Source organism: Lutra lutra, chromosome 11, assembly GCF_902655055.1.
Source record: "Lutra lutra chromosome 11, mLutLut1.2, whole genome shotgun sequence".
NCBI classification, from domain to species: Eukaryota; Metazoa; Chordata; class Mammalia; order Carnivora; family Mustelidae; genus Lutra; species Lutra lutra.
The window spans coordinates 97,131,546-97,269,383 of record NC_062288.1 but is presented as its reverse complement, the minus strand read 5'-3'; the positions used below and the strand labels follow the sequence as shown (position 1 = coordinate 97,269,383).

General features: G+C 48.5%; 8 protein-coding genes and 1 long non-coding RNA gene across 24 annotated transcripts in view; 3 read left to right on the top strand and 6 right to left on the bottom strand.

Annotated features, from left to right (window-relative positions):
* The first annotated feature begins 13,358 nt into the window (after positions 1 to 13,358).
* EPHA1 (EPH receptor A1) lies at positions 13,359 to 28,749 on the top strand. Its single transcript, XM_047694857.1, has 18 exons — positions 13,359 to 13,510; positions 14,550 to 14,617; positions 18,783 to 19,064; positions 20,577 to 20,979; positions 21,165 to 21,320; positions 21,608 to 21,952; positions 22,094 to 22,221; positions 22,473 to 22,623; positions 23,091 to 23,187; positions 23,416 to 23,474; positions 24,302 to 24,427; positions 25,259 to 25,444; positions 25,607 to 25,668; positions 25,787 to 25,993; positions 26,190 to 26,339; positions 26,626 to 26,819; positions 28,226 to 28,381; positions 28,461 to 28,749. The coding sequence occupies exons 1-18, from the start codon at positions 13,429 to 13,431 to the stop codon at positions 28,537 to 28,539; spliced, it is 2,931 nt and encodes a 976-aa protein (XP_047550813.1). The 5' UTR covers positions 13,359 to 13,428; the 3' UTR covers positions 28,540 to 28,749.
* A 124-nt stretch (positions 28,750 to 28,873) lies between these two features.
* ZYX (zyxin) lies at positions 28,874 to 37,910 on the bottom strand. 2 transcript variants are annotated; one of them, XM_047694871.1, is made up of 10 exons: positions 37,614 to 37,910; positions 37,263 to 37,485; positions 36,582 to 36,781; positions 36,342 to 36,434; positions 35,730 to 36,248; positions 31,542 to 31,662; positions 31,230 to 31,399; positions 30,915 to 31,093; positions 29,894 to 30,014; positions 28,874 to 29,425 (listed from the first exon to the last, which is right to left on the bottom strand). In XM_047694871.1, the coding sequence occupies exons 2-10, from the start codon at positions 37,468 to 37,470 to the stop codon at positions 29,321 to 29,323; spliced, it is 1,716 nt and encodes a 571-aa protein (XP_047550827.1). In that variant the 5' UTR covers positions 37,471 to 37,485; positions 37,614 to 37,910; the 3' UTR covers positions 28,874 to 29,320. The 2 variants fall into 2 exon arrangements, with proteins under 2 accessions (XP_047550827.1, XP_047550826.1); XM_047694870.1 differs by having other exon boundaries at positions 37,263 to 37,482.
* A 35-nt stretch (positions 37,911 to 37,945) lies between these two features.
* LOC125080781 (uncharacterized) lies at positions 37,946 to 38,805 on the top strand. The gene is made up of 2 exons (XR_007121473.1): positions 37,946 to 38,309; positions 38,602 to 38,805. It is a non-coding gene; the product is annotated as an uncharacterized LOC125080781 (long non-coding RNA).
* An 18,176-nt stretch (positions 38,806 to 56,981) lies between these two features.
* LOC125080610 (translation initiation factor IF-2-like) lies at positions 56,982 to 58,028 on the bottom strand. Its single transcript, XM_047694524.1, has 2 exons — positions 57,470 to 58,028; positions 56,982 to 57,231 (listed from the first exon to the last, which is right to left on the bottom strand). Exons 1-2 carry the CDS (start codon positions 57,950 to 57,952, stop codon positions 57,097 to 57,099), a joined length of 618 nt encoding a protein of 205 aa, XP_047550480.1. The 5' UTR covers positions 57,953 to 58,028; the 3' UTR covers positions 56,982 to 57,096.
* FAM131B (family with sequence similarity 131 member B) lies at positions 57,794 to 64,727 on the top strand. Of its 2 annotated transcripts, XM_047694522.1 has the most exons (7): positions 57,794 to 57,969; positions 60,284 to 60,393; positions 60,948 to 60,983; positions 61,231 to 61,324; positions 61,590 to 61,787; positions 63,219 to 63,362; positions 63,559 to 64,727. In XM_047694522.1, the coding sequence occupies exons 1-7, from the start codon at positions 57,942 to 57,944 to the stop codon at positions 64,029 to 64,031; spliced, it is 1,083 nt and encodes a 360-aa protein (XP_047550478.1). In that variant the 5' UTR covers positions 57,794 to 57,941; the 3' UTR covers positions 64,032 to 64,727. The 2 variants fall into 2 exon arrangements, with proteins under 2 accessions (XP_047550478.1, XP_047550479.1); XM_047694523.1 differs by lacking the exon at positions 60,948 to 60,983.
* CLCN1 (chloride voltage-gated channel 1) lies at positions 61,783 to 97,977 on the bottom strand. Of its 7 annotated transcripts, XR_007121426.1 has the most exons (24): positions 97,716 to 97,977; positions 94,930 to 95,050; positions 94,388 to 94,519; positions 93,819 to 93,947; positions 93,458 to 93,591; positions 92,310 to 92,387; positions 91,216 to 91,294; positions 85,767 to 85,892; positions 85,424 to 85,508; positions 85,107 to 85,208; positions 84,729 to 84,813; positions 84,332 to 84,481; positions 79,408 to 79,477; positions 79,108 to 79,218; positions 77,117 to 77,330; positions 76,753 to 76,886; positions 73,619 to 73,863; positions 73,234 to 73,345; positions 72,807 to 72,886; positions 72,504 to 72,542; positions 69,467 to 69,571; positions 69,290 to 69,376; positions 68,289 to 68,781; positions 61,783 to 62,294 (listed from the first exon to the last, which is right to left on the bottom strand). XR_007121426.1 is itself a non-coding variant. In XM_047694514.1 (23 exons), the coding sequence occupies exons 1-23, from the start codon at positions 97,893 to 97,895 to the stop codon at positions 68,413 to 68,415; spliced, it is 2,961 nt and encodes a 986-aa protein (XP_047550470.1). In that variant the 5' UTR covers positions 97,896 to 97,977; the 3' UTR covers positions 66,640 to 68,412. The 7 variants fall into 7 exon arrangements, 6 of the variants coding, with proteins under 6 accessions (XP_047550470.1, XP_047550469.1, XP_047550471.1 ...); XM_047694514.1 differs by lacking the exon at positions 61,783 to 62,294 and having other exon boundaries at positions 66,640 to 68,775; XM_047694513.1 differs by lacking the exons at positions 61,783 to 62,294; positions 91,216 to 91,294 and adding an exon at positions 91,877 to 91,955 and having other exon boundaries at positions 66,641 to 68,781.
* Positions 97,978 to 102,502: 4,525 nt separating this feature from the next.
* On the bottom strand, positions 102,503 to 119,222 carry CASP2 (caspase 2). 4 transcript variants are annotated; one of them, XM_047694518.1, is made up of 11 exons: positions 119,059 to 119,222; positions 115,887 to 116,037; positions 115,427 to 115,594; positions 115,193 to 115,274; positions 114,509 to 114,618; positions 114,070 to 114,246; positions 108,688 to 108,816; positions 108,445 to 108,535; positions 105,098 to 105,247; positions 104,838 to 104,947; positions 102,503 to 104,705 (listed from the first exon to the last, which is right to left on the bottom strand). In XM_047694518.1, the coding sequence occupies exons 1-11, from the start codon at positions 119,130 to 119,132 to the stop codon at positions 104,574 to 104,576; spliced, it is 1,374 nt and encodes a 457-aa protein (XP_047550474.1). In that variant the 5' UTR covers positions 119,133 to 119,222; the 3' UTR covers positions 102,503 to 104,573. The 4 variants fall into 4 exon arrangements, with proteins under 4 accessions (XP_047550474.1, XP_047550475.1, XP_047550476.1 ...); XM_047694519.1 differs by having other exon boundaries at positions 114,509 to 114,603; XM_047694520.1 differs by lacking the exons at positions 114,509 to 114,618; positions 115,193 to 115,274.
* Positions 119,223 to 119,841: 619 nt separating this feature from the next.
* TMEM139 (transmembrane protein 139) lies at positions 119,842 to 122,561 on the bottom strand. Of its 3 annotated transcripts, XM_047695144.1 has the most exons (4): positions 122,446 to 122,465; positions 121,990 to 122,033; positions 121,256 to 121,505; positions 119,842 to 121,039 (listed from the first exon to the last, which is right to left on the bottom strand). In XM_047695144.1, the coding sequence occupies exons 3-4, from the start codon at positions 121,486 to 121,488 to the stop codon at positions 120,658 to 120,660; spliced, it is 615 nt and encodes a 204-aa protein (XP_047551100.1). In that variant the 5' UTR covers positions 121,489 to 121,505; positions 121,990 to 122,033; positions 122,446 to 122,465; the 3' UTR covers positions 119,842 to 120,657. The 3 variants fall into 3 exon arrangements, with proteins under 3 accessions (XP_047551100.1, XP_047551101.1, XP_047551102.1); XM_047695145.1 differs by lacking the exon at positions 121,990 to 122,033 and having other exon boundaries at positions 122,446 to 122,561; XM_047695146.1 differs by lacking the exon at positions 121,990 to 122,033 and having other exon boundaries at positions 122,422 to 122,474.
* An 11,368-nt stretch (positions 122,562 to 133,929) lies between these two features.
* Positions 133,930 to 137,838, bottom strand: part of GSTK1 (glutathione S-transferase kappa 1) — a 5,254-nt gene continuing 1,345 nt past the window's right edge. The window contains exons 3-8 of one of the 3 annotated variants that reach the window (XM_047695142.1): positions 137,813 to 137,838; positions 137,419 to 137,519; positions 137,215 to 137,250; positions 135,479 to 135,595; positions 135,019 to 135,112; positions 133,930 to 133,964 (exon numbers count right to left, since the gene is read on the bottom strand). The exon at positions 137,813 to 137,838 is cut by the window's right edge and continues 103 nt beyond it. In XM_047695142.1, the coding sequence (XP_047551098.1) occupies positions 133,945 to 133,964; positions 135,019 to 135,112; positions 135,479 to 135,595; positions 137,215 to 137,250; positions 137,419 to 137,519; positions 137,813 to 137,838 (394 nt within the window). In that variant the 3' untranslated portion in view covers positions 133,930 to 133,944. Of the gene's footprint in view, positions 133,965 to 134,504; positions 134,759 to 135,018; positions 135,113 to 135,478; positions 135,596 to 137,214; positions 137,251 to 137,418; positions 137,520 to 137,812 lie in introns of those variants that run through there. The other 2 variants (XM_047695143.1, XM_047695141.1) reach the window with 2 other exon arrangements.

Here is a 137,838-nt window from a genome sequence, read left to right as displayed (position 1 = left end):
CGCGGCCCCGGGTAAGGGCGGTGCAACTCCGCCTGGGGCAAAGACGCTTGAGAATCACTACAACAGGCCCCTCCCCCAGAAGATCAACCGGAAACCCAGCCAGGACCAAGTTCACCTACCAAGGAGAGTGGCGGAATTCCAGAGGAGAAGAAAGCAAAGCACGGAACTCATGGATTTCTCCCCATGATTTTTTAGCCTTGCAGTTAATTTAATTTTTTTTTCTTTTTCAATTTTTTTTTTCTTTTTCTCTTCTGCTAAATTTTTTTTTTAACTTTTACCGTTTTCTTTTTTTAACGTTTTTTAAATAGTTTATCTAATATATATATTTTTTTCCTCTTTTTATATTTTTTCTTTATCGGCTTTCTTTTTTTTAATAGTTTCTTTTTTTTTTTTTCTTTCTTTCTGAACCCCTTTTTATCCCCTTTCTCCCCACTCACAATTCGGGATCTCTTCTGATTTGGCTAAAGCATATTTTCCTGGGGTTGTTGCCACCCTTTTAGTATTTTACTTGCTCCTTCATAAACTCTTATCTGGACAAAATGACAAGGCGGAAAAATTCACAACAAAAAAAAGAACAAGAGGCAGTACCAAAGGCTAGGGACCTAATCAATACAGACATTGGTAATATGTCAGATATAGAGTTCAGAATGATGATTCTCAAGGTTCTAGCCGGGCTTGAAAAAGGCATGGAAGATATTAAAGCAACCCTCTCGGGAGATATAAAAGCCCTTTCTGGAGAAATAAAAGAACTAAAATCTAACCAAGTTGAAATCAAAAAAGCTATTAATGAGGTGCAATCAAAAATGGAGGCTCTCACTGCTAGGATAAATGAGGCAGAAGAAAGAATTAGCGATATAGAAGACCAAATGACAGAGAATAAAGAAGCTGAGCAAAAGAGGGACAAACAGCTACTGGACCACGAGGGGAGAATTCGAGAGATAAGTGACACCATAAGACGAAACAACATTAGAATAATTGGGATTCCAGAAGAAGAGGAAACAGAGAGGGGAGCAGAAGGTATATTGGAGAGAATTATTGGAGAGAATTTCCCCAATATGGCAAAGGGAACAAGCATCAAAATTCAGGAGGTTCAGAGAACCCCCCTCAAAATCCATAAGAATAGGTCCACACCCCGTCACCTAATAGTAAAATTTCCAAGTCTTAGTGACAAAGAAAAGATCCTGAAGGCAGCCCGGGAAAAGAAGTCTGTAACATACAATGGTAAAAACATTAGATTGGCAGCAGACTTATCCACAGAGACCTGGCAGGCCAGAAAAAGCTGGCATGGTATATTCAGAGTACTAAATGAGGAAAACATGCAGCCAAGAATACTATATCCAGCTAGGCTATCCTTGAAAATAGAAGGAGAGATTAAAAGCTTCCAGGACAAACAAAAACTGAAAGAATTTGCAAATACCAAACCAGCTCTACAGGAAATATTGAAAGGGGTCCTCTAAGCAAAGAGAGACCCTCAAAGTAGTAGATCAGAAAGAAACAGAGACAATATACAATAACAGTCACCTTACAGGCAATACAATGGCACTAAATTCATATCTCTCAATACTTACCCTGAATGTTAATGGGCTAAATGCCCCAATCAAAAGACACAGGGTATCAGAATGGATAAAAAAACAAAACCAATCTATATGTTGCCTACAAGAAACTCATCTTAAACCCGAAGACACCTCCAGGTTTAAAGTGAGGGGGTGGAAAAGAATTTACCATGCTAATGGACATCAGAAGAAAGCAGGAGTGGCAATCCTTATATCAGATCAATTGGATTTTAAGCGAAAGACTATAATAAGAGATGAGGAAGGACACTATATCATACTCAAAGGAACTGTCCAACAAGAAGATCTAACAATTTTAAATATCTATGCCCCTAACGTGGGAGCAGCCAACTATATAAACCAATTAATAACAAAATCAAAGAAACACATCGACAAGAATACAATAATAGTAGGGGATTTTAACACTCCCCTTACTGAAATGGACAGATCATCCAAGCAAAAGATCAACAAGGAAATAAAGGCCTTAAATGACACACTGGACCAGATGGACATCACAGATATATTCAGAACATTTCATCCCAAAGCAACAGAATACACATTCTTCTCTAGTGCACATGGAACATTCTCCAGAATAGATCACATTCTTGGTCCTAAATCAAGTCTCAACCGGTATCAAAAGATTGGGATCATTCCCTGCATATTTTCAGACCACAATGCTCTGAAGCTAGAACTCAATCACAAGAGGAAATTTGGAAAGAACCCAAATACATGGAGACTAAACAGCATCCTTCTAAAGAATGAATGGGTCAACCAGGAAATTAAAGAAGAATTGAAAAAATTTATGGAAACAAATGATAATGAAAACACAACGGTTCAGAATCTGTGGGACACAACAAAGGCAGTCCTGAGAGGAAAATATATAGCGGTACAAGCCTTTCTCAAGAAACAAGAAAGGTCTCAGGTACACAACCTAACCCTACACCTAAAGGAGCTGGAGAAAGAACAAGAAAGAAACCCTAAACCCAGCAGGAGAAGAGAAATCATAAAGATTAGAGCAGAAATCAATGAAATAGAAACCAAAAAAACAATAGAACAAATCAACGAAACTAGGAGCTGGTTCTTTGAAAGAATTAATAAGATAAACCCCTGGCCAGACTTATCAAAAAGAAAAGAGAAAGGACCCAAATAAATAAAATCATGAATGAAAGAGGAGAGATCACAACGAACACCAAAGAAATACAGACAATTATAAGAACATACTATGAGCAACTCTACGCCAACAAATTTGACAATCTGGAAGAAATGGATGCATTCCTAGAGACATATAAACTACCACAACTGAACCAGGAAGAAATAGAAAGCCTGAACAGACCCATAACCAGTAAGGAGATTGAAACAGTCATCAAAAATCTCCAAACAAACAAAAGCCCAGGGCCAGACGGCTTCCCTGGGGAATTCTACCAAACATTTAAAGAAGAACTAATTCCTATTCTCCTGAAACTGTTCCAAAAAATAGAAACAGAAGGAAAACTTCCAAACTCATTTTATGAGGCCAGCATCACCTTGATCCCAAAACCAGACAAGGATCCCAACAAAAAAGAGAACTACAGACCAATATCCTTGATGAACACAGATGCAAAAATTCTCGACAAAATACTAGCCAATAGGATTCAACAGTACATTAAAAGGATTATTCACCACGACCAAGTGGGATTTATTCCAGGGCTGCAAGGTTGGTTCAACATCCGCAAATCAATCAATGCGATACAACACATTAATAAAAGAAAGAACAAGAATCATATGATACTCTCCATAGATGCTGAAAAAGCATTTGACAAAGTACAGCATCCCTTCCTGATCAAAACTCTTCAAAGTGTAGGGATAGACGGCACATACCTCAATATTATCAAAGCCATCTATGAAAAACCCACCGCAAATATCATTCTCAATGGAGAAAAACTGAAAGCTTTTCCGCTAAGGTCAGGAACACGGCAGGGATGTCCGTTATCACCACTGCTATTCAACATAGTACTAGAAGTCCTAGCCTCAGCAATCAGACAACAAAAGGAAATTAAAGGCATCCAAATCGGCAAAGAAGAAGTCAAACTATCACTCTTCGCAGATGATATGATACTCTATGTGGAAAACCCAAAAGACTCCACTCCAAAACTGCTAGAACTTGTCCAGGAATTCAGTAAAGTGTCAGGATATAAAATCAATGCACAGAAATCAGTTGCAGTTCTCTACACCAACAACAAGACAGAAGAAAGAGAAATTAAGGAGTCCATCCCATTTACAATTGCACCCAAAACTATAAGATGCCTAGGAATAAACCTAACCAAAGAGACTAAGAATCTATACTCAGAAAACTAGAAAGTACTCATGAAAGAAATTGAGGAAGACACAAAGAAATGGAAAAATGTTCCATGCTCCTGGATTGGAAGAATAAATATTGTGAAAATGTCTATGCTACCTAAAGCAATCTACACATTTAATGCAATTCCTATCAAAGTACCATCCATTTTTTTTCAAAGAAATGGAACAAATAATCCTAAAATTTATATGGAACCAGAAAAGACCTCGAATAGCCAAAGGAATATTGAAAAAGAAAGCCAAAGTTGGTGGCATCACAATTCCGGACTTCAAGCTCTATTACAAAGCTGTCATCATCAAGACAGCATGGTACTGGCACAAAAACAGACACATAGATCAATGGAACAGAATAGAGAGCCCAGAAATGGACCCTCAACTCTATGGTCAACTCATCTTCGACAAAGCAGGAAAGAATGTCCAATGGAAAAAAGACAGCCTCTTCAATAAATGGTGTTGGGAAAATTGGACAGCCACATGCAGAAAAATGAAATTGGATCATTTCCTTACACCACACACGAAAATAGACTCAAAATGGATGAAGGATCTCAATGTGAGAAAGGAATCCATCAAAATCCTCGAGGAGAACACAGGCAGCAACCTCTTCGACCTCAGCCGCAGCAACATCTTCCTAGGAACATCACCAAAGGCAAGGGAAGCAAGGGCAAAAATGAACTTTTGGGATTTTATCAAGATCAAAAGCTTTTGCACAGCAAAGGAAACAGTGAACAAAACCAAAAGACAACTGACAGAATGGGAGAAGATATTTGCAAATGACATATCAGATAAAGGGCTAGTGTCCAAAATCTATAAAGAACTTAGCAAACTCAACACCCAAAGAACAAATAATCCAATCAAGAAATGGGCAGAGGACATGAACAGACATTTCTGCAAAGAAGACATCCAGATGGCCAACAGACACATGAAAAAGTGCTCCATATCACTCGGCATTAGGGAAATACAAATCAAAACCACCATGAGATATCACCTCACACCAGTCAGAATGGCTAAAATTAACAAGTCAGGAAATGACAGATGCTGGCGAGGATGCGGAGAAAGGGGAACCCTCCTACACTGTTGGTGGGAATGCAAGCTGGTGCAACCACTCTGGAAAACAGCATGGAGGTTCCTCAAAATGTTGAAAATAGAACTACCCTATGACCCAGCAATTGCACTGCTGGGTATTTACCCTAAAGATACAAACGTAGTGATCCGAAGGGGCACGTGCACCCGAATGTTTATAGCAGCAATGTCTACAATAGCCAAACTATGGAAAGAACCTAGATGTCCATCAACAGACGAATGGATAAAGAAGATGTGGTATATATACACAATGGAATACTATGCAGCCATCAAAAGAAATGAAATCTTGCCATTTGCGACGACGTGGATGGAACTAGAGGGTATCATGCTTAGCGAAATAAGTCAATCCGAGAAAGACAACTATCATATGATCTCCCTGATATGAGGGAGAGGAGATGCAACATGGGGGGTTGAGGGGGTAGGAGAAGAGTAAATGAAACAAGATGGGATTGGGAGGGAGACAAACCATAAGTGACTCTTAATCTCACAAAACAAACTGAGGGTTGATGGGGGGAAGGGGTTGGGAGAGGGGGTGGGGTTATGGATATTGGGGAGGGTATGTGCTATGGTGAGTGCTGTGAAGTGTGTAAACCTGGCGATTCGCAGACCTGTACCCCTGGGGATAAAAATATATGTTTATAAAGCTGTTAAAAAAAAAAAAAAAGAAAAGAAAAAAGAAAGGATGAATACCCAAGTTTTGTAGCAACATGGACGGGACTGGAAGAGATTATGCTGAGTGAAATAAGTCAAGCAGAGAGAGTCAATTATCATATGGTTTCACTTATTTGTGGAGCATAACAAATAGCATGGAGGACAAGGGGAGATGGAGAGAAGAAGGGAGTTGAGGGAAATTGGAAGGGGAGGTGAACCATGAGAGACTCTGGACTCTGAAAAACGATCTGAGAATTTTGAAGGGGTAGGGGGTGGGAGGTTGGGGGCACCAGGTGGTGGGTATTGTAGAGGGCACGGATTGCAAGGAGCACTGGGTGTGGTGCAAAAATAATGAATATTGTTATGCTGAAAAAATAAAAAAATTAAAAAAAAAATAGGAAGAAGAGAGGGAGGGAGGGGTAGGAAGGGCAAGAGAGGGAAAGAAAGAAGAAAAAAGAGAAACACTGTTGCCATTCTTTCTTCATGGGTGCTCAGCCCAGCTTCAGGATAAGAGGACTGAAAGGGAGTAGAGAAGCATCTCTCTCCACCTTGTACCTGATGGAAGCATTGCAAATAATGACTGTCCTCTCCTCCAGCCAGCGCTTCCTAGGCAACTTGGATCCTACTTTCTTGCTTCAGTTCTGGATTCGCAAGAACTGAACTGAAGCAAGAAGGTAGGACAAGCCCTCATCAGGCCATGACAAACTCCTCCCTCCCTCCCTCCCTCCCTTCCTACTTGGACCCTCCCTTCCTCCCTTCAGATGCTATCACTGCTGGGATGACACGGTCAAGCTCTGAAAGCTACTTTCTAGCCTATAGCCTACCCATTTTCATAATAATGAAAATCACTCTTTATATTGTGTCGATAATTATTCCCATGCTATTCTAAGATTTTATAAGGGGTAAATTAGCTATTGACAGCATACCTGAAGATACAGATGCAGATACCTACTTCTCCTCACCAGGTGGCGCTCAGATTTTATGACCCTTGACCTGGATACTTTCCCAGCTAGGGGATATATTTGGAGAAGTGTACATTAATTTCTTAACAGAGGTGATTGTAGCTGTATGTTCAAACATGCATGTTTCCGTGTGTATACATTTATAACAGTAACTTTCTAACTGGGACTTTGAAAAAAGTATGGATTGCCCCATTAGAAACTCTTTTATTAAAAACTTATTCAAAGCAAAATTTAAAAGGAATCAAATATGGCCAATTAATAAGATCCATACTTATTAAATACTTCTTTTATAAGACAACAAGGTAGTATTACCTCTGGCCCACAGGACCAGTAGCTTAAAACTGAAAGCTTGGGTTATACCAATCTACATTCCAGCCCTCTCTAGAGGTTAGTTTCCCAGAACTTCCAGCCTAGGCTAGCAATAAAATTGTAAATTTTTCGGGGCACCTGGGTGGCTCAGTGGGTTAAAGCCTCTGCCTTCGGCTCGGGTCGTGATCCCAGGGTCCTGGGATCGAGCCCCGCATCGGGCTCTCTCCTCAGCGGGAAGCCTGCTTCTCCCTCTCTCTCTCTGCCTGCCTCTCTGCCTACTTGTGATTTCTGTCTGTCAAATAAATAAATAAAATCTTTAAAAAAAAAAAATTGCAAATTTTTCAAATAAATTTTGTTGTCCCAATCCGGAAGACAAAGCTGACAGTTTGTTTCAGCCCTTTCCTCTCTCATACTAGCTAAACAAAAATTGACTTTACAACATAGGCAGTCTACCACTCCCTGCTCTCTTCCTGTGGTCTAACGAGTAAACATTTCGACAAGGACCAAGCTCTCACTCTTCTTCTGGGGGATTCTGGTATTTAACACTTGTCTCAACTTGTTCTTATTAAATTTCTGACGTGCCCCAGTTCACTGAGACACATTTGTTCTCTCCCTCCCTTCTACCTGCCTAAGCATTAATGGAGCGTATTAACGTCTCAGGGTAGCAATATTATCTTCTGAGGCAGTCAAGCAAACAAGTTAAGGTAGAAGCACAAGGAATTCTCATGAGACACACACAAATATTAGTATAAGGAATTCTGAATCACAGCCCCTTTACTACCGACCACTCCATGACTGGAGTGTCACTACTCTAGAAATCAATGAAATAACAGGACAGACCGCAAATTGGTTTTATTTTCACTCTGGAATGAGATCAGTTAAGCCTGGGGGGTGGGGGCAGGGCCCCTGGGTGGCTCAGTGAGTTAAGCGTCTGCCTTGGGCTAGGTTCATGATCCCAGGGTCCTGGAATCCAGTCCCACATAGGACACCCTGCTTAGAAGGGAGTCTGCTTCTCCCTCTGCCACTCCCCCACCCTCCCAAGCTTGTGCTTTCTCTCTCTCGCTCTCACTCTCTTTCTCTCTAAAATAAATAAATAAATATTTTTTAAAATAAAGAATTAGAAAAAGAATGGGGGATGAGGAAGATGTTGAGGGAAAGCCCATACCTAAATATGCACTCGGATGGAAGGCAGAACCCCAAGTGAGTTCCCACTTCATACCGCCATGTATCTCCCATCAGCACCAGAAAGAGCCCCATCTCTTTTGTGGCTGCTACCACCCATCCTCCATCTTGAGTTTCCTCTCTTCTGGGGCCCATACTAGAATGGGGCGCAAGCTCATGGCTTTTTCACTACCTTCTTGCCTCTAAAACAAATGAAATGCTTGGGAGGATTCTAATATTGGAGAGGGAAACAGAAGCTTAAGAAAAACAAGAGCAGGCAGAATTGCAATATCTTCTGAAAGTGTTAGTGTCATATTTAGTCCCACAATGGCCTCATAATCTAAATGGATCAAGAGTAATTTCTCTTAGCTCTTGCTTTATTCTTCTCTTTCCTCTTCTTGAGGTCTGAGCTTCAAGCAAACATCCCTTATAACTTAGGGGCTGACACTACTTAGTCTCCTCCTTCCTTCAGCAGACTTACTATTATTCCCTGATTCTCCAAATCTATCTTGCAAATAACCCTGTACAGGAGGACACAAAAAGGAAAGCAGAAGCAGAAGCATCTGCTTGCATCCTTTATCCTGTTGGTACCCATCTCATCCACAGTGATGTAGCTGCTTAGGATCAACATCCTATTACCACTTCCCCCATTTTTTAGAGGAGGAAGCTGAGATTCAAGACAGGTGATTTCCCCAAGGTCACATAGCTATTCAGTCACAATAGTAGCACTTTCTAATTGATATTTTTTTCTCCTGAAATCCTCAGGGAAAAAAAATCCAAATGGCCTCTGTCTCGAAACAGTCCTACTCCTGGTATGAAGAGTTACAACTACTTAAATCAGGTGCTTTCCTCTTATCAAAGTGACATGGGAGGTGGGAGGGACAGACAAAGGTACAGGGGAGGGGGAGGGCGATAACCAGGCAATGGCATTGCTCACAGGCTGCCTCTGTTTAGATTTAATCAATTTAGGAATCATGGGGCTAGCAAGAAATCTCCTTTAAAAACAGAATTACCAGGCGCCTAGGGGGCTCAATCATTAAGCAGCTGCCTTCAGCTCAGGTAAGATCCCAGGGTCCTGGGATTGAGCCCCACATCAGGCTCCCTGCTCAGCGAGAGGCCTGCTTCTCCCTCTCCTACTCCCCCTGCTTGTATTCCCTCTCTCTGAGGGTCTCTCTCTGTCAAATAAATCAAATCTTAAAAAAAAAAAAAAAAAAAAAAAAAAAACCTTAAAAAATTAAAAAAAAAAAAAACAACAGAATTACCTTCTGGAAAGATCAAGCCTCTTTCAGAGATATCCAGACCAGTCAGCCACATAAACTCTGGGAGTCACCCAGTGTGACAGTTCAAGTGTAGAATGTTTAATCAAGAGTAAAGAAATCTTTAAAAATAAGGTGTTCTTTATACAAGAGAATATCGTACAGCAGTGAGAGTGAGTTAGCACACAACTGCATAAATAAATCACACAAACATAAGAGTAAATGGAAGAACTCAGATACCAAAGAATGCATATCACGATTCCATTTCTAAAGCTTGAAAACAGGCAAATCTAATGCATGCTGTTTTAAGCCAGGAGAGACGAAGGCAAGGAGGTAGGAAAACAAAATTTAGGTGTTGCCTACTTCTTTTTTTTTTTTTTTCTGGAACTTCAAGCAGGGTCCATAGGCCCCAGAGTTGGATAGACCTGGATTCAAATCCTGATTCTGCAACTGAGTGACTTTGAACTAAAGTAACTTAAATTCCCTGTGCCTCAGGTTTTTCCATCTATAAAATAGAACTAATAATACCTTCTTCAAAGGGTTGGTGTGAGAAGTAAATGAAATAATGTATGTGAAGTGCCCTGGCAGCATGCGTAGGTGCAGTAATAAATGGTAACTATGATTATCCCCACCCCTGTTGCCTGATGGTAAACCAGGATCAGAGAACAGATAGGTAAGAGCACAGAGGCAAAGGAAAGGGAAGGACCAAATTAGTCTTGCGATCAAAGATGTGTGGAATTCACCAGAACACGTTCAGAGAAGGCTGTTCTTTCGCTCCCCACTGCCCACACAGTCTCCTGCACTATGCTGCCTCCAAGTGCAGGCCAGCCCGGAACAGCCAAAACGCAGCTGTTTGGTCCCATCTACACAGGCCCCTGCTAAGGAACTAATACCCATTTGATAACCAATTTGCACTAATGTTCTCAGAGTTTACTGGCAGCTTACTGCCTTACCCTGCTGCTTAGGTTGTGTTTTAACCAGAACTTTATGGACGTGACAAGGCCTTGACCTAGGCTAGGTGAAATTTCCCTTTATCCCAGATCAGCAGAGCCAGGTGAGGCTGGGAGGGGGAATCAGGGCAGGCAGGGGATGGGACAACATAAACGTGGAAGTGTTAAGGTCCAGGTTATGGGAGCATGCCAGAAACCCAGGAAGTAGGGACATACAAGCTTCCCTTCCTTCTCAACCCAGGAAGTAGGGACATACAAGCTTCCCTTCCTTCTCAACCCAGGAAGTAGGGACATACAAGCTTCCCATCCTTCTCAAATACAGAAGGAGAACAGGGCCTGACAACTTGGGTTCTTTCCACCTAAGAGGAAAAACAAGTGTCCCTCTGAGAAGCCTTATGAGTTAAGGGGCCAATAGTTCCTGGGGAAGCCGAACAGAGAAAGACTTTTGGGTTTGATTTTTATGTTAAATGATGTCTTAGGGCATCCACACAGGGAATATACTGGTCAACAACCAGAAGGAACAAACGGCTGATACCCAGAACATGCATGGGCCTAAGGATAAAGCGGGGAGGGGGGCAACACTTATCTATACTGACGGGAAGACTGGGGCCACGGTGGGATCGATTGCAAAGGGCACAAGGTACCGTTTCTGGGTGATGACATTGTTCTGGATCTTGACTGAGGCAGTGGTTATGAGGGTGTATGCCTTTGTCAGAACACATTGAACTGTACACTTGAAATGGGTGCAATTCATTTTATGCAAATTATCCCTCAATAAATTTGCTTTTAAGAGAAAAAAAAAAAAAAAGCTGATGCCTTAGTCACTGCGATTGTTCCACTCCAAAAGTTCTCTAGAAGACCTGTAGGAGAACCTCAGTAAGCCACACCTCCAACGATCTCCTAGCACCTCAGTGTTTGTATAGTACCTCACTGTTAGGGAGCACTTTCTCCTCTTTGGATTATCACATCTAGCTCCTGAAATGGGCTTGATTAATCCCGTTTTATAGCTAAGGAAACAGAGACACAGAATAGAGCCGCCCTAAGTCTTCTGACTCCAAATCTTGCCATCTTTCCTGGAATGGGCTTCCAAGATCCCCTGAGTCCAAGGAAGCTAAGGTCCAGGGAGTATGAAGCGGCACTGCTAGTTAAGGGCAGAGGCCAAAATCAAAGGCCAAATGGAATGAGGAATTGTCAAACTGGGACCATCATGAATGGAGATAGAAGGTAGGCTTTCATTCTCCTTCTGCATCACTTCCTGACCCTGGACAGAAAAGCAATCTTAAAACCAAAGTGAAGTTCCTTTCCAGCCCTCTCCACACCACCTCTCACTCCATGGAACAGCCCCCCACCCCACCCCCTTCAGTCCCAAGGGTCTCATAACTTTAACAAACTACAGCAAGGAACACATGCATTACCTCACCGCAGTCTGGCTTATTTCCTAGCAGCAATTGTCCAAAGCTTGCTCCATTTCCCCCCTTCTGTTGGCTGTGCACCCTTCACCCGCCCATTCCTCCTCCCTGCTGAAATCACAAAGCTCTGACCCCTGTGGGCCTGCAGGAGCCTGGGCCTCCTTCCCAAAATACTTACCATTAGAAAGAGGCCCCTGGTGCATAACAGAGTATAACCCAGGGCCCCTCTGTATACATTCTAAAAGCATTTCTGTGTGTGTGTTTAGGAGAAAAATCCTGGGAGAATCTCAAAATAGGATTGGTGGCAGTTAACTCTGGGGAGAGGAACTGGAGGGTGGAAGGAGGGAGGGTTCTACTTTCCATTTTGCTTCTTATCTCTTCAAAGTGAATTTTCCAACCAAGGAGCAGGGATTACATTTACTTATTTATTTATGCCAATGAGGATAGTCTGGGCCAGGAAATTATACACCATTTTCTTCTCATATGTATCAATATAAAAAAGAAGAAAGCCCAAGAAATATTAATTTTTGAAAATAAAGTATGCATCTGTAATGCACCACCTCCCTTTCCCCACAGTGACTGAAACATGCAGTTTAAATGATACAAAGACTATGAATGATTCACCCAAATGAGATGGAGCCAGGAAGGGGTAAACGAAGGAGAGCACCTAGGAGTGGAGCCTCCACCATCCTCAGTGGATCCATCACTCCCCTTTGAGCCACCATCACTCCCATTTCACACCTCAGCTGGGGTCTACTCCTGTCTGTCATTTTAGTCATATGCATTTGCTTTATGCCCTAGCCCTCAACACTCCTCCGACCAATAGCTTGTTTAGGGCAGGAACTGTCTTACCCTTCTTTGATTCTCTCAGAGCTTGATGTGTGTAGACTAGAAAGTGAATAAACATTTGTTAAATATAATGTAAGACAGTCTCCAAGAGGATGGGAAGGATGAGAATTGTCTCCCGATAGGGCTAAAGCAGCTGGACCTGCTCCTTCTCAACACCTGTGCTGAGAACCCTTCACAGAGTCCTCTCTTTTGCTCTGTGAAGTGCATGGTAACGTGTTTACCAAGACCTTCCCTGCTCTGGCCACACCTGCCTTTCTGCCCTGCTCCCAAGACAAATCCCTTGCCCCAGCAGTCAGACTGGTCCATTTACCACTCCCAGAGTGCACCTTGAGGCTCCCTGCCTCAGGCCCTTGCCTTTCCCAATCTCTGCCACTGAAAACCCAGCTCACACCGTCTACTCCCTGAAGACTCACCTAAAGAGCCTTGAAGGCTGGGCTTGCTTCCTCTTTCAACCCCCTCGCTTCTCTAAGAGCTGTAGCCCACCTTGCACTATGGTTATCTAACTCTCCCCTACTGCAGCATAAAACCCTGCCTTCCCCGGTGCCTATTACGTTGCTAGACCTTTAGAAAGGCAGAGGTGTAGTTCAAGTCAGAGGTAGAATTAGGTTAAAGGCTGGATCAAGACTGGGTTGGGTTTAGGGTTAGAACCGGGCTAGTCAATTCCTAATCCCACTCACTAGGCGGCGCCCGCAGTCTCAGTCCGGTCAAGACGCCTCCAGTTTTGAAGTTTATTATTACCTATCTAACGAGTTTCCTTCCTGCCCTACTGTCCCTTTAAGAAGGTGATCCAGGTGAGGCCGGGCTCCGCCCCTGGCGCTGGCCCCGCCCCCCACCCCCGCCCGGCCCTCCCTTCTATTCCAGTCCCCGCGACCTGACCCAGCCGTCTGGGCCGAGGTCCCAGGTCCCGGCCCGGCGCCATGGAGCGGCGCTGGCCCCTGGGGCTTGGGCTGCTGCTGCTGCTCTGCGCCCCGCTGCCCCCAGGGGCGCGCGCCAAGGAAGGTACCGACCCCCGCTCCCGCCCCCACTCCCTCCTCTGGGGCTCGGCCGGCATCCTCGTTCGGGAGCCGGCATTCCGGAGGAGGCCCTCTCCGCGCCCCCCTCTCCAGCGCTCTTGTTTTGCCCCGCAGCCAGGCGACCGACTGGCCAGGCCAGTCTTTGGTCTTTGACCCCCCAAACAACTGCTTTCCCGGGTCAGTCACCCTAGCCTACAGTTTGTGCCTGGTGGTGGGGAGGGAGCTCCTGACCGCTGCGGAGAGGCAGCGTCCAGACCCCCACCCCAGGGATCATGAAGATCCCTCATTCCCAGGCGGTCTCAGCCTCAGTTGCCTAAGCCAGAGATCCGGACCATATAAAGTCAGGGGTGGGAAGTCAATTTATGCCATCCTAGGACAGAGGGACCTGATGCTGGGGGATGGATTAGAACTCGGGGTGCAGGGGTTCCCAGATGTACAGGTCAAGCCTTCCATGTGAAGGCTTGCACACCCTCTCTGGCGCTACCTCCCAGACTCAGCTATGCCTTGTACCCACACTGCGCACCCCCAACCACAGGAAGAGCAGGCCCTTTGCCAGTAGAAGCGAGCCTCCCCATCCAGGAACCCCCTCGAAGGTCCCCTGTCCACACCCTAACCACTTATGACCTCCAGGGGCTGAGATTCTCTTTTGCCTATCCACCCTTCCAGTTCTGCAGCGGGTGGATCCCCCAGGCAGCACCAGCCCCTGCTGAGTGAGAGGGTGCAAGTCTTGTGTGTGGCTGCTCTTCCCAACACTTCCTGCCTTGACTTTGGCCAAAGATCCAGACGTCCAGTCCTTGCCCCAGCCCTTCCCTGACTGTGCCTTCCTCCCTTCACACTCTGGAGGAAGACAGACTAATCCCTAGAGCTCTTCACTCCTCCTTCCTGGGCTAAACCTCAGGAAGTCGCAGCTGTTAGGAGCAGGATGTGGAAGCTTTGGGTCTGGGGGCCCAGGAGGAGGAATGTGGGTTGCACGGTGTAGGGCCTCCTCCCCCAGAGGTAACAGGCCCCTTTTCTCCCTACTTCAGTCACTCTGATGGACACAAGCACAGCACAGGGAGAGCTGGGCTGGCTGCTGGATCCCCCAGAGGATGGGGTAAGTGTCAGGGGAGGAAAGGCTCAAAGCTGCAGGCCAGTGGGAAATGGGCGGAGAGGTGGGTGGAGGAACAGAGAAAAGAGCAGGAAAAACTGGAAGTGTCTCCTCAGGGAGGGGGAGGGGAGGTGAGTCAGAGCCTCCTGAATGGGACATTTTCGGGGGGGGGGGGGGGGGGGGCGGCTAGGCTTCGCCCCATGAAGAACGCTTCAATGCCTGGCTCCCTCCCTCCTTATTCCAGCCAGAGAGGGCTGAATACTTAGAACTTGGGGCTGATGAGCCCACATCACCCAGGGAGAGGATGAGCCATACTAGAGATGGTTGAGGGCTATGAACCAAAACACCAGATGTGACCTCAGTCTGAGGTCTCATCTGTCCCAATAGAGTTGCACAGATAGGCTTTAGAGAGGGTCAGGGAACTCCATAAAAGTGTATATTCTAAAGTGTGTATATGTATATGGAGAGGAGAGCCAAAGTTTTCACCTAACTCTTTAAAGGGTGTTTGCCTCCCCAAAGTTAAATGCTCCCCCCACTAGAGGTCCTGAGCCCTTGGCACCTTCTCCATCCTCCCCAGCCCAGGCACACCATGCATTCCAGCTGTCTGAACCTGCTCCAAGTCCCTTCCCTCCTTGGGTGTTCCTAAAACCTTGTGAACAGAAGTAGGTTTTTGTGAGTCCCAGAGAGCACCTTCCACCACTCAGCAGAGCCAGCCACAGAACCATGGGAGGCTGACCTCTTTGGCCTCAGCTTTCAGGAGTTTGGCCTCAGGCCCTCCTCCCCTCTAGTCCTGGACCCCTTTCCCCTTCCTATTCCAGTAGGAATGCAGCCTCTATTTCTGGGATTGGGGTCACTTGCTTACTTTCCCTCTGGGTCCTAGGGTCCTGGCTCTACTCTTCGTTCTCCCACAGAGTGGCCTATAATTAGAATTAATAGACTAAACCATAATGTATCCTACAGGAGGGGCTGCTTGAAAAATCCTGGATTAGGCCAGCCGTAATAGGTGCCTCATCTCATAAACCAGCTAATCACTCCACAATGAGGGCTGCAGGTCCATTTGCTGGCTCCCACAGGCCTTCACCCCCCACCAAGTATGCACCAGCTGTCCCCAACCAAATAACTCTTCCCTTATTGGGCTGGAGTGGAAGCAAGACCCCTTTTGCAGCTCAAGCCAAACAGCTTTGCACCAGGAGGGCACAGAGACAGCCCCAGTCACATACTCCTGATGTCTACCTTGCCCCCTCCCCTCCTTATCTTTTCAAAACACACACACACATACATACATACACACACACACACACACACACACACACACACACACGCAAATTCAGGCTCCCCAGAATGTACCCATGGAGCAGCCAGCAGCCTAAATGATAAGCAAAAGGATTCTTGCTCCTGATCCTGGGCAGCTGGTTCTCCCCCGTCTGTCACTGCTGGGACTGGGAGAGGCAAGTTACAGCTGGGAACATCTGTGCCTGGCTCCAGCCGCAGCTATGGCAATCTAGCTAATGAGCTGCACATTAACCACCTACTACCCTTCCACCTGACCTCCATCCCAGGCCTTCCACTTGGGCTTCCCCATCATACTTCCTCTTGAGAACAGGCCCTGCATGCCTTCACTGCCGGGACTCCCTTGCCCAATCTTTGAACTATACCTCAGGGATTTCTGCCCCTGCCCCACCCCACCCAATTCTTAGTTAATGGTGCTTTTTCTTGCCTTTTCCCAGAGGTGAGTGTAGCAATGAACACCCTTGGAAAAGGAGATATTCTGAGGGCCTCAGACTCCACTATAAGATAAAGGGGTTGCAACCAAAATATCAACGGAAGATTTTATAGAATTGAGAGCTCCTTTCTTAAATCCGTCTAGCAGAAAAAAATACATAAGAATGGCTGAGAATTTTTGAAAAAGAATAATGGAATAGAATACTTGTCCTACTAGATATCAGAACATACAATACATCACCTATAATTAAAACATATGACATTGCACAAGAATACCCAGGTCAATGGAACAGAATAGAAAACCCACATACATGAGACTTTAGTATGTGATAACATTGGAATTGCAAATCAATGTGCAAAGTATAGACTAGATAGTAAATTGACATTCGGATGTCCATAATTTTAAAAAGAAGACAAGCTAGAAGAACGCTGTAAAGTTACATCTCCATTTCACACTATACACAAAAATACAAATGCTAGGGAGATTCAAATCTAAACCTAAAAACCAAACCTACAAAAATATTAGGAGACAATATAGAAGATCTTTATAAGCTTGGGATGGGAGAGCTTTCCAAGCAAAGTACATAACCCAGAAATCATGAGGAGAGAAGAGAGATGTTATTATGTGAAATTTTTAAGGTACCAACATCAGAGATATCATTAGCAAATTAAGTGGCATGATGGGAAGAAAACATTTGAAACATATTTCAAGCAAATGATTAACATTTATAATGTAAAAAAAAAAAAGCCTCATCCAAATGCATACTCCAAAAAGATAAGAACAGGCTATCAGGCAAAGTTTTGGAACAGATAATTACATAGAAATAGAAATAGCCAGTGAACAAATTAGAAATGCAAAACCTCCTTCTCAAAAAAATGTAAATTAAAATGGCAAGAAGCTGTGTTTGTGTCCATAAGATAGGCCAAAAGTAAAGAGATCGTTAATATCCAGGTTTTCAAAAAATGGGGCCTCATGCATTGGTGGTAAAAGTGTAAATTGATAAATCCTTTTTGGAGGCCAATTTGACAGTATCTTCTTTAAACATTTATAATACTTATCCTTTGATACAGCAGTTCTACAGAAATCTTGTAGAAATCTGTACATGTTTTCTTTAAAAAAACAAAAAACTAGAAACTACCTAAATGTCCAACAATATGTGAATGATTAAATGAATTATAGTTCATTCATACAATAGAATACTATTTTGTGGATTGCTAAAAAGAATTAGTAGGTCTGTTTATACTCTTGTGAACATCTTTTTTTAAGATTTTATTTATTTATTTGAGAGAGAGAGAGCAAGCAAGAGCACTAGTGGGGAGAGAGTACGAGTTGGGGGAGAGGCAGATTCTCCACTGAGCTCGATCCCAGAACCCTGAGATCATGACCTGAGCTGAAGGCAGATGCTTAACTGACTGGGTCACCCAGGCCCCACTTATGAACATCTTTCAAAGACTTTATTTGTTAAGATAAGAGCAAAAAAGCAGGTTACAAAATAGCACTTAAGTTTTAAAAATATATATACGTTAAAAACACATCCACACAAAAATCTTCAGCCATTTCTATAGAGGTACTGAAAATGGTGTGGTGAGCTTTATTCCAAGTCGTTCAGAGTGGCTCCCTGTGAAGGGGTAGTCGGGTGAGAGGACATTCACTTTACACTATATATGTTCTCTGACTTTGACTAACAAGTGCGTAGAGACATAATGATCAAGAGCATAAACTTGAACCTAGAGTGCCTGGGTACATGCCCCAGCTCAGCCTCTTAACAACTGAGGGCATAGGGCAAGTCCTTTAACCTTGCTGTGACTCCGTTTCCTCATGGAAAGTGCTTACAACGGTGAGTGGCCCGTTCGTGCTATGATTATTAGTAAGTTTGAAAAAAATGATTTTAAGGTAAAAGCAGTTAAGGGGACATGGACTGCATGGTGTCCAGGAATCCACCCAGTCCTGTCTGTTGTTGATTTTGATAGTGACCATAACTGGAAGGAATATTAGAGAGGGTGAGTTCCCCCTATACAGAAGAGTGCTCTGCCTGTTCTTGCCCTCCAAAAGCTTAGGGGCCTTGATATTAATGCAGTAGCCTCTTCTCTGAACAAACAGGCAGAGAGGTTTTGGACTGGGCTTATGCCATAACGGTCTCCCTTTAGGGCACTTGAGAGCTCTGCTGATGAGAGCCAGTAAAAACTGGTGCTCAAACTTCAGTTGGGAGCGGACGCATCCAAGGCTGCAGATCATAAGGGGGTATTGTCTTGCCTGTCCTGCATATCTCAATAGCTCCTCACCCCAGACATTTAACTGACCTTCCTTGGGCCCAGGGGTGGGAAGAGAGCAGGACAAGTAGCATGAACCCCTGGAGGCCTGACAACAGCTTCCCCATCATCAGCTCCACAAAACCAGTTTGGGGAGCACGTGCTGACTTGGAGCCTGACTGGGATTTTCCTCCCGCAGTGGAGTGAGGTGCAGCAGATACTGAACGGGACGCCCCTCTACATGTACCAGGACTGCCCCGTGCAAGCGGGCGGAGACACTGACCACTGGCTGCGCTCCAACTGGATTTACCGAGGGGAGGAAGCTTCTCGGGTCCATGTGGAGCTGCAGTTCACCGTGAGGGACTGCAAGAGTTTCCCCGGGGGAGCCGGGCCTCTCGGCTGCAAGGAGACCTTCAACCTCCTCTACATGGAGAGTGACCAGGACGTGGGCATCCAGCTCCGACGGCCCTTGTTCCAGAAGGTGCTTTGAGACCCCCCACCGTTCGGTCCTAACGCTGGTTCCTGCCTCCCTCCTCCCTGTGACCCCGCTCCGCTAAGGAAAAGGCAAAGTGGCAGAAACAAAGAGGGTCTAGGTGTCGAATAAGGAGGAGAATGTGGGCCTAGAGCTCAGAAGGGGTGGATGTGAGTAGAGCAGCCCCCGCTTAGCCGGGGGGCGCACGTCCCAGAACCCCCGCTGGATGCCGGAGCCGCGGGCAGTACTGCACGCCAGACGTGCTGTGTTGTTTCCGTGCACCCATCCCTGCGCACACGAGGCACCGCAGGAGAGGACTAACAGTAACTAGTAAAGAACGACGACAGTTAGAGCAGTATACGGTGACAAAGGTCTTCGGACTGTAGTCTCTTACCCTGTCGGTCTCTCTCCATCTCTGTCTCTCTCTCTCTCGAAATATCCCATTGTTGGGTACTCACCCTTTTCCTTCTGGTGATGCCGTGAGCTGACAAAGCGCCCTGTGAGGAGATGAGGTGAGGCCAGCGGCGAGGTGTTGAGTCCCGACGAGTCCCGACGCTGGGCTTGCGGCGTGACGTTGGGCTTGCGGCGTGATGACACAATGACGTGACGCAGCGTGAGGCTGCTGTTGACCTTCTCGCGAAAGGTCGGAAGGGGGATCACCTGTTTCGGCGGTGGCTGACCGCCGTGGTTAACACCTGCAGCCCCAAAAGCCAGCCTGCGGATAAGGAGGAGCCGCTGTGCCTTTTCTTCCGTGTCCCATCTTCGGGCTCAGCTTACCCCCTCCCAGGTTTCCCGGTGCGGAAAGAGTGTTGCTCCCAGTGCCGGCCTCGCCGGTTGCAGAGGCCAGCCTCCGCTGAGCTAGCAGCCTTCCCTGGCGGAGGCTGGGAGGAGGTAGTTGGACTTTTGCTATCAGCACGCAGGGCGCTGGTGTGCGATACGCCCCTGCGAGTCCGCCTGGAGTTGTGTAGGGAGACCGTTCTCCCTACACAGGCTGGCTCTCTAATTGCATCTGTTTCTTTCCTGCTCGGGAAAACGCACTGGAAGGAAGAGGTATACAGAGCATATTATCATAGGAAGTGCTCGCATTTTTTTTCCAAAGGGAAGATGTTGTAAAGTTTGTTATTAGTAATAATGATGATGCACTCTAACTGATCACCTCATTGGCACAGAGGTTGGGAACACCTTCGAGTAATGGAAATTATATGGGCTGTGGCATCTCACGGCCTGGATTCCAGTCCCGTCATGTAGTGACTGTGTGATCTTGGACGAGGTCTGGAACCTCTCTTAGCCTTAATTTCTCTGTCTGTCAAGTGGGGCTGGTAATCCATTCTGCCTCATAAGTTTATTGTATGGACCCAAAGAGCATAACACACATAAGATGCTTAGCTCACTAGCCCACAGGTAATAAGCCCTTGGTTTATGGACGTGTAAACTATGAAGAATTACACAAACGTTCGTTTTCTGTTCCATGGAAATGAAGTATGACTCCGCCATACCCCCTTTCCCCCTGCTCCTTCCCAGGTAACCACTGTGGCTGCAGACCAGAGCTTCACCATCCGAGACCTGGCGTCTGGTGCGGTGAAACTGAATGTGGAGCGCTGCTCCTTGGGCCGCCTGACCCGCAGAGGCCTTTACCTCGCTTTCCACAACCCAGGTGCCTGTGTGGCCCTGGTGTCTGTGAGGGTGTTCTACCAGCGCTGTCCCGAGGCTGTGCATGGCTTGGCCCGGTTCCCCGACACTCTCCCTGGCCCTGGCGGGTTGGTGGAAGTGGGAGGGACCTGCTTGCCCCATGCCCAGGCCAGCCCTGGCCCCTCAGGGGCACCCCGCATGCACTGCAGCCCCGACGGTGAGTGGTTGGTGCCTGTGGGGCAGTGCCACTGTGAGCCAGGCTATGAGGAAGACGGCAACGGTGAAGGATGCCTGGGTAAGGAACCTTGAGGAGGGGGTGAGGACACGCAGAGGCCACTTGGGGGAGGGAAGGATGCCTGTCCCCCAAGGAGACACATGTAGGGTGTTTCTGGTACAAAGACTTGGGGGAGAGGGGTTGAATGGGGAGGAGTCTGCCCATAAAAACTGGACATCCATGGCTCTCCTGCATTCTCTCTCCAGCTTGCCCTAGCGGCTCCTACCGAGCGGACACAGATGTACCCCATTGTCTCAAGTGTCCCGGACACAGCACAGCAGAGTCTGAGGGGGCCACCATCTGTCCCTGTGAGAGCGGCCATTTCCGAGCCTCTGGGGAGGGCCCCCAGGTGTCATGCACACGTGAGTCCAAGGAGGCAGGGCTTGGTTATCTGCAAGGAGGTGCAGCTCATTGTTGAGCCCAAGCTAAGGTTGGAATTTTCCAGAGCTTTTTTATACTGGGCATCCTTTAAAGAAACAAACCCTTAAAGCTCCTCCCTTGCACCTTACTTTCCCTAGAAGAATGCAGAAATGAGCTGATTCCTCATTTCTGGAATCAAATCTCCCAGCACAGTCTTCAGAAATGGAAGGAGGCAGGGGCCAGCAGCTTGGATGAGAGCAAAGCTTAACGGCCCCTCTTCTCCTTACAGGGCCCCCCTCAGTTCCCCAAAACCTGAGCTTCTCTGTTTTGGGGACTCAGCTCTCCCTGCGTTGGGAACCCCCAGCAGATATGGGGGGGCGCCAGGATGTGAGGTACAGTGTGTGGTGTTCTCAGTGTCGGGGAGCAGCGGTGGACGGAGGACCCTGCCAGCCCTGTGGGGGAAGTGTGCGCTTTTCACCGGGAGCCAGTGGGCTCACGGTACCGGCTGTGCGTGTCAACGGCCTTGAGCCCTATGCCAACTACACCTTTAATGTTGAGGCCCAGAATGGAGTGTCGGGGCTGGGCCCCTCCACGCATGCCAGCGCCTCCCTGAGCATCAGCATGGGGCATGCAGGTGAGCAACCAGGGCAGAACTGGAAGAAACCAGAAGGGCTTAGAACCACAGGGACAAATGGATGGGCAGGAAGCAATCGAAAGGCCATTAAAGTTACTTCCTCTTTCTTTCCAAACCCACTGGAACTCCCCCGACTTACAGAGTCCCTGTCAGGCCTATCCCTGAGGCTGGTGAAGAAGGAGCCACGGCAGCTGGAACTGACCTGGGCAGGATCCCGGCCCCGCAGCCCCGGGGGGAACTTGAGCTATGAGCTACACGTGCTGAATCAGGTGAGGGCGGGGCTGAGAGACCGAGTCCAGTGTCCATGCCTGGGCACACCCCAGCATCCCTGGCCCGGGTGATGGGATGGAGGGAAATCTGACCACAGTGAACTGTGCAGCTTTCTCAGGATAAAAGCCCACAAAGAGCCCTCACCCTGGCCATCCCCCACCCACCCCACTCCACGTGATCCCAAGACTGCCCATCCCCTTCACCGGGTCTGGCTTGGCACAGCCCAGTTAAGGTTAGCTCTCATCAACAGGACGAAGAACGGCACCAGATGGTTCTGGAACCCAGGGTCTTGCTGACTGAACTGCAGCCAGACACCACGTACATTGTCAGAGTTCGAATGCTGACCCCTCTAGGGCCTGGTCCTTTCTCCCCTGACCATGAGTTTCGGACAAGCCCTCCAGGTGGGTGGATTCTCCTGTGTTCTACCCCAAACACACACGCACTCATCCCTCTGAGGCTTCTCAGACCATGCTCCAGTCAGTGACCTTTCCCTTTCCTGTATGCATGTGCACAGACGCACAGGAGCTGCCCAGGGTGCAGGGAGAGCTCCACACATTGGCACACGAAGCCCCCGCCTCTTCATAATCTCCTCAGATACACCTTCTGATGTGATGCTGCCAGTCAGCTCCCTATCAGATGTGCTAACCTCTCAGTTTTGTGCTCATCAGTAGGCCTCCCCAAGTGAGTGGTCCCAGCGTGAGGCCTCCATGTGCTGGCTCTCTTTCACACACACACATACACCCACCTCCTTGGGGAGGGGACACACACCTGAGGCCCACTGAGAGCCCTGCCCCGGGTGTGCCCTTTCAGCCTCCATCATCCCGGTAGACTCTGAGCCCTCCAAATTTCCTCATCCCATGTGCCACAGTGTCCAGGGGCCTGACCGGAGGAGAGATTGTTGCCATCATCTTCGGGCTGCTGCTGGCTGTCGCTCTGCTGCTTGGGATCCTCTTCTTCCGCTCCAGGTGCTGTCCCTGCCCCTCCCCGGCCACCCTCCTTGCTCTCTCGGCCTGGCCAGAGCCCCAAAGGCAACCCCAGCAACCTGCCCATCACCTAGTATGAAAGCTCTGGCATACCCTCACCCTATCCTATGCCCCCATCCCCTGTCATTTGTGGGAAAAAGCCAGCCAGAGGCCCTTGCATGCATGCGGGCATGCCGAGACTCTGAAGAAGCTGTCCCCTCACCCCCACAGGAAAACCCAGCAGCGACACCGGCAGAGGCAACGTGATCGCGTCGCCAACTTGAACCGAGGTGAGTGAACTGCGGTGAGCCGGGGGCACCTGTGTGTGTATATGTGGGGGAGGGTATTGGGAAGTACCACTGGGATGGAACCAGAGAACCCACATTTGTAGGCCAACTCTGGGAGCACAGGTTGGGGCTGTTGACTCTAGGGCTTTTCTGTTTTGCTACCTAATTAACTTTGGTTAATTAACTTTGTTCTGATAGCCCCCCAGAGGCTCTGTGCAATTACCTGGTAGCTCTTGGTGCCACTGTTCTGGCACCCGGGCTCTGGGCAGCCTCCCCCATCCTGGCTGGCCAGGTCTATGGACTGAGGCTCAGCGGGAAAGGGATTGCTGGCAGGCTTCCTAAAGTCCTCTAAGGCATGTGGCCTTCCTACTGGTCACCTCATTAGGTGCCCCACCAAAGGGGGAGTCAGTGGTCCATCCAAGTGTAGGAGTGAGAGTGAGCCTTGTCTATGAATGTGAATGAGGTGTGAGTGATTAGAGGAATATGGCTAGCAGGGGTGAGGAGGAAGGGCAAGGAATTTGAAGTGTGGTCAGTGAGCCATGGGAAGATTAGGTCGCTGGAGGCCGTGAACAGCTTTCAGGCCCAGGTTCTGGCCCAGTGCTCTGGGCCCCTGGGGGCAGGGACACAGCTTTGCACGTGGACAGAGGAAGACCCCATTGCTACAGAGACTTTCTCCCACTTTAGCCAAAATGGGACTCCTAAGGGAACAAAAGAATGAGAAAGCTGGGGAGTGCTTCTGGCCTCACCTCTCTTCACCACCCCCCAAAAAAACCCTCCTGAGCCTTGCAGTTGGAGCTTCTGTGGCCGAGCACTCCCTCTCCACCCCACAGAGGACAAGCTGTGGCTGAAGCCTTATGTGGACCTCCAAGCATATGAGGACCCTGCCCAGGGAGCCCTGGACTTCACCCAGGAGCTTGATCCAGGCTGGCTCATTGTGGACACTGTCATAGGGGAAGGTGAGCCGGGCAGGTCCCCTGTTATGTGGCAACCCAGAGCTCCTAGCCAGCCAGCCTCTCAGCTGGCCCAAGAGCTCCTAGATGAGTTCCTTCCCTCTTCTACCCTATGTTCTCCTTGAATCACTGTGTCATGTTGTAACCCCCTTATCAGGTGTCTGAGAGCCGCCCCTGCTCCCCACACAATCTGCTTCTGTGGTTGTGGACTTTCTGATGTCATCCTTGTCAACAGAGGGGTCGCTATGCCCAGGCCCAGGATATTCTCACATGGTTCCCAAATGTGGGAGAGATTCAGAGCCTCCCTCTGAATCTCCACCTTCTACCCCACCAGAGGCCCAGTGTCCTTGGGCTGCCCTGATCCCTTGGGTCAGCAGAGGAAATGAATCTGAGCAGGAGAACAAAGCCTGGCAGTGTCCTTGCCAACTGTGCAGCCATGCCAGCTGAGCTGTGACCGGAGGATCTTGCAGAAGAGAGGAGGCAATGGTCAGCTTCCCTGGTCATTGGTGCGCTGGCCCTGGCCCCTGCCTGCCCTTTGTAAACACAGCCCAGAGCCACCGCACGACCGCCTTCACCGGGCATTTGCCGAGCAGCTCCTGTTAGCCAAGAGCTATGCTCATGTGGGAGACAGTCCTAGACAGGTCATAGAGCTACACTCCTCTTCCAGACTCCTGTCCCCTTCCCAGGAAGGGCAGCCCAACCCCGTGGCAGAAAAAGGGCAAGCCACTTCTTCCATCAGAGAAGACAGGAACCTGGGGACTGGGAGGATATGGTTCCCCATCCCCTCAGGGGAGCCTGACAGGGCATCGGGCCACGGCCTATTTTCTTTCCATCCAGGAGAGTTTGGGGAAGTATATCGAGGGACTCTGAGAATCCCCAGCCAGGACTGCAAGACTGTGGCCATCAAGACCTTGAAGGACACCTCTCCAGACGGCCAGTGGTGGAACTTCCTTCGAGAGGCAACTATCATGGGCCAGTTCAACCACCCACACATTTTGCACCTGGAAGGCGTTGTCACAAAGAGTACGAGCAGCGGCCTCTCAGAACATGGGGAGGGAAAGAGGAGGAAAGGAGGGCATGAGACCACTGGGAGTGATGGGAAGATATGATGCCAAGGGCAGGAAGTCTGGTTCTGGGTAAAGATGGGGCAGAGGCTGCCGTGCTGACGTGTGCTTTGTGTCTCAGAAAAGCCCATCATGATCATCACAGAGTTTATGGAGAATGGAGCCCTGGACGCCTTCCTGAGGGTGAGGAGGGCAGAGCCAGCTGGGCAGGGGAGTGCACCGTGGATCCCTGGGGTTGGCTCCTGGTTTGGGAAGAGGAGACCCTGCCCATTTCCTAACCTGCCCACTCACTGTGCTGCAGGAGCGGGAGGACCAGCTGGTCCCTGGGCAGCTGGTGGCCATGCTGCAGGGCATCGCAGCTGGCATGAACTACCTCAGTGACCACAGTTACGTCCACCGGGACCTCGCCGCCAGGAACATCCTAGTTAGTCAGAACCTGTGCTGCAAGGTGTCTGACTTTGGCTTGACCCGCCTCCTGGACAATTTGGATGGCACATATGAAACCCAGGTTAGAGCCCTGTACTCATCACGTGCGTGCACACACGCGTGCGTGCAATTATGTGCCATATATATAGTCACATGCACGCGTAAGGACACATGCTTTTGTGGATGATAATTACTCATCCCTTTGACAGTTGTTTTCTCACCTCTCCCCCCACCATGCCCTGAAACATGTCACCTTTCTGTCCTACATGCCCCATTAGGGAGGAAAGATCCCCATCCGTTGGACAGCCCCTGAAGCCATCGCCCATCGCACCTTCACCACGGCCAGCGATGTGTGGAGCTTTGGGATTGTGATGTGGGAGGTGCTAAGCTTTGGAGACAAGCCCTATGGAGAGATGAGCAATCAGGAGGTAAGCCTAGAGTATTCCTCCCCCCCATGTCACCCCTAACTCGCCTCTCATCTCCTCCCAAAATCCTCCCATGGCTCTTGCCTGCAAGTATCCTATTCCTTCTTCCTGACCCGCAGCTTTTCTGCACTCTTGTTCTCAGTCCCCTTTGCCTTATTCCCTGTTCTCTTTACTACTGTCAGGGGCAGGTAGAGGCTCAGTTGCCTCTATCTTGTGTGAACAGAGATTTCTCAGGGCAACCAGAGAAGGTAAGCTTCTCCCTCAAGCCTGCACCCCATCCCCACTGCAGGTAATGAAGAGCATTGAGGATGGGTACCGGCTGCCACCTCCTGTGGACTGCCCTGCCCCTCTCTATGAACTCATGAAGAACTGCTGGGCCTATGACCGTGCCCGTCGGCCCTCCTTCCACCAGCTGAAGGCACACCTGGAACAATTGCTTGCCAACCCACATTCCCTGCGGACCATTGCCAACTTTGATCCCAGGTACCCACACTGGAGAGGGCAAGGGCTTTCAGAGGGCAGACCTGCAAGAATGGAAGTGGACATTCAGCTACATTCACTGAGTTCTGGGCCTGTGGATTTCTGGGAAGAGCACAGCACACTCCTGAGGCAGGACTGTAGTCAGCGTCCTTGGGGACAGTCCACCCTGATGGGAGAGCTGTCTAGCCCAAGCTTGGCGGAAGAGAGGAAGCAAGTGCACAGCGATGGAAAGCCCATAGAAGCAGTGCTGACAACCTGATACTGACTCCAGGGAGCTTGGTCCCGGGTGGGAAAGACAGAGACCAGCAAGTACCGGTGGGATGCATGTCGCGTGGCCTTGTGGGTCTCCCAGGACACATGGGCAGCATGGGTTGGGGAGCAGAGGGCAGGCTGATTACAAATAGTGCAGCATTATTTTGGGCCCGTGGCCAGAGATGAAGCTGGAGAGGTGGCAGGGTCGGTGCCAGGAAGACCAGCTCTGCTGAGAAGTTTGCACTTCACCCTGAGCATGGAGAACTGTTGACCAGTTTTTAAATGGGAGGGGCAGGATCAGAATTGTGTTTTACCAAAAAGGTTACCAGAATGTGAACAATGAACTGGTGGCAGGAGTAAGGTGGGGGAGATGGGCAAGGCTGGACTTTGAATGCTTAACCAAGTAAGCCAGCCCTGGCATGCCAGCCTCTGTATCAAACCACCATATATAACCTTGTTTCTGGGAGAAAATGTGCTCCAAGTTCCAACTTTTGAAGCTATCTTTTGGAGTACAACTCCCTCGTATACTGGAGAGTGCATGTGCTAATCTTTCTGGAATGCTGAACATTTTTCCCCCAGCAGATTTACTTTGCTAATGGTTTTGGCTGTGGTTGGCTTTAGCACAGGAACACTCATTGTCTTGTGGGTGTCAGAGAGCAAGAACAACAGCCAGGCTTGGAGGGGGCGAGCAGTGGCTGCTCCTGGCATTCACGGGGGCCACTCTAACAACGGCAGGAGCCTGTGCGGCTTCGCAGGCCTCCGCTCTGCTGCCTTCTGCGTCCCCTCGGCTGGATGGTTGACTCTTGGGCATCAGCCCCTGATCAGGCAGCACTGGCCACTCTGACGGAAGGTGGGCTAGCGGTCTGCTGGTGTGCAGGCCTCCCAGGGTGGCCACTAACCCCTGGGCCCGTCAGTGCAGCAGGACTGTCAGCCTGCCCATTGCCCTGAGCAGATCAGGAATCGGGCCAGGAAATGAGTTCACAGACAATGGCCAGGCTAATCCACAAAGTCCAGATAATCTCTGTGCTCAGACACCCAACTTGAATGCTGGCTACAGATGCTCACGGGCTGAGCCCCGATGTCAGGGAAGCTGGAGGGGGGAGGCAGAGGACAGCACCTGCCTCTCCCACGGGACTGAGGTACCCTGCATCCCACAGGGTGACGCTTCGCCTGCCCAGCTTGAGCGGCTCGGACGGGATCCCCTATCGCAGCGTCCCAGAGTGGCTGGAGTCCATCCGCATGAAACGCTACATCCTGCACTTCCGCTCAGCAGGGCTGGACACCATGGAGTGTGTGCTGGAGCTGACGGCCGAGTGAGGACCCCGTGGGCCTGGGCTGGGAGGACTGCTGGGAGGTAAGCCCACACTCACACTCCCCTTTCATATCCCACAGGGACCTGGCACAGATGGGGATCACGCTGCCAGGACACCAGAAGCGCATTCTTTGCAGTATTCAGGGCTTCAAGGACTGAGCCCCTCCTTCACCCACAAAGATGAGGGCCGTGGTCACTTCCCACAGTCCTCCCCTCAACCTACGAGATGTAGGCCTTTGGTGCTGCTCCTGCCCACCCTTCCCTGAGGAACTCACCTCTGGGCCTGGGGGCCTTTGTTTTAAAAAGGGAGGTGGGGGTAGAAATAAAAAGGTAATTGGGGGAGGGACCTTGGGAAGGGTTTAATATATACACATATACATATATATTTTTGTAAATAAATAGTTTTCTCCTTTACACCTGGCTTCTTTATCCTTGTTATTTCCTCCAACCCACCCATGAGGGCTGTAGGCACAGAAGAGTTGACTCCTAAGAATTCTGGAAAACAGGGTTTTTTATTTGTAGCTGTAGCCACAACCTGGCAGCATGGGGGTGAGTGGGAATGTCCAGGCCGGTCTGCCCGGCCCAGTCCAGTCTCCTGGAGTCAGGGCATCTCCTGGCCTCAGCAAGCAGAGGACGCAGCTGCTCCTCCAAGGGCATCGGTGCAGCAGTGAAAGCAGCAGCGCTCAACCTGGTGCCCCCACAGGTGGGGTACACCTGGAGGATGGTGCGTGGTCCCTGCGGGATGGGGTGGGCTAGAAACCCGGAGCTGGGACTCTGCAGCCCTAGGCCGTAATGGAACCCCCGGACAGGGTGCTTGGGATCCTGGGGCAGGGGGTGGCGTGGAAGGAGGGGCTGGACATCAAAAAAATAACTGAAGGGGGGCAGGGTGGTCTCAGTGTGGGTGGTACGCTGATGGGGAAGGGACTCGCCCATCCCCTGCTCAGGTCTGGGCTCTGGCAGTGTGGCACTTCCGGCAGAGCACATGGCCATCCAGGGGGAAGCAGCCATTGTCATCCGCCTCGATGGACAGCGCTTTCCCACAGTCCTGGGAGACAGGAAGAAGAGTCTGCTGGTGGAAGGCCCCTGTGTCCCCCCACACCTCCATCTTTAAAGTACGAAAACCAAATGCCTCATGGCTTGGCTGATATCCAGGTCCCTTCCTATGTCCCCAACCACACGCACCCCCAACTCCTAGCCTCACCTCTATTGCCACTCTTGTCCCCTAGACCCCACCCACCCAATAAAAGACAAGGACCTCACCTCTCCCACCTGCCTCAGCTCCCTTCTCTGCTTCCTTTAACTTCACCCAGCACATCCTCCTACCCCTTCCCCTCCACTATAGCAAAGCACAAGCCCCTTACCTCCCACTGGTCACATTCTTTCTTGGTTTATCCAAACTCAGGGACCCCACAGCCCTCCCCCTCATCTTGCACAAGGACAGGAGCACTGGATGAGCAGGCTCGGGCATCGCCCCCACCACCACCCAGCCCAGGAGGCCGGAGGCACAGCCAACCTCACACTTGTAGCACTTCATGTGGAAGTTCTTATCCAGAGCCACCACTCGCACGGTCTCCTCGCGGCCAGGCTCAGGCATGATGGGTCCTTCGCAGACAGAGCACCTGGGGGCGTACTGCCTGGAGGGGCCCAAAAGTGGAGCAGGAGTCAGAATGGGGGCACAGGGTACCCAGGGCTATCCATCGAAGTGCAGGGAAGGAGATGACATGCTGGTTGCATGGCAATGGGGCAGACATCTTGGCCCACTTGCCTCACATCCCTAGGCAGAGGAAACTCAACAGGGAAGTCCTAAGACAAGCCACCTTCGAGGGCCCTTATCAAGGGGAATTTCCTGCCTTTCCCCCACCCTCCCAAAGGCCCATCCACTCCAGGGACCTCTGCCATGAGGTCTTTACCTGGTGGTACAGACCACAGCCAAAGATGCCCTTCTCCAGCCCCCATGCCTGGACCCGGGACCCTAGCCTCTCCTGCCATGCAGGTGTCTCCGCTCCACTGGTGGGATGGGTGGAGGGAGGGATGTGAAGTTCTGGACACGTCAGGTGGAATTCTGAAAACGTACACCTCAAACACTGGCAGAGGTGGGAATGAGACTGTGCAATCTTCCCGCTCCGACTTCGAGATACACTGTGGGATTCTGCTGAGGACCTAGGAAGTAGCCACCTTGTAAAGTGTTTCTAGGAGAACACCAGAACTCCAAAAAGCTAATCTCCAAAAGAACTTTCAGAGCCCAGCCTGTGTGTAAAATGAAGTCATTCCAGCACACATGGTTGAACCTAAGACCACACCCAAAAGAAGCCTCAGTGAACCCAAGGCCAAGGGGGCCCTACCAGGAGTGGGACTTGCTACCAAGTTCTGAGACCCCTGGACAGCTACATCCAGACAAATGGGGCTCCTGCTGTTGGACAGGATGTGGGACCAGAGAGCGAGGCCAGCAGTGGAGTGGTCCTGGACTTGGGAGGGCAGCCGAACTCTCAGACAACCTCAGAGAAGAGCCCAGGAGACAGGAGGTGTGTCCTCACTTGTGGTAGTCAGGTACACAGTGGGGCCTGTTGGCCTGGTCCACAATGAAGGAGGTGCCTTCCAGGGGGCAGGCGCAGACCACACAGGTGAAGCACTGCGGGTGGTAGGCTTTGCCCGTGGCCCTCAGCATGCGGTCAGTGATGGGCTGCCCACACGTGTTGCACTTCTCCAGAGTGTCCTAAGGAGGCAACAGTAGGGCATTGGCAGGGAACTGGCACCCAAAAACCAGCCTCGAGGGCACATCTGCCCCGCACTGCCCCCCACCCGCTGGCGGGGGCTCCAGGCAGCACTGCTCAGCCCCAACCAGGACTCACAGTGTAGCAGCCCTCGCAGTAGGGCGCCCCCTCCAGGCTGTAGAACTGTTGTCCTTGAAGCTGCTGCTCACACTGGTGGCAAGTGAAGCAGGTGATGTGGAACAGCTGCCCCAGAGCCCGGACTGCGGGCTGTGTGCGTGCCAGCGGCTGACGGCACCGACCACAGGACTCTGGGAAGGCCGGAGAGGACAGAAGTAAAGAGGAGAAAGGAGCGCGCGAGGGTCCGGCCACCCCGACAGGGAGCAGAGCCAAGGCGCTGGCCAGCACTGCAAGGCCAGGGGCGAGGTCCCAACGGCTCTCCAGGGAGCTCACCGTTGACAGCCACGTTCTGCCTCTGAGGGTGCTCCATGTCATGCATCAGCTGCTGGGTCAGCTGCTCCAGCTCCTCCACCTCCTTCAAAGTCAGAGGTCCTGGGGCCCCAGGGGAGCGTCCCTGAAACGCCAACACTCTCTTCATACTCTCCCGAGGGCCACCCTCTCTAAGAACTTTCCCCAGCCAGCTTGCTCACTTTCTTCCAAGACAGACTAACTCCCCTCCCATCTCCCAGACACTCAGGTTTGACTCAGAAAGCTGCTCATCCTCCCTGACCCCCAGCACCACAAGATCAAGGGGAAGGGGATGACCCTTCCGCCCACTTTGCCCAAACCCCCCGGGGCAGTGACGGACAGGCCAGAACAACTGAGCAGACAGAGGCCACACACACACAGCAGCTGAGGTTACTGAAGCACCCGACACACCAGGCCACGCGTCAAGTCCACGGAGCATGCTCAGACATGGCCCCCCACAGGAGAGGTTGGCACGTGATGGCATGTGCACCCAGGTGCACACACACCTACCCGGCCCGCCTGCCGCCAAGCGCCCCTGTCAGCGTGAGGATGCAACACAGGCGGGAATCACAAGTTAAACCCCCCAGTGCCATCTTCTGGGCCCAGCCCCCAGCTCCCCAAGCAGGGGTCCAGGAGTACCCGACCCCACTCCCTTCCCCGTAGGCCTCAGAGGACCACTTGCCAGACCTGCCTACCCTTCTATTAATGGCATCCTGAGAGAGCTGGAGACGGGGGTGGGGGTGCCGGTAAGGTTGGGGGTCACCGCCAGTCACCCTGAGCCGTGCCGGGGCTGTGTGGCCTGTACCAGCATTTCTATGACACTCCCAACAGAAACACTAGGTTGGTTTTCTCTGTACTGGATAAGCCCAGCCAGGACTGAGGCCCCAACCACTGAATGTTCTACCTGCCAATGCCTTCATTCCTGTAACGCCTGGAACCTCAAAGCCTCCCAGGTCCCTCTCAGCCCTGGTTCCCCCATACTCACACCCACATGCATCCAGAGCAGCCATCAGCCTGGGGAAGCAGGGCTTCATGGAGGCTCCAGCTCCTAGCCCTTTCCCCCACAAACTCCTACCACCTCCTGCCCTTCCATGACTGTGGCCCCTGGGAGCCCCTTCCCCAATGTAAGCCTCCCCATCTCTTCTCCCAGTCTTCCCTTCCTAGCATCTTGGGGACAGAGGAAAGGCACTCAGCCAGCCCTTGCTCTCTGGGGCCACCTGAGGTGTCCATCCCATTCTTTTAAGTATGAGCTATTCATACACATCAGCTCCCCATGGGTATGCACACGCCTTCAAGACCCACTCCATCCAGCCACAGTTTTCCCTCTCTGCCTGCCAGCACCAATGTCCCAGCCTCAATATCCATGGTCGGACCCCTAGCTCTTCCACTCCAACAGCTCCAAATGTCCTTCTGTCTCGGGCACCTTCCACCACGAACACTTTGGACCCGAGATTCACCCGTCTCAAGTAAATCTTCCTCCAAGACCCTGGTCTTGACCTCCCAACAATCACCTTCCTTTCTCCTTCCCCCTCCATACCTACTGAATGCACCAACTCAGAAAAGGTCCCTCTGCTTTCTGACCGTCCCCAGGTATCTTGTGCATCGAAACCTTCCAGCTTGCCTCCCCCAGGTCTGGTCCCCGAACCATCTATTTCAACAAGGCCCTTGCAGCTACTCATGCCACCCTCAGCCACCATCGCTGGCTTAGCTGGCCCCATCTCAACCGTGGCTCATGCCACTGCCCGCTTCCTGCTTCTGCCTCCCAGCTGCAGAAAGTAGGTGGAGAGATCCCTGAACACTGCAGAGTGAGCTCATAAACCCTGCAGCGCCCTCTGTGCCCTCCAGCCTCAGCCCCAGGGGGGGCTGTCTGGTATTTGGCTCCTGCAGATTCCCAGTTGCCTTCCCCACAGCAGCTGTTCCAAACCTTTCCATCTCCTAGAGCCCCCAACTGCATCGCCCCCTCGCTCACCGATGACCTCACCTCCTACATGACTGAGAAGATGGAAGCCAGCCAGCTCCAGCTCCCTGCTCATTCCTCCTCTCCCAGAAAACACAGTGGCCATAGTGCCCTTGCTCTCTGGGAATGCCTGCGGCGGCGGCATCACCGTGTTCCCTCCAGGAGGCCATGCCAGCAGCAGCCCCAGCTTGCAAGCATCATGAACCCCTCTTCCAACAGCTTCTTCCTCCCGGTTTCCACACGCGCGCGCTCTCTTCCCTGCTGCTTCGCCTCCCTGACAACCTGGGGGCAAGGCAGGCTACTCTGGCACCTCAATTTCTCACCACCGACTGACTCACCTCCTTTCACTCTGTCCCCAACACAGGGCACCAAAGGGCCACAACAGTTATCTAGGACTTCAGAATGGCCAAATCTCTGACCTTAGTCCTCGTCCACCTCAAACCCTGGCTGAGGAACTCCTACCCCCATCACACTGTCTTGAGACCCCGCCCTGACTTGTGACCCTCTTCCTCCTCTTCCTCCTGCTGCCCATCTTCCCCCTCCCACCTGGCCAGCCTGAGCATCACCCAAGGTTCTAACTGCTAGACCCTCAGCTCCTCTTCTCAGCATCCCCTGGGCCCCTCAGCAGCCCCTGCTGCTCTGGTATCATCACACGCTCCTCAAGAATTCGAGGCCCTCTCCTGAAACCCAGTCCTCCATTTCTAACTAGATGACAGTTCCAGCTGAGACCAAGTCCTCCTGGAACCTGTTGCTCAACACACTGACAGCTGGGCCCCTCCTCTTCCCGTCCAAACCATTTCCCCATCTGGACTTCTCTATTTTGTGAGCAATACCATCATTCCCCAACACACCCCTCCTCTTCCACTGGCTTATCGGTTACCAAGCCCGGAGGCTCTTCCTTTTTAACAGTTCTCGTATCTGGGCTTTATTTTTCACTGCAACTAACACTACCACGGTCACCCAGGAGTGAACTCCCATGCATCACTGAGCTCCCACCTCTAGCCCATGCTTGTGCTGGAAAATTTTCCCCCAAAGCTTCCAAAAGCACAGCTGTCACCAGCCCTCCAACCTGGCCACATGACTCCTCAAAACCCAGTACCGACTCTCCAGGACTCACAGGCTCCCTTGGTGTGTTGTCTTACTTCCTCCTCCCTCAAGCCCCCACCTATCTCTGTAAGTCCAGCTCTGCCTTACTGCCATAGGAACTACTTTCTCTTCTCCAAACACCCCGGCATAACTGTGCCCCTGAGTCTTGTTCATGCCATTCCCAAATGCCCTTCCCTCTCCTCTCGGGTACCTCAAGTCCCACCAATCCTTCAAGGTACACTAGGGCTGTCACACCTCTCCTAACCTGCAGCCTCCCATGTTGATGCCTGTCTGGAGCTCCTATAACAGCAATTCTGTAAAACTCACAGGCACTTGCATCCCTTCAACTGTGCCTGCCCACTAACACATTCGTGCCATCGACTAACATGACAGTCTGTAGGACTATGTGACCGGCAGAGTCCCCTCAACTCAGATCTTGCCCCCTGTACCAGAAGGTAAAAATGGTCAAACAGGAATGATCACTTTCCTATGCTTAGCATTCAAGAGCTAGATAGAGATCCCAGGCCTTTCTATGAGTTAACTCACTTAATCTTCAGAACCACTGTGTAGGGTTACGGTGGGGAAACTGAAGGCCAAAGTTCACCCAACTTGCCTAGGGTCTTGTGAGCCAGGAATTCTATCCCAGGCCCATCTGACTCACTCAGAATTCACCTCTTCGAGAGATCTCTTCCCTCCAGAGCACAGAGCACAGTGCCTGGCACTCAGCGGACGCTGGCTCAGCCAGTGTTTACTGACACTGTGACTCTTATCATCAGATGGGCCCCAGGGCACTGAGAGTGGTTCAGAGCAGCAGAGAGATTAACTCAAGAATCCCAGAAGTGGAAAGAAGCAAGATTGGACCCGTGATGATCTCATCCCTCCATTTAACATTCTAGTGGGCAGGGAGCAAGGAAAAGTCCACCGTAAGGCCCCACCCAGACCCAGAACCTCCGGAGAACTTTCTCTTACCACTCACCCACCAGGCCAACTTCAGAGGCTCAAAAGTCCTATCCCACTGTTTCCATGTCCACCTCACTCTCTGAAGCCACCTCTGCCCTCATCCTCTGGCTCCTGACTTAGCCCTCTCCCCAGCTCCCTGGTCTCAGCCTGGTCCTCCCACCCTTCCTCACCTGATTTTGGGTTTGAGCCGGTGGGGGCACCGGATGCTGTTTCTCCTGCACTCGGGGCTTCTCCTTCTGCTGAGCATAGGTGAAGCTGGGGGGCTGAGGGGAGCCTGTGCTACTGGAAGAGGGAGGTTCAGGGGACCCCAACTTCTGACTGGGCTGTGACCCGGGTCCACCTGGGGCTCCAGGGCTGAACTTGGAAGCCACAGGAGTAAACTTGGGAGGGACTGGGGAAAACTTAGGGGCTGGAGATGGGGCTGGGGGTCCTCGAGGCTGGATGTTAGCCAAAGGCACAGGCTGGGGATGAGCCTGGGGCTGGGGCTGCACCTGAGGCTTGGCTTGGGGCTGCACATGGAACTGGGTCTGACTGGGAGGCTTAGCCTGAGCCTGGGCCTGCGGCAGAGGCTGGGAGCTAGAAGGGGACTTCCAAGGAGGCAGGGGTGCTGTGCCCCCAGCTGCAGGCTTAGTACTGGACTTGGGAATGAATGGAGTGGCAACTGGTGGGGGTACATATCCAGAGGACACCTGCAAGGAAGGGGAGGGAAGGGAAAGAAGCTCCGTTAGAGGGGCGGGTGCCTTTCCTCCCTGCCCTGCCTTTCCTACTCTCCCATCTCTTACCCGGGCTTTGAAGGGATCATTCCTGGTCATGTCATCCAGCAGCGAGGACAGAGAGTCGATCTCCAAATCAATACTGCTCACCTTCTCCCTGGGCTAGAGGGTCAGGGGTCAGAGCAGGGATCCCAGGTCTCCATTCCCACCTCACCCCCCTCAGGCCAGAGGTGCAGAGGTCAGACGTAAGGACTCGCCTCTCCTCCCTGGCGGTGTCCCACTGTAGCCTACCCTCCCAAGCCCCCATACCTGTGGTGGGGGAGGTATGGCAGCCTCAGGCCCTCCCTCCTCCTCCAACGGAGGCGGAGGGGAAGGAAAGATCTCCTCCTCCAGAGCCTCAGAGGGAAACGGTTCCTCCACAGGCGGAGGGGGAGGTGGGAAGGCACCTCCTAGAGCACCCTCTGAGTCGTCGCCATCACCAAGGACAGGAGGCGGTGGTAGGGGAAAGTCTGAAGTAGGAAAGCGAGAGAGGAGAGTCTGGTGAGAAGACACTCTGCAGGCAACCCCTCCACCCCTTCCCCAAGCTACTCTACTTCTACAGCTCTCACCTCTAACCCAAGAACTCTCCCGGGGCCCCGGAGCTTGCGGGAAGGAAAGGGAGAGGCAGGGCGCCCTGGGAGCACTGGGTCAATAAAGGCGGGGGACTCGACAGTGGAGTGATGCAGCTCCCGTTACACTTGGGAAAACGGACCCAGAGGGGAAGATTCGTGCCCCACATTCCCGGCTCCCACCCCCAGGCGGGGGACTTGGAACGGTCCCAGGAGCCCTGGCTCCCTGCCATGAGCTCCACGATGAGGTAAGAACATCTGCTCGGGACAGGCTAGCTGCGCCCAGCCCCCTTCGTGCAATCAGACCCCCAAACTCCCGAGACCACTGCCCCCGGCCCGGCGCATACCCGCCGGGGTTCAGCCCCCAAGCCCAGCCGCATACCTTCAGGGGGCGGCGGGGGGATCTCGCCCACCCGGCCCATCTGCGCGCGCTGGACCCCGGCGGCCGAGGGAGGCTCGCTGTCTCCGGGCCGGAAAGGATTTACTTTGGGCTTTGGGGCCACCACCGGGCCGAACTTCTTCTGTGGGGCGTAAAAAGCCGGAGCCGAGACCGAGACGGAGATCGCGGGAGGCGGACGGGGGGCCGCCATGGCCAAGCCGGGCTGCTGGGGGGAGGTGGCCAGGTTACGCCGCGCGCGGCCCGCCCGAGGACCCCCAGCCTGCCCGGCTCCCCGCCGCGCCCGCACCCCGCCCCTCCCCGTGCGCTGCCGCCGAGCGGTTCCCCACTCCTCACCGCGGGCTGGAGCGTGCGCGCCGCGTCTGGGGTGGCCGCCTCGCAGCCGGGTCCCAAGACTCTGCGTTCGGGTCCCGAGCAGCCTCCAGGCTGGGCGGGGAGGGACGCAGGGAAGAGGGAGGGAGGGAAGGGGCGGGAAGAGAGCGGCGCTCAGACCATACAAGGAGCGGCCCGGAGAGGGGGGCGGGGAGAGGCGGGGAGAGGCAGGGAGGGCGGACCCAGCAGGAAACTCCCCCAGGAAGGGGCCCTGCTCTGGACCCCAGGCCCGAGGCTCTGCCAAGGTCCTCCCGCCCCCGTCCCGCCGCCCCCGTCCCGCCGCCCCCGCCGCCCGCGCCGCCCGGGCTGGGCTGAGACCTCCCCTCCCCAGGCACAGGCCTCTGATGTCATTTCCTGACTCGCCACCACCACCACCAGCGCCCCCGCCCGACCCGCGGGTGCCCGAGATCTGACTCACCTTCCCCACTCCCGGCGAAGCCGGCGGAGGTCGAGCGACTGCCCCCGAGGTGGCGAAGCAGCCGGACTGCGCCTCCGCCGGGGCCCAACCCGCTCCTCTCCCGGCCTGCCGCTACCTGCCCCCGCCACCTCCAGCTGCTCCGCCACCTCCTACCCAGCCGCGGGCCACGTCCCCCGTCCCCTCCGGCTCAGCCCAGACCGGCCGGACTGGGATGGAAACGGGCTCCAGGGCAGACGGGGATGGTGAGTGGGGGATTCTCCCCGCCCACGTCCCCCGGGTCCTTCTGTGCCCCCGAGGCGGGGTGTGAGCATGAACCTGGAGGGTCCTTGGAGGATCCTAACTTAAAATCTTGGGTAGCCGCCTAAGGCTTCTAGGAATTCGCATCACCCGCGCCCCCCCCCCCCCCCCGCGGATCCGTGAAGCTTCGTGGGAGAGAGAGACTAGGAATAGGAGTCGAGGGCCCCCGAGGAAAGGGCGGCGGGCGGACTTGGGGCTGGGGGAGGACGGAGGACCCCCACCACCTGGCTTCGAAAGTACTTCAGCGCCCACCGTGACCCACCCTTCCGAGAGGCTTTGAGCCGCGAGGCCGCCCCAAGACAAGCGGCGCCTGCGTTCGGTGGAGCCCCCCACTGGTCCGACCGGATTCCTCCGCCTGGGACTAGGCCCCTGGCTACGAAAAAGGGCTAGACCTAGGCTCTTTTTCTCTTTGTTTTTAATTCAAATGGGAAATTTACCAAATTGCTGCCTGAATCCCAACACGTCACCGCTTGCACAGTAGGAGTCATAGGGCATTTCGGCCTGTGGGGCCAATACATCACCCGCGGGTGTTTCCTTTTCTTTCATTCTGTGCTGCCGGCCTTCACTGCCATCTAAGGCGGTCAGCGCCCTGGTGCGCACCATACTCCGTGTGCTCTTTCAGTCCTTGGCCCTAGAAATGGGCCATTCCCCATAGTCAGGGAGCCTCCGGGCTGTGCTCTAGAGACCTCCAGACTCAGCCCTCACATTCGCACAAGAAAACAGGCTGGGGACTTAGGAGATGGGGCCAGGTCCCACCCAGTAAGCTGCAGGGTCTAGACTAGAACTAGGTGTCTTGAGGGCTGTAATGTGAGAGCTCATTCCCCTGCGCCCTGGTATCAGGTAAAGCAACCCTGGATACAAGAGAGCAGAATGAGGTCAGGGTTCACAGACCCAGCCTGAGCGCCCCAAATAAGTGACAACTGTCTTCATTCTCTCTGCTTCATTTTTCTCTGTAAAAGAGGGGGTGATCTTCAATCCACCAACCTTATTGCTGTGTTATGGAAAAATAAGTAAAACTCCATACCTGAAAGTGCCATATATTGCTCAGTATTATTTTCAAGCCCCAGTTCTGCCTAGAAGGGGAATTCTGGTGGATTAACCTAGAACCAGTTCCCCTTGGAGGTTGGCAGGCAGACCTCTCATGGGCCTTGGTACACACAAAGCCCTGCTCCTTTCATCCACCTTATCCAAGAACTTATTCTACCTGTGACTACGTTTTCATCTCCTTCTATGACCTCACTCTTCTTTTCTCTAGCGTCCTATGGTCGTCACTGGGATTTCTCGCAGCCACAAGCTTGTGTGGCCATGTATGATACTAAGCCTGCAGTGCAGATCTCCTCTGACACGTAGGAGCAGGTCCTGGGCCTGTCCCTATTAAGATCTGCTAGAAATTTGATACTAGATTTTCCGTGCATGTCGGAGATTGTGTCTTGATCTTTGCAGACCCAAAGTCTCATTGCCAACCCTTCAAAAGACAGTTGGCTCTTGAACGGCATTAGTTTGAACTGTGAAGGTCTATTTATAAACAGGGTTATTTTGTTTTGTCTTTTGAGAATTACAGTACTGTAAATGTATTTACTCTTCCTTAAGATCTAGTTAACATTTTCTCTAGTTTCCTTTATTGTGAGAATACAGTATATAATACATATAGCATATAAAATATGTGTTCATGGTCTGTTTATGTTACTTCCAGACAACAGCAGTCTGTTGGTGAAGTCTGGGGGAATCAGAAGTTATTGGTGGATTTTTGACTGCACAGGGGTCACGTCCCCTAACCCCCATGTTGTTCAACAGTCAACTATACCTCCACTTGGGGAAAAAAGTTAGGAAGATGGTTTCCAGATAGCATCGCAAGAGTAAAAGTCATCTACCCTCCAAATGTCTCCTAAGGAATATGCATGTGCAAAATATAGTATGTTCAATTGTTAGGCAGCTGAACCTATTTATAAATCAAGAATAGAAGAGTGCGTAGGCAGGCTTAGTTTTACTAACAACTAAGAGCATTTGGGATACAGAATATTAAACCCAAGAGTTTTAAGCCAGCTTTCCTAAATACAAGTAGAAACACTGCGGAGCATCTCAGAAGGACACATTCACTAGGCCAAGATGTCTTAAGTGCAGCTTCAGGGTCAATGCTATCAGAACATACACAATGAATAAGAGAAGCCCTACAGATTCTTAAGGATTTTCTTAAGTAAGCAGTTCTAATTGGCTTTTTTGGATAATATGTGTAAAGTGCAGCAAGTCTATAGATGTTCCCACCAAATCATTTCCAATAGCCTGGGGCCAGGTGAGCGAGAGGACAGGGGAAAACTGGCAGTGACCTTTTGCCACAGAAAACATCCCTTACACACCTCTGAGGATTTATATTCACCAGGTCTCAGACAGTTTGCTTCAACGGCATACAACATAAATAAGAAGTTAGAGGCAGTCAAGGGAAAAAAAAAAAGAGGAAGAAGAAGGGAACAGGGCAATGAATTCAGAAATGAAAAGAGGGATGTCATCACGAATGTCATCACGAAGTTCTTTCTGTGTGCTGGCTGCCGATGGACAGAGGGTCAACAGGGCTCCAGGCGTGGTGCTGGCTGCTGAGACAACAGCAGGAACTACAACCACCATACCACCACCATGTAACATCACCCGCACCACTAATAATAGCACACGAGGTAAGGGTTCGTGTGTGCGGCTAGGCACAAAACTAAACACTTTAAACATATACCCCTATTTTATCCTCACAATAAACCTGTGAGGAATCTACATTATTATCCCATTTTTCAGGTAAGGAAACTGAAGCCAACCAGATGTTGGATTTTCTTCACCTCCAAAACTGAAAAAAGAAGAAAAAAAAATTGTAACACCAAAAAAAAGAGAAAAATTCCCATGCAAATACTTTATTATTTGAAGACATCCCCGCCCTCCACTTACACTCTTGCAGTCCCTCATTTCTTCCCTTCGACAGCCCCAGCCTGCTGCATCGACGACCTCTTCAGGTCAGCCTCCAGCTCCATCCGTTATTGAAGTCCTGGTGCCTATCTGTCTGTCTGTCCATCTACATGTGTGTATACACACTCGTGTTTTGTATTTGTGAGATTAGATAAAGATATAGATATCTAGATATAGATAGGCAGTTTGGAGATTTCATATATATATACAAGAGACAAGCCTTTATACCCAAGTGTGAGCTGCTATCAGAGGATATGCTTAGGCTACAAGAAACCTTTTTGTATATTATACTTTTGTATAATATATAGTTTTGTATAATGGAACATTTCCAGGAGGCTTCTCAAAGAGTTGTTAACAGTGGTTGGTGTTATGGTCTGGAACCGGGGGCAAGCAGAAGACTTTTATAACCATTGTCTTTTTCTCTATGAACGTGCATTACTTCTATAATTTTTTTAAAAAGGAAAAGAAAGAAAGAGGAGCAATGACAAGGCCATGGTCTCTTTCATCCTGTTGGAGTTTTCTCTTGCACCGGGAGTACCGGGAGCACATGGTCTGCGGTTCTCCCTCTTCCTCCAATATTTACTCCTCTCCTAGTCCCACTTGCATTTCTTGTGGGTACAAAATAAACTCGTAGCTGGAAGAACAGATACCAGGCAGGGGCTGGATAGGGGCTGGGTAGGGGCTGCTGAAGTACTCAACAAGACCCAGGAAGCTTGGTGGCAAAGCCAAGGAAGAGGAGGGTCCTGCCCCGCCCAGGAGTCACACCCCCCCCACACACACAACCCCCCTGGAAAGGATGCACTGACAACCACAAATGCCCCCTTTGTCCTCCTTTCTTCCAGGGTTCCCCCAACAGGCTGATATCGAAACAGCATCCTCAACATACTTTTCTCTTCCCTCTCTCACTTCGGTTCAACCAATATTTACTAATAACTTCTATATTCTAGGCACTCTGGTTATAAAGATAAAGCCAGTTCTTGCCTTCAAGGAACTCTCCATCAAGAGGAGAAAACACTTACATGGATATTTTAGTATAATAGGGTAAATGTTAAGGTTAGGAAAGAAGCTTTCACCCACCCCACAGTGCTGCTTGGTGTGGTCACACTCCTTACAATAGCTGGGTGGCCTTCTGGCCCCTTAAACCTCTTGATGATCATCCCACCAGGTCCCAAGCAGCAGTGAGCAGAGCCTGCATAGGTCATCCAGGGAACAGAGGTCAGATGAGCAGCAGAAGTCAGGACTCCATACATCCCCAGGTCTGAGGCAGATGGGCACCCAAAGGCACTGCAAGTGTCAGCAAGGCAGAAATGCATGGTGGTTATGGAGGGCAGAGTAAGACAGATGGTCAGATGGCAGAGAGTCAGCAGCCCAGGGAGCTGGGAAGGGCAGACAGGAAAAGACACCCAGGCCTCCCACAGCAGCACAGGCAGGTTCCTGGCACAGGGGGGATGAAGGCGGGAGGCGGCCACTAGTGAGACATCTGCTGCCTTCCTTCTCCCTGAACCCAGGCAAGCCAAAATCAGAGATGGTCTGGCCTCAAAGCTCCTGTGTTCACCATGGAAATTTGCAGATTGGGTGGCTCTAGAGAGTAAACACCTCGGGAAGTAGGGGGGTTAACTATAGAGAGATAACCTAGCTGCTTGAGATGAGGAGTACTGATGTTTCTCTAGTGGTTCCTGCCACCTCCACTCCGTTTAAGAAGATGGGCCTAATATGAGGAAACCCACCAGCCAATCTGACAAAGGGAGTGGGAGCTCCCGAGCAAAGCCACAGAGCTTGTTCAAGCTTCCTCCGGAGCCTTTCTGCCCTTGGGTTTATTTACCTGCCATCCAGAGATGCCACCCACGTGGCAAACGGACACCCAGTCTTAGAAAGATGAGAGAGGATCCACCCAGAACACAGAGGTCTTCCTCCACAGGCTCTCTTCTCTCGCTTCTCCGGGAAGCCAAGAGACAAGCCTTTGTACCCAAGTGTGAGAAGCTAGCAGAGGACACGCTTAGGCTACAAGCAACCTACCCAATTCCCCCCCACCTGCCGTAATCTCTGTAGTAGCAGAGCCTAGCGGACCTAGCACAGCGCCCGCCAAAGAGCGAGGGGTGGGGGGAGGAGGGGCGTGGTTGCCTTGCAGCCTGAAAGTGAGTTCCCGAGCCATAGAAATCTCATGCCAGATCAGAAAGGTCTGTATTTAAGGGCTTTTCAATTATCTTGAATCGTTCGTTTATCCATTTAAGATTTATTGAGTACCTACTGTGTGCAGGACTATTGTCAGGCGCTGGAGATGCAATATTGAGCAAGGAGCTCAAGCCCGCACGAAGGGCCACGCCCTTGGAGCGGCTACCAGGGGAGATAAATATTAATCAAATATCGTAAATGCAAAACTGCAGCTGTTACTAGGACCTCAAGGGAAAGACATATGATGCCTCAAGGGAGATGCGATCTGGTGCGGGAGCTTAAGGAAGGGATGGCCACGCTGAGATCTGAAAGATAAGAGTTTAGGAGGCAAAGTGGGAGGGAAAAAGCTGTCCACGCCCAGGCAGGAGCAAGAGCAAAGCCCTCGCTGGCTGCAGGCACGCGCTGCCCCGGTGAGAGGAGGGAAGGCGGGCGGGGCCGGGCCCTCCCAGGGTGCGGCGGAAGCGCGCTCCCAGACAGGTAGAGAAGGGGCGGGGCAGAGATGCGGAGCGCACTTTGTCCCTCGAGCAGTGGGGCGCCACTGCTGACTTTCAGGTTGAAAAGAATGGCATGGAAAGACAGGGATTTTGAAAATCTCACGTTGGGGGGAAGGTGGAGAACAGCAGGAGGGTCTGGTACAGATATGGACAGACTCTTGTGGGAGGAGGATGTTTGTGGAGATGCACAAAAGTGGATAGATTGAGGGGCGCCTGGGTGGTTCAGTGGGTTAAAGCCTCTGCCTTCGGCTCAGGTCATGATCTCAGAGTCCTGGGATGGAGCCCCACATCGGGCTCTCTGCTCAGCAGGGGGCCTACTTCCTCCTCTCTCTGCCTGCCTCTCTGCCTACTTGTGATCTCTGTCAAATAAATAAATAAAATCTATTTTTAAAAAAAGTGGATAGATTGAGGGCTGTTTAGGGAAGAAATAATCGGCAGAACCTAAGGATGGCTTGAATCTGATGCCTGGGCAGGGAGGGGAGAGGACTGGGGCGTTGAGGAGAAGTGGACCCAGCACAGCGTCTGGCTGGTACCTACCCAGAGTGTGGTGCTCAGGGCTGAGAGCTGCAGGTCTGGGAGGAAGACTGTGTGTTTTCCTCTGGACTTGCCAAGAATGAGAGGGTGTACAGTAGGCAGTGGGCTGTCCTGGTCCAGAGCAGAGCAGAGCAGAGAGAACTCCCCCAAATATCCACATTTACAAGTCATCTGGCTCCAGGTAGTAATGTGCAGCTGCTATTGACTGAAAAAACCTCCTTGTGAGTAGTTGAGAGGACCTAAGATGGGCTTTGACGGATTACAGCATTTGTGGGACATGTGGATAGGGAGGCCCGACTCTCAGAATAAGGAAGCCCCTCTCCAGGCCCCTCCGCACCTCCAGTAGGAGTGATGAAAAGACGCCTCCTCTACGCTCCTCCCCCCCCCACCTGACCTCCCTGTGCTCGATTGCATTAAGCCCCTTAACCCCATGTGTCTGTCACTGTAAGAAGACCCAGGTGCCCAGCTCACCCCACATGCTTGCTCTTCTGCCCACCTTTGGAAACCAGTGCCTGGCCCTTGGGATCTCATAGCTGCTGCCAGCCTGTTCTTCCAGCATTCTCTCCCCACTTGCTCTAACCTGAATCACCTCAGAGGACACACCTCCTTCTGCAGCCCACTCAAGTGGCAGTAAAAAATTTCCCCCTAGACTGCTTACCAGTAGCACTGGATGTGGACACAGATCTCTCTCTCGAGCCTCATTACTACTTCCACACTATTCTCCTTGCCTCCTCCCTAAAATCCCCAGCTTTGACTATCTCGTCATCAAACTATACCACCTCCTGCCCGTCTGTGGCACAGCCATCTATTGCCATGGGCCATTTCTCCTTGTTTCTCAAACATTGTCATGTCCTAGCTCACTAGCACTTTCTCCAAAACAATGTTGGTATTAAGTCTTGGTGATTTCAACATCACAAAGACAACCCTTCCTTCCTTCTGCATCTCTCTGTTCCTTACACTTCTCTCATCCCATGTCTTTGCTTTGCCTCAACCACTATTCCCATGGTAATACCCTAACCCAATATTGACCAACAGAAATGTGACATGAACCATTATTTAATTTAAAAATAATCTAAAGGGGGGCTCCTGGGTGGCTCAGTTGGTTAAGCATCTGCCTTTGGCTCAGCTCATGATCCCAGTGTCCTGGAATTGAGCCCAGGTCAGGCTCTCTGCTCCGCGGGGAGCCTGCTTCTCCCTCTCCCTCTGCCTGCCACTCCCCCACTTCTGCACGCTCTCTGTCTCTGTCAAATAATAAATAAAATCTTTTTTTAAAAAAAGAAGAGGGGCGCCTGGGTGGCTCAGTGGGTTAAGCGGGTTAAGCATCTGCCTTGGGCTCAGGTCATGTCTCAGGATCCTGGAATCCAGCCCCATCCCCCCATCAGGCTCTCTGCTCAGCAGGGAGCCTGCTTCCTCCTCTTTCTCGGCCTGCCTCTCTGCCTAATTGTGATCTCTGCCTCTCTCTCTTTCTCTAATAAATAAATAAAATCTTTAAAAAAAAAAAAAGAAGAAGAAACAGGTCACAGTAACTTCGATAATACATTTAATGTAATATATCTAAAATATTATCATTTCAAAATGTAAACAATATTCTAAAATTATTAATAAAACATTTTACAGTTTTTGTACTAAGCCTTGGGGATTTGGTATGCATTTTACCGTTACAGCACATCTGGATTCAGAAGAGGCCCATTTCAGTGCTCAGCCACTAGTGACTACTGTAATGGACAGCCCAGCTCTAGAAGCCCTTGTGCTACCCCTTCCCAATCACAATTTCAAGCAACCGTCTCTCCAACCAGCTCCTTATATGTTTCCAGTTTATTCCCTTCTTCTAGCTTACCCTTAACAATGCTTGGACACACTGGGACCTACAACTGATGTCAGCTTTTCTCTTTACCTCCCCCTACATCATGCCCTCCCATGCCCTCCCTACCCAGCTTAAATGCCTCAGGCAATCATGGGAGGTACTCCCTTACACCTGCTTTCAACTTCCTTGTGCCTCCCATTTTGTGGTCCTCGCTGGGCAAAACCCAACCCTGGGGTCAACCCAACTCTACCAAACCCACTGCCGCAGCCAGGCAGCTCTGTGGAGTGGAGGCAAACACACAGCCCTTCTGACCAATCTCATTTTAAAATTCATGACAACAGGCCTTCAGGTGCTACTCAGCAACTCTACTTCCCCATAAGCACAGCAATTTCTCTTCAAAGTCCATTCACTTCCTTACTCTTTTGAAAGACTTCTAGATCTTCCCTCTCTTCAACTTCTTCCCCAACCACCACCACAGCTGACGACCTTGCTTCCTGTTGCACTGAGAAAATTGACGAAATGGAAAAGCCCTTGCCCAGGCTCCCCTCGTGTCCACCCCCAACCTGAGTCTGCATTCCTGCCCTCTGCTCTCCTTCCTCTTAGTGTCATAAAATGATGCATAAAGCTACCACCACTCATGCACTAGATTCTACAATTTCTCATCTGCTCCAGGATATTGCTCCAGGAATTAATGCACTCCCCTGAATTTCAGTGTCCTTCTCTACCAGATCATTCTCAGCAGTATACAGATATTTGCTAGTGTTTGCCCCAACTTAAAAATTAACCCCATCCCCCCTCCCAGCTAGCTTTCCATTTCTCTGCTCATTTCCTGAGTTCTGTATACATGTTATGTCTAATTCCTCTTTTCCCATTTTCTCTTAACTTACTCTAGTCATCTTTGACCACCAGCACCGTACCGACATTATCTTTCTCAAGTTCAGAGATGACTTCCTTATTGCCAGTCAATGAACAACTCTCGGTTCCTGCTTCTCTTGACATATCTGCTATATTTGATTCAGTTGTTTACTCTCTTTTTTATGAAGCATCTGTTGCTTCACTCCCTGTGCATCATGTACTCTTATTTTCCTCAACCTTGCTGGTCCATACTTCTCATTCTCCTTCTCTGGCTCCAGCTTTTCTGCTCAGCCTCTAAGTGTAGGGACTGAGTTCTTGCATCTTGAGTCCACCCTGAGTCCATCCATCTGTGCACTCTTCTTGGTGACCATACCCAGTCTCAAGCCTGTAAATGCCCTCTCTATGCTAATGATCCCCAAATGTGTACCTCTATGTGGATCTTTCCTATTACCCAGCAACACATACATCTAACCTCTTACTCTTCATTCTCACTTGATTATCTAGTTGACATTTCAAATATGCCCAAAACCTAACTTCTACTCTCCGCCCCCCAAAACTTGTTCTACCCATAACCTTCCCTCATTCAGCTGATAGAAACTCCATTCTTTGGTTCAGGCTAAAAATTTTGGAGACATCTCTGACATCTCTCTTTCTTTGGCACTCCAAATCCATGGAATCCTGTTCACTCTGCCTTTAAAACATTTCCAGAATCTGGCCACTCCTCCCCATCTCTATCACTACCCTCTTGGTCAGAGTCTCCATCATCTCCCCAGATTTACTAAACTATCTTGCCTCCCTACAGTCTACTCAAAATACAGATGCCAATGTTATCCTTTCATCTTATTTCACATCATGTTACTCTGATCAAAACTCTCCTTTCTCATTTCACTCAGAATGAAAGCCAGAGTACAGGGCTCTACCCAAATGAGTCCCACATACTCTCTGAGCTCATATTCTATGACTCATTCTGCTCCAAACACACTGGCCTCCTTGCTTCCCCTCCAACATGAAAGTCACATTCCCACCCAAGAGCCCTGCACCTGCTATCCCTCTGCTTAGAAGGCTTTCCCCCAGACATCTGCATGGGTCACTCTAACATCTCCTTCATATTCTTCCTCAAATGCCACCTTCTCAGTGAGGCCACCCTGACCACCCAAGTTAAAACTACATATGCTTAAAACTATATCCTAAAAAACTGCATGGGTCACCCGGCTGGCTCAGTCAGTTAAGCATCCAGCTCTTGATTTTCTGTCAGGTCATGATCTCAGAGTGGTGAAATCAAGCCTTGCATAGAGCCTGCTTAAGATTCCCTCTCTCTCCCTCTGCTCCTCCCCCAGTGCATGCATAAGCACGTGCATGCATAAGCACGTGCATGCACATGTTCTTTCTCTCTAAAAAAAGGAAAAAAGAAGGAAAAAAGAAAAAGTAAAACTACATACACTAATGCCATTTATTTATTATCCTCCTTTCTTTAATTTTTCTTCATAGCATTTATCTCCTTAAATATATCCTACTATTAGGTCCTGGGCTTCAATAGCAAAAAAAAAAATTATAATACTTATTTAATTTCTATATTGATATCTCCTCCCAACTACTTCTCACTAAACTGTGAGCCCCATGAAGGCATGAGTTTGGGCCCATAATACTTGGAATAGTTCTGCTAGATAGGTGCTCAAGAAATACTTGTAATATGGAATGAATGAATAAATGAATGAACAAGCAAAGAAAGAAGACAGAGAAGGAGCAGTCAGAAAGACAGGAGAAAAACCAGGGAAGGATGTTCAGGGACAAGGGAGTGGTCAACTGTGGAATGCTCCTGATGTGTCAAGTTAATATTAGAAATGAACCCCATCTGCTGACATGGAGGATACGTGAGACCACCATGCAAGCTGTTTCAGTGAAGTGAAGACACCAGATTGGTGTGGGATGAGGAGTGAATGGAGGTGAGGAAATGAGGATGGATGTTGGCAGCTCCTCCAAGAACTTGGGCTATGAAGGAAACTTGAGATACAGGGAGAGAAAGATCAAGTGGCAAATTCCAGCTCCCACTTTAGAATGCAGAAATTGCTCCTGTTTCCTCCCTCAACACAGTTTTCCAGCATCAGTAATAAAATCCAGTGTCAACTACCACCAACCGTGTCAGTGCGTATAGATGCATGAGTCAGTTTGAAAGGAAATGCTGTAAAATACTGATAGTGTAAGAAATAGGTGAGGGCTCTGTTGTCCTTCTTTCTGCTTGTGTGTATTTAGATTTTTTGCGGGGTTAGGGGGGTCTGTGGCTGGCTCAGTCAACAGAGCATGTGACTCTTAATCTCAGGACCATGAGTTCAAGCTCCATGTGGGGCTGTGGAGCCAACTTAAGAATAAATAAAAAAGTTTCCCCCTAAAACAAGTATATATTGTTTGAGAAAAACATGTACACACCACTCAGAGCTCAAAATTTCCAGTCTCTTTTGGACTTTCCCATCTGGGTGGGTCCACTGCCCATTGGCAGGACAATCGTGATTACTTTGGTGCATGAACAGCCCTCAAGTGAACACCCACCCACCCCGACACCCAGGAAAGGAAAGCCTTGTCCCCTGCAGCTTATCACCATGAAAAACACCTAAACCAAACAATGACCTGAACATTATACACCCATTCTTTTTTTTTTTTTCCCTTACACACCCATTCTCAAGCACAAAGAACAAACCTCTGGAACTCCTAAGTTAAAACAATGTTCTTTACTTTTTTTCTTTTTTTTTTTAATTTTATTGTGGTAAGAACACTTAACATGAAATCCACCTTCTTAGAACAATGTTGTTTTTACCTTTTAGCTCCCAGAAGGAGCTGATCAATCTACATGAGCAAAAAGAGTCGGGGGTTTGAAGGTATTTCAACAGGGTTTAGTGTTACACACATTTTACGTAATATAAACCAGAAAAATGACCCACCATACATTTAAGGTAGCATCATAGATAGGGAAAAGAATGCTAGAAGAGAGTTGGAGAACATGAATTTAGGTCATAACTGAGCCACTTAGCCGTAAGATTGTGAAGACTGGAGAGACCAATCTTCCGTGTCTGTGAAACGCTAGCAGCAGACTTGATGTCTAAGGTCTGGTCTAGTTCCAACACTCGCAGACCACTACTTAATGCCCTGCATATCCTCTGCTCTTCCACTGTCGGGAAGACGCCTCTGCCGTCCTCTCTGAACCTGACTGGCTCGCTCATGGGAGAAGATAACAGACTGAGATGGGCAGAGCTGGAGCTACACTGTCCCATTTTGCAGTAAACCCACCATTGGGGATCAGGACCAGTCACAGGAAAGAAGAAAAGGTTTCAGGCAGTTAGACTTTGCAGCAAAAACAGATCCTTGTCCAAGAAAACATTTGCAAGAGGGATCCATGCTGAGATTGCAGGACATCCCAAAATTTAAGGAAGGCAAGGGGCTGGGAACCCAGAACGGGAGTAAATTCAGGGAATCCGAAAAGGGGACTGTCAACTGTCAGCTGTGGCAGAGAAGTCTGGCAGGTAGTCATGGAGCCTCAGCCAGCAGGCAAGACCAGGGGAGGGTGTGTTGTAAGCAGAGGCAGGGGCTCTCCTGGGGGAGCTGGGCATAAAGGTGGGGGCAGAGGCGTGCCAACAGGGGGGTGAGAGGGCTCTAGAGGCATGATGTGCTGTGGCTGCTCCTCTCGTCCGAGTTAGTAAATACTAGCCCAGAAGCTATCAGTGATGCTCAGGACCCAGTCTTCCAATTTCGGGTTCTCCCTGATTCTCTCAGATGGAAGACTATGACATTGGCCGGTAGGCTGCAGGAAGCAGCTGCCCGGTGTTCCCCTCTGATTCTTCCCTTCTCTGTCAGGGGCTCCGGGATGTGTGAATGCTGAGAATTTGCTGGACCTCTGAAGATCCCATCTGCTCCGTCTCTTTTGCTATTGATGAACTCCCTTTTTTAATTGTTGCCTCACGGTTGCCTACACTTTAGGCTTGCTTCCTTGGTCCTGGCACCCTGCCTGATCTGCTGCTGGCTGTGACTTGGACATGATGAAGATGGTACCCCCGCAACCCTAAATATACTTGGGGCCACCATGGAAGCCGTTGTAAAGCACCGACATCGTTTGGGCCCGTTGGACCAAAGCCTCCCCTTCCTGAGGGACATAAGATCCCGTTGGCTTAGAACCCGCTGGCCTTTCTCATCAGAATGTTTGGAGGGAAACCCCAAATCTTCAGTAATTCTCTTATAGCCTTTCCCCCAGGGCTGCTTTTCAAAGAGAAGACAGGGCAAATGCATCCCCTTGATAAAAAGAATAGAGTCTAGTAGAGTCACCCGGGAAACATTCGTTTAGGTACTCTCCTGTGCTGAATGAAACCACAGGACCCTGGACAATGGATTCTGTGATGGTGAGCTGCCCAGGCAGGAGACTTTGCCTCACACGTAGAGGTGTGTCTCCGGCCGCTGCACCAGAGACAGCTCGCCGCCACTGCCCACGCTGCCAAGTTCCTTATCTCAGTACACGTGGCCATGAGTTCACCTTACTTTGATCCCTAATGTTCTGTAAAGTTTCAAACTTCCTCTAAAAGTCAAACCAGCAATGACCTATGCCAATCTAAAAGGTTTTATCTTCCTCAACGTCCAACAGATCAGACATTGGTCAAGTGAGGTCTCTCTGCCCCCACCAGCCACACTGAAACCGGAGAATTTCCGTTATGGAATGTGTTGTCCTGTATAATCAGCTGCCCTGAGTCGCCCCCTCTCCCTCAGCAAACTTGCTCTGCCCTGGGAAAGCCCCATCCCCTCACAATGGCCAGGAAACTCATCAACTGATTACTCAGGGAATCCAGCCTAAGGTAGGCGTGGGGTGGGGAAGAGAACTCCACAGACCACCGAAGATTCAGGGGGTACTTCCTCCTCCATGGGAATTCCATCTGCACACCACTGACTCCCCCGCCCACTCATGACTTAGCTCTGAGCCTGTTCCTCTGTGTCAGCAACTTCTACCCCAAGCTCCCTTCTTTGTCTTCCTGTTCCCAGAGGATTAAGTAAATGACTCCCATTTAAAGGAATCCCTGCCGCCATCACTGCTGTTCTGACTTCCATGCAGATGTGCTGCCATTCCAGGCGCTACCACCAGATAACTTCCTGCGGCCCTTTCCCAGAGTTCCCTAAGTTCCCTAGTAGCCACATGCCCACTTCCACTTCCGGTGCCTTCAGCCAATGAGGCCTCCTGCGAGCCACTAAGAGCTGCCCCAAGGCTGACTAAATGTGGGGGTGGAGACAGAGACTCTGATACAAAACACCGACATTGATAAATAGGAACCGACACTCTGGTCATCCGTGCCTCGTGACAGCACCAGAGACCTACACCATGGGAGGCAAGTCTCCCTTGGCATTTCAAAATATAGGAGTGTGGATAGACATGTTCCTCTCTTCAGCTTACGGCCCCACCTTCTTAAAAGAAAGACAACAGTGAGAGAAGGTGTAGCAAATAAAACCCTGAACAAAGTAGCTCTAATCATTTAAAAAACAGATGAACAGACACATAAAGCTTTTTCCTACAGCCTCCCGAGTGAATTTTCTACCTGAGGGGCTGAGTTTATGCTCCTGCTCCTTCTTTTTCCAGCTGGGTAATTTGGGGGGAAAGATAGTTAGTTAATGGGCCTCTAAGCCCAGATTTCTCAGCTGCAACACAAAGACAATGATTTCCCTCTTGGATTGTTGTAGGAAGACAATGAAAACTCTTTGTCAACTGCTAAGTGATATTTGCACATTACTTATTATTATTTTATGCCATCTCCCCCATTCCCAGACTTAGTAGATGACTTGCTTCCCACTTCTCAGAGAAAACAGACACCATCAGACTGGAATCCCTCAACTCCCCAACACCAAATGTGCGACTTACTGGCATCTGCTCCATCTTTCCATCTGCAGGAATAGCTGGGCTCCTCGGTCTGAGCCCCGCCCCCTCCCTGAGCCTTGTGCGCATCCCTTGTGGTTGCCTTAGGAACTCCCGCTCTGCCTCATGAACCTTCCTCTCCAGTACTTTGAACCTCCCCCTCTTAGCTGGATCTTTTCATCCGCCCTTAACTGTGATTTGTGTCTCCCAGTAAAACCAAAGAAATTCTTTATTAAGCTGTTGTTGTCGTTGTTGTTTTAGGGTTTCCTCTGGATTTGTTGGGGGAGGGCATGAAGCTTGAGTGTGACTCTTTTAGTCCTACAGATAAAAGGGACCTATCTTTGTTCCTGGCTTGGGAACCAAGTCTTCAAAATGAGATGTCAATTGTCTTGCTTGGTCATTGAAGTCGGTACTATTAACGGGATTATTAAACTCCTGCAGAATCAGAGACCACCCCACATCACTGCCAACACCAAAAATATATTTAGAAGCCAGAGATTCTTTTTTTTTAAGTTTTTTTTTTAATTATTTTTAAGCAATCTCTACACCCAAAGTGGGACTTGAACTTAAAACCCCAAGATTAAGAGTCACAAGCTTCGCTGACTGATCCAGCCAGGTATCCCTGAGGCCAGGGATTCTCAAATGTTTTTCTGGCCTGGATCCCTTGGCAATCTAGAAAATCCATGGCTTCCCTGTCAGAGTAATACTAAATACTAAATAATAAACAATAATATAAAAAGGGAACAACTAATATAAAAAAACCCAATTATTATAAAATGGTGATATAGTAATATATTTGCTTCTTTATCAAAGCATTTAATGGGAACATTTACAGGCAGGTTTACTACCACAGTAATTTCAATGTAGCGATGAACATAAAGGATAGTGTAAGAAATCTGCAACAACCGTTGTATAATAGAAACATCTATGATTTCTATGGATGGTAAAGACACAGAACAACAGCTCTAATACCACTGTGCTTTGCTGCCTATACACATACCTGAAGGACATGGAGAATTTCAGTTACAAGTCAGGGAACATAAAGATGTAAGTACTTCCTAACTTTCAAGTTAGACACTCTGGATGCTGCCTGTGTATCCTGGGACAAGAGTTCCTGTTTTAGGGACACCTGGGTGGCCCAGTTGGTTAAGCATCTGCCTTCGGCTCATGTTGGGCTCCCTGCTCAGCTAGAAGTCTGCTTCTCCCTCTCCCTCTGCTTCTCCCCACGCCTGTGCTCTTTCTCTCTCTCTGTCAAATAAATAAATAAAATCTTTACAAAAAGTTCCTGTTTTATTTAATATTTATTTATTTATTGAGAGAGAGAAAGATAGAGCAAGCCAGGGGAGTGGCAGAGGGAGGAAGAGAGAGAATCTGGAGCAGACTCCTCATTGAGTGTGGCACTTGACCCTGGTCTTGATTTCAAGACCCAAGCCAAAACCAAGAGTCAGAGGTTTAACCCACTGTACCACCCAGGCATTTCTAGAGTCCCTATTTTAGATGGTGCTATTTCTTTCTTTCTTTTTTTAGAGCAGGCTCCATGCCCAGTGTGGAGCCCAATGTGGGGCTTAAATTCACAACCCTGAGATCAAGACCTGAGCTAAAGAATCAGACACTTCACCAACTGAGCCACCTAGGCACCCCTAGACAGTACTGTTTCTGAACTCGGTTCTATTCCTTCTGTCCAAGAGCTATCCATAGGAGATTAGGGGCATGAAACAGCAACCACACTGAAGGGGGACACATCATTCCACCCTGTCATGTTCCAAAAGGGAACAGTTAGGAAGTACCAATGCCATACTCGGGCATTCAGCCAAAGTCCTCTATTTTTAGAGTTTGGAATTAGACTAATATCGTGATTTCATTGAGAGCCAAACTTACCTGATGAGTGAGCCTGGACATCTGTGAAACATAGACTTTCCTCAGGGAATCCCATAAAATTACTTGGGATGGAAAGCCTGACAAAAGGCAGAAGAATGTGTGTATGCGATTTTTAAACAAACATTGATATATTCTAATTCTTCTATTACAGTTTGCTTCTTTATAATGTCATATCATGAGTAATTTGTCAACAAATTCAGTTATCAAATATTATCAGTGGCTACATAGTATTCTCTTATAAGCATATAGTAACTTATTTAATTAATCCCCAGGTTTGAGCATGTGGGGTGTGTACAATCTTTCATTATTATGTAAATAGTGCTCTGATGGGTGCTGTAGATTAAATCTTTGTCCACATTCTATTTTTATTTCCTTAGAATATTTCTATAAATGGAATAGCTGTGTCACAATTTAGTAATGCGCAAAAACAGCAATGCACATTTTTTTTTAAAGATTTTTATTTATTTATTTGACAGACAGAGATCCCAATAGGCAGAGAGGCAGGCAGAGAGAGAGGAGGAAGCAAGCTCCCTGCTGAGCAGAGAGCCTGATGCGGGGCTCGATTCCCAGGACCCTGGGATCATGACCTGAGCTGAAGGCAGAGGCTTTAACCCACTGAGCCACCCAGGCGCCCCAGCAATGCATATTTTAAAGATTTTTTGATCAGTACTGTCAAATCGTCCTCCAGAAAGGTTGTTCCTGTTCATATCAGAACTGGAATCTTTGACCTTGGCCCTGAAGATAGCAAAAAGACTGGGAAAGAATGCTTCTAAATGGGGAGAAGTAAGAGGATCCTGAACTAGAAGCAGAAAGAGAGCAGGCCGGCGTTGTGCCTCTGACATTCTGTGTTTCTCTCGTGCTGGAAATACCTTTAAGACAGAATGGGAACCAGGACTGATTCCTTAAAACCTGGGGTGCCTTTTGTTGACTGGATTTCAATCATTAGGATAAACCCAGCCTTGTACAGCTGTGGCAAGGGAAACAGGAGTGGGGTTTGTATCCATGTTTGGACCAGATGAATAGTGGGAATACTGGAATCAGAGAGCACCCCAAAGGGAGAGTAGTTTCAAGTGGGAAGGTGTGAGCAGAGCTGGCCACTTGGTCTGTTACTTCCTGGCCTGGATATTCCCATCAGTGCTTTCCCTCCACAAGCAAAAGGGACTGAGTGGCACTGCTGTAGTATTGGAAGCTGTTTCTTCTTCCTCTTCCCCTTCCCCTCCTTCCTCTCCTCCTCCTCCTCTTTCTTCTCCTCCTTCTTCTTTCCCTCCATCTTTCCATGTTCTTTCCTTTGCAGCTAGACAATATATTCCAGAAGGGCAGAAACCACATGATGCTCCTTTGTATAACCAACAATAGTAAATATGGGGAAAAAATACTTGCTAATTCTTCTCACTGTCAAAATAAGGTATCAGATCTTGCCACAAATGTTACTGGATGATTAAAATCTCAGGATACCTACTGACGACTCCCTCTTCTCTCTCATGCTTTTATAGATGCAGACTGGATTTTTTGGTCACGCACAGAGACCAAAGATCAGTTCTCTCCATAATTCCATCTCCCAGATCTACAATTAGATTATTATAACCTTCTCTCACATCTTTCATCTGGGACTCCACAGAATGTGGTGGTTATCACCCTAAAATTTAGCTCCCCATTCAGACTATACAGGGTTAAAAGGTGCATCTATGAGACTTGGTATTTTGTCCTGTTACACACCCACACCAGGGACAGTGCCCTGCTCCCTGCCCGACCCAGGAGGGACATGAAGGCAGGTGGGGAACACACAGTGCTGGGTAAGCATTTGCTGTCATTGGTGCTGACCCCACCAGCTCTCTCACACTCGGGGTTTGTGGGCGCTGCTTACACAAGAGCCTCTGGGCCCTTTCTTGTGTGACTTTTCTGGACTTCACTTCCTCCCTGCTATACTATAGTATTTGACCCCGACCACATAGATCAGTCCTTCTTTCTCTTAATCTCTTACCCACCGCACCCTTGGTACCTACCTGACCCCTTCTGGCCAGCCAGAGGGCAATCCTCCCTTCTCTCGACTGCTTCCTGACATCCATGCTGTCATTTGTCAGAGGAGATCATCGCACAGAAAGTTAAATTGGATATAAAACTGTGCCGTCTAGTCAGTCTTGAATCCTGATTTTTATTCCCCTCTAGCTGGGACTGAATTATCTCATTCTACTCTCCCATCCCCAGGCAGGCCTGGAGGGATCTGCACCAACCCCATACTTATCCCCGAGTTTCCAGCGAGCGCCCAGTACAGGGAAGCTCAGCACACGATCCACTCGCAAAGACTCCGCGATCTGTTTGGGTGGACAAAACAGCGTACAGGAAACGCAGAGCAACCGAAGCTGTATCCAATCACGCTCGCGTTTGGGTCCCAGATGAGGCCCCAGGAAGAAAACAAGTGTTTGCGGAATTTGGCGGCCAAGGCCCTTCATCCAAGCTTTATTGCACGTCCCCCGCGCGCCGCCCCCCCCACCCCAATCCCGCGCCTTTCTCACTGGGCATCCCCAAACCCGGCCCTCGAAATCCATCTACCAGAACCGGAGGGCGGGCGCCGGGTTCTTTCCCAGCGGTCCCCACAGGGGACCGAAGGGGTACGTTCTCCGGGTCTCCAGCACCCCCAGACGCCAGCCCGGCCGGGACCGGGCGAGGAGCCCCGCTAGGGCCACGGACACGGCGGGCGGAGGGGAGCGCCGCGAGGTGCGCGCGGAGCGCGGCAGCGGGGTCGAGGGCAGGGGCGGGGAGGCGCCGCGCGCAGCCAATCCCCGGGCCGCCCCCTCCCCGCCGCCGCCAGCCGAGCCCGGGCGGGGGAGCCAGGCGGCGGCGGCGGCGGCGGCGGCGGCGACGGATGCTGCCGCGGGGAGGGATGGAGAGGGGAGGGGGGAGCGGAGCCGAGCGGAGACAGCCGCGGCGCTGCAGAGCGGCTGGGGCGGCGGCGCGGCTCCCGGTGCTGCCCCCGGCGCCCGCCCCGCGGCGGTGAGCGCCCGGCCCCGGAGGCGCCCGAGCCATGGGCTGCATCGGCTCCCGGACCGTGGGTGGGTACCGCGGCGGGGCGGGGGGGCGGGCGGAGGCAGGCTCTGCCCGCGCCGCTCCCTGACCCCCTCCCCCACCGCCCCCCGGCGCCCCCCGGCCCCCGCCCCGGCCTGGCTCCCGCACTTTCCCCGCGCTCGGCTCTCCTCCGCGCTCTCCCCTCGCGCCTCCGGTGCCGGACGCCCTCCCGGCTGCTCCGCTCCCTCGTCTCCCTCCAGCCTCCTTCCGCCGCCCTCCCCCCGCGCCGCGGTCCCTCTCCATCATCTCTCCAGCAGCCTCCTCTCGCTACTCGCGCGTCCCCGCGCCCGCCACCTCCCGGCCCTCCGCCACGACCCTGCCTCCCCGCCCGCGCCTTTCTCCCCTTCCATTTCTGGGGCAGCCCGCTTCCAAGGACCCCCGGCCCCCGCCTCGGCCCCCGGCCCCCCGCCTCCGTCTGTCTTGGGTGTTTTGCTCCCACCTCTTTCCCTGTCTTGTTGCCTTTTCCGGCCGTTTCGGCCTCCCCCGACTCGCTTTGTTCACGTGCATCTTCCCTCCGGGGCGGGGGCGGGGTGCGCCCGGTGCCTCGGGGAGGAGAACTGGGTCCACGCCCGGAGAAAATGGGGCCGGGCTGGGCTGGAGGAAAGGGCCGGGGGCGCGGGGAGGAGGCTGGGGGATTGAGAGGGGCGGACTGGGGTGGGGGGCCCGCTCCCAGGAGGGTGGGGCAGGCCGGCCCGAGGAACGGGGACCAGCACCTGTCGGCGGGGGCTGGCGGGGCGGTGCCGCCTCTTTATTTACCTTGGACTGGGGGCGGGCACAGGCGCCTCCTAAGTCGTCTCTCCCCTCAGCCTTTGCCTTGCTCCCACCCCCTTATCCCCCGCCCCACGCACCCACTCCACGCTCACAGCTCCATGAATTAGTCCAACCCTCTCCCAAAGCCCCCAATTTTTCCCATTCCAACTCCCAATTTCTCCCGCCTACACGACCCAGTGACCTCAGGCTGAGAGAATAAATCGTATTATTATTACAAACAAACTCACTCTCCGGAAGCCTGATTTCTCTGAGACCCCGTTTATTTCCATGGATACTCCCCTCCTCCTTTCACCTCTTCCTGGGGTTCTCTTCCCCTCCCTGCCCCCCCCCCCCCCACAGCTCTGACTCAGCTCTCCCTCCTCTACAAAGGCCACCCCCCTCCTCTGCCCTCCTCATCCCTCCTCTTCTCTGCCCCCTTCCTGCTCTCTACCCCAGAGGTCAGCTATTTCCTCTTCCCTGACAGCCACAGCCCCTGGTCTGACCCATCTCATCACTCCCCTGTAGCTCCAAGGGAGAGGGGCTCACTTAGGAGGGGGCTACCTCCTTCCCACCCATTAACCACCATCCCTTTTGCACTAGCTGTGTGGATTCCTGCTGAATGCCTCCCCATGCTTAAGCAAGCCATCTGATGGTTGAGTCCCTTTCCAACTGCCCAAGGGTTCTTCCCCAACCTCTCAGGAAAGGCACCACCCTGCCCTCTTGCCGGCATCTGCCTTGGCCACAAGCTCTGGCCTCACCTGAACCATTCCCAGCCTCCTCTGCCCTCCAGCTCTCCAGTCCGCCCTCAAATCCTGTCCACCAGCCCCCTCATTATTTTTTGTCTTCTCCTTGACTTGAATGCCTATTCTTTTAGGTCCTCTTTTTAAAAGTCCCCTTCTCTTCTCCCCCTGTGCCATTTTGCTCCTCTTCCACCCATGGCTTGTCTCCCACCAGTCAGGGCAGATGATCGTATCTCAGTCTTTGCTTTCTCCCCTCTCACCATTTCTGAGTGAACACACCCAAATCCTGCCTTATCCCTGCCAAACCTCCTTTCCGCCAGAGAGATTCACCAACTCCAAGATACAAGTCACAAAGCCCACATATAGAGAAGCTTACCCCTAAAGAAGTTGTGCCCTTATTTGTGGAAACAGAATGGATGAAAGGCACCGCTCCCATATACTCCCATATAGAAACCCTCAAAGATTCCTCAGGACAGAATAAAGAATGGTTTTCCTGGTAAAACCCAACCACTGACTCCTCCATTTAAACAACAGCAAATAAGGACATAAACACTTTCTCTGACTATGCTATTCTTGGGTGAGCTCAAAGGGAATATTCTGGCTCAGCATTAGGGTTTGTCCCACCAAAAATTGGGGAAGAGTAGGGACCGGAAAGGAATGTACTTTCAGAAGGAGTGGGAGCTGAAGGGAAGGGAGGGTTCTGGGGGGGCTGCCCCTGGGCAACACTCTGCAACCCTGGAAGGACTTTTGGGGGGGGGGTCGGCAGGGGGTGTTGAAGGTGGAGCAACTAATGAGCCTCTGGCTACTTCAGGGAATGAGGTGATTGCAGTGGACTGGAAGGGCCTGAAGGATGTCGACCAGATCCACATGGACAGCACCAGCTCGCTGCACGGGAGCAGTCTCCACCGGCCGTCCACTGAGGTGAGACCCCATGCCCGGCTGCCCCCTAGCCAAAGGAGTTTTGTATTGTTTTTTACATCTTACTTATTTATTTGTGTGTGTGAGAGAGTGAGCGGGGGAGGCACAGAGGCAGAGGGAGGAAGCAGGCTCTTTGCTGAGCAGGGAGCCCAAAGTGGGACTCCATCCCAGGACCCTGGGATAAGGACTGGAGGCGAAGGCACATGCTTAACTGACTGAGCCACCCAGGCACAGCAACCGAAGGACTTTTAAAAGACCCCAGAAACCCTCATGAAGAAAGCCTCCCAGCTGCCTGATCCTTGAATTATCTTCCTAAATTCCAAGGGAACAGCCCAAATACTTCTTCAGACTGACACTTTTAAGGAACATTTCTCCTGCTTTCCTCAAAACACAGGCCAAATGTTCCACATTGAACTCCTAATCCCGTAAATTAAGCTGGGGAAAAACCTCTCTACTTCACACACTCCTGGAAGTCCCTGGAATGGGGGGTGGGATGCAGGCTACGTGCATTCCTGGGAGTGCCTGGAATCCCCACTCCATTTGCTCTCTCCTCACAGCAAAGCCGGACTGATTTCTCCTGGGATGGCATCAATGTGAGTGCAGCCAGCCCTCCCCAGGGCACCCTAGCTCCTCTCCCTTATACTCTCCCTTGATCTGCCACAGCAGGCACCGTGAACCTCACATTTCCTAAGGATTCCCCATATTTTCAAGGGCAGTTGTGGGATAAGTGTCCTTGGGACTCCTGGGCATAATGTTTCCCCATCACCTGCCCTAACTCAGACCCTTTCTCCTGGAAGCTCTGAACTCCTCTCTGCCCCTCCTCCACGTTCCCTCTCCCAGCTCTCCATGGAGGACACCACTTCCATTCTTCCAAAGCTGAAGCGAAACTCTAACGCCTATGGCATTGGGGCCCTGGCCAAGTCATCCTTCTCAGGTGAGACTCCTGACCTGGGGATACATCCAGACAGGAAAATACCTATGCGGTCCTGGTCTCAGTCTCCTTGCTCCTTGAGGCCTAAAGAAGACTCCTACCCCTGACCTATTTGCCCTTTCCATTAAGCCCTCCTGTCTAGGCTGCCCGTCATATGGAGCTCCCCCATTGGATGGAGTCCCATGGGACTTGGGTGGGGACACGGGGTGGATCTTGTATGGGTATTGTGTGCTATTCTGGAGGATGTGGAGAATGTCTGGCCCCTCAGGGATTTCTCGCAGCATGAAGGACCATGTGACGAAGCCCACAGCCATGGGGCAAGGCCGGGTGGCCCACATGATTGAGTGGCAGGGCTGGGGGAAGACACCAGCCATTCAGCCGCAACACAGCCACGAGGCGGTGCGCAGGGATACCGATGCCTACTCGGACCTCAGCGATGGCGAGAAGGAGGCACGTTTCCTAGCAGGTACTTATTCTGGGGACCCTCAAGAGACATGTTTTCAGGATGACTAGAGACTGACCTTCCAGCCCAATCCCTGATGGTAGGATTGGCTCTATCCATATGATGAACATAGTCATAATTTCCCCATCAGCTCCGATTTCAAGTCCTTTGACTGATTCGGGTAAGTGCCCTCAAACTTATTTTTATTATTATCTCAGAAATTAAAGAGAATTACATGGGACTGTGGGTCCACCTGTTCCAAATTCCTTCTTTCCTAAATGGCAGCACTATTAGTATAGATCAAAAAGGCGGGGGCCTTCAACTCTGAAAGACTTTCCTTCCACTCATGTCTCTTGAGGAAAAAGAAGAAAAGGCAGTGGGAAGTCCCTTCTAGACTTTGCCCCTCAGCACATTGCAGTAGTGGGTTCACTTACTTGACTCATTGCTTATGACAGCCCCTAGAAGATCAAGGAAGCTTGGTGAGGTGAGGGTGGTAGACAGAAGAGGTTTCGGTCCAGGACAGTGGAATCCCTGCAAGATAGGCATATGGCGTGATTACAGTAAGACAGCTGGAAGAATGATAGATCTGGAAGAGAAGGGAGGTCTCTCTGTGCTGGTGGCATGAAGGTAGAAGAACTATCAGCAGGGAGGGGGGAGACAAACGTGTATTCATAGGGGGTAGTCTAGGGCAATTGGAAATGTAAGCTTCAACCTACAGCTTTGACTAGAATGGGGACCCACAGATCTACCCAGCCTCCCTAGTCTGTCCTCCCTCCCTTCTCCCAGTTGCTGGAACTTTCCTCTTGATACCACTGTGGACCTACAAGCCCATGGTGCTTCCTTGGGGATTTTCTATTGAAATTGAGCCCCCTCATTTAATTTCCCCTGTCTTTGATGACCTAGTACTGGCTAATATTCTTAAAACCGTCCAAAGAGAAACTTCTGGAAATTCCTCATTTTAATCCCTTTAGATATCTCACCAGAAGGACCCCCCCCCCCCCAACTCTCTCAGCTTAGAATTCTTAACCTGACCTCTGGAAGTCCCACACGGTTTTGCCTTGTGTGGGGGTTAGTCTGTGCTGTCCCATATAGTAGCCAATTGAACGTGAACTTGAAATGTGTCTGAATGGAGATGTACAGTCAGTGTAAAAGACCAGCTGGATTTCAAAAACATGTATGAATAAAATAATGTGAAATACCTTGTTAATAATTTTTATATGGATGACATGTTGAAAGATAATCCAAGATATATGTTGGGCTAAATAAGACATGTTATAAAAATTAATTTCACTTGCTTCTTTTATGTTTTCTTTAATATGGCTGTGAGAAAATTTTAAATTGCACAGGTGGCTTGCATTGTATTTCTAGGACAGTGCTGCCCCCATGTCACCAAACCCTGCATGTGTGTCTAAGAGTTCCAGAGGTATCTCGTGCCAACTCTGTTTCTTCTTGCAGGTGTCATGGAACAGTTTGCTATCTCTGAGGCCACACTCATGGCCTGGTCTTCCATGGATGGCGAGGACATGAGTGTCAACTCCACCCAGGAGCCACTGGGCTGCAACTACAGTGACAACTACCAGGAGCTGATGGAGAGTCAAGGTGAGGGATGGTCATTCCGAGGTCTGAGAGGCCTCCCCGACTTCACTGGTCTCCCTCCATTCCTGTGGGCTCCCGGTTCGTCTCAGCTTTCCTTTTTTCCTCCCTACGCTGTTGCCCTCTCTATTCAGTTTTGTGGGCTGTTGCTGCCGCCTTCAGTGTTCTGTGACCCTGCTGACTTCCTTGATTCTCTTTACAGATGCCCTAGCTCAAGGCCCCATGGATGGATGGCCTCACTCCTATGTGTCCCAGGGCATGTACTGTCTGGGGTCATCGGATGCCTGGGAAGCCAGCGACCAGTCCCTCATTGCCTCTCCCGCCACGGGATCCTATCTTGGCCCTGCATTTGATGACTCCCAGCCTAGCTTGCATGAAATGGGGCCTTCCCAGCCTGCTTGCGGATACTCTGCTCAGGAGCCTCCACCTTTGCTGGGGTCAGACACGGACTGGGCTCCGGGGGTGGGGGGAGTGGACCTGGCAAGGGGCCCTGACGAGGAGGAGAAGAGGCCATTGGCCCCCGAGGAGGAAGAGGATGCAGGATGCCGGGACCTGGAGTCTCTGTCCCCACGAGAAGATCCCGAGATGTCCACTGCTCTCAGTCGGAAGGTGTCTGATGTCACATCCTCAGGTGTGCAGTCCTTCGACGAGGAGGAGGGCGAGGCTAACAACTAGCTTCCCCCCACTCCACGCCCAGCCTTCCACTCCCACCTGAGGGGCATGGCTGCAACGAAACCCTCCCTACCCCAGCGGCACAGCTGAAACCCGGGCAGAAGACCATGAGGTTACCCAGGAGTTGCCAGTCCTTGCTGGGAAAATGGAGAGCCATTTGGATTTTACCCAGGCTTATGCTGTAGAAACCACAGGTCCAGGAACTGAGGCCCAGACCACCGGATGGCCCTGAACTTTGCTTGGCAGCAGGCTTCTGGGTCTGTAATGATGTGGCTCCCATGTTGCTCCTGAGGACCAGAGCACAGAGCAGCTCGTGGTCGTCGACTGGGCCTCAGTTCTTCACCCTCTGATTCGTCTTCCAGGAGCCTTGACTGTGGCTGTGGGAATGCCTCCTTTCTGTGTCACTCCTGCTTTTCCTGACTCTCTGTTTTCTCTGACTATGGCCCCAGCTCATCCCCACTATGAGGAACAGACCTCGGGGGCTCTTGGTATGGCTCGACGACCCAAAGTTGTGTGCCCTTGGAGGGTGGAGAGTTTGTCCTCGGCGAGAAATTGGCTTCTGAGATCAGGAGTCATGGGGGAGGGGGGAGTGGCAGCTGGGATGCACAGGGCACAAATGTGATTCTCTGTACTGACAGGGCCTGCTCAGAGACCAGAAAGTCATTGATGAGACCGAGAACAAACATGGCCGCCTGTTCCAAGATCTTGATTATTCCCTTGTCTGGAAGGAGGATCCAAGGATCTGGGAAAGGGCCCAGCCGGGGCTGGCTGCCCCAGCTCTTGCTTCCGTTTTCTGCCTTCTTCTGTCTCCTGCTCTGGGAGCCCTGGCCCTGAGGGGGTGACACAGATGCAGGTGTTCTGGCCAAATGGGGAAGCATGAGGGCTGTGTCTCCTTCCATCCACCCTCTAATTCTCTGGAGCTGTTTACACTTTTCTCTTTGCCTTTTCTACATTTTTATAACTTCTTGGGGACTCAGGGTTGAGTGGGTTGGAGGGAGGAGTCCGGTGCTGTCAGGCCCCGGCCAGGGCGGGCTGTTTGCTGAGGAGCAGTGTGGGCTCTCGGGTCCTTTGCCCCTTCTTCAGCTCCTCCCAGGACTCTAAGGAGGGCCTCACAGATGTCCTCCCTCCCTCCCCAGGCCTCTTGTGGAGGAAGAGAGGAGAATCAGAGTGTTCTTCCTTCCAGGACAGGTTGCAGTGAGGCGTACGCCCCGAAAGGGCTTGTCCTCTCACTCCCTATTTCCATTGTGGTGGGGACTTCTGCGTAGCCCTTCTGTGAGAGATCCTACCAGCAGAGGTCCAGGGGGGAGAGAAGGACGCCACAGCTGTGGAGATGGCTGGCACATTGCCCCTTCCCACTGCAGGGGCACAGGGAGACTCTGGGTAGAAGAGAGAAGCTGAGAGCTTCATTGTTGCCTTCCCTCCTGCCTCGTGCCGGGCTAAGGCTCCAGCTCCAAGGCCTTGTGTCCTACCCAAACTTCGTCAGGAGTCCCACCTCTTTACCCTCTGCCAGGAAGGGGGCACTGTCACTCTCTCCCAGACCCTGGACAGAACTGCCCTCCCACCCCATGCCCCAGACTTCTATTTCTTTGGAATGAGGAGGTTGAGAGTCGGGGTGTTTCTGTGCATCTGTGACCGGACCCCACCCCGCACTGAGTTCACACTGTCATTCACATGTGCTCTTGCAATGCAGCTGAGGCCAGGATCCCATGTCCTCCAGAGGAGAGGGACAGTGGCTTTCCTGGGGTGGTCCTTGGAGGACCCGGGAGTGGGCATGGTGAGCGTGGGTAGGGGGTCACCTTATCCACAGCTGTCTCAACAGAAGACCTCTTTTGTGTTTGGTGATGGGACCTGACACAGGAGGGAGCAGGATGGCACAGAGAACAGCTCTGGGAGGTGGCCCTGCATGCCCTCGCTGGTTGCCCCTCACTGGAGACTCCTCCCCTCCTGCTGTAGGACCTCCGGGCTTTGCATGCTCACAGTTCCCTCTTCCCACTGGTCCCTGTTTCCTCGCCTCATGTCACCTGCTGTCTCAATGCACCATCTTTTCCCTCTCAGTCTCATGCCCTCTTGCCTAGGTTCTGCCCTGAAACCACGGTGGACATCCAATCCAGTGGGCTCATTCATTACAGTTTGTTCTTGCTCAGGGCCTATGGAGTTGGGAAAGGTGGACTAAAGCCGTGTTCTTTTCTCCCTCCCTCCCTCCCTTCCCAGAGGAAGCTAAATGGTCCCTGCAACAGTGGCTGAAACCTTGAGGGAATCTAGCAGACTTTACTTGTGGAGGGGGCTTGCAGACCAGAGGTCAGGTGGGGGCCTGCATTTTCCATTCTGAAGAGGGAGAAGAGCCAAGGAGCTGGCCTGGGACCCTCTTAGGACTCTTCTGGAGGGAGAAACTGCCTCTCTGGTGCTGGGGGCAGGGTGCATGGGGTTTGCTTATAGCCTATTCTGGGGGAGGGGAGGGGCATGTGCAGGAAGAGGCTATCAGGGGTGGGGTGGGGGAGGGTTGCTTTTCCTTTGGGGTTAAAGGCTGTGCAGCACGTTTTCCAACAGTCCTGGAACAGGGCTGTTTTTATATTCTTGTGAATGAAACTGCTCTTGCTAAATGATTTTCCTTTGGTGGGGGGGTGCACTTTCATTTTCGAATCACTTTATTAAAGAAAAATCCAAATCTCCCATTCCTCCCCTTCCACTGCCCCACCTCCCCCAATGCCTCCCTTCTTATCCTTGTGCTGGGGGGGGGGGCTCTTGGTGAATGAGTGTATGACCTTTTCTTTGTCCCCACCTCTACATCCCATACTCTGTCTTCCAGGTCTGGGAAATAACCATTTTTACGGCCAGTCTTAGCATGTTTTCTTAATGTGACATTCCCACCCCAGGCCCAAGAGAGATTCTATGACATATATTACAGAGAGAATTATATATAAATATATATATATAAATATCATAGATTATATACACATGGGCATGGGCTCAAATGCCCACTGCCAGCCCCCCTGCTCAGGCTGCACCCTCTCTTGGCCTGGGGGCGGGGGTGGAAGGGACATCCTGTTGGAGAGGGCTACAGGCTATGTTCAATGGCACTAAACAATGTGGTGGCACCTCTGACTATGAGTGTCTTCTTTGGGGGATGATGGAGAGTGGGCACAGGGGAGGGGAAGGAGGAGAATGTCGGAAAAGGAGTACAACTGTAGAACCAGATAAGGACCAAAAGGAAGGAGGGAGGGAAGAAAGCCTTGGGTGTGGAAGCCAGGGCTGCTAGGGGCTCAGAGCACCCAGGACCATTTCAGAGGAGAGACAGGCTAACGACAGGCACCCTATTGCTGATTTGGGGAGGATAAGTCTCTGGCTTCCCTGGCATGGGAAACATCCAAGAGGTTTGTCATCTTGACATTGAACCCCCATCTCCCCACCTCTAGAAGAGGAACACAAAGAACCAGTCTAAGAAAGGCTGGTGTCTGAGAGACACAGTGACCTGGCTGCCCTGAGCCTTGGTTCTTGGCAGGAGAAGCCACAGCGGCAGCAGCTGGAGGGCACAGCGGACCCTGGGGCAGGAGAGGTCAATGAGGACGGTGGAGAGGGGATGTAGTGGCCAGGGTGACCTGGAAACTGGAGGGTGAGGAAGCTGTCGTTGGTGTGAGATAGGATGGATTTGTGCCTGAAGGAGGCATGAGTGTTCGGCAACAAGACACTTGCTTCCTGCACAGAGCCCTTTGCTCTTGGGGGTTGGTCCTCCTTTATCCACAATGCACTGTTTACACCCTGGGATGAAGAGGGGCCAATAGGACCGGCCTTTCACTGCCTTAGTGATGGCCCCTGCCTGGTGACAGGTAGTGGGAGCCAGAATGGAGTGGGAGGCAAATTTCAGGGAGTGGAGGTCCGTAAGCCAGAGGATGGGGTAGGGGTGTGTGTGAGAGAGGGCCGTGGGTAAGTGTATTCAGGGCTGGCACTCTATGAGGCCGGGAGATGACCCTCTCCTCCGAGGCCACAGTCATTGTGGGCCTCCCCCTGCAGAGCCTGTCAGTCACAGGGGCAAAGCCAGGGCAGTGTTGGGTCAAGACACTGGGGACTGTGGGGGACTGAAGGGAGGCTGAGAGAGGCAGGGGATTTCCCACCCATGTTCCAGGAAGGCTCAGGAAGTCCCATGGAATATCAGGTCCTCCACTGGGCTTGGAACTCCCACCTATCTGGACGTGGCCTAAAGAGCTGACTGAGGCTACTCTCTCTGCCCAAATTTTAACCCTCCTCTAAAACTAAAACTATCACCTTTTAAAATTCCCAGGAGGGGTCGGGACGTTGGTGTGCTCTCTCCAGCTTCAGGACATACGCCCTCCACACGCACACTGGCCTGGGGCTCTGGACAGTCTTTAAGAGGAGGTCCTGGAGACGGTCACAGGATCAGCTCGTCCTCATCCTCCTCGTCAGTGGATCGCAGACTGGGGCCCTGCAGGATGTCAGCCAGCTCCTCCAGCCCCGGGTTCCCCACCAGCTCCAGCTCCTCCAGCTCGCCCTCTGCCTTGTCTGGAGCCACGGACAAAGGGGGCTCTGGGGAGGGGGAGGGCACGGGGGTCTCTGGGGAGGCAGGAGTCCCATCCCCTGCCCCAGAAGCCCCTGTTCCACCCTCAGGCAGGCTCCAGGCCTCTGTGGGAGGGGGCGGGCCACCAGGATTCTTCCGAATGGAAGTCGAGTTCCGGAAGCTGGCGAGGGGAGGGCGGAGCTGCACCCCAGACTTGGTGTGCCCCTCAATGGCCTTCTGCAGCTTGTGGGGAGAGGGAAAGGGGTAAAAAATTGGGAAGAGAAAGAAGATGGGACAGGGTGAGACAAACAGGCATGCGAGAAGGACACATTCATGCAAGGAGGATGAGCGGGAAAGACACGGAGGGGCACGAGAAGGGGCATGGGGGGAGATGCACCTGTGGACCTGCGAACCTCAAGCTCCTCTGGCAAGGCCCTTTCCTAGTGACCCTCAGGCATCCTTCAGCCACACCCCATCTCTTCCCTCTTTCCACGGCCCTCCCCAGAGCAAACACATGAAACCGTGACTCATGCCCAGAATCCTCATCCCAAACCCCTGGGCCATGGAAAGTCCTGGAGCATTCCTCTCTACCTGCCACTTGCTCCCTCCATCCCCTCCAATCTCTGCCTAAGAAATAGAGAGGGAAATCTGGGGGACCTCCCAGAAGTTAAACCATCCCCTCCGTACCCCCACACCCTTATCCTGTGTCCACTCTTCCTCCTGCTGCTCAAATGGGACCTGTCCCCTTTACCTCTTCCAATGCCAACACGCCCCTGAGCTTCCCCATGCTGGTCACGTAAGCAAGGTGGAGGCCAAGGAGTGAGAACAGTGTGTGGGTCTGCAGGGAAAGAGCAGCGCGTCGGCGCATGTTCACCCCAGACCTCCCCTGCCCTCGGCAGCCCTGAACGGTCAGGGGGCAAGCACTTGCCTTGTGCAGGGACGTCTGCTCTACCAGCTGGAAGGGGGACTGGTCAATGCAGCAGTAGTCAAAACAGACAGGCTGGCTCAGCTGCTCCTGCTCCCAGGCTTCAATCTGTGTGGCGGAGTAGGGCAGTCACTCAGTATCACGGAGCCCCCTTCAGCCTCAGACCGGCAGCTTGACCCCAAACAGCCCTCCCAGCCCCAGCCCAGACCCTGAAATATGCAACGAACTCTCACAAATGCTCCAGATCACTAGACCTGCTCCCTTCCTCCCAGGGGCCTCTCCTCCCTCACCAGGCCCCCCATCGCCTTCACCCTTCGGCACTTAGAGTGTGGCTCTGTCTTCTTGTCTTCCCGCCTCCCCCCCACCCTTCCCTCCAACACTTTGTCATTTCCAGCCCTTCTGCCCAGTTTTATTTTCCACCACTCCTGCAATACCCAGTGCTCAGTGAAACCAGGCATGTCTTCTCGAATCTGCATTTGCTCTTCTGGATTCCCCTTATTTCCCCATCTGCCTGCACACTGTTCTCCTGAGGATTCCAGGAGCACAGTTTTTCTGTCCCTATCGTACTTTGCTGGTCTCTCCTTTTCCGAGATGACCTGGATTGTGCTCAGGCTCTTACTGGTGTTTGTCTTCTCTTTCCCTACAGGACAGAGGTGAGGGTGTAACCCCTTAAGAGTGTTCTGTGGGGCTGCCCCCAGAATGCTGTGCAGAATCTAGCACATTTGTCTCTTACAGATCACGGCAGCTACCCGTTGGGTTTGAAGAGCTGTCCTGGATCACGTGGCACTTGGTTGGCTTGAGTAAAACCATTGTATTTTGTCTGTGACAGAAGCATGAAGGCATGAAGGCCTTAACCTCTTTTTGATTTTAGAGATACATGCTGAAATCCCCAAGATTCCAAATAAGCCAGGAGAGCTCTCACTTTCATAACTGAATTGAAAATTTCTTGAAATCTCTTTTCAGTCAGTACCCTCTGAACTCTGTACTATTTTATTTTCCTAATGTTCAAATTCGCATGTCTCAGGCGTCAGAGACAGTCTCCGAAGGCCGCCTCATAGTTCTCATGCCCAGTGTGGAGTCCATAGTGGGGTGCCCTCCATCTGTCCCTTCCTGGCGTTCTGGACTACAATCCCACCTCCTCTAAACCTCACTCTCCCTGGCTGAATGTTCACACCAGGTCCGGCTGGCCCTCACAGCACATGGATCCATGGATGGATGGATGGATGACCAGTCGGCAGGTGTGCTGTGGATACGATTTATTTGTAGGACCCTTGCCAACCTTGGTGAGGTGGGTCCTGTCCTCCTGGACCAGTTCCTGCCCTTCCCAGTGCCCATGCACCAAGCACTTCCTCTGGGCCATGCATTATTCCAGCTGCTTTACATGTCTTCACTCATTGAATTATCTCCAACAGCCTCTCATTGTCTCTGTCTTATGGATGAGGGGACGGAAGCGTGGAGTACGTAAGTAGTCTGCCCAAGATGACGCAGAGGTGGAGCCAGGCTTCCGACCTTGGCTGAAGATCCTGTTCCAGGAAGCCCCAGCTTATCTCCAAAGGGCAGGGTTTGTCTGCTTCAGGGTCTGATATGTCTCACTACTTGCAAAGGCTCAGCCCCTTTACCAGACCAGAGCTCTGTGTGTGCTCCGAACAGGGAAGCAGAAGGAAACACTTCTGGTGACATGTAACTGAGTTCTTCCCGCAGGTGTCATCGGGATATTGCCAAGGGTGCCTCCTCGATCTTGTCTGAAAACCAGTTTCAAAATATCCTGAATTTTTACTCCTATGGGATCTTATCCCTCTAGAATATCCCAGTGAGTGACAGGGGAGCTTAGATACCCAAAATCTTCTTTGGGAAAGACATAAGCTAAAAATGTATGCTTTGTTTATACCCCTCGTTGCACTTTATTTCCAGTGGTTGTTAAATAGCCTCACTGGGTCAGCTAGCCAGCTTTCCCCCTGGTGTGCTTCTTTGAAGAGTATGATTATTGGGTTAGCACTGAGCAAGGCCCTCCTCAACCATAGTTATGACCCATCTGATTCCTGCTTGGGGGCAGAAGCAAGAGCTGTTTTTTTCCTCTGTGCTCATCGATCTTTCCATTAAGCATTGATCAGAAAAGTGCGTGTTTTGAGAGGTGACAAGGGGAGAAGGGGAAGACTTCCTTCTCTCCTCTGACTCCCTCCCCCCACATCTAGTCTGGACAACCAAGGAGATGTTTATTTTAAAATAACACCTGCTATGGTTCTTTGTCATCTACATACTTTTAAAGCTGTGGCTGTTCAGCCTCCGCAGGAGGCCTGCATTCTTTTACCAAACAGAATGGCTGCTAATAGACTCTGCTGTTTCTCTGCAACCCTGGGGTCTCTTTCCATCAGGACTGCGATCGGGACCGCCCTGCTGCCTCCAAATCTTTGCTCTATGTCTGTCCCCTCCTCACAACCAAGCCCATTCAGGGCTGGGTTTTCTCTCTCATGTACTCAATAATTAACCTTTATCAGGAAACAGGTGTTTGTCCCAATGAGAAACCACTGTCCATATTGGCCCTCTGTTTTCCATTCTTTCCAGTCTCGCTTCAGGGCATTTCCTAGCTGTCCACTGTCTCGAAGCCCTGTCCAGTCCGGTATTGTAACCTCAAGCAGGCACTGACCACCTTAGTTTCCATGCTGCTCCTCCACATTGGTACGTGTAACTGCTGGCTGCCTGGGGCCATCTTACTTCAGGTGAAGCTCATCCTTCCTGCACGGCCTTTTCCTGGTCCAGAACGTCCCTAATGTCTAAAAGATCTGAGGCTCATCTTAGCACTGTTGGTCCCATCTATGCGTGGAAGCTCACAGTCTTTCTCCTCTGATCCCTCTGAGACCATCACATGTTTCCCTCGCCTCTGAGCAATGGGCCATCCCTTTCTCCATAATCACGTCTCATTCCCAGCCTCTCAGAATGCTTTCTGGTCTAGACTAGCATCTTACTGTTACAACACAATGAAGCAAGTGAGCAAAGCCTTCATCCGACAGAACGATCCACCCCAGGTGGCTGTTTCTCTTACCTCTTCAGGTGACATGTTGTCCACTAAATCCGTTGACTCCTAGAGAAGAAAGCCACAGGTCCAAGTTCTTTCCCTTTTCTCCCCATGACAGCTGTGGTTCCCCTGGCCATTAGCAACCCTCACAGGCCAGGGCCACAGATGCCTGCTTTTCTGCTCATCCTTCCTGCCCTGTGATGAAGAGTCCCTGTGCTGGGGCCTCCTCCCCCTTGACCTCCTCCCCCTTGATTTAAGGACCATGGTTCTCTCAGTCTTCAGAGGCATGGTCCTTTCCCTGTCCACCCTCCACAGCACATCTGCTCTTACCTGGGTTGTTTTCTTCTTTGTGGGGCGAGGTCTGCCCAGTAAGCAGCGCAGCAGGGACCGAAAGACAGAGGGTCTTTGACCTGAGGAGTGGCGAGCAGGTGGAAATGGAAACAAAGTCCTGTCTGTCCTGGGGGGAAAGGGCGGGGGCCACGGGCAATGGGAGGCAGCGAGGGGCCCCTGACACTTTGCCACACACAGTGTGCTCTTCCCAGATGCCTCACCTCTACAGATACCCTCTATCCTACCCTCCTGAATCAGCCCTTACTCCCACCAGTCAGGACAGTCATATGGAGATTCAGTGATTACAACTCCCTTCCCGCCTCCCTCTGCCCTCATCCCTCCTCATAGTAGCAGCCCTTGGGTGGAGGAGAGCCCAGAGAGAGCCCAGGAGGCATGAATGGGGGTGCATGCTGGGAGAAATCTTCACCTGCAGGCTCCGGTGCTTCTGGCTGCTGTTTGTGGCTGGGCAGGGGCCCATTGGACTCTTCGGAGGACAACGGGGCAGTAGGAAAGGGATGAGGAGGAGGGAGAGGAGGCAGCTATAAGGAACAGTAAAAATTCTCAGTCCTGGGGAAGAGGCTGGTGTCCTAGGAATTCTATCTACATCCATTCACCCTCACACCCGTTCAGAATTCCTATATCCCTTTTAATTCTCATTGGTACCATCATCTGCAACCTGATCTCCTTTAGTCCCTGCCCCCAGGTGCACTGGTCTCTTTGACTTTCTCAGTGACCAGCATCCCATCTCCCTCCTCCCACTTTCCCTTTGCCCCAATCCATCCTACTCCCTCAGCCCATCCCTGCATGGTCACCTCAGGCTTCCCAGAGAGGTCCTCATCTTCATCCTCATCCACAAATGCAAAGGACTCCCTCCGGCCCTCAAGGGAGATGCCTTGGTGTCCCTTGCCAGCCAGCAGAGCCTTCCCATCAAAGGGCAGCTCGGACAGCTTCCTGGCCATGTCCTGGGCTGCCCGCAGCCTCCGCTCCGGGCACAGGTGACGCTGTAGGAGGGCCTGCAGCTCTGACCGCTCCACGGAGCCCAGCAGGATCATTGAATCTGGGGGAGAGCCAAGCTCAGCCTGAGGGCCTGCACGGTTCCCTGCCCCCCCAACCTGCTCTGCAGGACTGAGCTGGGGACAGAAGCCAAGCACCCCGGCTTCTTTTTCCAGCTCTTCCCCTCTCTTCCTCAAGATTCACTGCATACATCTTTCAGGATTGACCTCATTCAATCCCTTTTATTTCACTCATTTAGCACTTAGAGACCCAATTGATAGTATGCTAATTGGTGTTAATTTATACTTATTTTGATGCAAGCCCTTCCTTATACAGCTGTTTGTAAATAGGTGAACTTGGTACTAAAATGGCTAATCAGTCGTATCTCGAGAGAAAGAAAGAAAGACAGACAGACAGACTTCAAAATCCATTTATATAGACTGAGATGTAAATATACTTTGAAAGAAGTCTACAAGGATATCTGAGGTTTAATCACTTAAAGACTGTGGGTCCTTCTAGGATATAAACAAAATGTCTCCTTTTCCTGGGAAGATCTTTCATATACGGAAATTCTGCTATGAGCATTTTCGTTGTTTTAAGCCCATAAAATTACAACAGTGTTACTAAGATAAATCTTACCATTAGGTCTTAGTCACTATTATGAAAACCCTCTACCTCCTTGGCTGTACCCCTGCTCCAGTGAAAAGCCACTGCTTTAGAGACCACTTACAAAGTATTTGGGATTTGGGAAAAATATTAAAATGAATCTAACTTGAACAACATGGACATTCTGATTATCTGAAATGAGGAACTAACAAACTTAATGGCTCCAAATGGCCCTACATAATTCTTCTTAATTACATGAATTCAAACATTAGGCAGTGTTTACTTAATATCTAGTAAATACCTAGAAGGAGGCAGTCTGAAGGAGATAGAAGTTATAGTCTCTGCCTTCAAAGAATTCTCAGCCTAGTGAGACATAGATATAAACTCCAATAAGCAATAATACAGGGGCGCCTGGGTGGCTCAGTCGGTTAAGCGTCTGCCTTTGGCTCAGGTCATGATCCCGGGTTCCTGGGATTAAGCCCCACGAAGGGCTCCCTGCTCAGTGGGGAGGCCTGCTTCTCCCTCTCCCTCTGCCTACTGTTCCCCCTGCTTGTGCTCTGTCAAATAAATGAAAAAAAAAAAAAAAAAAACCTTAAAAAAATCATAATGCAGAGCAGGCTTAAATGCCAAAGGTGGGCGAAAAGGGCGGTGAAGGAAGCGGCATGAAAGAGCTGCTTTAAGGCCGTTCCACAAACAAACAAACAAGCAAATGAGTAGTTTTAAGAAGGGGTGCCTGGGGGTGCAGTTGGCTAAGGGTCCAACTCTTGGTTTCAGTCTGGTTTGTGATCTCAGTGTCATGAGATCAAGACCCGTGTTGGGCTCCGGGCTCAGCATAGAATCTGCTTGGATTTCTCTCTCTTCTTTTCCCTCTGCCCCTCCCTCTCTCTCTCTCTCTCTCTCTGTTTCTCTCTTTCTTTAAGAATAATAAATAGGGGCGCCTGGGTGGCTCAGTGGGTTAAAGCCTCTGCCTTCGGCTCAGGTCATGGTCTCAGGGTCCTGGGATCGAGCCCCGCATCGGGTTCTCTCTGCTCGGCAAGGAGCCTGCTTCCCCCGCCCTCTCTCTGCCTGCCTCTCTACTTGTGATCTCTCTCTGTCAAATAAATAAATAAAATTTTAAAAAAAAGGAATAATAAATAAATTATTTTAAAAAAATTAGAAAGGAGTAAAACCACTCACTCTTTCATATGGAACAGTTTCATTTGCCCCTCAAGTTGGGCATTGAAGAACAGCTACCATTCAACTCAGTAGCAAAGAGAACCACATAAGGGGCTAAGGGTTTTACAGCAGAGCCTTGCTATTCATGAATGCCCTGTTTGCGAATTTGCCTCCTGGCTAAAGTACAGGTATTTGTAAACCCCAAACTAGGGCTCAAGATGCCGCCACCATCATTCACAGACCTGCACAGCACAGCAGTGGGGCCTCCCCCCACACATGTTCCCAGCTGAGGTTAGAAAAGTAACATTCTGCTGCTTCTCTTAGCCCTCATATTATAAGCAAGCATTCTTTTCATTGTCCATTTAATGTCACATTTTCACACTTTTGTTGGTTTTGTGTTAGTGATTCTGCTGTTTGACATCCTTCCCACCCCTCCCCCCTACCACCCAAACAAGAAGGCTGTGATGTGCCTTATGGAGAAAATATACCTGTTAGGTAAGCTTTGTTCAGGCATGAGGTGTAGCCCTGTTGGCCATGAATTCTAGTTAATGAATCGACAGTATATACTAAATATGGTGTCTTTAAAGAGAGACACACATAAAATAAATGTATGCATTCATCGGTTGAAGCAAATGAGACTAGAGGAACCTAACCCTGTATTTTTTCCAGGTCAGTGTTTCAGTATAGTAACCCTAGTTCAGTGTTCAGTGACTTTAAAGGACATAGCTATAGTGACTAAAGAGCATCGGCTGTAGTTCTCTAATTGAATTTTTTTTTTTTAAGATTCATTTATTTTAGAGAGAGCGAGAAGGGGGGGAGGGGTAGAGGGAGAGAAAGAATCCCAAGCAGACACCCCACTGAGCATGGAGCCCAGTTCAGGCTTGATTTCACGACCCAGAGATTATGACCCAGAAAGTGCAACCCCAGCCGAAATCAAGAGTCGGGTGCTCAACTCACTGAGCCACCTGGTGCCCCTCTCTGACTGCATTTTTAACTATCTTCTTTTGCTTGTGTTCTGGCAGTATTTTTCCTTCTTGAAGATGATCGTGTTCACTAGGAACACAAGCTGGGTATCCTGTGGCAGACTGGGTGATCCCTAAAGATAAACCTGCACTACAGTGCCTCCTCCAGCTCTGTGGAGCCCTGGTTCAGGTCACTAGCTCAGGAATCTGCTTCCTTTCTTCCCACTCACCTTTTGAATCAACCAGTGGTAAAGTCTTGACTGTGGTGGTCTGGAGCAGGGTTTGCAATTCCCCGTAAGTGCAAGTGGCTGAAACAAACTTCACATCACGTACCATGATGTCCTCAACAAAGATGGTGAATTTACTATGGGGGGAGAAGGCATGGGGCGTTAGCCCCCCCATAAACTTGTTCCTTTGCTGTCCCTTCCATTCCTCGCATGAGGTTTACCATGCATCATGTCACTCATAATACTCATTAAGTACATGGGAACATAAAAATAAGTAAAAAGCAGTATTCCCAAATGTTGATCCTAATATCAGTAGCTCCCACCTCCACCCCATCAAGCCTGAACTAATTCCAGCTGGTGCCCTGACCTGAGCTGGTTCCAACCAAGGTCAGGCAAGTAGGGTAGCTTCTTGACCTGGATGATGCTGTCATAGAGGGAGGGCTGAAGGCTCTGAGCCACCATGTTGGCCAAGATGACAGCCACCATCATGGGTAAGATGTGGGCAATCTGACCCGTTAATTCGAAGCAAATCACAGCTGTGGAGACTGTGTGGGATACTGCACCGGTCAGCGCGGCTGCCCCTAGAATGACACAGGAATGTACCAGTGGGTTAGGGCTGCCACGTGCAGGATGTGATCCTGGTCAGTGCCAACACTCCTGACACAACCATCTGTCAAGAGTAGGAGCTAGAAAACTGTCAGCAAATCATTTTGATCTCATTCTGTGTCCTTTGGCAATTTATAAAATCATTGTGTGTGTCAAATTTTCATTTGTAAGATGAAGATAGTGATGTCCTATCTTTTTCCTGTCCTTGCTTTTGAAAGTTTGGATCATTTTTTTAAAAAAATATTCTCTATATCCAACATGAGGCTCAAACTCACAACCCTTAGATCAAAAATCACATATTCTACTGACTGAACCAGGTAGGTACCCCAAAAGTTTGGATCATCCTTAATTGAGGATTCTAAAACCCAGTGACAGCATTTTCTACTGGACCTTGGGTTTTGATGTCAACAATATATGAGTGAAGGGAGTCAAAACTCAGGACTCATGGTGTGGACTTGGAGTAATAACACCTGTGTCAGATTCTGATTCTATAGTTTCTCAACTGTGTGTGTAGAACTCGATCCTTTTGGAATCCCATACTATCATCTCTAAGGTAAAAAAGGTCATTGAATAAGTTGTAAGGCCCTTGCAGATCTAAAACGTTACGATTCTATGAACTCTTTGAAAACAGAATCTTATTTTTCATTGTTTTCCCATCAACAGAAATAGTCACTAGAAGGTATACGTGAGAAGAGAACAGGAAAAAGACAGAAACGACAGGGGCGTAATTGAGAGAGCACGTGACTCTCGATCTCAGGGTTGTGAGTTCAGGTCCCTAGTTGGGTGTAGAGCTTACTTTAAAAAAAAAATAAGAAAAGTCACAAAAGGGAAATACTGGGAGGACTAATTCTGCAAGATGGTACAAATAACATACTTCAGAACATAAACTGTCACAAGAGATATGTATTCCAGGAAATGTCCACCAGGGAAGATGGGTGACACCTGAGAGTCATGAAGATGGGGAATAAGAGCAGAGGACTCTTATGGATGAAAGAGGCTTTTCGTAAAGGTCTGTGATGGGGGGTAAGGACACCATATGCACTGGAAAGCTGCCTAATGCTTCTATATTTAAGGGCGGCACGGCCGTAGGTGTTATGGGGTTTTGATGGGGAAGAGCAGGGGCGGGGAGGCATAATAATTTTGAGGATTATACAGGCCACTGTGTTTGTTAGACAGGGTTTCGATTGTATGGGATTGTGGATTTAATGTGAAAAAGATTATCACAGATTCTCAGAATGTTAGGGCTGTAAGGTATCTCAGAAGTCATTTTATAATAAAGAAACTCTGGTGCAGAAAGGTAGGTAACTCGCTCCACTGTCATCCAGGTGACAAGTGACAGGGATGAGTAGAGACCATGTTTCTTTGCTCTTAGTCAGGTACTTTAAAGTCCTGTCAGTATTAGCCCATCTGCAGTTTGGGAGTATCCAAGCCAGTCACCTGCACTGTGGTTTCTATAATTCTTTGGAAGGAAGGAAAAAACCCTTACCAAACATTCAGACACAATCCTAGGTGCTTTCATTCTTATTATCTCATTTAATTCCCATAATCCCTTTTCTACACAAAGAAACTAAGCTTCAAAAACGTTCAGTAAGAGCTAATGAGAGTCAAAGCCAAGGGTTGATTATTTGAATGAAAGTTGAATCAAATAGCATAAAATTAAAACCACATTATGCAGTTTGTCTGGAATAAAGATGTCATGGGAGAGTTTGCGGGTGGCTATTAGGGGTTACCAGAGGGTGCAATGTGTCTCACCAATTACTGCATAGCCCCCGGGTAGGATCTTGTAGATGATATCATCAAATAAGATACCATCAGGGAATAGCATAGCCATGATCTCTCCTACCAGCCTTCCGAATGCAGCTCCTAGAGGAAAGACAAGAGGAAGGAAGGTGTTGAAAGATCCAAGTTCCTTATCCTCTATATTTCAGAGCCAGTCCCTTCTTGGGCATTAAGAACAAATACAAGCCCCTGGCATTCCAGGCCTTTCCTTAATTTCCCAGTACCCTAGATTGCAGCTGTCAGCAAGATCCCAGGTTTCCCATCAGAACTTACCTAGTACGAACACAGGCATGAAGCCTCCACAGGGTATGGGCATAGTGGTGGCCACGATGGACATCCAGAACTGGGGTAAAAAGAGGCATCAGGACACCCTCTCAACTCTGCCCAACACACACACACACACACACACACACACCCCTATTCCACTTCCTCCCCACTTCCAACCCTTCCTCTTGCCTCAAGAGTCACAGAAACCCTGGGGTAGCTAATTCATCCAGAAGCCATCTTGTTTGTACTCTTTCTCCAGAATCAAAAAATGTGGAGTGCTCACCCAGGCTAAAAACCACCAAAGACAACACTGTAAGAGTTCTCTTGATGATCGTTTCCCCTTGGAATGACTATATTTGCCTTTAAGCAATCTAGAACAAGAAGCAGAGCCCCTGAAGATTCCTGTCACTGCTCCAGAAGGTATAGTATAGCCTATACTATACCCTCCTAGCCCAAAAAGTTCACCTCAGCAGAACAGCCTGAAACTCTTGAAGCTGGAGGGTTATCTTTTCCTGGTCAGATTGTTTCTGAAAAAGAGCTCAGCTCTAAGTGTCAGACATCTTAGAGTCTCAGTGACTTCCTATGTGACTAATTTAATGATATAGTTATTTATAAACCCATTTATATGGCAAACCTCACAAGGGAACCTGGAGTGAAGACTGTCCTGCCTGAGTCATTTCCTTTAACATCAAACCACATTAAACAGAGGTTCAAAAGATCAAATCTATCCTAGCCATACTGGAAGGACACATTGAGAAAGTTAGCCAGTGCAACAGAAAAGATCTCAAAGGCCAACTTTGTCAGGTAGTATTCCAAAAGAAACCAGAACAATTTTAGCAAAAGTAACACATACATTCTGTGGCAAAGAAATGTGGAAGAATTGAGAAATAGAATGGAAAAATGAGCATTGGTTGAACCTTTAAAATATCTGTAAAAGAAATAAAAATATGAGATACACCATGAAAATGTAGAAACAGGTTTTACATATTACTTCCAAAATAAGTAAGCCAATCTTACAAAAGGATCTCAAACTCATGTGGTGAAAGATGGTAGCAGCTAAATTAGAACAAATTGCCAGGATTGAAATATTTGTAATTGAAAATCTGTACCAAGTGCATTGTAAACTAATGAGAAATACATTTCTTACTATTCTGAACCGTAGAAAGAGTCCCTTGATCTAGGGCTGATGTCAAGAGGCCATGCCAAAGGCTCTAAGAAGGCTTCCTCCCAGAAGCTCTGAGATGAGGCAAAAATGTATACTTCTTCATGTCAGAATATGACCATGTAAAACAGCTGATAATGGCCAAGTCAAAGGTACAGATGAAGATATTATAGACTGAGAAAGCCTAGAGTATAAAGCAACCTTGTGTCTTGTTTTCTCTGCCTGCTCTCAGTCCTGGTGGGGTGCTCATCAATGCGGGTAGCATGCAGGTAGGTCACTGGGGAGGGAAGGAGGAAGGAAGGAAAGAAAGAAGAGAGCTTGGTCAAATAGCGTTCATGCAACACAGAAAAGGCTTCTCAGAGCTACTATTTGTGGAAACGCCCAACAGAAATGCTCGTTGGGGAATTTGTTGAACCTGCAGATGACCAGACACCATGTCGGTCAGTGTGGACACGGAGTTCTGGGTATTTGTAGCTTACTTAACCTTTGCAAATGATTTTGACATGTAACAACTGGAGACCCCTTGAACTACTTTGTACCATCTCTCTGGAATAAGCACATGAAAGCTGCATGGGATTTTGTAGGTTCGGGTTAATCTGAAAGCTCCAGTAATACAGATTATAGGTGGCTGATAGGTCTGATTTCAGAGGATGAATTCTGGATTATCCTCCAAGATATGTGTAAGAACAGATGAGGATCTGAGGGCCCTGAAGTGAGCAACTCCTAAGGACAAAGAATGACCTAAGGTTAGCAAACTTTTCGAGCTATTAGCACACCAAAGGAAAGATCCAGATGCAATGTAAATAATGTAGAACACAAATAACTCCCAAGAATTTAAACACCCAGCGCTAGAGAACTAGGAAGCTAGAGTCCCACCATGACAGATTCTACTTTAGTCAGACCCTTCACAGAAGGAGTGCCACAGAGAATTCTACAGAGCCTCAGGCTATGCTGGTCAGTGATACTAGGTAATGACTTTAGACTTATTAGATAGGGAAACTGAGAAGTTGTAATTTTATTCATACCTATGATACCCAGCTGTTAACTTACAACATGCTGGTATTTCCATGTCTTAAGACTGGGGAAGATGGAAATTCCCTTCATCAATAGGGGAGAATCTTATCTGCCTGTGTGAATACCGCCGGAAGCCCACACAGGCTAAATTTCAAACCAGACTGTGGAAAAATAGTTCCAGTCACTTTTATATTCTAATTTGGTTATGTAGCCTATCACCTACACTTAGGAATAGATAAAGGGATGGATGCATATGTGTCCAATAACAGAAAAGTGAAAATGCTGGAAGCAGTGATAATTGGACAATACCATGGATTTATAGCAATGAGTGGTGTTAGTTACATTTTTATTTTTATTTTTTTTTAAGATTTTATTTATTTATTTGACAGACAGAGATCACAAGCAGGCAGAGAGAGAGGCAGGGAAGCAGGCTCCCCACTGAGCAGAGAGCCCAACGCAGGGCTCAATCCTAGGACCCTGAGATCATGACCTGAGCCGAAGGCAGAGGTCTTAACCCACTGAGCCACCCAGATGCCCCTACATTTTTAAATATTATGGAATGGCATAGGCCTGATGCAAACTGTGAGGCTTGAAATATAGCCCAGGAAGTATGTGAGCTTCTTCCCCTGTTACGTGCATGATGTAAACATTACCAAGGATGTGATTCAGTGAGAAATTAATAATAGCGACATACAGTTGAGTCCTGCTGTACAATCCAAGTAGGCCTCCCAGAATAAACTTTAATCTGTGAAGTTAAATCCAGATACATACTTGGGAATCTGGGGAGGTGAGGTGAGGTGTAGGGGAAATGTTGAAAAATATATGGTATTTTGTTTCTACAAAACTTTGCAAGAGCTTGACATTTTAAAAATATGTATGATCCCAAAGTTACCATATAGTTCAGTCTAGAGGAACATCAGGAAAACACAATCATTATCCTTGAACAATAAATCTTGAGAGGCTATCAAAGCTTGGATTTGGTTACTTACAGGAAGCTGGGATTTATAAGTTAGAGAAGAGGAACTCTGTATTGAAAGTCCTAAAGTCAATTCCTTAACAAGGCTGAGAACTTACTTACAATGAAAATATCAAATCTCTTGAAGGTAATAAAGTGGGTGTACAAAATATTGAAGCTGCCGACCCCCTGAACCCACACGGAGTGGAACGGGAAAGAACATGCAGAGATGCAGTTTCCAGAAACCCAGAGCAAATCCTGAGAATATAAGTCACAAAGTTGGAACCTGGTGTGTCAAGCACCTGGTGTCTTTAATCACAGGGTCCTTGACAAGTACATTAAAGGAGCAGCCAAAAACAAAGACATTTTTTTTCAACCATAACATGAGCTTTGCCAAAGTACAACAATCAAATATTATATATTTGGCACACGGTAGGTATGTAATAACATTTATGGAATAAATGAACCCATGACAGCTATTATAATGTAAATATAACTTAGTGACTCATATCCTGGGAAAATATAGATTCAAAAAATGTGTCATGAATGAGTGAATATTCAAAAGCATGAACGTTCAGTGTGGACAAACTTTTGAATGAGAACCTTAATGTACAGAGGAAAATGTTGGATCATTCAGGCAAGACATAGGATTTGTAATAAGGCAATCACTGAGAAAGAAAACAAAATGGGGAAAGCAGCAATTATAATAGATGTCACAACTGGGGGTGGAAATAAGAGTGTGCTTGTATAAAGCAGTGACTGAGAAGCCTATGAAGATGTGGAAGAGGCCAGCTTTGGTTTCCTAATTGAAATGAAAAGAAAATAGCTTGCAAGTAGCAAAATCCTCATGGCCTCACCAGCAAAAGGGGAAATAACAACATGTATAAAAATTACTTATAGAGGGGCACCTGGGTGGCTCAGCTGGTTAAGCATCTGCCTTCAGCTCAGGTCATGAATCCACAGTCCTGGGATCAAGCCCCACATAAGGCTCCCTGCTCAGCAGGGAGTCTGCTTCTCCCTCTCCTGCTGCTGCTCCCCTAGCTTGTGCTTCTCTCTCTCTCTCTCAAAAAAATAAAAAATCTTAAAAAAAAATTACTTATAGGGCGCCTACATGGCTCAGTCAGTTAAGTGTCTGACTCTAGATTTTTGCCTTAGGTCATGATCCTAGGTTTGTGGGATTGAGTCCCATGTTGGGCTCCATGCTCAGCAGGGAGTCTGGGTAGGATTCTCTCTCTCTCCTGCTCCCTCTGTTCCTCTCTGAGCTCATGAGCATGCTCTCTCTAAATAAATAAAGTCTTAAAAATTATTTATAGTCACTAAAAAATTGAGTTAAATATTTAATCTCTTTGGCAATTCTAGAAAAGAGATTACCCACTAGGTAGGGACAAATGGATATGCAAATCATCTAAAGATAGATAATTGGATATAGGAGATGAAGTACCTAATTATCTAATATGTGGGGGATTTGGTTAATTTATGTCAGGTGTTTATACGTTATCTAAGTTGCTCAACCCTGTCTCTTCCTCATTTACTAGGCTGCTGTGACATCTTGATCATTTAGCAAGTGGAACCTTTAGCAGGCTTATGGTAATTATGGCAACATTGCTAGGTTGACATGAAGGGAGCAATTAACCCAGATCTGGGCTCACTTCTGTAGGTGAGCAACTCACTTAGGCTATGGGAGCATAGCTATTTCTCTTTAGGTTGGACAAAGCCCCAATGAAGTTCTTATGCAAACCGTGGGTTCCTGGTTGAAAAGGGACAGGAGCTTAAGAGGTTAGGAGTGCAAGGAGGGGTACCTTCATGATAAAGAAGAGGAAGATGATGATGACCACATTGACCTGTGGGTGGATCCACACGGCCGACCGGCCCAGGCTTTCAGGGTCACCCACATGCTTTACCCACGTGTTGTTGTCAAACAGGGTACTGATGGCTTCACGAGGCATCAGCTGTGAGAGAAGGAAGTAAAAGGGGGAGGTCTCCAAGGATGTCAGGTACTAGCGCTCTGTACAGAACTGCTCCCCCAGTCTCATTGTTCGAGGGGCCCTCCTGCTCTTCTCTCAGGGGAGAGGTTCTACCCTTGAGCAAAAGAGCTCAGAAGCCTGAGGAATGTCTGCTGTGGCCCTGCCCTGGCTGAGTCTGGTCATGTGCTCAGTGACATGACCCCTCCCACCCCCCAGACTCCTTGGAGCTGACCTCTCCAGCCATGAATTGACCCATTCCTGGTGGAAAGGTGAATGAGGCAATGATGAAGGTGACTATTCCGGGATACAGCAGGCGGCTGAAAAAGAAACAGATTGGAACCCTGCAAGTTAGCCCCAGGGGACGCCACGCTGACCCAGCGAGCTGGGCCCACGCAGCCTCAGCTCTTTAAGCACATGACATTCTTGTCACCAAAAAGCAACTTTTAAGGGGCAGACCACACCCCTTGCTCCCCTGTGTGGTATATTGGGTTCCTATATTTCATCGCTAGCCACCTACAGGCAAGGACGGCCTTTGACAAAGATTAAAAGGGAGGGGCTCATGGAGAAAGCAGAATGGAGACGGGTAGGACACAGAAGGGCAGTGACTCACTGCTTCGCCAGAAACTGGCTGAGGGCCTTGTTCTTTCGGACACCAAGCATGACTTGGCGATGCAGGTACACAAATACAGCTCCCAGGAAGCCACAGCAAATCCTGAGGGCATAAGTTATACAGCAATTGAACCCTCTTCGCAGACCTGCCCTCAGCGGGAGACAAATACCAGGTGTCCACCCTCCCTTTCTGCCCTCTTGCCCTCAGCAATTCACACTTATCCAGGTCTGCCCCACCTTCTTCCAGCCGGGGCCCCTTCCGGCTGACGCCGCACCCCACGCCCTGTTCACCACTCCCAAGCAGCCAACCCCACTGACCCAATGATGGCGAAGGCTGGGAGCTCCTGCAGATCAAAGGGGAAATCCATTCGGAAATTGGTTCTGAAGAGAGCAGTGATGGTGACTGTGGGATGGAAAGGCCAGGCATCATGGTGGGAGCACCACAGAAACCCGGTGCTGGGAGTGGGGGTGGGGGAGGCTGGAGTCATCAGCTGAGGGTCAGCTCTTTCCTTCCTCCCAGGCTATGACCTAGATCTTTGCCCTATATCCTTGGGCCTTGGGCCCTCTTTCCAAATAATGGCATCCATTCCTTTTCTAAACGGCCCCAAGGAGATTTGTTCCCCACCCCAGTTCCAGCCTCCACCCCAGGCTGCCCTGTTACCTGCATCCTTGTTCCACACGGCCAGTACGCGGAAAACAAAGGCACTGAACGTGGCCGCAAAGAATCCTCGCCAGTAGTTCCGCACGGCAAAGTAGGTAGAGGTGACCTCGATGCTGAACAGCACTCCTGCAGGGGCGTGGAGGTAGTCAGGTGCAGAGGAAAGCGAGAAGCTCTCCCACCTGCGGGCCTGAATCCCGAGGGAACAGTAGTGGGAAGTAATGGTCTCCTGGAACCTCGTGCTCTAAACCATACACTGGCTCCTGCTGGCAGTGGTTTGCAGGCTGGGGATGTGGTCCAACAAAGATACAGGGAGGACGGGGGGGTGGGGGGGGTGGAGTGGGAGGAGGGGTGGTCCTCAACCCACAAACCAGGAAGATCAGGTGGTCCTCCCTCTCTCTCCCTTAGAAAGTAGGGTTGGGTGGGATTCACAATTGTCACATGTCCACAGTTATGCAAGTTTCTGCAGAGAAGTTAGGAGAGAGAACCTTTCCAGAGCAGGTGCTCAGCAGCGTTGCCAAGCAGAGCTCAGGATTTATAGGGACTCTCCTTCACATTCCTCCCATGCGCCATATACCATAGGGCAAGTTTATAAAGAACAAATAACCAAAATGAACACAAAAAGACTTCATGAGAGGGGCGCCTGGGTGGCTCAGTGGGTTAAAGCCTCTGCCTTCAGCTCAGGTCATGATCCCAGGGTCCTGGGATTGAGCCCCGCATTGGGCTCTCTGCTCAGTGGGGAGCCTGCTTCCTCCTCTCTCTCTCTGCCTGCCTCTCTGCCTACTTGTGATCTCTGTCTGTCCAATAAATAAATAAAATCTTAAAAAAAACAACAACAAAACTTCATGAGAGCTGACAATACTCAATGTTCTAAGAAAAGAAAGTAGAAGATTCACCCAGAGTTTTTTATGAAAAAAAAAAAAAAAAACCACATTAAAAACCTGACTTAAAAGAACCAAACAAGGAGAAAAACCAAGAAGCTAGAAGTTAAAAACAATTTTGCTTAAGAAAAAGGTGAGTGAGATAGGAGGAAAGCTAATCGAAAGTCCTAAGCACTACTGTTTCCAAGAGCAGATAGTGGACTGGACAATGAGTTGGTAGATACACAGACCAACAGTAGGCATGGGGAGGGACAAAATAAGGAATGCTAAGGAGGGCATAAAAACAAAATTCAAGAGACGGCAAAAAAAGTAACCTTTGAACATATTAAGAATAAGGGAGTGGACTTTGATTAGATGCAAAGTAAAAATTGATGACAAATCTTTATCAGAAATGAGGAGAAACCAGGGAACTGAGGCATATCATCAGAAAAATGGATAAGAACTTGGCCCCATGAGAGGCCATGAGCCAGATGAGGTTTGTCTCCTCCTTTCTCCCCATGGTGGACAGTTGCTGGCCTGCCTGAGACCCCCACCGGCTCCCCTCTTCCCCTTCAGGGAGCATCTCACACCCCAGCCATTTTTTCTCTCTGTTCTGTACTTGAAGTTACATTTCTCAAATTCCTCAAGAGTCCCCCCTCTATTTCACAGTCACAGGAAGTTACTTGCAGCATGGGGGTGGGGGGGTGGGGGCCCAACCATTACCCGCTCGTCTAGTAGCTGCAGCACTTGGCCGAAGGGCCCTAGTGGTGAGCTCAAACGCCACCCTCTCCCAGAAGGCATTCCCAGCACCCCTCATCAAGTAGAAAAGGCCCCTCTCATCACCTTCCTGTCTCAGAGTTTGGGACTTTTGGGGCACTTGCCACTTGCAGACAGAGTGATTTGTTTCCATCTCAGAGTTCTCTCTAGGATCAAAAATTCCTTGGAGCCCCCCACCTATCCCATGCCTGGTACATTATCAAGCCTTAGTGCCTATTCTGTGTATGAACAGTGAGGAGAGGATGGGAAGGAAAGAGAACAAAAGAGAACAGAACGGGTGAAATTTCAGAAAACGGAGCGAGGGATGGTGGAATTGGGGGCAGAGAGAGCTGCCAGCCACCCCTTCTGCCCCTGCTCCTCAAATCACATCAGGTGAGGCATCTGTGTCCTCCGGCTAAAAGGATGATTTGACACAGTGGGGAAGCAGGTGGGGCAAGTCTCTCCTTTTCTTGAGTAGTAATAAAACCAAACCAGCTTTGATTTGCTGGGGTGTAAGCTATCCAACTTATGCATATTTTACAACCATTTTTTTTTTTTGAAACCCCAGGCTAGATTTTCTTTCCTACGAGGTGGTTCTGGGATGCTTTCCCTAGCAGTCTGTCACTGTATCCTCAGGAATGAGAACTGATTTTAATATTCGTCGGAGCCAAACAGAAAATGTGCTTCTAAAAGCAAACAAAGCCTTACAAACACAAACAGCTTTTGCAAACTCTCTAGTCTCTAAGACTCTTCTGGAGCTGGCTCTCTCCTGGCACCCTGGATGTTCTCTGTGCCCCTGCTCTGGCTCCTTTGCCTCCGCCCAGGCTAGGGCCTTCCTTGCCTTGGTGTCCTGTCCTTGCTACTCACAGACGCACTCTCTTAGCTCCATTTATGCCCACGGCTTCAGCTGCCGCCTCCACGCTACTGGGTTGCAGAGTGATGTTTCCAGCTCAGTTCCTGAACCTCAAACTCACCCATCTGGCTGCCTATTTGGTATCACTTGGCTCTGCCACAGGAACTTCAAACTCAACCTATCTACAGTAAAACCGGGGTCAGCTGGGAGGCTCAGTTGGTAAAGCGTCCGACTCTTGACTCTTGGATTCGGGTCGGGTCATGATCTCCTGGGTGGAGGGATGGAGCGCAGGGCTCAGCAGGGAGTCTGCCTGAAGGTTCTCTCCCTCTGCCCCTCCACCCCTTCCCTCTCTCTCCTTTGTCAAAATAAATAAACAAATCTCTCTTTTTTAAAAAAATAAAGTAAAATTGATCAACTCCTCCAGACCTGTTTCACTTCCTATATTCCTTGTTTGGCTTACTAGCACCACTGGCCATCCAGTTTTCTTCGAAATGAACTTTGGGAACTGGCCCAAATTCCTCTTCTTCTCTCATCCTTTATAACCTTGCACAAAATCAACCTCCAGGTCCCGTCAATTTGACCTCCTATCACTACGTATGTATCATCCCCTTCTCTCTCTCTCTCCTCTGCCCCCATCCAGTTCACTCTCTCATCATCTAGCATTAGGGCTACAATGGTCTTCTTGTTAATCTCAGATGAATCCTGTTAATCCACGGGCCAGTTCTATTCCGCACACTTCTGCCAAAGGGATGGGACAGACGCAGTTTGACATGTCACTTCCTTGTTCAGAATTCTTCAGTGGCTCCCCTTCGCCCATGGCCGAATCTCCCAAAGTCCATCTGTGAGATACTAGGAGCCTCATGAGAAGTTCCTCGCTAAAGGGATTCTGTGGGAAAGGCTGTGTTTGAGCCACAGTTTGCATATTCACAATGCCTCCCGGCATAGCCAACATTCTGGTCACTTCTCCAGTTCAGAAAAACGGTCTGTTTAACATAGCATCTTCCAACTTATTTGACCTTGGGGCCCTTTCACATGTTACATCTATTAACACCGTGGAGAACTATGTTCTGTAAAACACATTTGGACAAAGTCTAGCCTGGAGAACAGAATCTATGTTCTCGTGTGTGGCCGCTGAGGACCCTCATGATGCAGCCCATAAGTTCCCCTGCATCCTCTAGTGATTCTCTCATCTCCTGTGATTAGAGCCCCCAGATCGTAACTATGCGATGCCTTTTCTTCTGTCCAAAGCACCCTGTCCTCACAGCCTTCTTTGCACTTTGCCCAAGAGGCCCTGGAGACACCTCTTTGAGTGGGCTGGAGGACCGGTCTGTCAGCCCGGCCACCCTCTCAGCTGTGAGCGCCTGGGAGCACAGTACCCAGAGGACAGATGATGGAAGAAAAAGGATGTTTGCCGTTTTAGCAGAATGTGGAAGCATTCTTTTTGCAGTGGTGTAAGGAATTAAGAGTTGGCAACGTAGTGAATAAATTACCTTATTACTAATTGTTTTTCTTTCAGGATTATTCTATGATCATTAAAAAAAAGGAAAACAATCAAATAAAACTACCTGCCAGGACATTTATTACTTGTATTCAATATAAACATCCTGAAAATGGCACCTCAATTTTTCAGTCCTGAACCTTTTCTCACATCAAGAGGCATGTTTTATCTGTAACTCTCTTACCTTTCCTATAGTCTCTACCGAACCTAGAGAACCTTCCTCGTTCATCCTAGAAATTCCAGTTTTATGCAAACAAAACAAAACAAAACAAAAAACCCCAAACCCAGATTTTCTTCATTTTAAAAGAATCTGGCTGATTACAACCAAAATTTAAAAAGTCTACCTGTCTAAAAATGTTTTTAGATCTTCTGGATTTGTAAGGCGAAAAGAGTAAGTAAAGGTGAAAGTGGGAATAAATGTAAGTGTGTGATGTCTAACCTGTACGGAAATTCAGACACACCCCTCACTCATGGGGACTGGTGACTTCAATGACAAGAGCCAGAGTGCAGAGGGATGCTAGCTGATGTGACCTCCTTGAGCTGTGCGGGCTGTGCAGCGTCAGGATAAGCGAGCAGGACGCACTTCCATTCACTCTGAACGCTTATCCCTACGTCATTTCTGAGCCAGGTCCTGTTAGCTACCTGGACACTCCTCTACGAAGGCACTGATGACATTTTCATAATTGAAAAGATACCTCTCACAGCAGGTGTGTGGAAGAAGCATAGGCTTTTCCAGCAATTTTGTTCCCCAGCTGTCAGCTGGAATCCAATGACTCCAATGAAGGATCCATGTAATCCCACCTGCGTTCATCCTATTACAACTAGCACTGAGTCGTAAACAAACAGGTACAGCTGCTCTCCCTGTCCGGACCCATTTGTTCGTGTTCCAGGACACAGGTGACAGTCCGAAAAACCACCCTTTGCCGTCTACATGCAGAAAGAGCTAACATCAGGTTTAAGCTGCTATCAGGGAGCTACGGGGTTTAACTCCCATCTGTAGCCCTCGTGAAAGCTGACTGTGAGCCTAAGGCCCACCTACACACCCGTGTCCTAATAACACGCACAAATGGAAGTTTTCCCTTGGAGAACAAACCACGGAGAGTCCCCCGGTAGAAGACGTGGTCGCAAGCGGAGGGCAAACATGTCCAACAATATCGACAGGCTTTATTTAAGACAAGGACAGAAACCGGGAGGCTGCTCGGGTTTTCATTCCTGGCTCTCCCACTCGCGCAAGTCCCTTACCCTCTCTGTAATCAGTTTTCTCCTTCCTCTCCTCTGCACTGTGGCTCTCATATGGCTTTTAGCAGGAGTGAATGTAGAGAGACACGTAGAATGTCACTAGCGCATAGCAAATACTCAGTAAAAGTTCATTATTCTTGCCGTACTCCCATTTTAAGTGGCAATAGTGCACTTGGGGTTGCTGACAAAACCTGGCTGGAGCGCCAGCCTAGGCAGTGGACTGATACAGGAGGGGTGAATACTTGCCTCCAAGTGGCGTCCCAAAACAACAGCCGACTCCTACCGCGCAGCCCACGGTCAGCATGTCAGTGTAATAGTACGGCTGCTACTAGGGGAGAGACAGACACACAGACAGACAGGAGGGGCAGGGAAGGGGGCCAGAGAGGAATGGAGAACAAGCAAGGGTGGGGAATAAGGCAGAAGGGGAGGCTTAAGTCACAGGGAATCAGAGTGGCCCCCACCTCCCCAGTGATTCCCAGGCCAAGTGAAACTCAGTTAGTTTGGCAAACAGGAAGTGACCTCATAGCGCAAGTCCAAACACAGAAAATGAAATTAAAGATAAATATGTGGAAGGCATGTCAGCCAATAAGTGATCATCAGAGAGGGGCTGGAGATGGGGATGGCCCAGGGCAAGAAATGTCGGTAGCAAGAGAAACAGAAAGGACTCCAGACAAACAGTACCAATAAAGCCTGCGTAAACCAGCCGCCAGCCACAAAGGAACACACAGCCCTCTGGTAGAGAAGTATGGGTGCCTGCAAGCCAGGGGCTGCGATCTGGGTCACTCTTTGAATGCCCACCCACTAGTCCCGTTGGCGAGCACCCTCTCCACCCCAAAGGTTAGGCAGCCACTCCAACCCCCTTCCAAGTCGTGCTCAGGGAACAGGGTAGGGAGGAAGTGGGACTTGCCTCCAATAGGGGCTGCAAAGCAGCATCCCACGCCCACCGCACAGGCCGACACCAGGAGATCAAGCTGCCCAGACACGGTCTGCAACAGAGAAGCACGCAGGACGAGGAGAGTAGAGGGCTGGGGCTGGCAGCAGTGATCATGAGGGATGGGGTGGGGGCTAGGGAGACCAAGGGACAGGGCTAGACAGGAGGGCAGCAGAGGAACTGGCCAGGGTGCAGGTCTGGAGCAGGGGTGTGGATCAAGAAGGGAGGGGTGTCTTGGGGATGGCAACATGTGGCTGGGGTAGGCGGGTGGGGGTGTGTGTGAAGAGGATAAGGGAGCGTGGGTTAGCGCAGTGCCCCACGTCAGCATCGCGGCCAGCCCAGCACAGACAGCCCTCCCGAGGCCCCGAACACACACAGCCCCTCCCTCATTTTACTTTCTCAACCTTACCTCATAGACTCCACAGAACATCGACATAAACCTGCTGAGGACAGCAGCACAGATGCTGGCGATGTGGACAAAAGGGCCCTGAGAGAGAGAAGGAGTGGACAGGTCAGGGGCTGGGGGTCCAGATGGGAGATTTGTGGCTCCAGGCACTGAGCAAGGTGCCCAAAATACAGTAGTGAGCAAGACAGAGGGTATGCCCTCGGGATCTACAATCCAGAGAGCAAGGGGTGGGGTGGACCAGCATCTCAGGGAAGCTCTAGGGACAGAAGATGAGGGAGGGTAAGGGGAGGAGGAGGCAGGACAGACGAGGGTACAGTGGGGGACTAGAGAAGGCACTCAGCCATCACAACTGAGCAGTATCTCCACTGAGATGAGGTTGGGAGCCACATGCATGTCAGGAGGAACAGAGAACAGCAGGGGCAGGAGCCCTGGTACAGGAACAGCTTGTGTGGTTGAGGGACGGGAAGAGCTTGTCACCCAAACACAGTGAATGAAGGGCAGCTTGAGAGGCCCAGAGACCAGAGAGAAGCCAGATCAGCACAGGTCTCCTAGGCCCCAGTAAGAAGTTGGGGTTTTATTGTGAGAAGACTGGGAAGCCACTAGAAGTTCCGAAGCAGACGTCAGCCAGTACTGACTGCTTTTTGGAAAGACGACTCTGGCTGCCATGTGGATCCCCGATTGTAGCAGGGCAAGAATGCACAGCAGCGGAACCTTGGAAAAAGCACAGCCTTTTTCTGGGTCTCAGCTTCCACATATTAAAACAAGGAAATTGGTGCTCAGCTGGGGGAGACTCTCTATTCCCCCCAACCCCGGGGACATTTGCCAGTGTCTGGAGATATTCTGATTGTCAAAACTGGGGGCCACTCCTAGCATCTAGGGAGTAGAGGCCAGGGGTGCTGTTAACCTCCTACAATGCACAGGGGAGCCCCTCAGACCCAAGAATTATCCAGCCCCAAATGTCCACAGTGCCCAGGCTGGAGGCTCCGCTCTATGTCCCCACCAGCTCAGACAGGTCTGTCATTCTGCGTCAGGACTAGGAACTTCCCGAGTATTGATTTCCTTCCCCAGTGCCCCTTGGCACTGCCTCTTCCTGGGCCCGGGGCTCCCTCTGGGCTCAGTGCTGCCCCCTGCTGGAGTACCAGTGGACCTACCTCCTTCCCCACAGGAATGCCACTGCCCAGCCCCGCAGTCAAGGCCACAACCTTGGCCACAAAGGCCTTGAGGGTGAGATACTCCTTCAGGATCACCCCACGGAGTATTGTCTTCATTTCAGGGATTCCAGAGCCTAGAAGGGTCAAAGAATGATTATGCACAGCTTCCAACAAGAGGTTCAAAGGGAGAGGAACGTCCAGACAGTGGACTTGGCCATGGGGGTAGGTGGGGGGACGATGGCAGAGCAGGGGAAAGGGTTGTCAGGAGGGCTGGGAGGAGGAGAAAGTGGACTGGAAAGGTCTGGAGGCCAATGAGATTGTGCCGACCATATGACACGGGGAGGATGGGGTCAGTTCTCACCAACAGCCTGGGGAGAGATGAGGTGGCAGAAGAGGGCACTGAAGAGGATGAGAGTTAGCGGGAAGGTGACCCAGACCAGGTACTGCAGAGGCAGGTTGGGCTGCATCTGGTAATAGCTCCACTTGTAGGCTGCAGAGACACGAGCCTGGGTTCAGTGCTAGGGTGGCGGGGATGTCGCCACTCCCCCACGGCCGTAGCGCACCGCTGTGCCGTGAACGTCCTCATGCCCCGACGATGCTGCCGACCCTACTTGAGCAGGCACACAGTTAGCAACTGTGCCGGCTGGCCCAGAACTGAGGGGTGCCTGGGACTCGGGGTGGTCAGTGCTCAAACCAAAAAACTCCTGGGAAAATGGGGATGAGTTGGTCACCTAATTAGAGGGGCACCATCAGCTTCGCTGGTAGCAGGTGAAGGGGCAGGAGAAATGGATCTGGGTCCAGATCTGGTCTTATCCTGGGCCAGATCTCCTCTGGGCAACACCCGCCTCCCCGAACACCCAACTTGTCCTAGGTAGGAACTCAAGAAATAGCCATCGTGAGGGAGAGGCTGAAGGGCCACGGTAAACCTACCCTGAAGGGTTTTGGCACTGACATAGTCCATGCTCCAGCTAACCAGAGCCATAAGCAGTCCCAGGAGCACCAGAAAGATCCAGTCTTCTCCTAATTTTCTTCTCATCACATGTCCCAGGCGGTGGACACAGCCTGAGAAGAGGGAAGGGCAAAGGAGAGCAGCTATCCAGTCACCACTGTGGGCTCTGACTGAGGACTGGACTGGAAGAGCGGGGCCCCCAGGGTCTTGCTGTATGGTTCATTCACCAAGCTTCTATTCACCTCTCTGCCAGCTGTGCCCCTGTCCCTTTCAAAGGCACCCCAGTCCAATTCCCCTTGGGATACTTGAATGCCTTCTAAAACTCTTGTTTCCTGGGGGGTGAGTGGGAGAGTAGGGAATAAGGCAAAGTGAGAGGAGACAGAGAGGGATGCCTTTCCTTGTTGCTAGGAGGAGGACTCTAGTGTGGATATGGGGAGGGTGGAGGATGGGTATTTCCCAGTTATTCTCCTAGTCCCTGTACTTCCTTCCACTCCAGATGCCTTTAGCCTGAAGGCCCCATCACCTTGACATTTAGAATAGTGATCCTCATCCTTGCTGTCCACGCTCTCACTGGAACCCGTCTTCTTGGGCATCCCTGTGTCCTGCTCCTTGTCTGAGAATTGCTGTTTGTAATGACCATAAATCTGGACACAGAGAGAATGGGAAATGTCTGTTTTGCTGGAGGTAGAAGAAATAGATAAGAGGGAAGCACAGAGACCTGCAGGGAAAACAGCTTTTTAAACTCCTGGGTGTTGAGGGCCTAGCATAGGACCCTTTTGTGGCCGAACCCTCCCTGAGCTCTCTGCATGCTTCCACTCCTTACCTACCTGTCCATCCTCACCCTCTCTCTGTCTGCGCCCATCTTGGTCAAGGGAGGCCTTCAAGGAGGCCAATTCCTACTCTGCAGTAGAGACACAGTAACTCTGCTAAGACTGGACATCCGTGTCAATTAGGTGTTTTGTTCCAGCTTACAGTGTTTCAGCCTCTGTCTCTCTACCATCCTAGCCACCCCCTTCCTTCCTAGGAATCCTCACATGGACCCATGAGGACAGACAAGAAGGTGACTCTTGGTTTTTCCATCTTGGTGTGTCTGGCTTTTCTTGAGGCCCCTCAGATGCTCTGCCAAGCTCAGAGAAAGCCCATCCACCTTGCCTCCCTGTGCTCATGTGCACAAACAGGGGCCAGTCCTGGTAAGGGACTCCCTAGACCAGGATAACTAGATGCTCACGAAGTGTGGGGAGGGCAGAGGGGTACCCCTCTGATCTGGTAGCCCTCTGCTCTCATTGCTGTGCAGGGCATGTGTGTTTAGGGCAGAGGGAGCAAGGGCTCTCACTGCTTTTAGTCTGTCCTTCCCCCACTGTACTAGGTCTGTCCTCTGAGGCCAGGGTCAGGCCAGGCCGTGTTGCTGGTTCTGGGAGAGCCTGGGTAAGAGAGATTTGATTTCACAATATGAGTGGCAGCGTTTACACCCCAGTTCTGGACAGGCGCACACTAACGGCCCGGCTCATGGCTGTTTCATCTTCTGGGATGAGGTTAGTGACTGAGGGAGACAGTGTGTCCCTCCCTGTCCCACCTGGCCTCAGAGGGCAGACACTACCCATGCAGTTTAGGGCATGTCCCTCTCCACCTGCTGTCTCAGCTGCCTCTGGTCCTAGGCTGGTGGAGGTGAGGGAGGGGGTCCTCCAAACCAAACCCTGGCTGGGAAACACCTAAAAGAGCCAAATCAGAGCCAGCTGGTTCAGGGCTGAGCATGGCATCAAAGCAGGTCTGGGGAGGGAACGGACGACCCAAATCTGAAGGGGATGCTGCGTCTGGGATTCATGGACAAAAACACCAGTGTGTGGAACAGGGAGGCTGGGCATGGGAAGGTCAGCTGAAACAATGTCGACAAAATATTGCTAATTGTTGAAGCTGGGTAAGGGGTGCTTGGGGATTCGTCATATGGGTCTATTTTTAAGTTTGAAATTTTCCATAATGAAAATTAAACAGAGAAAAACTTAAGTCCAAACCCCTTGTCTTTGCTTTCAAGCCAACTCTACTTCCCAAATTAATTTACCATTCCTTTCCCGCATGAAGCTCCATGCTAGTCTGCCTGGTCTCCTCACTGTCAGCAGAAAGTGCCTTTTACTTTTCACTCTCCCCACCCAGGTAGCTTGGTGAACACGGGTGAGAAGAGCCCAAGGCCATGAGCAGGGGTCTTTCTGTCCAATCTCATCCTGTGTTCCAAGGCCAGAGCAGGCTCCAGCTTCCCTAGGAAATGCCCTCCCTTCCACTCACCATTCCAGCCTCCTCTGACTTTGTGCCCCCATCCCGCCCCCGCTGCCCCCTTTCCCCAGGGTTGCCTCATGTTGGGGACTAAGACTGCAGCATGACTCTTATAGACTCGTGGCCCCCAATGCTGACATCACCCGTGAAGTCCCCCTCAGGTCCCCACCCTATCTAGATCCCCCTAATCGCTCCTGGACCTATCTTCAGCTAAAACACTTTTTAAAGTCTGGCTTCCTGGTCCTGACAGGATCCATCCTGGATACTCTGCAATCGCCTTTCCTCACTGACCCTCACTTCCCTGTCGATCCATGGCAACCTCAAGAAGCTTCCCCGTGGTCGTGCCCTCCCATTTCCCCTTTCTAGATGTCTGTGATGCACCACTCCCCACTCCTGGGCAGGGAGGTTATGCCTGGATATTCCTGGACATTCCCAATCCCCTCTCCCCGGGAACATGCACTTCTATCTTCCCAGGCCCCTACCACTTAATAGGTTCTTATCTGATCAACCCTTCCCACCTAAAAGTTTGATTGCATTTCTTCTGCTCCTGTTGACCCGGGTGTATCTTTGATCACTCACAAGCAATCCAGTTAGTTTCTCTACTTATCTTAGCACCTTCCTTCTGCCTTCTCAGAAGTGTTTGTGCGTGTTCTGCTGAGGGTCAGGAGGGAGAGCTCTGATGGTGTCTGCATTGGGGTGAGGGTGTAAGACACAGCTTGCACACACAGGGGTGGGGGTTCCCATGCCTATCCCTCCATGCAGGTTATATAAGCACGAGCTAGTCCAGCATGTGTCGCTGTGCCGGTCCCCCCAGGATTCGGGTGTTCTGTTAGTCAGGGTTATATAAAACCACATGGGTCTCTAAATGCATGCTTGGCTGAGCTCGGTCCTTTGAAGGATTTTCGTATTTCGAACACATTACCATGTACTTTTTTAAGTTAAAAGATTAACTCTTTTGCCTCTTTTCACCTAATTCCTAATTTCCCCCAATCCATCACACAACTATCTCCTTGATTCCACCACCCTTTCCCCTTAGGACTTTACCTGTGTGGGGCGGGTGTTGGCACGGGGACCTGCATCCCTCCGGAGCCTGTGCTGAAGGGCCCCGCTCTCAGAGGGCAGTCCGTAGCTGGTGCAGTGTTCGAAGGGCACATACTGGTACTGGGGAGCACTACCCCACCAGCTGTGTTCGTCCCCACGCCGCAGGGACCCAGCTGGCTCCATGTTCCCTCCCTGGGCCAGGCCTTGGCCTGCTTGCCTCCGTCCTCCCCCCCAATACAGCTCCTTAAGCCTGTTCTCTTGCCTGTCCCCAAGGCGTCTGGGGCAGCATGCCCACCCCCAGCTATTTATAGCCATCTCTCTGTCACATGACCCCCCCCCCCCCACTGCCACATCTGATCTGCTTGGGGTCGAAGCAGGTGTGAGAGCAGTATGGGGGAGGGGCTGGGAGGAGAACCTGAGGGACAGCCCCACAGGGAATTCCCTCAGCAGGGCCAGCGGCACTGTCCCCCTCCATAGCCACAAGGAGGCTTCCAGCCCCAAGGCACTGGGCCCTCTATAAATAGTGCTCAGACCAGGACAGAGAGCAGCTCAGCATGCTCTCCAACCTGTGTGCTCCCAGGGAGTGGCAGATCTGCACCCTATTCCATGTGTGGAGAGGTGAGGGGTGGCCGTTGGAGTGATTCTAACGTCTGGGAACACGGGAGGGTAACTCACCGGAGAGAGTAACTGGTGCCTTTCTGCCATCTTTTCCTGTTGGGCTGCTCCCAGCTCAGTATCTTCCCAAGACTGAGTCCTCATCTGTTGGACCAGCTCTCCCAACCCATCCGATTTTCAGTTTTCTCCTCCAGCTTTGCTATTTCTATCTGCCAGATGCTGCTAATAATGCTTTGGTGTCATCCCCTTGACCCCACCCTTATTACCCATTGGGTGTGGGAAGCAGGGGTAACAGCCATGGATTCTGGCCTTTCTCCCACTTCCCAGACAGATATGTCAATCACACCAGAAGCCTGGACTCTTCACGGAGGGACTGAGCTTCTACTTAGACTGTGGAGCACCTGCCTAGGTCTGTCAGGGCAGGTTAGATAACAGGGGAGAAGGGGAAGTGGGCCAGAGGCCTGCCTGAGGCCGGAGTCAGGGGCAGGGAGTAAGTTTATCTCATCACGAGTCCCACAAACATAAAAGATGAGGGGAAGTACTCTGCTCTTCTTCCCTTTTCCAATCAATAAACAGATTTTGGCCAAGGCCAAACTACTTTATCCGCTGTCACTTTTTTAAAAAAACTGATTTTCCTAGGACATTCCTTCCCCTGTGAACTCTTCACCTTAGAAGAAGTTACAAACACGAGCCAATGTATAGTTTAGAATCTGTCACTAAGTAGGATCTGCCCCAGAATATTCCAAGTTCAGGGACAGCAGAATAGGGACACCAATCATCTGGTCTACAGTTAAATCTTGATCACAGCTAACTGAAACCGCCCAAAGCAGGTGAGACAGATGCCGTTAAAAGCAGGTTGTCTGGGGCAGCAGGTTGGCTCATCTGATGGAGGATAGGGCTCCTGATCTTGGGGGTGTAAGTCGGGCCCCAGGTTGAGTATAGAGATTACTTACATAAATAAATCTTTTTTTTTTTTTTAAATAAAAGCATGTTTTCTAACATAAATCCTACAGCTTGAAGGCCTATAATCCACCAGCAATGATTAAAAACATATGACAGTTTGATGGACTTGAAGGCTGTGACTTTCACCTTCTCTCTAGGCAGAATGAACATAAGAGATCTAAGTATTAGGTATAAAATGAAAGGAATATTTCTTAATAAGGACAGTACAGTGCCAAGGTGAAGGTGGATTCTTTGGGGGGTTTCGGAAACAGAAAGACTGTCACCTGTTTGTGGAGCATGGCTCTCCTGAAGGGAGACAGTTTTTTACAGGACATCAATAATCCCGAGAACACAATTACTGTTTCTTCACTATTCCTTAGAAAATCAGGACCTGGTTACAGATTCCAAGATTTGAAGGCCAGTGGGACCAGGAAAATCCTCATTCCACCAAACCAAGTAGAAATGCCAGCTGCAATTCTAAAGACCAGATCCTGAAATTGGGAGGGTCAAGGAAATGTACAGCGGCTAATGCTAGAGGGCAAGGATTTGCAATTATCTTGAGTTTGACATCACAAAGAGTTGAAATCTCATGGGCTACCATCCTTTAAGAGAACAAGAAAATAAAATGTCAACTATGACTACCCTCCACCCAACAACTCACAGGGACCGGTGCTTAGGGTCTTATTTGGAAGATGGGTTTCTGGGGAGTTCTGTGAAAAGCTCCAAAATCTGGAAACAAACTTGTAAGCATGCATGCGTTCTATTAGGTATGTATATTGTGTAAGGTAAGTATTCTTCTGATATCTTGATTTTCTTGAGGTCCATGATACCAAATAAAACCTAGAGACTTCTGGAATTGATATTTGAAGGAAGGTTGTCAAAAATAACTATACGGAACACATGTGAAGGGGAAAGTGTGTGTTGGAGTATATGTGAGTGTGAGCGAGCCAGCCCCTTGGCATTCCATCAATTTAAGCATGAACTTTCTGGGTTACACCCTTGTTTCCAGACCTCTTCAAATCTGGCCCCCCAGCCCACTGGACAACACACCATTACTCTTTTAAGGGCTTCTGGCTGTCACTTTCCCTCTGCACATCCAGCCTGGCACCAAACCCAGGACCACCTACTTTCTAGTATCACCTAGGCAACAGTGACCCCCTCACCCCACACTTTCTCTCTAGATGTACTCACTGGTAGTCATTTCTCCTCCACTCCCCATTGGACCTTGCCCCACAGATCTTGAGAAATCCTTGGTCCCTTCCAAGGCCTACAGAAGGCCTTCCTGATAGCCCTGGACAGGTCTCTCTCTCCCCCTTCTGGTTTTTCAAACATGATACACTTTTTGCCTATTCTCTACCTAGCTGGCACAAAGATGGAATAGTCTTTGGTCTCAGGCTCATTCTTCCAGTTCAGTGGGAGAAATCTTTCTTCCCCCAAAAGTGAGGGGGGGAAAAAAAATCTCATGCTAGGAAGCCCCAAACACAATACTGTTAGCAAGAAGCATATACTCAAGGTAACATTTTCACATCCTGACCTCAGTTTCTACAGAATGGCAGTAACTTGGGGGGTTATGGTAATAAAAGAATTAAACTCTTCAGTGTCTGCCCCGAGAGTAAGCACTGAGTATGAATGTGTCATGGAACTGAAGCTCACTGTGGCAGATCCTCAAGCGTCTGTGGTGCGCTAACACCTCCTAACACCATGTTGTGAGTTTGCCTCATGTTTTTAATCCTCACTGGGACCTTTTGAGGGAGAAATAATTTTCCTCCTTCTTAGCTAAGGGAAATTGAGGTTCCATGAGGTTAGGTATCTTAGCCAAGGTCTCCAGTATCTCAAAAGTTTTGGGCCAGCTTTCAAAACCTATTTAAGTCTAGAGTTCGTGGTGTTAAAGCTACATTTCTTCCTTTTTTATGTATTTGAAGTCTTTGAGCCTCATTTCCTTCTTCTGAAAAAACAAAACAAAACAAAACAAAAAAACAAACAAAAAAAAAAACGACTGGGAAAATGACTAGATCGTGGGCCTGCAGGGAGGGCAGACTGTAAAGGTGAAAGTGGTCCCTTGCCGTGGCCATCATTGCTGTGTCCCTCCTCTGACCAGACCAGATGCCTGCCCTGCCCGCCCCTCAAATCGAGGGTCCACTCTCCTGGCCCACGTTTCCTCTTCCCCCTTACAGGAAGCAGGATGGAGGAGAGCAGCAGAGAAGGGCAGCCCCCAGCTCAGGGAGGGGGATAATTTTAGCAGAGAATCCCTGGCAGAGGTAGCAGGGGGGAAGGGAAGAGAGCTATGAAATTCAACCTGATACTCTCATTCAAGGGCGGGGTGGGAAGGACACACAATCCGAGTCAGAAACCAGCGCCTCGCTCTGTAATTCCTAAACGTACAACTTCCAGAAAGTTTGCTTATGCTGGAAATGGGCACTCTGCTTACTCCTATGGCTCCAGTAATTTCTTAACCTCTTCGAGACTCTGCAACCCTTCTTCTCCTGAGGACAGCCCCTGCTTTCCACTGCGGTGCAGCCAAGCAGTGTCAAGAGGCTTTTCATGCCTTCCTGTGTTCTTCAGCCAATTCTCCTCCCTCCACTTGCTGATATGCCTCAGCTCAACTTAATCTCTTTTTGATCTTCCTCCTCCTCCTATCTCCCAACCACTCTCCCCCTGGTCCCACTGATGCTTACTACCAAGATGTTCCTAAAGAATTTCCCATCTCCTTCCATGGCCCACATGCACTTACATACTCGTCTCTCCATGCACATACTTTGGACACATTGCAACCCAAGAATTTACCAACCTACAGAGCCCACTGCTTAGATCTCTTTCATGCTGCCCTGAGTTCTCTCACAGTCCATGTCCACTCTAGAAAAACTTAAATCCAACTTGGGGCCACGGAGAATCTATAATCCTCACCATTTTGTAATTCCAGCCCAATCTCTTTCTCCAGCCTCCCTCCCATAATCTACATAATCCAGAACCAACACTGCTTGCTAATAACTCTTAGGTCACCTCTGACCCTGAGAAATCCCAGCGTCAGCTATATTCTGGGCAGTTGCCTATGGCCATGACAGCTGAGACGGGCCCCCACCTGTATCTGTAACAAAAATCGTGGCAGCAAAGGGAGAAGGGTGTTCAGCTCTGTTTGCCTTGGGAGGTGGTGAGGAGTGCTGTAAAGGGCCAAGAAAATGAGAATATGTGAACTTCAGAAGATTATCTGTGGAAAAAGAGATGTCAGGCACACATCAGCAATAAATATGAGCATTTATTTGGCACCTGGAGGCAATATAAAATCCTGGCAGTGGGAAATGGAAAGGTTCTATCACCTAAATACTTCCATATGATACTGATCCAAAAGCAGGACTCAGCAAAAATCTCCAAACCCCCCAGCTCACACAACAAGTATTTACTGAGCATCTGAACTACTACAGGTTGAGCACTGTGCCAGGGATCATGGGAGATGTGGAAGATGGCGTCTGACACATGACATCTGTCTTCACAAGCTAGTACTATCAGTGGATAAAACAAAACACCTGGAAAAACCTAGAGTATAAATACTAAACTGTGTATATTGTTCAAGGGAAATTTTGTCCAGAAGTAGGGTTCTAGCCAGGGTTGCTTTCTTCCTTCACCCAAAAACATTTATTGAAGACCTACCATGTGCCAGGTGCTGGGTATATACTGGTGAACAAAAGAAACAGAGACAAGGTTTCTATCCTCAGGGAGCTTACAACCTAGTAGGGGAAACAGAAATGACCAAGTGAAGCAAGCAAAAACGTAATTAGAAATTGTGCTAAGTGCAATGAAGGAATTAAACAGGATGCAGTAATAAAGAAACATGGAAGATTATTTAGACAGAATGACCCAAGAAGGCCTCCATAAGAAGGAGGCATTTAAGCCAAGACTTGTGAGGAATGGAGCTCAGTAGACCCCAGAAAAGTGTCTGTGATGGTCCAGGGCGGGAAAGACCTCAGCATGTTTGAGAAACTGGGGATGGTGCTGAGACAGTCACTTAGAAGGAAATCAGCCTTTAATGAGGTTCAAGGGGAAGGTAGGAGCCATATAGGCCAAGGTTAGGAGTTTGGACATTACTTCAGGTATAACAGAAATCTTAGCAGGGGAGTGAGATGATCAGATTTATATTTAAAAACCCCAAACCAAAATCTGTCATATAGAGATCAGACTGGAGGGACAAGAGAAGTCCCTGAAGAACAGGGAAAGCAGGACACATGGCACAGATAAAGAAGATTTCTAGGGGACACAGCACGTACAGCCAACAGCCTCTCTAAGATGGAGACCTGGGAGAAGGGAAAACGGGCCATATAAAATCAAAGGGGATTTAATACTGAAACAGAAAGCAGGAACAAGCTACCACATTATATCTGTGAGCAGCCAAATGATCCAATTAAAGTAGTATATTAGACAGATTTGGTGGCAGCAGTAAACAGGATGAGAAGGTGAAAGGGGAGAAACAGGAAGTAGGGAGATAACAACTAGGATGCTTTTTTAAGAAAAGGACATTTCAGAGGAAGCAAAAGATAAGGTGACAGGTTAGAGTATGAGGAAGCATACCACCCTAATCTGCCTCTGCTAACACTCTCTGCTGAGGTTCATCTCAGTAACTAAGCTCAGAGAGAGAATCTCTGATTAAGAAAACTCTGGAACTTCCCTGAGCAAAGATCAAGGAGTTCCAGGTACCAGGGGTCCTCAGTAGGATTCCTTGAGCCCAAAGGAGCCAACTGCAGAGCGAAGAACCCCAGCCTTCCACTGGGTGGCCTTGCGGTCCCAACCACACAGGTCCCGACCACACACGCGGAAGCCATATGCCGCCAGTCCTGTCTGCCCTTTTGAGGCAAAATGAAAAATGTCTACTTTGAATCAGAACGCTTTCCAAACTCTCAGTCTGGGATAAATGGGGTGGAAATATGAAAGAAAAAAGAAAGGGGATGGTTTTCGAAACGTCTTAGCTAATGTAATAAAAGCAATTACCAAAGTGCTGTCTACCAAAGACCTGCGGGCAGGAAGTGAACACTAACTGTGGGGAAACCCACATGCCCTCTCCCCATAAAGACACTGTGCTCTTAATATCATCGGCCAGGCTCCTCTACTGCAGCTGCCCATCCGGCCAGAGTCCGCTCTACAGGAAGGGAGCTGCCACAGGAGGGGCTGGCCTGTGGTCCCGCGCACCCAGGCGGAGAGGACGGGCATGCTCCACAAGCCCTGGAGATTCCCAATCCCTGAGGGAGAAGAGACACCGCGCACCAGAATAGGACAGGTCCCCTCAGGCCTCCACGCAGCAGGGCTGTGGGCACGGCGTCACGTGGGAGGGTGGCCCGGGAACAGGTAGAGAGGGCGGCACAGGGTGCTACAGTACTCGGACATCTCCTTGCAGCGGTGGAACTCCGTGCCAGGGGCGTAGCCCTCACGCTCCTTGATGAGCGCGTTCACCTGCGAAGACAGAAACCCACCGTCCCCGCATCTGAGCCTCTTGGCACGAGGGGCAGGCTAGAGACGATGACAGACAGGGTGAGGCAGGAGGGCACAACCTGAGCAGACAAGAGCCGGACGGAAATGACTGACCTTCACGAGCATGTCAGCCACATGCATGTCACAAGCCCGCTCGGAGAACACCTGGGTGAGGGCCTCAATATACCAGGAACCCCGTTTGGTGTTTCGCATGGCGGCAGTCCCTGCAACAAGGATGGTGCCACGCACAGTGTGAAGGTCACAGCACAGCTTACACGGCTGGGTGTCCCAAACTTGACTTCCATGGCATCCTGTACCCTCCCCACTCAGAGAGCCTGGGGGCAAATGTGCACGTCTCTGGGAGCTCCGAATACCTCTGAGGCAGGCATAGCCACAGATCATGTCTGAGCGCGTGGGCAGTCGGGTCTTCAGCATCTCCTCTTTGCTGGCGTCACTCTCCTCGCACTCAGAGGATCCTGTGTGGTGCTTTCCGTCTCGCTGGTCCACCCCACGGTCTGTTTCATCTGTAGCAAAGGCAGACAGAATGGACAAAGACGTTATTTCCTCCCGTGGCTCCTGACCTGCCACAGGCAAGCCAGAGTTCCCTGTCACCTTCACTGGGAAGAGCCATTTCCAGCTGCTGCCTCCAATCTCCGGCTGATGAATTAAAAAAAATAATCATTACTCCCATTCCTGCCCAGCTTCATCCACTCTACGCAAGACGGAAATTGCCAAACACTCCTTGTAATCAGAACTAAAAATCCTTTGTCTTTACTTGTTCACTTAGCAACACACCTGGAAGTCACAGTGCTTTTTATGACAATACATAATTAAATGCTGACAAATCAGTTTTATATATAAATAGGAAAACCAAGTTAATAAATGGATAATACGATTACTACATGCATGATGTATGAAAATCACCTCAAATCTATGTTATCAATAAAAAAATTTTTAAAAACCCCGAACGTGATCAGTTTCTAAATCTTTTGGTATTTTTAGGTTACTTACTCCTTATTAATTTCATAAGTCAAATTGTGGCAGGCATCCAAGATTTAAGAGAAATTTGTAAAAGGAAAAACTTAAAAATTGGGATAATTTGATTATTTTCTTCTATATGACTGAAAAAGAACACTTACTAAATTTTAGCAATTTTCAACATACCTGGACTACATGTCCAACCTCTTGGCCCAGGCCTTACCTATGCCCAGACATACTCTTTTTTGGATGTTGCTGTTTTATTTTGGAGGTGGGTGGGATACAGTCAGTAGGAAAAAGAGACAGGGAAGACACATAACTTAACACACCAAAAATAAGAAAGCGAAGCCTTTTACAGTATTCCTACACCAGGCAACACTTGAGAGCCCAAAAGGCAAGTGAAGCTTGAAGAATTATGGGGAAATGACCAAAATTCGCTGATCCCCCTAAAAAAGTTATTGAGCAACTGCCATGTGTCAGGAACTATTTTGCATTAAGCCCCAGGATGTAAAGATTCCTGCCCTCACAGAACTCACTCTAGTTTAGGAGCCAGGCAACTGCAGAAAGGAGAGTAATTTTATAGACTTCAGTTATATTAACTAATAAGTACGACAGTAGACAGGGGAGTTCAAATCTTCAAAGGTCATCTCTTGAAGGATTTCATTTTAGAGAGAAGATTCAGATTACCCCAGGAAAGAGCAATTCTCCCTATCCAGATCTGACACTGTATATATATCTCTGAATATAGTTAGAGAAAATGATCATAAATGTCTTTATTTCATTTTATTTTGCCAGTAATACCTCCTGAAGGCAATAGGGCAATCTAAATGTGTCCCTCAAGTAAAATGAAACTTTCTTTCTTGGCTTCGAGTCTCAGATCTATTAATCAATAAATGTTATTGCTTCTCCCAGTAACACAAAATCCCATCTATTTTCTATGTGACTGCTACAGTTTTTGAGAAGATTAATTTTCATCCCTTTGTTCAATATTTATTAAGTGCTACCATGTATCAGGCAGTGCCCTGGGTCTGTGCATCCAGCCGGTGAATAAACAGTAAGTTCCTGCCCTCACAAACTCTTCCCTCACTGTAGCTCTCCAGCATGGTAATCGTCCTGGAAAAGAATCCATCACATTATTTCTTGAGCTACCAACAGCTCCACACTATTATCTGCTGAAGCCCAAAATCTCAGCTTGACTAAAGGTTTATCATCAGCTGGATGTACTGCCTGCAGCCAGCCTTATCTTACTACACACCTACCAATGCCCCTTCTTTAAATTAGATCCAGGCAGACTTCTGGCCCAGGACAATATTTTGGGGGAGGGCGGCTGTCCTTCCAGTCTTGGTGTGCTTGTCACCTTGTATCCCTGTCTCCTCTGAGAGGCCCTATTGACTACTCCACACCTATGCAGATTTTATCCTTCTGGGTCCAAATTAAGCCTTACCACATTAAAATACTTATGAAATGTCTTCAAACTAAGCCGGCTTAAAGCATCTATTCCTTACTGATTATTCCTTCATATGTATGGCCTGTATCTCACTCATTTTCCCCTTGCTTGAGGCCTCCGACTCACTCTCAAGCTACTTCGTGTATACTTGCATTATCTTTTTAGTAACTGGAAGGCTCTTTCAAGAGACACATTTTTTTTCTCTTTTTTCCTTTTTTTAGATAGTAGCAGTTTGAGAGACCACACAGTTTCTTCTGCTTTTCTGATAGTAACTTAGTCATGTTGTAGGACCATAATAAATTATATTCTTTGGTGATATCAGAGAGATAATGTTAACCATTTATATTTGTTGAATACACGAGAGATAAGAATTATTTGAATGTTAGGACAAAGTGCCCTTTAAACTAAACTATAAGCCCCTTGAGGGCACGGACCATGCCGTTAACAGTCACAGCTGGCCTCTTCTATGGATGGACTATGAGCCAGGTGCAAAATAAGCCCCTCACGCATATTATTGCATTCAACTATCACAACGACATTATGAAGTAGGTCTGATTACTACCTACAGTTTATATGGAGGAAATTAAGGTGGGGGGACATCAAGGAACTTCTCTAACTTGATATAGCTAAAAGTGGTTAGAGCTTTTAATTATTACGGTTTCCCTCTAGGAGAAGAAGTATGCTGGCATGTCTTCGGAGCACAGCCTCGGTGTCCCGGCTCTTCGAGGTTAGGAGACTGCATGCGAGAAAGAAGAGGGATGGAAGCAGCTCAAGGCTGAGTAAGAGCCACGGCCCGGCTTGGGGCTTCTGCACTCCTGGCCCGCACGCTACAGGGATGAAGCAGAGAAGAGGCAACAACGGAATGCAGATGAGAAGAGAAGAGGGGAAGAGGGCTGGAGAAAAGAGGAAGGGTACGAAGGGAGAGAGAGAAAGAAAAGACAGACAGAAGCTCCTTAACTGCAATGGGTAACAAAAACAAGCACACCAGAGTTAATAGCACAGAAGAAGTGAGAGTTCTCCGGGAAGAAGGCAAAGGCACTGCTAAAGAGAGTCCTGAGAAGAGGAGATGGTGGTGCACAGAGAGCTGACCAACCTGAGAGCCATGGGCTGCCCAAGTCCCAGCACACCCCATGCATTGGGAGACACTTACAGAGCAAGAGAGGCGGTGGCAGCAGTGAACAGAAGGAGGTGCCCAAGGGATCCAATAGCACCTGAGAGGAGCAAACAGGAGAGTGAGAGCTGGTGGGAGGCTGCCCAGGAGCCACCGCCCAGGTGCTGACCTGCCAGGGCACTCACCTCCACGGCAGGCCTGGATGAAGAACATTTTCGGTTTGTTCTGTAGGTTTGGGCAGCTGGCGTTATCAAAGAGCCGAAAAACCTCTTGAAGCTACCAGAAAGACAGAAAAGAGAAGAGAGGTTAAGTAGACCGCAGGCCTTTCTGAGTCCTCCATGGACTACGGCAACCGTTACGAGAGAGACAGGTAGGCAGGAGGGGAAGTCATCGAGCATGAACAGCTGTCGCCACAAGATGACACACACCTGAAGCAGTTTGCCATCCACACCATAGATGCCGCCCTCCACACCGTGAGAGAGAAGCGCCACAATGCAGGAGTCGGTGACACGGTGGGCAGGTAACTGGGCAAAGTTCTCAAGTTTCTCTTGCATTTCCTGGAGGAAAAACACATTTTAGTGTTGTTCACTGCAGTCAGCACCAACAGAATCTTTCTTTGGTTTCTGAAACCCTAACCCTAAGCTGTTTATTACTGTGGTCAATGAAAAGAGAAGTCAGACACCCTAGGAAAGGCTAAAAAAGGCTGTGGACTCATCAGAAAGATGCATGACTTCAGATACAGAATTCTGAATATTATCTCACAAAATCCAAACTCACTGAGATATGTCAAGAGTTCTTGGACTAAACCAAGACACTAATAAAGCTAATTAATAGCTAGTTAATTTTCTCCACTCCCCAATCATCAATCTGATCCCTTTCTTAGAGCAAAGGCTCTCTATATAAATATAAATGGCACAAGGGGGACCACCAGGTGAGCTATGAATGAGTAAAACACCTATCCAGCCATAAGGAAATAAATCGTTCTGATAAAGGGCTAATGGAATCATGATAATAGAGAATGACAGTACTTCCATGCTGTTTTCGGCCCGAGATTTTACGTTCTCCGGGACGTGACAATATCTGGGTAAAATGCTTCATGCACCGAAGAGCACACCAGAGAATGCTGCACAGGACCATGGCTACATACATGGGCTACAGGATTAGAAAGACTTGGGTTTGAGCCCTGGGTTCACAAATTGAAACGAGTTCAGTTTTTTGGCCCCTCAAATCTCTAATACTCATTTTGTAAGAAGATAATTAAGAGTAAATGTTCTCCAATTTCATAAAGATTAAATGAAATACTATGTAGAAAGGATTTATAACAATGTCTGGCACATACTGATCATTCTGCCGTTATCACAATGTGCATATCTAACATGGAGTAGCAATGTTATCTTTTCAGAAAACCTACTACTGGTCCATCTTTAGTCCAACTTAAGACTCTTGTTTACGGTGTACCAGGTTGCCATACACGAATATCACTCTGCCTTAAGCAACTTTTCCAATGGAAAGTTACACCAAATAGTAAATACTCCAATACAAACTGTTAAACCTATGCCTCCTCTACAACTCAAGAAGTCTGAGTGGTCTCTCCTATTTGAGACCAGAAGAGAGAAAACAAGTTCATTTTACTATGAATTTTAGTGAACTATAATGAGTATAATGATAGCAAACTAGGGAGGACAGTTACAGCATAACCTTACTTAACAGTTATCAGGTACAGCTCCCAATAAAAAGCACACTTGTATAATACATGCAGTAGTTCTGGAAACTTGCAAGAAATGCAAAATTTTGGGTCGCAGCAAACTGTTTTAATAAGCCCTCCAGGTGACTTTGACATGCTGAAGTCTGAGAACTACTTGTCTGTTTGGAATACTTTTGTTTGCAGGTAACAGAGACAATTGTATAGAAGAGTTGAAAGTCTGTAACTAAACTGGAAATGAAGAAGAAATTGGCTTGATTGAAAAGTATGTACATTTTCTGGGTCAAGAGAAGCCAATCATAATATTGGAAATCTTAAGATAATAAAAAGATATCCAAAATCATTTATTTCAGGAATATATAATCTCAAGAGACTACAGAAGTATGAATGTTCTTCTAGAGTTGACCATAATAGAATTCTCATTTGCAAAGATTTTATTTTTTCATTTGGAATTTTAACACAGAGTAGTTGATGCTAATTTTGCTGGAAGAAGGCAATAAAAACATATGTTTGGCACCTACTCATGAGCATTTTGAACTTTAGTGAGACTCTTAGATCAGTAAATAGAGGACAACAAAGCCTAAGTAAGAACACACATACTCAGTAATCGAATTTAACAGTACTAAACTGGAAACTGGGGGTTATTCATTTGGGGGGAAATTTTCCAAAAGTAGCACAGCTTAAAACAGAATCTCTAGATTTATTACTAATAAAATTATAGTACTTCTAAAAATAGCAAGGTTCTTCACTCTTGCCTGTGTTTTTGACTGGAGGTTGGGGGACACAAGGGAATAAACTATAAACCCTCTGAGATGACACGAAAAATTTTATGGCTAGCTACATTCTCCAGGGATGGCCCCTAGTGCACCCTTACAGTTTCAAGGCAGTCTGTAGCCCATATGCAAGTTAAAAATCAATACCACATGGTAAAAGGAAATTTGCCACTTTAAAATGTATCTCATTTCCTAGCACAGGATAAACTGTAATTCTAGAACTAGTAACCTCAGGAGGGAGGCATGGTGACAGAAGACTTTGATGACAAAGAGAAAAACTGAAAACCCACACAAGTGGTGAGAACACCAGTGCACTGTAAAGTACTGTCAAGTGAAGAGGGTTAGCTAAGACTATACTCTGAATTTTTAAATGCAATTATTTTTGAAGTCAAAAGGTATAATGGGGGACGCCTGGGTAGACAGTTGGTTAAGCAGCTGCCTTCGGCTCAGGTCATGATCCCAGCGTCCTGGGATCGAGTCCCACATCGGGCTCCTTGTTCTGTGGGGAGCCTGCTTCTCCCTCTGCCTCTGCCTGCCACTCTGTCTGCCTGTGCTCGCTCTCTCTCTCTCTCTGACAAATAAATAAATAAAATCTTTAAAAAAAAAAAAAGGTATAATGGGGGGTGGAGGATCTTAATTTTTTTGGTTCTCTTCGGCTCATCAAATAATCAGATGATAAAAGAGTTGAGTCTCTCTCTCTCTTTTTTTTTTTTTAAGAGTTGAGTCTCTTGAGAAGTCCTATTACGAAGAAAGTACTCTGTGCAGATGCCCAAAGAACCAAATTATCATACCCATTGTAACTACTTGGTTTTAACTGTATCTCAGAGTTTGACTGGCCACTGTTGGAAACCGACTTTGCAATGTCCTCCTCACATTTCTGAATCTCCAAAGCTGAGGACGAGGCTGCACAGGGAGGGTTCTATCCCAAGATTCAGTCCTATGCTTTCTGCTCTTGTTACTCTACTCTCCTCAAAGATCTCATACTCTCATCACTTAAAGTATTTCTCCTACACACGTAATGCCCAAATTACATTTTTGGTCCTGACATCTCTTGAGAACCCTCAATTCCTTACTTAATTTTTCTGTCTTCTTCCATATGCAATCATTTAACTACCAAGCTCTTATAGTACAATCATGCCATTGTGCTATTTTCCATACATATTATTTCCCTATTGTTCCAATGTTTTGTCCAGGCTCCCAACATCTTATATTGGCATTATATTAACTCCACACTGGATTCCCTGCCACTGGTCTCTACTTCTTTCTTTTCAATGGTGCCTTGAATCATCACTGTGAATGTATCACCTTTTTGTTAAAAGAATTACTAATGTTTTTCTCTTACTTCCTTTTTTAAAAAAATATTTTATTTATTTACTTGACAGAGAAAGACAGCGAGAGAGAGAACACAAGAGACTGAGAAGCAAGGCTCCCCGCAGAGCAGGGAGCCTGATGCAGGGCTTGATCCCAGGACCCTGGGATCATGACCTGAGCCAAAGGTAGACTCGTAACGACTGAGCCACCCAGGTGCCCCTACTAATGTTTTTCTAAAACATGGAAGTTCAAGGTCATGGCGTTCTGATCCCAATCTTATTCTTGGCACTCCTTTGTCCTAGACATTTGGTTTACCCATTAGGTCCCTAACATCACACACACATTTCCTATCTGTAGGCCATTCTCCCTGCCTAGGACCCGTTCATCACTCCCCTGTGCTTGAGTAGCTTCTTTCAAGTCCTGCTCACACACCCACACCCTCCATTTATCCTTCTGACCAGATCTACCCAGGCGGATTGTTTCATTCTCTTAACTACTGTAAAATACACTGTCTACTCTTGCTTGGTCCTTCAGAATGTAAGGGTAAGTACTTCTACTTTTGCTGATGTCAAGACTCCCTCATCTAACTGAGGTGCTATGAATTTCAGATTCACATTTAAAAAAAATTTTAGTAGAGCAAACATAGTCCCCCCACCATTGTAAAGTGCTCAAAATTAATTAATTTTTAAAGTAACCTCTATGTCCAACATGGGGCTTGAACTCACAACCCAAGATCAAGAGTCACATGCTCTTACACAATCATTCTCATGGAAGATAGCTAAGATACAGAAATAAAAACCACAGACAATGCTGAAGACAAAACAGATTCTCTACCTCAACAAATCGAAGTGAATGTCCTAGAAACTTTGATTTTACCACTGACATTCCCAAAGGCAAGTTTAGGAAAGTGCTATTATTCTGGAATCAAAATAAAGAATTAGGGGTGGGCGTGGATGGGTGAGACAGGTGATGGGGATTTGGGAGTAATATACGGAAGCATTGAATTACTGTACTATATACATGAAACTGTTTTAACACTGTACGTTAACTAACTGGAATTAAAATTAAAACTTTAAAAAAAAGGAAAGGGATTGGGGCGCCTGGGTGGCTCAGTGGGTTAAGCCGCTGCCTTCGGCTCAGGTCATGATCTCAGGGTCCTGGGATCGAGTCCCACATTGGGCTCTCTGCTCAGCAAGAAGCCTGCTTCCCCCCCTCTCTCTCTCTCTGCCTTCCTCTCCGTCTACTTGTGATCTCTCTCTGTCAAATAAATAAATAAAATCTTTAAAAAAAAAAAAAGGAAAGGGATGGAAATGGAAAAAAGATGAATAATTAGTATCTATTTACTAATAGGCTACTATCAATTTCAGAACAGAAATACCTAAAGGTAACTAAATCAGCAGTATAGCTCAGTAATTGAGGGTTAACAGGGAATAATGAAAATGCTTGTGATTTGCAGGAATCCAGTTTAGAAGTAATCTCCCCTAAGATCTGTCTTGTGGTCACACAACTGGTAAGAGTAAGGAATTTCCCCATATTCACTCATTAAACCACCATGGACAGTTCTAGTAAACTTTCATTTGCAAGAATATCATCTGCCGAAGTAATAATAACTGATCAATAACCGGACATGTAAGAGACAATGGCAAACCAAGGAGTAAATGTCCTGTGTTGTCCTGGTTTATAAATATCTTTCCTGACTGGTTGGATGAATCTCAGGGTCTCCTCACATCCCGAGTGACTAGGAATTGACTCTCTGAATATATGAGAGTGACAGACCAATCTGGGACCAGTATTACCCAGGGAGAGCACAGTGACTCTGAGAAGTTAACACTGAAGCAGCTCGCTGGCCCTAATTCTTTTTTTTTTTTTTTTTTTAACTGGGTTGTAAGGTAGGACAGAGCAGAATGGGTAAAAAGGTAGGGAGAAGAAAGTAACCTGAGTAAGACCTATCCAGCAGGCAGAGGAGCAGAGGATGAGTCTGGCCCCAGTGTTGCTCAGCTCTCTACCGTACACATTAGATGTACCTGAGCAGTCTGGTCAAGTAGAACATGAACTTTGTAGCCTAAGAGCCTGAAGAGGGTGACCAGAGTGCTGTGGTCCACATCCCCTCCAGAGCGAAATTCTAGGTCTTTCTCTCCAGTGAAGTGCACATTGCTCAGCACCAGTGCCAGTCCACGAGGCCGAGACTGTAACCTATAGGCCTGGGGGAAAGGGGAGCCAATTAGAGCTTCTTATGGATAGAAACCATTTCCCCAACTAAATGAGACATTTCAAGTAAACAAAGCCATCATATTCTTGTTAACCCCACCAAGTCAATATAGAGAAATGCCCAGAGAAGATAACCAATCAGTATGGACTTTCTGTCTAACAAAGCAGGAAGGCGTATATATGTAAACTAAGTTAAGGTGCCCAGGAAGGGTGTCTCATTTCCCAACTTTTCTTCTTGCATTCTGTAGGACTCACCAGCTGGTAGTGTGTTTGATAAAACTCGGGCGTGCAAGGCTTCACCTGAAGGCAGGGAGGACCATCTCCGTTGTCTAGGGAGTGCTCCGCAGTATCTGTGGCACAGAGAGCTGAAAAACTAGTGTACCATCTATGTGTCAATCCCAGTACTTCATTATAACCTAAGGCACCCTGCTGAAATGGGGTTTTAAAAATTACTGGTCTTGCTCATTCCCCTGTTAGAAGCTCCATGAGGCCAGAGACCCTGTCTGCTTTTGCTCACCACTGGATCCTCTGCATTGAGCCCACTCACAGTAGGTGCTTAACCCACTGAATGACTGAATGGGATATCTGATAAAAGCCTTCTTCTACTCACTAGGATACTCAGTCAGCAGGCTAATGGCCCATAATGTAACAGCTCATCCTAAAGTAACAGCTTTAAGGAGCCAGGCCAGTCATGTGTCGGGATTTCCTACTTGTACCAGTTGCTCTAAAGACCAAATGCCATAAGAAAAAAATCATCTGTGACAGAGGGGAAGCAAGGCCCAGCCAATCCCCCAACTAAACTGTGCTACTAGTCCCTAACAAATTTGCAAAAGAGACTGTTCCCAGTATGAATGAAAACAGGTATCATGCTAGGGCAAAGTCAGATATCAGTCAAGAAAAAGGTCAATCTGTGGGATATGTTATCTCATTGATTCTCACCTGGAGACAGGCGGAGCTGCTTGTGAGGGGGACAGGACTCACACATCGGGAAGGGGAGACTCAAGTCGTAGTCACAGCTCAACTGTAAGAAATGAGGACCCACCATGCCAGGACTTAGGGAGATGGTCCAGTTTGAACAAAACCATAATCTAGTCAACCCCACCCTGCCTCAAAAATTCCTTCCCACCAAACTAACCCTTCTCAACACACCACCACATGTCTAGGGCTCCATACCGGCGGGAGGGCATGCTGAAGACCAGAGAGGGTTGTGAGCAAGAGATCCTCCAGGTGACCCTGCTTGGTCTCCCTCAGGGCCACACAGAAGGCATCAAAAGCGTGAGGACCCCTCTTGGGCAGCAAGTTGAGAAGTTCCACATTTTGGCTGAAACTGCCCACTTTGGCCTAAGATAAAAGAATACAACATAAAATCATATTTACTTATTCAGCTGTAATTCTATTTCTCCAGATGACCTTCCTAGTAATCTCAAGAACCCTTTTACAGAAGAAATATATGTATGGGGGCAGTCTTTCCTATTATTTTTAAATTATGTATCTTTTCTGAAAAGGCGTTAGGGTAGAAGGGCATTTTCATTTCCTTAGTAAGGTTCTATATCCTTGCCACACTTCATAGTGTTCTGTTCCCCCTACTACAACCAGTTTACTGATTTGGCATTTCTCTTTTGCTTCCAAATACCTGAATGTGCTCCCTCATTTCCAAGGTGATGATGTCCCTCTCCAGGAGGTGTTCTAAGAGTTCACTCAGCAACAGCTGTTTGGCTAGCACCACTCGGTTCTTTTTCAGTGCTTCCTGATGGTCAGGATGCATGCCACACACTCCCAATATCCTGCAGATAAAAGGCAGAGGGAAAGGCCATCAAATACAAGATCTGACACAGAAGAGTGGAATGGAAAAGGAGTGGGTAGGAAGAACAAAAAGAATGGGACTTATGATAACCAATATTAGGCATATTTTATTGAATCTGGTTAAAATCAAAGTAGTATTAAGCAGTAACACAATAATCATGAAGAAATAATTTATAATTTTTTATGGAGTATGTTCCACTGAGACCATCTTCTGAGGTGAACAGTCTGTCTAGGGGAGGGAAATATCTACCTTGACAAAAATACACAAAGAAGGACTACTCTGTCCGACAGACCAATTTTAACTAAGAGATTATTCCAGGCTGTTGAAGGTTCTGCCACAAGGGGAAAAGTGGTTCCGAGAAAGGGGCGAAAGGTAAGGGGGAGCAGCCTCTGGGAGTGACAGTTCTGACAAGAAGGCTCAGGATCCCAAAGGTGGTGGCAATGTAGCAAAGGTGAGACACATTCTGTGTGAAGAACATGAGAAAATCATGGAGGCCATGGAAAAGTTAAAGTCTGGAATGACTTTCAATGAAGTGGCCACACATTATAGTGAAGATAAAGCCAGGCAAGGGTGCGACCTGGGCTGGATGACCAGAGGTTCCACAGTGGGACCATTTCAAGAAGCAGCATTTGCCCTGCCTGTAAGAGGGCTGGTTAAGCCTGTGTTTACAGACCCTCCGGTTAAGACAAAATTTGGGTATCATATTATAATAGTGAAGGGAGAAAATAAAATTGTATGAAAGATTGAAAAAAAAAAAAGAGAGATTATCCCAGAAAACCTGTCACATTATTTATCTAGGCTGCTAAAAATAATATGAGTTAAGATGATCCTGGGTGAGGAATAAAATAATTTGATAAAATGGCAAAAGCTCAAGCCAATGGCTGGCTTTAATAGGAAATAAATGAGACAGGCTGACACACATTACTCTCTAGCCCACTTCTACCAATTATACCTGTGGTCTTTAAACTTAAGTTCCTGTGACAAAATGACACTAGAAATGATCAGAATCCTGTAATTAAGAACTGAGTAAGGAGCAAGTATGACAGAAAGTCACAGGAGATAAACACCCATGACAAACACAATGAACATAACTTGAGATCATCTGAAAGAGTTAAAGCATAAAGGATAAATTGTTTTGGTAATTTATTAGGGGTGTCTTTATTTCAAGGATTCTTTGCTTTTCTTATTGGTTTGGAAGGATAATCAGCTTCTGTTTATGAATTTTAAAATTCCATTTCCAACACATTATCATCTCTGTGCCTAGTTTACATAAATGCACAGCTCCCCAGCTTGCCTAGTTAGTTTCCAAAAACATGACAACAGTAAGGGCCTGATGGCAGTGAGAAAGGGATAACATCTACAGTTCATAAGTTAAAAACTATTTAAAAATGCATATGGATTTCAAAGATGTTAAAATATGTATGTGTGGGGGGAAATGGGCATCTTAGAAATTACTTAGACACCATGCATTTATAGGATGTACTTGGCTTGACTCCAGGTTAGAGATTTATTGAGGAGGGAAAAGGCGGAGTCCTGAAACTGCTAAGAGAGATCCAACAAGGTGGCATGTGGGATCCTGAGTCAGAGAAGTTATAAAACATTCCCAAGGCTGGAAGCAGCTAACTAGGGTTAAATCTGGGATTTGGGGCCATGATGTCTGAAACTCCATTTTAACTTCAGGTTTCTATTCTATAGACATACTCCTGTGACCCCAAACCTTCAATAGAAACCTGCTACGATACATCTAGAGAAAAAAAAGAAAAAATTTAAGAATCACCTTAGAAAACACCAAAGCAGTAACAATGACAGGATATATGAAACTCTGGTAAAAATGTTATTAGGCCAACAACTGGATGTTGGTTATTTCCTCCGGATACGGATCATTGGTGAGGCAGGTCTACTCAAGTTTCTTCTCTTAATTTACCAGTCGTGTTTTCTCCTTAAAACTTTCTCTGCCCTTGGTTTCCTGAATACTATTCTCTCCAGTTCCTCTCTCAGCCTCCTATGTTCCTGATCCTTCACAAGATCTTTAACTGTCCCTTAAATGCTGACATTCCATTAGGAACCCCCCTCAAAGAGCCTCTCCCTATTCACTCTCATCCATACACAGGATTCACTGACTGACTCCCAGTTCTTGACTCTTTCAATTTCTGGACTTAATTTTCAGTCAGAAACTCATTAAGTTTAATCTGAAGCCATTATCCATTCTCCACACACCTGCTCCTCCCTGCACTCCACTTTAGGGTGAAAGTCTTTCAAATATGGACTTTTCCCAAAGTAACCATGAGCACCCAGAACTTCAGGGCACACCTGGAAGGGGAGGAAGGAGAGGAGAGAAAAGGACACAAAGGGAATTCTTAAGTCTTGATTCTGTCTTTCTGCAGGTTCTGGCTCCAAAGTCCTGAACTGATCCTCTGGGTCTGGTATTAAGATGTTATCCGGGGTGATGCCTGCCATGAAATCAAACAACTGGGGCAGAGGCGGAGACACACTCGAGTCTCGGAACCACCTTGTCCTTTCAAAGTACTCAAACCCCAAAGCCTGTGTCGACTGCTTTGAAAACCTGATCGTTACACCCAAAGCAATACGTGTCATGATATACTCAATCCAAGTCAAATGCACATCGGGCAGTATCCCGAGGTTTGCAGGTCTCGTCCGTTTTTAAGGGGACAGAGTAAAGTTTGTCATAAAAGAATAAGGGGAAAGAAAGGATGGAGAATCTTTAAGAGAAGCCGAGATTTGGCAGAACTGGAGAGCTCCTCCTGTTCAGAGCCCCCGTGGGCTGGACAAAGCAGGCTGGGGCGGTCGGCTCGCGAGGGACAAGGCCGACGGGAGGCCGCCGCTCGCGCGCCCCTCGGGGCTCAACCCGGCCTCCCACCCGTGGCAGCAAGGGCGGACACGGCCGCTTCCAGGGATGCCAAGGGCTGGGGACGCCGGGGCCATGACCCGCACTCCCCTCCCTCGGCCCCATGAAAGAACTCTGCGACCCTCCCTCACTCACCGGCGCCCTCTGTCAGCGGCCATAAGCGCCTTTCGCTGTAGGGCAGGCCGAGAGCCCGTGCTCGGGGCCGCCATTTACCGCTTTTCCCGGGCTGTGCGCGAACCGCCCACAATCCAAACAAACCGAAAGCCCGGGCGCCCTCTGCATCCCTCCCCGGTCCGGCAGCGCACACAGCGCCTGCGCCTTGCTTCTCCTAGCTCCACCCCTACGCGAGGCCTGCCCCGCCCCTCCCGTCGCCGGTGCGCGCGCAGGTACGGAGCTCTCGCGCTGGACGTGCCGTCCAATGGGATGAGAGAGCGCACTTGGCGGAAAGGGAAGGGGCGGGGGTAACGCGGAGACGCTCCGTCCTACGCGGGAATGCGATTGGTCGTTGGTTCCCGCGGAAATCACGGCTGGCTCTCCGGCGCCTCCCACCTTGCCTCACCCACCTACTGGAAGCACTTTACTGAGATGGTTTGGCCAGACTTTTGATTTTATTGAAGTTGAACTATTAAGGCCAGGATAAGGTGGAGATGGAGAGCACTAGAAGGCGTTGTTAGATGCCGCACAGTGGGTGACTGACGAAGAGGGGAGCACACATCACAGCCACAGCACGATTCCAGAGAATCTGGTGTTCTGTTGGGACCCGAGGAAGCCGGAGGGAGGGCTGGGCTAAAACCCTGTGGTCAGAATGCAGGGGTGAGGCTTAACGGTTAGACACCGTGCGGGTGGCTCCAGCGCTTCACTGGTGATTCAAGAGGGAACCTTAGATCCTCCGCCACCCCTCGCCAGGCTCCTGTTTTCTCCTTTCTCAGCCTCGTCCACCCATCTCGAAATCGGAAGCCCCTCCCCCCGGGGCAATTTACTCCACTGCTTCCCGTTAGCAAGCACTAGAGAGTGCTCTTCAGCCCCTGGGCAGAAACTGCTCCCTAACTGGAGCCGGGGCTGTCTCAGCTTTGATTAGTTTTTCTTATCCAGGAGGCTGGACACACTTGGTCACACTCAGCCCGCACTGCCTGTAGACACAACTATTCCACCATTCTGTCTATAGGAAGTCTCCCACCCCTCTCCAGCAATTGTCCAAGGTAAAGATTGAGAGATTTGTGGGTGACCTTGTATTTGAAAATACAATAGGATTTGGGATCAGAAGAGTAGAGTTTAAATAATTTTTATGCTGTTTACTAGCAGTGTGCCCTGTCCAAGTTCTTAAACTTAACTGTCCCTTGGAACCCTCATTTTTCAAATAAGGGTATTAACATCTCATATGGCTGGAAAGCCTAACTGAGTGGTAGAGAGAAGCACCCAGAACAGAAACAACAAAGTTGTCACTCAAATGTTTCTTTTCTTCCTTATCCAGATTCTCTGGATACTCCTCCTCTCACCCTCCATTTAACTCTGGAAACACCGGATATGGGGTAGGTCACTGAACGTTACCTGAATACTCAAATGGTGCCACAAACATCCCCGCTGGAAAAGGCTTATGGTAGCCTGACTCCCCTCTGTGTTCATTTCTCCACGCAGAAACACAGTTCCTGACATATAGCAGGAACTGGAAAAATGTTGGTTCAAATGCACGAATGGGTCTGGTGCAGAGATGATAATATATCATGGGAAAGTCTTTTAGGGGGGTGTCCAGTTGTTTTCAAAGAAAACATCATCATCCGGTTGATCAAAGCTGACATCATAGGCGGGGGGTGGAGTAAGAGGCTCCAACGTGGGGTGCACCCCCAAGCTCTGCAGATCAGGAGCAGTGGACATGACCCGGGTTCCCCGAAGCCGGAGGCTGACTGGAACTCTTCCAGTCACAGACCCCTCTGAGCCCACTCGCCTTCCTTGTCTGGCTCTATCGGGGCCGTCTGGATGGCTAGGCTGTCCTTCCTCAAGTCCTGGAGGGATTACAACGCTGCTGTAGGGGGGTGGTTGATCCAGCTGCTGGGGGCGGCATTGTGATTCCAGCACCACAGCTTCTTCGTAGGTTGGCACCTCAAAGGCTTCATTGTCGCTGAGGGAGAAGAAACGTTACTGGTGACCTCCTGAAAGGAGTCCTTTTCCCCTTTACTATCTTCTATTGGCAAAAGACCCTCCTACCCCTGACCCACCCACCCCCTCATAGATAAAAGTAACAGGAAAGCAGAGCAGTATGTCTGAGAGATTAGAGGGATACAGGGGAAAAGAGTCCATCATGTATTCCTAGAATTCCGCCCACCCCTTAACTCACCGTGTACTGCCCGAGGCCCCTGGGTTCTCCGTCTGCATTGATCGGAATCCCCATTCCAGAGAACAGGCCAGGAGGCAGACAAACAAAAAGAAGCCACCCAAGGCGAGAAAGAAGTAAGCAACGGAGGCGATGTCTGGCTGTATGCCCAGCAAAGCCAGCCCCAGGAGGAAGGAGGCACAGCACAGGAAGAGAAGCGGCTTCTCCAGTCTCCCCCACAACTGGCTTGGCACCATCGCCCCTCCCCAGGCTCCTGAAAAAAGACAGTATGTCTAAACCAGCAGCTGGCAGTTGACGGGAGTCCGCCGCATCAGATTCCAAAGTAACCATATTAGACACCTTCAGGTTTTAGGTTCTTCAATCTCAAATCAAATGGCCCAAATATATGACCTTCAAGGTTCCCTTCAGTTTTCTAATTCTCTCTAGGATCACACTGCTGTCCCAGGATATCAGCATGTGTGGAGTAGCCAGGAAATAACCCCAGCAGCTTTCATGGCCCTCCCTTTCTAACTTCTTCCTTCTCTGCAATGTCCCTTCCAGCTCTATCTTTCTACACCACCCAACACTCAGTGCCCTGCCTGGGGCCTCAGTGCTCAACAGCATCTGTGGAATCCAGGTGATGAGGCAGGAGCTGCCTTTTCTCTGTAATTGCTCTGCATTGGACCTCCACCCTACCCACCCCCATCTTCCCAGTTAGACCCTGTTGGAGAGGGAATTTGGGGAGAAATACCACTTACCCTGTCTGACCCCATCTTCCCATTTCTTCCACTCAGCCCATGCTCTGGTTGAGGGGGAGAAAGTACACACGGATACAACAAAGGGACACAACTATGAGAATCTTACAAAGGCCTAGGGCAATGGACAGAGGCCCAGATAACCCCTGATGTCTCCATATCTGCCAGGGTATCCCATCCTCTATGGATCTTAACTCAGGAAGCTCAGATTTCAAGTTTCCTGCCTGTAGTTACCGAAAGGGGTAGGAACCTGGTGGGGAGAAGCCTTCTTTTCCCTCTGCAACACAGCAGCAACGCCTAGGCAGTTGTACCCCAAAACCAACCCATTAGGAATTCCCTGAACTCTGCATAGCAAGAAGCCACAGACTCTAGGTAGGGGCCAGATCTCCTGCTTTAACCCTAACCCCAACCCCATGGCCTTCCTACCCTTCTCACCGGTGTTAGAAATTCCTCCCTCACCTGTCCAGACCGACTCCGCAGAAAGTAGGTTGTAGGGGAGCGGGAGGGCGGGGGTGGAGCCCAGTGGCTCCACCCACTTTTCTGTTCCAATTCCTCAGTTCCTGCTCAGGCTTCCTCCTCCCCTTTCTGTTTACAACTGACTTGTTATTGCCGAACCTTGATTTTTTTTTTTTTTTTTTTTACACTGTCCACCCTCTTTTTAATGAGAGTGCTCCTGCGTCCCCGCCCTCACCCCAATGATCTTTGTACTCAGGACTAGAGTTCTGTTCAGTTTCCTCTTCTCAATGCACACGGCATTGTGAGTAGTTTGTGTTGTATTTAGTTAATATATTTTATTCCTAGAGCAGAGGCCACGGTTTATTTAATCTCTAGATCACATAGTGCTTTGCATGATTTGCTGTGGACATGGAATGGCCTGTCGTGCTTCAGCTGCCAAAGTACCATTTCTTTGAACTTGTTTTCTGCAGACCTGTAAGACGTTTTTGTGTTTGCTTCTTGGCCCAGTTAACTCTTGATTCTTCAAAAGCCACGTCCATAGTGATGCCTACTGTGGAGTCTGTCTCCACAGTGTATCCACAGCATTCCTTCCTACCCCCGTTCAAACCTTTAGCTGTTTATATAGTAACTTTTCTGTTTTCCACTGTAAGCTTTTCAAAGTGTGTAATTGTTTCAATAAATTCTGAATCCCTGCAACTGACTTGGTAGGTGCTCACTGAACAGTAGAATGCTCTCATTTGAAGGCTGCCATCCTGCCTGGCCTCACCACCCCCTGGAGATCCAGGACCCACTCTTAAAAAAAAAAAAAAAAGTTTTATTTATTTATTTGAGAGAAAGAGAGAGCATGAGCAGGGGGCAGGGGCAGAGGGAGAAGCAGGCTTCCCATTGAGCAGGGAGCCCCACATGGGGCTTGATCCCAGAATCTTGGAATCCCAGAACTCTGGGACCAAGGCAGACACTCAACCAACTGAGCCACTCAGGCACCCCCATGACCACTCTTTTAAGGGGAATCATGGTAATAAGTCTAGGTGATGCAGGTACTGGAAGGTGTAGAGGATGGGCATACTTTATTCTTGAGAGTCAGAGAAGGACACAAGGCTGGGTTCCAGGGCTTCATAGTATTACCATTGGACAAACCAAGGGGAGTAGGAGATAATGGGGCACAAATCTAATCCCAAGGACAGTTGTGGGGCATAGCCAGGGCTGATGCATCAGAGGATGTGTGGAGTGTGTGAGTGTGTGTCTGAGAGAGAAACAGAGACCTACAGAGTGGGAGAGGAAGGGAGAGAGGAAGGGAGGGAGGGAAAGAAGGATGAGGGTGCCTGGAATGGAATGCAGGTGTGTGTAGTGGTGGAATGTCAATGATGATTCTTTGACCAGATAAAGGATAGGGAAGAGATGTAAGAGGAAGGCTGTGGTAGTCCAAATGAGCTGTATCCCTATAGGAAGTAGGAACGGAGAGTAGGGGGAGAGCTGGTTGTTGTTTTGTTTACATGAATTTCCTTACTGTTCATCTCATATAAGGAAAGTATGCCTGGGATCAGAAGGATTTGCATCTGGGGAGCCTGGCTGGTTTAGTTGGTAGAGCAAGCAACTCTTGATCTCAGGACCATGAGTTTGAGCCCCCTGGTGGATGTAGAGATTATTTAAAAATAAAATCTTAAAAAAAAGAAGGATTTACATCTACAGTTAATATAGTAATAGAAGGAAATTGGCCAAGAGTCATTGGTATGAATGACAGGTAAGAGGGCTTTGTTAAGAAGTGCGTTCTGGATAGCAAGATGGGGGGCATGTAGACTGAGAAGCAAGGGAGTCAAGGGGGCGCTGAATGTCTACAGTGTGAAAGGATTTGCAGTTGGGAGAATGAGATCTTTGTAGCATAAGGCTCTTGGTTGTCGGGAGCCTACACTAGAGAGACTTGCTAGTTAAGAACCAGTTCCAAGTCAGGAAGGCTGGACTGTGCCTTCAATATATTCTCTATCATGATAATTTTAAATAGATTTTCTAAAAATTCCATTTTTTTATACTGTTACTTTTTATTTGAGAGAAAGAGAGGAGGGGCAGAGGGAGAGAGAGTCCTTAAGCAGACTCTGTGCTGAACATGGAGCCCAGATGTGGGGGTGTAGGGTGGGGGCTTAATCCCAAGACCCTGAGATCATTACCTGAGCTGAAATCAAGAGTTGACTGCTTAACTGACTGAGCCACCCAGGCAACCCTAAAAATTCCACTAGTTAAATATAAAATCTTGCAAAATATTTAAAGGTTATAGAGAAAAAATATCATCCACAATCTCCTTATTCTATCATGGCTGTTTAAAATTTCTACACATTTCTTCTAGTCTATCCACACACTGGTTGAAATGATCTTTGGCTAAAATCAGAGTACTCACCATTTTGTACTTTTTTAAATTAAATATTGTATCACATATAGTTCACCTTTTGATATAGTCTTTGTTGTGGTCTTTTTTAACAGCCACATAGTATTTTATTGAATGGATGTACCATAATTTAACATACCTTTATGTTATGTTACTTAGTTGCATTGAGTTTTTTTAATTCGTTTTTTTGGTCATCAAATGTTTCAAGAGACAGAAAGTAGATTAGTGCTTGCCAGGCACTGGAGAGGGGGAAGAATGGGGATTAACTGCTAATGGATTTCTTTTGGGGGTAAGGAAAATGTTTAAAAATTAGTAGTGATGCAGGGCACCTGAGTAGTTCAATCAGTGAAGCATCTGATTTTTTATTTCAGCTCAGGTCATGATCTTGGGGTCATGGGATGAAGCCTCTCGTTGGGCTCTCTGTGTAGCCTGCTTGGGATTCACCTTCTTCCTCTTTCTGCCCTCCCCCCTAAAATAAATAAATCTTAAAAAATTAGTAGTGATGCTTGCACAACTCTGAATATGCTTTAAAGACCCACTGAAATTTTTTACACTTTGTAAGGATGAATTATGCCTCCATAAAGCCATTTAAAGAATGATACTACAATGAATCTCTTCTTACATGTTTTGCCTTATTTTTGGATTATTTCCTCCTGTTGAATTCCAGGAAATGTTATCATTGAGATTTTGTGAAAGCAATGAGAAAGAAAGCTTTTGTTGAATATATATGGCCAAACTTTTTCCTGAACATTTTCCTTTCCTTTTTTCTTCAACTTAGTATCCTTAGCAAAATATAAATGCTAAAGATACTATTGGTCATTCATCCTGCTTTCTACTTGCCTGTCTCTACAAACCACCGTGTTAGAGGTCAGATTACTGCCCTAGGTGGGCCCACTATGCCCACCTCATTTTGGAAGGGAATAGTGAAGGGAAATGGGAAGTGGGGGAGGGGGAGAAGCAGAGATAATTGACAGACTTCTGTGAGAGGTAGTTAATGTCTACCACTGAGCACTTCTGTACACCTCCGTATTCTTGTGATTTTGTGTTTCTGAATCTGAGTCTGCTTTATACTTGTAGCCAACACATGTGTTTTGTGTATTGCTCACTGTGCTAAATGCTTTACACAAATTAAGTAATTTAAAATATAACATAATAAGAGGTAGTTGCTATTATTATGTTCGTCTTATAGATGCGATCAGAAACTTGAGGAAAAAGTATAGCTAATAAAGGTTGGGGCCATGATTTGAATCTATAGTCCCACTCCAGAAACCTGACTCTTAAACATTATGTCATCCAACTCTAAACACACTTTTTGGCTGATTTAGTAATGATAATTTAACAAAACACCTTTGACATTCTAAAATTATAACTCTGGAGTCTTCCCTGGACATTATTTTCCCCACTGTTTGGCATCTTAAGGCTGATCTTTAGAGAGCAAAGGCAGCAAAAGAGAGTATGAGAAGGTTAAAGAAAGTTATCAATATATAAGGCGAGAATGGGAAATTATGGTTGCAGCCCCTGTATCAGGATGTTTATCTTTTATGAGCTAATTAAGACTGATTACAAAAGGTAAGACTTTTACCTGAATAGCTCTAGATGCCCAATGTGCAGGTTAACTTTTTAAAAAACAGTATAGGTGAGAAGACAGCGTATATGTGTGTGTACAAACAAATTGGCCCAATCTCATTTGATCCTTGACAATCGTGTGCGTGAGTCTGATTATCATTTTCATGTTACAGAGGAGGAAATCAGCAGAGAAAGTAGATTTGTTTAGTTAGAATCAAACTCAGAGTCTTTCCCTTTTAACTCAGTTTTGAGTGTTTCTCTTTGTGTTTGTTGCCTCACCCACAGTGTTTTCAAATGTGTAGGGAAGGTGGATAATGATTTAATATGAAGTGTATCAGCATCACTGGTATTTCTGGGGTGGAAATGCTTCCCATAAATGATGAATTCTCAAGTACGTAAGGATAAATACACATTCTTACTCTCATCAACCCAGTGTAAAACTGCACAAAGCTCACTGGGAATGTACCGAACGAATATGAGGTTCAGGCTGTCCCTCCATCTCAGCTGTTCGGCACTAAGCCACAAAAAGTAATTCTCAAATTTGAGAAGTTGAGTGTGGTTGTTGCCCAGAGAGACAAAAAAAGCATTGTGTTTATGAGATGTCTGCAGATAGCGGCAAAGGAGTCCCACATGAGTATGTCCCTAAATAAGAGAAAACAGAGAGGTATTTGTGGTTGTGGTTAAGCACATATTTTTAGAGATGTGCAGCCCAGGTTTCAAATCTCACTCCTACTGCTTATTCGCTGTGTGACCTGTAAGCTATTTCATCTTTCTGCATGCATGAAAGTAGAGTTAAATATTAGTTAACGTTTTCTCTTTTGAAATAAGATTTGTCTACAGTGTTCAGCACAGATTTTTAGTGGACCACTCCGTAAGTTTTGATAAAGAGTTATACCTGTGTAATGCAAACTCCAATCGAGATACGAAGCATTGCTATCATCTAGAAAGTGCCCTCATGTCTCCTCCCTGTCAGCCCCATAGGCAACTATTGTTTTGGTTTCTTTCCATTTATTATGCTCTTGAAAATAGTTTCTATTTTATGAAACAACAATTAATTTATTTAATGATAACCACTGATAACCATTTGGTTATCCAAGTGATAACCATTTAGTTTTTATCCAGGATTTTGCAATTCCTACCTTTGTATACATCTTTTTTTTTTTTTTTAAGATTCTACTTATTTATTTGACAGAGAGAGAGACAGTGAGAGAGGGAACACAAGCAGGGGAAGTTGGAGAGGGAGAAGCAGGCCTCCCTCTGAGCAAGGAGCCTGATGTGGGGCTCGATCCCAGGACCCTGGGATCATGACCTGAGCCAAAGGCAGACGTTTAACAACTGAGCTACCCGGTGCCTCTATATACATATTTTTACTCATTTGTATAAATCAGAAAGATTCCTGAAAGTGAAGTTTTTGATATATATTGCCATTTGCTCTCAAAAGGAGTTATAAAAATTCACTCTCCTGCTCACATTGCAGGAATATCTGTTTGCCCACGGACTTGGATTCGATACATTTTTATTATTCACTTGCTACACAGGACGCTCTAAGGTGTATTCAGTAGATCTGATAGGAATATCACTCTCTATCAAAGAGGTGACTGTTCTTAAGAGAAGAAACATGTACATAACTAATTGTAAGACAGGGTACAAGGTGACAAGGAACAAAGTGGTGCTGTGCTTCCCAGCAGAGACTCGGCGCTGACAAGGGTGGGGATCTGAATGCAGCATGGATACAGATGGGGTTTGTTTATAGTCTTTTTATGTCCATCTCGTCATTATGAATGGAGTGGATAATAAATACTTATATCATTGACTGGCAATTAGTGTATATTTGCTGAGTTAATGATTCATGATCTTTCGGTCCCTTGATCCTCCTTCCATTGCCTCCCCACCTCTCCAGGCTTTTTTCCATCTGTCATCAGCTAGAGCCAGCCATACCCTTGAACATGGACTTGGAGGAAGTTGGTCTGATGCAAGCTAAGGGTTTTAGTTTTCCCCAGTCCCCTGCAAAGACATTGAAGGAACTCTCTGGGATTAAGGTCATGGGATGCGTGAAGAACAGTGGTCCAGTTGGCCTCCGAGCCACCAATCCCCTCTTTCCCTGGGGTCCAAGTGGCTACTTCTTTCTGCTTTCACTTCTGCTTAACCCTGGGAATTGTGGTCAAATGAAACACTGTGATTCCTCTGAGGAGAATGATGAATAGTGCACCCTAGGTTCATCTTCCGGCTGGACTCCTGCTTTCTCTGTGCACCTCGCAGCAGCATCCCTTCCTGCAGACCCCATTCAGCTTCTCTACTTTGAGACTTCCCGTATCTCCCCCTTGACCTAGTTATCTCCTTCTCCTTTGCCATCCCCATCTCTTTTTCCTTTCTTTCACTCATAGTCTCCTTTTTTTTTTTTTTTTTGGCTCATTTATTTGACAAGCAGTTACTCAGCATGTATTATGTGCTTACAGGAGCAGCACAGTACATACTTTGTGAGGTCTGGTGCAAAACTGGAAAATGCAGGGCCCTTAATTGAAATTAAGAATTTCAAGACAAGAGACACCTGGGTGGCTCAGTGGGTTAAAGCCTCTGCCTTCAGCTCAGGTCATGTTCCCAGGGTCCTGGGATGGAGCCCCGCATCAGGCTCTCTGCTCAGCAGGGAGCCTGCTTCCTCCTCTCTCTGCCTGCTTCTCTGCCTGCTTGTGATCTCTGTCTGTCAAATAAATAAATAAAATCTTAAAAAAAAAAAAGAATTTCAAGACAAGGCAGAGCATCAAAGCAGTCATGAGGCCCTGTGTGAGTGCACAGGTTGCAAGTCCATGAAGCTGGGGCTGACCTTGTATGTACAATACTATGGGGACATGGTGAGAATGTGTAACATCACAGAATTGAAATCTCAGTACATTTTCTTTTTTTTTTTTTTAAAGATTTTATTTATTTATTTGACAGAGAGAAATCACAAGTAGGCAGAGAGGCAGGCAGAGAGAGAGGAGGAAGCAGGCTCCCTGCTGAGCAGAAAGCCCGATGTGGGGCTTGAACCCAGGACCTGGGATCATGACCTGAGCCGAAGGCAGCGGCTTAACCCACTGAGCCACCCAGGCGCCCCACATTTTCTTTTTTAAAGGAAATTCTACAGCCACTGTGGGACTCAAGTTCATGACCCTGAGATCAAAGGTTGTATGCTGTACTGACTAAGCCAGCCTGTCAGTACTTTTTCAAGACATTTTTATTATGGAAATAGCCCAGCACACATAAAAGAGGAAAGAACAGTGTAATGAACTTTCCATGTACCCATCACTCAGCTTCAGTAATTACATTTCATCTACTCTTTCCACCTCTCCCACTTTTTAAAGGCAGCATGTCATTTCCACCCTAAATGTTTCAGAATGTAGTTCCAACCGATGAGAACTCTGTGCCCAGCCACCCTGCCATTATCACACTTAATGAAATCAATATTAATTTCTTAGTATCACCTAATATCCAGTCCATGTTATTTTCCCCCAGTTGTCTCAAAATGTGTTCTTACAGTTTGTACATTCTTTTAAGATATGCTATTAAGGGGCTGGCTTACTCAGTCAGTAGAGCATGCAATTCTTGATCTCAGGGTTGTTGGATTTGGGCCCCACATTGGGTGTAGAGCCTACTTAAAAAAAATTAAAAAGGGGTGCTGGGGTGGCTCAGTTGGTTAAGCATCTGACTTGATCTCGGCTCAAGTCTTGATCTCAGGGTCGTGAGTTTGAGCCCCATGTTGGGCTCCACACTGGGTGTAAAGCCTACTTATAAACAAACTATTAAGGACAATATGGACATTTGAAAAACAATCCAGTTAGAAAATGGGCAGAATCCATCAGAAAGGATGAATACCCAACCTTTGTATCAACATGGACGGGACTGGAGGAGACTATGCTGAGGGAAATAAGTTAAGCAGAGAGAGTCAGTTATCACATGATTTCACTTACTTGTGAAGCATAAGGAATAAACACAGACGACATTGGGAAAAGGAAAGGAAAAGTGAATTGGGGGAAATCAGAGGGGGAGACGAACCATGAGAGACTGTGGACTCTGAGAAACTAAGGGTTGTGGAGGGGAGGGGAGTTGGGGGTTGGGTGAGCCTGGTGGTGGGTATTAAGGGTATATACTGCATGGAGCACTGGGTGTGGTGCATAAACAATGAATCTTAGAACACTGAAAACATAAAACGAAATTAAAAAAAAAAAGAAAATAAGAGCAGAAGAGTATAAAGAGGGAATAAAAGAATAATCTTTAAAAATAAAGGAAAAAATGGGCAGAAGGTGTGAACAGATATTTCACTGAAGAGGATGTACAGATGGCAAAGTACACAAAAAGATATCCATTATTCCTTAGGAAAATGCAAATTAAAATCACAATGAGATAGCACTTACACACCTATCAGAATGGCTAAAATTAAAAAGAGTAATGACACCAAATGCTGGTGAAGATGCAGAGAAACTGGATCACTTACACTTTTCTGGTGGGAAGGTTAAGATGGTTTGGCCACTTAGGAAAAATGTAGCAGTTCTTTGTACAATTAAACATGCACTTACCATGTGACCCAGCAACTGTATTCCTGAACCCCCCCAAAATGAAAATCTGCATGCACACAAAAACGTGTACAAGAATATTCATAGCAGGTTTATTGGTAATAGCCCTAAACTGAAAACAACCTAAATGTCCTTCAACAGGTCAAACAAACTCTGGCACATCCATACCATGGAATACTACTCAGCAATAAAAAGAACAAACCACTGAGACACACACCTTGCATGTGAAAATAAGCCAATCTGACGCCATTAATATAGCACTCTTGAAATGAGAAAACTATATGAAGAACAGATTAGTCATTGCCAGGGCTTAGAGTAGTGGGGAGGACAGAAGGTAGCCTAGCTATGAAATGGAAACATGAGGACCCCTTATGCTAAAAATATTTTGTATCTTGTCTGTGATGGTGGTCCCACACACATTACACAGAAAAAAAAAAAGACACACAAATGAGTGCATGAAAAAGTAGTGGAATCTGAACAGGGTTTGATGGAGTGAATCGATGTCAATTTCCTGGTTGTGTCATTGGGCTGTAGCTGCACAAGATGTTACCACTGGGGGAACTTGATGAAGGGTAGATTGAGTTCTCTGAATCATGCCTGACATTTGTGTGTTAAAACATATGGACATTTCTGGTTGCACACAGAAAAAACCACAGAGTAGGAATGTGAATGACAAAGGGGAGACTTTTCACTTGGTACTGTGGTTTTTTCCCTTTTGTTTTACCGCATGCCTGTGAAACCTTCTGTTGTTAATTAACGCTTGTGTTTTGGGCCTGTAAAAAATATAATTCTAGAAATTTTACTTAAGGAGTTTGTTTTAGAAGCATGTTTTTTGATACACTTCAAATTTGCACTGCAATGCAAAAAAGTGGTTCAGTGAATTCTGAGGACTGACATAACTGCAAATTTTGTATCGCACTAGGACTGTTGATGGAAGGGGAGGAGAGGAAGAAACTAATATTAAGTATGAAACTCTTTGGGTTAGAAAAAAGTTCCTTTATTTTAAAATACAGCTGCCTTTGGGGGCTTCCCCTTTTCTCACTGATAGTTACTCTGATGTGTCAACTGAGTAGGAGACACTCAGAGAGCTGACAAAACATTTCTGAGTGTGTTCATGAGGGTGTTTCCAGAAGAGACTAGTATTTGAATTCACAGACTGAGTAGAGAAGGTGGCCCTCAGTAGTGTGTGGGGGTATCATCCAATCTGTTGAGGGCCTGAATGGAACAAAAAAGCAAAGGGCAAACTTGCTTTCTGTGCTTGCACTGAAACATCTGTGTTCTGTTGCCCTCAGACACAGGTGCTCCTGGTTCTCAGGCCTTTAGATTCTGGATTGGAACTATACCACCAGCCCGCTTTCCTGGGCCTCCAGCTTGAGGATGGCAGACTGTGGGACTTCTCAGCCTCCAAAACCATGTGAGCCAATCCCTGATAATAGAACTCCTTTTATATATACCTATAAATAGTATATTGTTTGTTTCTTTGGCGAACCCTGACTGTTGGATTCTACTCAGCAGAAGTTCAGACATTATAATCTGAACTATATTTGTAAGGTTTAGTCTAGAAATTGTCTCATTCCTCCAGAGATTAAATTTGCTATAGATTAGGAAAATAGAATGCTAGACTCCTTGGAGGAAGATTGGGCAGGGCTGGAAGATACGAATCTACAATAAAAGATTATGTCACATTAGCCTGGGATAAGATTTAGGATTAAGTTAAGCAAACGATAACATTTCAAAAACAACTGTGCCCAAATGTGAATCTGCAAATTCTTTTATTTTTTCATTTAAATATTATATATTTTTTCATATGTCAGAATAAATGATCATTTCAAAAAGTATACAAATGAAATGGAAACATTTTGGCATATTTTAATCCAGGATTAATATATTAGTGTCCTCTATAATCTATTTTTATTACATCAAGACATAATTGAGATCATACTAAGTAGTTTCATCTTTTTTCCAAATAATATTCTAAGAATTCCAATGTTGAAATTCTTTACAAGTAGAATTTTTGAGGGTGCCTGGGTGGCAAAGTCAGTTGAGTGATCCTTGGTTTTCAGCTTGGGTCATGCTCTCAGGGTCATGAGATCGGGTGCCATGTCGGGCTCCCCACTCTGTGAGGAGTCCGCTTGGGATTTTTCTTTGCCTCTCTGTCTGCCCCTCCCACTTTTGTGCATGCTCCCTCTCTCTCAAATCAATAAATCTTTAAATATATATATGTATAAAAACTTCTTAAAGATTTTATTTATTAATTTATTTGACAGAGAGAGAGAGAAAGAGCACAAGTAGGGGAATCAGCAGGCGAGAGGGAGAGGGAGAAGCAGGCTCTCTGCTGAGTAGGAAGCCCAACTTGGGGCTTGATCCCAGGACCCTGGGATCATGACCTGAGCCAAAGGCAGCCCCTTAACGACTAAACCACCCAGGTGCCCCAAAACATATATAATTTTTGATGGCTATGAAACCTTACATCCAGGATGTACCATGACTTATTCAAACATCCTGTTGTTATATATTAAGTTACTCGATATCACAGACACTACGAGACAAGCATCTTTATTCACAAAACTTTTTCTCTACCCCCATGCTGTCAGCGTATATGAGAACTTCCATAAGCTTAAATATGTAACTTCAATATATGAGAAGTAACATTTTAATTTGCTCTTATGTTTCTTATTGGACATTTTCCCATATTTTAAATTTATATCAACTGTACATGTCATGAAATCTTTAAAAAAGGGAGTGTGTGTTTGGAGATATACTTCTGGCCTTGGTGAGCTGATGAGCCTAGTAAGGATCACTGGAAATCCTGGAGTTCGCTGGAATAACAGAAGAGCGGAGAAGAGGAAAACCGCAAGTGAAGGGGGTTAAGAGGGGAAAATGAGCTCTGAGAGCAGAAAAAGCCAGAGGGCAGGGGCAAGAAATCCCCTCTTAATGCCTCTGGAGCCACTGAGCCATCAAAGACACATACCTGCTTCCCAACAGATGTCCAAGTATGGTTTCAGGGTATTGTCAACCAGGTCGAAAGACTACTGAAAAAAAGGTCCTCTGATTATTGCACAGCTGGCACATACAGAGCAGGGCCTTTGGATAAATAATTGAGGGAGTGGGAAAGCTGGAGGTTTGTGTGGGAAGGAACAGGGGTTATACTAGGCCAGGGAGAGAGGCCCTGGGGTTTACTCAGGATCTGCTTTGTGGGTGAGCAACTTCCCAGGCCACGGCAACTTCAGCCTGCGGCCCTGTGCTGCCACCTTCTCTGGTTCTGCTAGTCAGTGTAGTTGGAGCTGGTTCAAATATCTGGGCAGAAGCTCAGCCAAGTTCTGGCTTTTTCTGATCCCAGCTCCGTCTAAGGCACTGTGGCTGGTCAGAAGACAGTAACCTCCAAACTGGTTAGCTGCAAACTACATCTGGCTTTTTTCCATCCCTGAAGAGGGACTGTTTCCTCTCCTTCCACATAAGCTGCCCCGAGATGGGCAGCAGGGCTCACAGTATGGAAAGAGCTGTTCACAAACACCTAGAGTGGATAGGAGGTGACTGCAGGAAGAACATACAAACACCACGGAGGACACAGATCCAGAAATATGATGCCTCATGGCATTATATTTATTCTGAGGGAAAGCAGAGTTTGGGGCACTTCGCGACCCCCTCTACAGCATCTCCCAGGACCACAGAGGAACCTCTATCAGAGAAACCAGAGTCCTAGTGTCACACAGTGGAAGAAGGGGAAGCAGAAGGTCTGCTTTTTATCCCAATAGTTTTGCTTCTCCTGGCCATCCTTAAAGTCTGGCGTTTATGGCTGGAGGCACAGGGCCCATCCACTTCTCTCCTAGATGGAGAAAATCAGTCAGAGGCTGGCCCCATAAGCCCCGAGTGCTTTTCTAGGAAGAGCTCTGTTTGGCATCATTCTCTGCTATGGGGGTAAAAGTGGCCTTTTTCACATTCAGCCCTGAGAACCTCTGTGTATAAGGCTTCATTGCTGGAAATACATGGAATATTTTTTTTTTTTTGCTCTGTATCTGTCCTGGTCAACTGGTAAATGGGGGTGGGCTGGGGTTGAGGGCAGCTCAACATGAACCTGTAACTTACCCAGCAGGTGTGCCAGCAACTCCATCCGATCAGAGCCAAACAGCATGTGGGTTTGGTTATCCAGATGGGCCACTGTGATCGGCAACCCAAAAGCCTGGAGAGAGCAGTTAGTGCAGGGAGGAAGGTGATGGAGCAGAAGGTGATGGGATAGAAGGCTGAGTTGGTACTCGTCTGAGGTCATATAAGCAAAGCAGCCTAAGAGGTGTCTGCTAAGAGGCTCCACAGCTTTAGGAGTTTTCTGTTTCTAATTCTCAGATGCTCTGTCTTTCCTCTCACCATCTAGCTCCCTCCCTTCCTTTCCTTGGACTCTGGGACAAGAAAGGAAAGGATAAGGGTTGTCTGGACAGCTGGGAGGACTCATGTTGGGAGCAACTTTTAGAACAGGAGCATGGGGACCCAGCAGATGCTTGGCCTCAGTCTTCAGCACTGGGGTTGGGGACCCACATCAAGAATTGCTCACCCCGTATTTACAGGCTGCCTCAGTGGTCTCCTTGAGCTTGTTCTTCACTTTTGGTGTTGAGATCTTTTCCAGAAGTCCCCGGGCTTGTTCTGAAGACATGCCAGCCTTCTCTGCAGCCTGAGGGAATGCAGTGGGGAATACAACTGTGTATTAGTGAGGTAGGGCTCAGAAAAAACTCTGGTCTTTATTTTCTGCTCCCATTTTCCTGGTAAGGCCTTTACTCACCCACCCACAGAGGTCTATCTTTGCTAAGAGGGCCTGTTCCCCCCCCCCCCCTTTAAAATCTTGTGATTGGTGGAAAGAACAGGGTGCAGAAATTTAAAGCCAGAGGGCATCTTAGAAACGAGCTCCCTAACTTATTAACCAAGAAGGGACTGCTGCCCAGAGGCAGTACATGACTTGGTTGGCATTAAAGAACTTGTTAGTGGCAGAGCCAACACTGGAATCCAAGTCTGGGCTCTTGCCTTTCTACTTCTCAGAATTCCTGAGTATCTTGTGCTTTTTTTTTTTAAATCAAGGGCTGGGCTATAATTCTCATGGCATTTCCCAAGGACTTTTGAGCAGGGCACAGGGAGATAGTCACCGGCAGGGCTTAACAAGGATAAGCGTTTCTATTTGGGGTTTGTTGGTATCATTTGGGATTAGTGGTTCTCAATTTTGGCTGCATCCTAGAATCTTCCGAGGGGGCTTTTTAAAAATCCCACTCATAGGTCATCCCCTAGAAAAATTACATCATAATTTTTGGTAGGCAGTGCCCAGGTGCTCCAGGTGACTAAAATATACAGCCAAGGTTGAGAACCACTGTAGTCTGACCTCCTCAACTTGGAGGGGGGGACGGGAAGTCATGAGGTATATTCTGATGTGACAGGGTCTTTGAGTTGGCTACATGAGAGAATTGTGTCCCAGAGCAAATGTTCAACAACAGGGAAACAGTTAAGTAAGCAAAAGGAGGCCCAATGAATGGACTGCTGTATAGAAACTAAGAATGATACTTTCAAAGAATTTACAATGGTATGGAAAATGATTGTTACTCAGTAATGGAAAGACAAGCCTGTGCATATACTTTGCAGGAATAAAAACACTGGAGGAACACATTGGCCATTCTTTGTTGATTTGCCATTTTATGTATTAAATCTGAATATGCCTCAACTATCTTTTGTAAACTGCAGGGAAAATACCGTTTTGAATTTCCTGATTTAATCCCAAAGACAAACTTACTTTTCATACCCCCATCTATGGCTGGCACACATTTAAATGTTTTGAGCTATTTCCGTGTGTTTCCATTCAGGCTTCTGTGGGATTCTGGCTTGAGTCCATTATCTCTCTCTCTCTTTTTTTTCTTTTTTCTTTTTAAAGCCTGTCTGTAAAGTCTCCTGCTTTCTACTCTGGATATATCAGTGAGGTCTGGTGTTGGGAGTGTTTTGGGCCAATACTTCATCCCTCCCCACCTGGGGGTGCCAACATGTAACATCTCCCTCCCATTGAGTTCTTTCATGAAATAAAATCTACCCATGTAGAATTTTGCACTTTCCCTTTCGACCATGAGATCTATTCTTTTGAGAGTCCTCTGAGTTCCAACCTTTCAGGAATTTGGCTCCTCAAATACAGATATCCTTTCTCCCCAAATAACTATGACCTCTTCCACCCAACATGAAAACTGTGTCCTCTTTGCCCCTAAACATCAGCTATTTTCAGCTTTACTGTGAGAGGGGTGGGGACAGAGCCAGGATACTCACAGCCAGGATGCTCTGGGGCTCCGTGATGTCTTCATCCTGAGAAGAAGAGAACACTTGGCAGGAAGGGGGCAGCGAGGGGTGAGATGGGTGGACAGTAGGCCAGTGAACAATGGGCGGGACCAGGACTCTGGAAATCAGGTTCTAGGGGAAGGTCAGCACGTTATCCAGGGTCTCCCAAGTAGGTTCCCAGAGCCGTGCCCTCACCCGTGACCAGACACGCATCCATAGTTCTCTGGACACTTTCTCCAGCATCTCTGGGTGTTCCATGCTCACAGCAGTGAGGAATCTCATGGCTGATAAACTTCCTGTGGGGCAGAGGTACTCAGAGGCAGGGCTCTTCTAGCTTGCTTCCCATGGAGGACCAGCTCTTTTCTGCTTCTGACACCCCCAGAGCAGCTCAACTGCCCTCACCCTCCCACCCAAATTTCTCATAACCGGTGTATCCTGCTTTTCTTCCCCTCAGGTCCCCCACAAGCTGCTGGTCACTCAGCGCTGACCTGTGTTTTCCCACGCTTTGTTTCATTTCATGTAATTGCCGGCCCCTACTTCCTGGCCTTTGCTGCCTTCCACTTGATAACCCATCTGTATCTCACTCTACCTTTTTCAAGGATCACAGAGAAGAAA

What these genes read in the sequence shown, in the direction of transcription:
- CASP2 (XM_047694518.1), bottom strand. Translation starts at nt 119,132, where the DNA reads ATGGCGGCCCCGAGCACGGGCTCTCGGCCTGCCCTACAGCGAAAGGCG. An exon ending in AAATGAGGGAGCACATTCAG is followed by an intron (nt 115,595 to 115,886) that starts GTATTTGGAAGC and finishes CTTTTATCTTAG; the next exon opens with GCCAAAGTGGGCAGTTTCAG. An exon ending in ATCAAACACACTACCAGCTG is followed by an intron (nt 114,247 to 114,508) that starts GTGAGTCCTACA and finishes CCTTTCCCCCAG; the next exon opens with GCCTATAGGTTACAGTCTCG.
- CLCN1 (XM_047694513.1), bottom strand. Translation starts at nt 97,895, where the DNA reads ATGGAGCCAGCTGGGTCCCTGCGGCGTGGGGACGAACACAGCTGGTGG. An exon ending in ACCTCTCTGGGAAGCCTGAG is followed by an intron (nt 73,346 to 73,618) that starts GTGACCATGCAG and finishes TGTTCCTTATAG; the next exon opens with CTGCCTCCTCTCCCTCCTCC. An exon ending in AGCAGACGTCCCTGCACAAG is followed by an intron (nt 69,377 to 69,466) that starts GCAAGTGCTTGC and finishes CTTTCCCTGCAG; the next exon opens with ACCCACACACTGTTCTCACT.
- FAM131B (XM_047694522.1), top strand. Translation starts at nt 57,942, where the DNA reads ATGGGCTGCATCGGCTCCCGGACCGTGG. An exon ending in TCCACCGGCCGTCCACTGAG is followed by an intron (nt 60,394 to 60,947) that starts GTGAGACCCCAT and finishes CTCTCCTCACAG; the next exon opens with CAAAGCCGGACTGATTTCTC. An exon ending in GGCCAAGTCATCCTTCTCAG is followed by an intron (nt 61,325 to 61,589) that starts GTGAGACTCCTG and finishes CTGGCCCCTCAG; the next exon opens with GGATTTCTCGCAGCATGAAG.
- EPHA1 (XM_047694857.1), top strand. Translation starts at nt 13,429, where the DNA reads ATGGAGCGGCGCTGGCCCCTGGGGCTTGGGCTGCTGCTGCTGCTCTGC. An exon ending in TGGATCCCCCAGAGGATGGG is followed by an intron (nt 14,618 to 18,782) that starts GTAAGTGTCAGG and finishes TTCCTCCCGCAG; the next exon opens with TGGAGTGAGGTGCAGCAGAT. An exon ending in GTTTCGGACAAGCCCTCCAG is followed by an intron (nt 22,624 to 23,090) that starts GTGGGTGGATTC and finishes CATGTGCCACAG; the next exon opens with TGTCCAGGGGCCTGACCGGA.
- TMEM139 (XM_047695145.1), bottom strand. Translation starts at nt 121,488, where the DNA reads ATGGTGCCAAGCCAGTTGTGGGGGAGACTGGAGAAGCCGCTTCTCTTC. An exon ending in GGGGCCTCGGGCAGTACACG is followed by an intron (nt 121,040 to 121,255) that starts GTGAGTTAAGGG and finishes CTTCTCCCTCAG; the next exon opens with CGACAATGAAGCCTTTGAGG.
- ZYX (XM_047694871.1), bottom strand. Translation starts at nt 37,470, where the DNA reads ATGGCGGCCCCCCGTCCGCCTCCCGCGATCTCCGTCTCGGTCTCGGCT. An exon ending in TGTGTACCTGACTACCACAA is followed by an intron (nt 30,015 to 30,914) that starts GTGAGGACACAC and finishes GGGCCCCTCCAG; the next exon opens with GCAGTACGCCCCCAGGTGCT. An exon ending in TGAAGTGCTACAAGTGTGAG is followed by an intron (nt 29,426 to 29,893) that starts GTTGGCTGTGCC and finishes CCTGTCTCCCAG; the next exon opens with GACTGTGGGAAAGCGCTGTC.
- LOC125080610 (XM_047694524.1), bottom strand. Translation starts at nt 57,952, where the DNA reads ATGCAGCCCATGGCTCGGGCGCCTCCGGGGCCGGGCGCTCACCGCCGC. An exon ending in GCGCCCGCCCTCCGGTTCTG is followed by an intron (nt 57,232 to 57,469) that starts GTAGATGGATTT and finishes CCACCCAAACAG; the next exon opens with ATCGCGGAGTCTTTGCGAGT.